Source organism: Scyliorhinus torazame, chromosome 22 (assembly GCF_047496885.1).
Source record: "Scyliorhinus torazame isolate Kashiwa2021f chromosome 22, sScyTor2.1, whole genome shotgun sequence".
Lineage (NCBI taxonomy): Eukaryota > Metazoa > Chordata > Chondrichthyes > Carcharhiniformes > Scyliorhinidae > Scyliorhinus > Scyliorhinus torazame.
In genome coordinates this window covers 113,208,055-113,352,233 of record NC_092728.1, presented here as the reverse complement: position 1 = coordinate 113,352,233, position 144,179 = coordinate 113,208,055, and the positions used below count along the sequence as shown (strand labels likewise).

General features: G+C 50.8%; 3 protein-coding genes across 3 annotated transcripts; 2 read left to right on the top strand and 1 right to left on the bottom strand.

Annotated features, from left to right (window-relative positions):
- The first annotated feature begins 3,479 nt into the window (after positions 1-3,479).
- Positions 3,480-27,944, top strand: dipk1b (divergent protein kinase domain 1B). The gene is made up of 5 exons (XM_072488965.1): positions 3,480-3,656; positions 21,083-21,217; positions 21,981-22,088; positions 24,293-24,469; positions 26,903-27,944. The coding sequence occupies exons 1-5, from the start codon at positions 3,552-3,554 to the stop codon at positions 27,713-27,715; spliced, it is 1,338 nt and encodes a 445-aa protein (XP_072345066.1). The 5' UTR covers positions 3,480-3,551; the 3' UTR covers positions 27,716-27,944.
- A 34,377-nt stretch (positions 27,945-62,321) lies between these two features.
- mrps2 (mitochondrial ribosomal protein S2) lies at positions 62,322-97,382 on the bottom strand. The gene is made up of 4 exons (XM_072488964.1): positions 97,284-97,382; positions 87,537-87,668; positions 69,993-70,119; positions 62,322-62,962 (listed from the first exon to the last, which is right to left on the bottom strand). The coding sequence occupies exons 1-4, from the start codon at positions 97,300-97,302 to the stop codon at positions 62,422-62,424; spliced, it is 819 nt and encodes a 272-aa protein (XP_072345065.1). The 5' UTR covers positions 97,303-97,382; the 3' UTR covers positions 62,322-62,421.
- Positions 97,383-112,161: 14,779 nt separating this feature from the next.
- LOC140399375 (uncharacterized) lies at positions 112,162-123,173 on the top strand. Its single transcript, XM_072488963.1, has 2 exons — positions 112,162-113,898; positions 120,985-123,173. The coding sequence occupies exons 1-2, from the start codon at positions 113,700-113,702 to the stop codon at positions 121,839-121,841; spliced, it is 1,056 nt and encodes a 351-aa protein (XP_072345064.1). The 5' UTR covers positions 112,162-113,699; the 3' UTR covers positions 121,842-123,173.
- Positions 123,174-144,179: the final 21,006 nt, after the last annotated feature.

Here is a 144,179-nt window from a genome sequence, read left to right as displayed (position 1 = left end):
CCTGCGGAAACCAATGGTACGAGAGCAGGTGGCAGGGAACTGGGAGCAGGAGGTTGGCAGCAGGAGGCAGCGAGCTGGCAGGAGGAGCCAGGGAGCTGGCAGGAGGAGGCAGGGAGGTGGCAGGAGGAGCCAGGGAGCTGGCAGGAGGAGGCAGGGAGCTGGCAGGAGGCAGGGAGCTGGCAAGAGGAGGCAGGGAGCTGGGAGCAGGAGGCAGGGAGCTGGCAGGAGGAGGCAGGGAGCTGGCAGCAGGCAGGGAGCTGGCAGGAGGAGGCAGGGAGCTGGGAGCAGGTAGGAGGCAGGGAGCTGGCAGGAGGCAGGGAGCTGGGAGCAGGCAGGAGGCAGGGAGCTGGGAGCAGGAGGCAGGGAGCTGGCAGGAGGCAGGGAGCTGGCAGGAGGCAGGGAGCCGGCAGGAGTAGATAGGGAGCTGGCAGGAGGCAGGGAGCTGGCAGGAGTAGATAGGGAGCTGTCAGGAGGCAGGGAGCTGGCAGGAGGCAGGGAGCTGGCAGGAGTAGATAGGGAGCTGGCAGCAGGCAGGGAGATGGCATGAGGAGGCAGGGAGCAGGCAGGAGGCAGGGAGCTGGCAGGAGGCATGGAGTTGGGAGCAGGAGGCAGGGAACTGGAAGGAGGCAGGGAGCTGGCAGGAGGATTCAGGGAACTGGCAGGAGGCAGGGAGCTGGGAGCAGGAGGCAGGGAGATGGCAGGAGGAGGCAGGGAGCAGGCAGGAGGCAGGGAGCTGGCAGGAGGCATGGAGTTGGGAGCAGGAGGCAGGGAGCTGGAAGGAGGCAGGGAGCTGGCAGGAGGATTCAGGGAACTGGCAGGAGGCAGGGAGCTGGGAGCAGGAGGCAGGGAGCTGGCAGGAGGCAGGGAGCTGGCAGGAGGCAGGGAGCCGGCAGGAGTAGATAGGGAGCTGGCAGGAGGCAGGGAGCTGGCAGGAGTAGATAGGGAGCTGTCAGGAGGCAGGGAGCTGGCAGGAGGCAGGGAGCTGGCAGGAGTAGATAGGGAGCTGGCAGCAGGCAGGGAGATGGCATGAGGAGGCAGGGAGCTGGCAGGAGGCATGGAGTTGGGAGCAGGAGGCAGGGAGCTGGAAGGAGGCAGGGAGCTGGCAGGAGGAGGCAGGGAGCTGGCAGCAGGCAGGGAGCTGGCAGGAGGAGGCAGGGAGCTGGGAGCAGGCAGGAGGCAGGGAGCTGGCAGGAGGCAGGGAGCTGGGAGCAGGCAGGAGGCAGGGAGCTGGGAGCAGGAGGCAGGGAGCTGGCAGGAGGCAGGGAGCTGGCAGGAGGCAGGGAGCCGGCAGGAGTAGATAGGGAGCTGGCAGGAGGCAGGGAGCTGGCAGGAGTAGATAGGGAGCTGTCAGGAGGCAGGGAGCTGGCAGGAGGCAGGGAGCTGGCAGGAGTAGATAGGGAGCTGGCAGCAGGCAGGGAGATGGCATGAGGAGGCAGGGAGCAGGCAGGAGGCAGGGAGCTGGCAGGAGGCATGGAGTTGGGAGCAGGAGGCAGGGAACTGGAAGGAGGCAGGGAGCTGGCAGGAGGATTCAGGGAACTGGCAGGAGGCAGGGAGCTGGGAGCAGGAGGCAGGGAGATGGCAGGAGGAGGCAGGGAGCAGGCAGGAGGCAGGGAGCTGGCAGGAGGCATGGAGTTGGGAGCAGGAGGCAGGGAGCTGGAAGGAGGCAGGGAGCTGGCAGGAGGATTCAGGGAACTGGCAGGAGGCAGGGAGCTGGGAGCAGGAGGCAGGAAGCTGGCAGGAGGCAGGGAGCTGGCAGGAGGCAGGGAGCCGGCAGGAGTAGATAGGGAGCTGGCAGGAGGCAGGGAGCTGGCAGGAGTAGATAGGGAGCTGTCAGGAGGCAGGGAGCTGGCAGGAGGCAGGGAGCTGGCAGGAGTAGATAGGGAGCTGGCAGCAAGCAGGGAGATGGCATGAGGAGGCAGGGAGCTGGCAGGAGGCATGGAGTTGGGAGCAGGAGGCAGGGAGCTGGAAGGAGGCAGGGAGCTGGCAGGAGGAGGCAGGGAGCTGGCAGGAGGAGGCAGGGAGCTGGGAGCAGGCAGGAGGCAGGGAGCTGGCAGGAGGCAGGGAGCTGGGAGCAGGCAGGAGGCAGGGAGCTGGGAGCAGGAGGCAGGGAGCTGGCAGGAGGCAGGGAGCTGGCAGGAGGCAGGGAGCCGGCAGGAGTAGATAGGGAGCTGGCAGGAGGCAGGGAGCTGGCAGGAGTAGATAGGGAGCTGTCAGGAGGCAGGGAGCTGGCAGGAGGCAGGGAGCTGGCAGGAGTAGATAGGGAGCTGGCAGCAGGCAGGGAGATGGCATGAGGAGGCAGGGAGCAGGCAGGAGGCAGGGAGCTGGCAGGAGGCATGGAGTTGGGAGCAGGAGGCAGGGAACTGGAAGGAGGCAGGGAGCTGGCAGGAGGATTCAGGGAACTGGCAGGAGGCAGGGAGCTGGGAGCAGGAGGCAGGGAGATGGCAGGAGGAGGCAGGGAGCAGGCAGGAGGCAGGGAGCTGGCAGGAGGCATGGAGTTGGGAGCAGGAGGCAGGGAGCTGGAAGGAGGCAGGGAGCTGGCAGGAGGATTCAGGGAACTGGCAGGAGGCAGGGAGCTGGGAGCAGGAGGCAGGGAGCTGGCAGGACGAGGCAGGGAGATAGCAGGAGGAGGCAGGGAGCTGGGACCAGGCAGGAGGAGGCAGGGAGCTGGCAGGAGAGCTGGGAACAGGCAGGAAGCAGGAAGGAGGCAGGGAGCTGGGAGCAGGAGGCAGGGAACTGGCAGGAGGCGGGGAGCCAGGATGAGGAGGCAGGGAGCTGGCAGGAGGATTCAGGGAGCCGGGAGGAGGAGGCAGGGAGCTGGCAGGAGGAGGCTGGGAGCTGGCAGGAGGAGGCACGGAGCTGGCAGGAGGCAGGGAGCTGGCAGGAAGGCAGGGAGCGGGGAGCCAGGATGAGGAGGCAGGGAGCTGGCAGGAGGATTCAGGGAGCCGGGAGGAGAAGGCAGGGAGCTGGCAGGAGGATTCAGGGAGCCGGGAGGAGGATTCAGGGAGCCGGGAGGAGGAGGCAGGGAGCTGGCAGGAGGAGGCTGGGAGCTGGCAGGAGGAGGCACGGAGCTGGCAGGAGGCAGGGAGCTGGCAGGAAGGCAGGGAGCGGGGAGCCAGGATGAGGAGGCAGGGAGCTGGCAGGAGGATTCAGGGAGCCGGGAGGAGGAGGCAGGGAGCTGGCAGGAGGATTCAGGGAGCCGGGAGGAGGAGGCAGGGAGCTGGCAGGAGGAGGCAGGGAGCTGGCAGGAGGAGGCAGGGAGCTGGCAGGAGGAGGCAGGGAGCTGGCAGGAGGAGGCAGGGAGCTGGGAGCAGGAGGCACGGAGCTGGCAGGTGGCAGGGAGCCGGGAGGAGGAGGAATGGGGCTGGCAGGAGGAGTTTGGGAGCCGGCAGGAGGAGCCGGCAGGAGGCAGGGAGCTGGCAGGAGGAGGTGGGAGGAGGAGGCACGGAGCCGGCAGGAGGAGGCACGGAGCTGGCAGGAGGCAGGGAGCTGGCAGGAGGAGCCGGGAGGAGGAGGCACGGAGCCGGCAGGAGGAGCCGGCAGGAGGAGCCGGGATGCTGCCGGGTTGCGGCGGGGCTGAAGCGGCCGTTCCGAGGATGAGAGGCGCCTGGAAGCTGCTGCATTTGCTGCTGATGTGCCCCGTGTCCCGGGGGCGGCAGGTACCCGGGGGGGGGCGGCAGGTACCCGGGGGGGGGGGGCGGCAGGTACCCGGGGGGGGGGGGGCGGCAGGTACCCGGGGGGGGGGGGGGGGGCAGGTACCCGGGGGGGGGGGGGCGCGGCAGGTACCCGGGGGGGGGGGGGGGGCGCGGCAGGTACCCGGGGGGTAAATCAGTGAATCTGTTTCTGCAGCACCGAGTGAAGAATTTTCCCCCTGCAGACAGAATCAGATCCACCCCCTGGGTCTCTGTGTGTCTCTGTCTCTGTCTCTCTGTCTGTGTCTGTGTCTCTCTGTCTGTGGGTCTGTGTCTGTGTCTCTCTGTGCCTGTGTCTCTCTGTCTGTGGGTTTGTGTCTGTGTCTGTGTGTCTGTGTCTCTCTGTCTGTGTCTCTCTGTCTGTGGGTCTGTGTCTGTGTCTCTCTGTCTGTGTCTCTCTGTCTGTGGGTCTGTGTCTCTCTGTCTGTGTGTCTGTGTCTCTCTGTCTGTGGGTCTGTGTCTGTGACTCTCTGTCTGTGGGTCTGTGTCTGTGTCTCTCTGTCTGTGGGTCTGTGTCTCTCTGTCTGTGGGTCTGTGTCTCTCTGTCTGTGTCTGTGTCTCTCTGTCTGTGGGTCTGTGTCTCTCTGTCTGTGTCTCTCTGTCTGTGTCTCTCTGTCTGTGGGTCTGTGTCTCTCTGTCTGTGGGTCTGTGTCTGTGTCTCTCTGTCTGTGGGTCTGTGTCTCTCTGTCTGTGTCTCTCTGTCTCTCTGTCTGTGTCTCTCTGTCTGTGGGTCTGTGTCTGTGACTCTCTGTCTGTGGGTCTGTGTCTGTGTCTCTCTGTCTGTGGGTCTGTGTCTCTCTGTCTGTGTCTGTGTCTCAGAGCAGCTGCCATTGCACACACTCCCAGCCGGAGGAACAGAATCCTGGTTGGGCCTGGCAGTGGTTTCAGTGGATTTACATCAGCTCAGCCCCGGAGGCCCGGGTTACGGACGAGATTAGTTCTTGTGCAAATGCAGATGGTCATTTAAACATTTCACCAGAACAGTATTCAGCCATGGCTCAGTCGGTGAAGTGACACCTGGATTTACAATCCTTATCAGTCAAAACATTTGATCCCATCATCTAGATTGACACCCAATATGGAATGGGGTGAGGTGTTGGGATCAGTGGACCGGGGTCACGGAGGGAGTGATCCCAGTGGAATTCTATACAATTCATTTCATTTCTCCCCCTCTTTTGCTCAGAAGAAATGTCATACGGGCTCAAAACGTTAACTCTCTCTCTCTCTTTCTGTCTCTCTCTCTTTGTCTCTCTGTCTCTCTTTCTGTCTCTCCCTCTCTCTCTGTCTATCTCTCTTTGTCTCCCTGGCTCTCTTTCTGTCTCTCCCTGTCTGTCTCTCTGTCTGTCTCTCTCTTTCTGTCTCTCTCTCTCTTTGTCTCTCTGTCTCTCTTTCTGTCTCGCCCTCTCTCTATCTTTCTGTCTCTCTCTCTCTCTCTCTGTCTCTCTCTCTCTCTGTCTGTCTGTCTGTCTCTCTGTCTCTCTCTCTATGTCTCTCTCTCCCTCCCGCTCTGTCTCTCTCTCCCGCTCTGTCTCTCTCTCCCGCTCTGTCTCTCTCTCCCGCTCTGTCTCTCGCTCTCTCTCTCTCTCTCTCCCGCTCTGTCTCTCTCTCCCGCTCTGCCTCTCTCTGTCTCTCTCTCTCTTTCTGTCTCTCTCTCTGTCTCTCTCTCTCTCTCTGTCTATCTCTCTCTGTATCTCTCTCTCTGTCTCTCTCTCTCTCTGTCTATCTCTCTCTGTCTCTCCCTCCCTGTCTCTCTTTCTTTCTCTCTCTCTCTTTCTGTCTCTCCCGCTCTATCTCTCCCTACTTTCTGTCTCTTCCTCTCTCTCTCTCTGTCTGTCTGTCTCTCTCTCTGTCTGTCTGTCTCTCTCTCTGTCTCTCTCTCCCTCTCTCTCTCTCTCTGTCTGCCTGTCTCTCTCTCTCTCTCCCTCTCCCGCTCTGCCTCTCTCTCTGCCCCGATTTCAGATTTTCAGTATCCTCAGAAAAAACGGATTAACTGGTCATTTATCTCTTTTCTGTTTGTGTGATCTTGCTGTGCAAAATCTGGTGGCTTAGTTTCCTACATTGTAACAGTGACTACACTTCAAAAATACTTAATTGGATATAAAGTGCGGGATTCTCTAAAAATGGGGCTGTGGCCCCCCGCCGGCATGAAAACCGGCGCCAATGTCTTCGGCACCACCGCCCCCCCGAAAGTGAGGAATTCTCACCTTTCTAGGGGGCTAGGTTGCCGCCGGTGTGGCCCCCGCAGCTTCAGCTGGCAGGGAACGGCCCGCACGAGTCTGCGTATGTGCAGAACAGCTGGTGTATTTCTGCGCATGCGCGGGCGTTCCCTTCTCCGCGCCGGCCCCCAGGCAATATGGCAGAGCCCTACAGGGGCCCCCAACGGAACCAGCCTGCCCACCGATCGGTAGGCCCCGATCGCGGGCCAGGCCACCGTGGGGGCCCTCCACGGAATCGGATCCCCCCGCCCACTGCACCCCCGGAGAATCGCTGGGCGTGGCGGCGATCCCGCTGGCGCCCAAAAAACGGCACCGGAGATTGGGGGAAGCCGGTGTCGGGGAGGGATTTGCGGGATTCTCCGATCCGGCGTGGGATCACAATTATCATGTGGTCAACAATGGACCAACTATCTGGCAAATATTCAGATAATTTTAGTGGCTGGCAGATAGATGTTGACCAGAATACCCAGATAACATTTAAAAAATTAATTTATTGGATGTGGGCGTCGCTGGTTAGGCCAGCAGTTATTGCCCATCCCTAATTGCCCTTCAGAAGGTGGTGGTGAGCTACCTTCTTGAACTGCTACTGCAGCATGAGATGTAGGCACACCCACAGTGCTGCTAGGGAGGGAGTTCCAGGGATGTTTCCCCAGCGACAGTGAAGGAACGGTGATATATTTCCAGGTCATGCTGGTGCATGACTTACAGGGGAACCTCCAGGTGGTGGGGTTCCCAGGTATCTGCTGCTCTTGCCCTTCTAGATGATTTGGAAGGTGCTGTCTCAGGAACCTTGGTGAGTTACTGCAGTGCATCTTGTAGATGGTACACACGGCTGCCACTGTGCGTCAGTGGTGGAGGGTTTGAATGTTTGTGGAAGGGGAGCAATCAAGCGGGGCTGCTTTGTCCTGGATGGTGTTGAGCTTCTTGAGTGTTGGTGGAGCTGAACTCACCCAGGCAAGTGGAGAGTATTCCATCACACTCCTGACTTGTGCCTTGTAGATGGTGGACAGGCTTTGGGGGGGGGGGGTCAGGACGTGAGTTACTCGCTGTAGGATTCCCAGCCTCTGACCTGCCCTGGTAGCCACAGTTATTAATATGGCTGGGTCCAGTTCACTTTCTGACCAATTGGAACTCCGAGGATGTTGATTGTGGGAATTCAGCGATGGTAACGCCATTGAATGTCAAAGGGCGATAGTTAAATGGAAACATAGAAAATTGGAGCTGGAGGAGGCCATTCGGCCCTTCAAGCCCACTCCACCATTCATTATGATCATTGCTGATCATCCAATTCAATAGCCTATCCTGCTTTCCTCCATATCCTTTTTAACCCCTTCACCCTACGTTCTATCTAACTGCATCTTAAAAACGTACAATGTTTTGGCCACAACCAGTTCCTGTGGTAACGAATTCGATAAGAATTGAGATGGATAGAAAACTGGTTGACAGACGGGAAACAATGAGTAGGAATTAACTCCTCAGACAAGGAGACCAAAATTGCACACAATATTCCAGGTGTGGCCTCACCAAGGCCCTGTGTAATTGCAGCAAGACATCCCTGCTCCTGTACTCAAATCCTCTCACAATGAAGGCCAACGTACCGTTAGCCTTCTTTACCGCCTGCTGCACCTGCATGTTTACCTTCAGCGACTGGTGCACAAGGACACCCAGGACCCGCTGCACACTCCCCTCTCCTAATTTATGGCCATTCAAATAATTCTCTGCCTTCTCGGTTTTGCTGCCAAAGTGAATAACCTCACATTTCTCCAAATTATACTGTATCTGCCATTCATTTACCCACCCAGTCAACTTGTCCAAATCACACTGAATAATCTCTGCATCCTCCTCACAGCTCACCCTCCCACCCAACTTGGTGTCATCTGCAAATTTGATATATTATTTTGTTCCCTCATCCAAATCATTGATATATATTGTGAATAGTTGGGATCCCAGCATCAATCCCTGTGGTACTCCACCAGTTATAGTGCTCTGCTATAATATCTTTGACAATGGATTCTAGAATTTCCCCCACTACTGGGTCGTCATTCTCCGACCCCCCAGCGGGTCGGAGAATGGCCGTTGGCCGCCGTGAATCCCGCCCCCGCTGCCCGCCGAAGTCTCCGGGACCGGAGATTGGGCGGGGGCGGGAATCGGGCCGCGCCGGTTGGCGGGCCCCCCCGCTCGATTCTCCGGCCCGGATGGGCCGAAGTCCCGCCGATAAATTGCCTGTCCCGCCGGCGTAAATTAGAGTACCTATTTACCGGCGGGACAAGGCGGCGTGGGCGGGCTCCGGGGTCCTGGTGGGGGGGGGGGCGCGGGGCAATCTGACCCCGGGGGTGCCCCCACGGTGGCCTGGCCCGCGATCGTGGCCCACCGATCCGCGGGCGGGCCTGTGCCGTGGGGGCACTCTTTCCCTTCCGCCTCTGCAACGGTCTCCACCATGGCGGAGGCGGAAGAGACTCTCGCCACTGCGCATGCGGGGGAAACTGTCAGCGGCCGCTGACGCTCCCGCGCATGCGCCGCCCCAACATGTCATTTCCGCGCCAGCTGGCGGGGCAACAAAGGCCGTTTCCGCCAGCTGGCGGGGCGGAAATCCCTCCGGCGCCGGCCTAGCCCCTCAATGTTGGGGCTCGGTCCCCAAAGGTACGGAGCATTCCGCACCTTTGGGACGGCGCAATGCCCGTCTGATTGGCGCCGTTTTGGGCGCCAGTCGGCGGACATCGCGCCGTTGGGGGAGAATTTCGCCCCTGATGTCAGACAGGTTTACTGGTCTATAATTCCCTGGTTTCTCTCTGCCTCCCTTTTTAAAAGTGGGGTTACATTAGCCACTCCCCAATCTGCAGGAACTGTCCTAGAACCTATAGAATCCTGGAAGAAGACCACCAATGCATCCACTATTTCTAGAACCACTTCCTTAAGAACTCTGGGATGTAGATTCTCAGGCCCTGGGGATTTATCGGCCTTCAATCCCATCAATTTCCCCAACACCATTTTTCTGCTAATATTGATCATCTTCAGTTCCTCCCTCTCACTAAACCCTGCGTTCCCAACATTTCTGGTACCTGATTTGTGTCCTCATTTGTGAAGACAGAACCAAAGTATGTGTTCAGTTGCTCAGCCATTTCTTTGTCCTTATTATACCCCTGTTTCTGGCTGTAAGGGACCTACATTTGTCTTCACCAATCTTTTTCTCTTCATGTACCTATAGAAACTTTTACAGTCATTTTTCATGTTCTCTGTAAGCTTTCTCTCGTACTCTAATTTCCCCTTCTTAATCAATCCCTTGGACCATCTTTGCTGAATTCTAAACTGCTCCCAATCCTCAGATCTGTTGTCTTTCTTGGCAAAATTGTAGGCTTCTTGCTCGGATCGAATACTATCCCTAATTTCCCTTGTAGGCCATGGATTGCCACCTTTCCCATCAGTTCCCCCATACGCTCCTTGAATGTTTGCCATTGCCTTTCCCCTGTCATCCCTTCAAGTTATGTTTCCCAATTGCTCAAAGCCAACTCATGCCTCACATCATCGTAATTTCCTTTGTTAAGTTTCAGGACCCAGTCTCAGAATCAACTACTTCACCCTCCATCTTGATGAAAAATTCTAACATATTATGGTCGCTCATCCCCAAGGGGTCTCACACAACTAGATTGCCAATGATTCCCTTCTCATTGCACAGTACCCAGTCTAGGATGGCCTGCTCTCTAGTTGGTTCCTCAATATATTGGTCCAGAAAACCAGCCCGTACACACTCCAGGAATTCCTCCTCTATGGTATTGTGGCTAATTTGATTTTCCCAATCTATATGCAGATTAAAATCACCCATAATTACTGTTGTTCCTTAATCACATGCGTCTCTAATTTTCTGTTTAATGCCTTTCTCAGCATCACAATTGCATCAATACTACCTGTCCCCCTGCATATCCTTGATGCTATACTCGGTCAAATGTTGCCTTGATGTCAAGGAGAGTCACTCTCACCTCACCTCTGGCATTCAGCTCTTTTGTCCATGTTTGAACCAAGGTTGAAATAAGGTCAGGAGCTGAATGACCCTGGCGGAATGCAAACTGAGTGTCAGTGAGCAGGTTATTGCTGAGTAAGTGCCGCTTGATAGAACTGTTGGTGACTCCTTCCATCGCTTTACTGATAATGGAGTGGACTGATAGGGTGGTAATTGGTTAGATTAGATTTATCTCTGTTTCTTGTGTACATAATGTACACGGGCACTTTCCACATTGCCAGGTAGATGCCAGTGTTGTAGCTGTCCTGGAATAACTTGGCTAGGGATGGGCTGCCTGAATGGGCAGTAGAAGCAGGTAAAATAGTAACTTTCAAATACAAATTATATAAATTCTTAAAAACTGGGCTGTGGTAGTAGATTATGGTACCTGGTAATGCTGGAACGCCATTGGTAGAAACTGTAAGCTTCCTATTGGTCAAGATGTATGGTAGCTCTGCCCTGCTAGGCGGGGTATAAGAGCCCGTGCTGCCCCAGCAGCCTTCATTCTGTACCTGAGCTGCTGGGGGAAACATCTAGCTTATTAAAGCCTTCAGTTGGACTACAACCTCGCTTTAGTGGTCATTGATCGTGCATCAATTTAATAAGCTAGTTTTAAAAAGCCAGAGTGTCTGCAACTCAGCCCCCACGCGGCGAACTCAGCAGCAATCTTCAAGCACTGGCTGGCGTGCTTTAAAGGTTATCTCGGGACGGCCGAAAACACACCCACGGGAGAACAGAAAATGCAAGTCCTGCACTCAAGGGTGAGCCCGGAGATTTACACCCTCATTGTGGAAGCGGAAGACTTCGATGCAGCAATAGAGCTGCTAAAAGGACATTATATTCGCCCGATAAACCAGGTCTACGCCCAACATCTGCTAGCAATGAGGCGGCAAATCCCTCGGGAATCGCTGGAAGAATTCTACCGTGCACTCCTGGTGTTGGGGAGAAACTGCAGCTGCCCATAAGTTTCGGCAAGCGAACACACTGAACACTTGGTCCGGGATGCTTTCGTGGCAGGTATGCTATCCTCCAAAATCCGCCAGCGATTGCTAGAAAAAGACACTCTAGGTCCCAAGGAGGCACGGGCCCTTGCAGGCTCCCTGGATGTGGCCTCCAGAAACGCCCGCGCTCACGTTCCCGACCACGCGGCAGCCTCCTGGGCAGCGTGGAACCCCTCCGCAGCCGACCCCGAGACATCCCCCATTCCCCCACAAGCTTGTGCTGCAAGGCGGCCTGGCAACCCCGGGAGGTCCCGCTGCTACTTTTGCGGGCAGGCCAAGCACCCCCGCCAGCGCTGCCCGGCCCGCGCATCCACCTGCAAGGGATGCGGTAACAAGGGTCATTTTGTGGTGGTATGCCAGGCCCGTGCGGTTGCCGCGGTCTCCGGCGGCGAATGCGGACCGCCACCACAAACCTCTCCACGGCCCCTGTGCGGCCAGCGGGCGCCGCCATCTTCCTACTCCAGGGCCACGTGCGGCCCCCGGGCGCCGCCATCTTGTCCCACGGACACCACATTAGAGGGATGGGCGCCGCCATTTTGTGCACCCCCAGCCATGTGCGAACAATGGGAGCCGCCATCTTGGATGAACCCCCAGGACCCCAGCTCGGCTGACCACACACTGCACAAAGAGAACACTCAACTGCTGCGATTAGCCTCGGTGACTCTGGATCAGTCCCGGCCTCGAACACTCTCAACTGCTACAACGACTGTATTTATCAACGGGCACGAGACGTCCTGCCTAATCGACTCTGGGAGCACGGAGAGCTTCATACACCCCGACACGGTAAGGCGCTGTTCTCTCCTCATCCACCCCGTTAATCAAACAATCTCCCTGGCCTCCGGTTCCCACCCAGTGGAGATAAAGGGGTTTTGTGTAGCAAACCTCACAGTCCAGGGAAGGGAGTTCAAAAATTACCGGCTCTACGTCCTTCCCCACCTCTGCGCGGCCACACTCCTAGGTTTAGACTTCCAGTGTAACCTCCAAAGTCTAACCTTCAAATTCGGCGGCCCTCTACCCCCCTCACTGTCTGCGGCCTCGCAACCCGCCTTCCCTGTTTGCGAACCTCACCCCGGATTGCAAACCCGTCGCCACCAGGAGCAGACGGTACAGTGCCCAGGACCGGATCTTTATTAGGTCAGAGGTCCAAAGGAGACTGAGGGAAGGAGTCATTGAAGCGAGCAACAGTCCCTGGAGAGTTCAAGTAGTGGTGGTAAAGACCGGGGAGAAGCATAGGATGGTCATCGACTACAGTCAGACCATCAACAGGTTTACGCAGCTGGACGCGTACCCTCTCCCCCGCATATCCGACCTGGTAAACAGGATCGCGCATTACAAGGTCTTCTCCACGGTGGACCTTAAGTCCACCTACCACCAGCTTCCAATCGGCACTAGTGACCGCAAATACACTGCCTTCGAGGCAGATGGGCGGCTCTATCCCTTCTTATGGGTTCCCTTCAGTGTCACCAACGGGGTCTCGGTCTTCCAGCGCAAGATGGACCGAATGGATGGCCGGTACGGTTTACGGGCAACATTCACGTATCTCGATAATGTCACCATCTGCGGCCATGACCAGCAGGACCATGACACCAACCTCCGAAAATTCCTTCAGACCGCAAAGATCCTTAACCTTACATACAACAAAGATAAATGCGTGTTCAGCACCGACCGCCTAGCCATCCTCGGCTACGTAGTGCGAAATGGAGTTATAGGCCCCGACCCTGAACACATGCTCCCCCTTATGGAGTTCCCCTTCCCTCACTGCCCCAAGGCCCTGAAGCGCTGCCTAGGGTTTTTCAGTTACTATGCCCAGTGGGTCCCCAACTATGCGAACAAGGCCTGTCCCCTGATCCAATCCACAGCTTTACCCCTGTTGATAAAGGCCCGTCAGGCCTTCAACCGCATCAAAGCAGACATTGCAAAGGCCACGATGCACGCCATCGATGAGTTCCTCCCCTTCCAGGTCGAGAGCGACGCGTCTGACGTAGCTCTGGCGGCCACCCTCAACCAAGCGGCAGGCCTATGGCCTTCTTCTCACGTACCCTCCATGCTTCTGAAATCCGCCACTCCTCAGTCGAAAAGGAGGCCCAGGCCATAGTAGAAGCTGTGCGACATTGGAGGCATTACCTGGCCGGCAGGAGATTCACTCTCCTCACTGACCAACGGTCAGTAGCTTTCATGTTCGATAATGCACAGCGCGGCAGATAAAAACGATAAGATCTTGGGGTGGAGGATCGAATTCTCCACTTCCAACTACAAGATCTTGTATCATCCCGGGAAGCTAAACGAGTCTTCTGACGCCCTGTCCCGCGGCACATGTGCCACCGCACAAGTGGACCACCTCCAAGCCCTCCACGAGGACCTCTGCCACCCGGGGGTCACTCGCTTTTTCCACTTTATCAAGACCCACAACCTGCCCTACTCCATCGAGGAGGTCAGGACAGCCACCAGGGACTGCCAAATATGCGCGGAGTGCAAACCGCACTTCCAGCAGAGGGCAGTAGAGCAGAGCTGCTGATTAGCTGTTGTGGGGAAATTTGCATACCTCAATTGTGGTCACCCTAACCTGAAGGTGTACCTGAGCAAGAGACCCTAGCTGTTCAAGTGAAGACCAGCACCAGCAGAGGGCAGTAGAGCAGAGCTGCTGATTGGTTGTTGCGGGGAAATTTGCATATCTCCATTGTGGTCACCCTAACTTGAAGGTGTACCTGAGCAAGAGACCCTAGCTGTTCAAGTGAAGACAAGCAGAGGGCAGTGATGTCACAGCCTGCAGGTAAGGGATTGGCTGGTGACTGGTAAGTAGTTTTTCTTTTCTTTTCCCTCAGGTGTAATCGTGCGGGGCACAGAGGTTGCTGAGTGAGTGCTTGCTGAGAAGGGGAGTGAATAACAGGTAAGCTCTTTCTTTTTCTTTTTTTATCTAGAGGAGATGGCAGGGAAGGTGGTGCAATGTTCCTCCTGCAGAATGTTTGAGGTGAGGGACGCCGTCAGTGTCCCTGCTGATTTCATATGTGGGAAGTGCACCCATCTCCAGCTCCTCAGAAACCGCGTTAGGGAACTGGAGCTGGATGAACTTCGGATCATTCGGGAGGCAGAGGTGGTCATAGATAGAAGCTTCACGGATGTAGTTACTCCAAAGAATAAAGATAGATGGGTGACGGTGAGAGGGGCTGGGAGGGAGCAGTCAGTACAGGGATCCCCTGTGGTCGTTCCCCTTAGTAACAAGTATACTGCTTTGGATACTGTTGGGGGGGGACTTACCAGGGGTAAGCCATGGGGTACAGGTCTCTGGCACAGAGTCTGTCCCTGTTGCTCAGAAGGGAAGGGGGAGAGGAGTCGAGCATTAGTCATTGGAGACTCCATAGTTAGGGGGGGTAGATAGGAGATTCTGTAGGAATGAGAGAGACTCGCGGTTGGTGTGTTGCCTCCCAGGTGCCAGGGTGCGTGATGTCTCGGATTGTGTTTTCGGGATCCTTAAGGGGGAGGGGGAGCAGCCCCAAGTCGTGGTCCACATAGGTACCAATGACATAGGTAGGAAAAGGGATAGGGATGTAAGGCAGGAATTCAGGGAGCTCGGGTGGAAACTTAGATCTAGGACAAATAGAGTTATTGGGCGGGATTCTCCGACCCCCCACCGGGTCGGAGAATCGCCGGGGGCTGGCATGAATCCCGCCCCCGCCGTGTCCCGAATTCTCTGCCACCAGAGATTCGGCAGGGGCGGGAATCGCGCCGGTCGGCGGGGGCGGGAATCGCGCCGCGCCGGTCGTTGGACCCGCCCCGGCGAATCTCCGGCCCGCGATGGGCCGAAGTCCTGCCGTTGTCAACCCTCTCCCTCCGGCGTGGATTAAATCACGTTTTGAACGGCGGGACAAGGCGGCGCGGGCGGGCGCGGGGTCCTGGGGGGGGTGCGGGGCAATCTGGCCCCAGGGGTGCCGCCACGATGTCGTGGCCCGCGATCGGGGCCCACCGATCCGCGGGCGGGCCTGTGCCGTGGGGGCACTCTTTTTCTTCCGCCTTCGCCATGGTCTTCACTATGGCGGAGGCGGAAGAGACCCCCTCCCCTGCGCATGCATGAGGATGACGTCAGCAGCCGCCGACACTCCCGCGCATGCGTCGCCCGACAACGTGGCACCAAAGGCCTTTCCCGGAAACCACTCCGGCGCGGGCCTAGCCCCTCAAGGTGAGGGCCTGGTCCCTAAAGGAGCGGAGACGTCTGCACCTTTGGGGCGGCCCGACGCCAGAGTGGTTCCCGCCACTCCATTTAGCTGGAACCCCCCGCCCCACCGGGTAGGGGAGAATCCCGCCCATTATCTCTGGGTTGTTACCCGTGCCACGTGATAGCGAGGCGAGGAATAGGGAGAGAGAGGAGTTGAACACGCGACTACAGGGATGGTGCAGGAGGGAGGGTTTCAGATTTCTGGATAATTGGGGTCATTCTGGGGTCGGTGGGACCTCTACAAACGGGATGGTCTACACCTGGACCAGAGGGGTACCAATATCCTGGGGGGGAAATTTGCTAATGCTCTTCGGGAGGGTTTAAACTAGTTCAGCAGGGGCTTGGGAACCTGAATTGTAGCTCCAGTATACAGGAGGTTGAGAGTAGTGAGGTCATGAGTAAGATTTCAAAGTTGCAGGAGTGTACCGGCAGGCAGGAAGGTGGTTTAAAGTGTGTCTTCTTCAATGCCAGGAGCATCCGGAATAAGGTGGGTGAACTTGCGGCATGGGTTGGTACCTGGGACTTCGATGTTGTGGCCATTTCGGAGACATGGATAGAGCAGGGACAGGAATGGTTGTTGCAGGTGCCTGGATTTCGATATTTCAGTAAGCTCAGGGAAGGTGGTAAAAGAGGGGGAGGGGTGGCATTGTTAGTCAAGGACAGTATTACGGTGGCAGAAAGGACGTTTGATGAGGACTCGTCTACTGAGGTAGTATGGGCTGAGGTTAGAAACAGGAAAGGAGAGGTCACCCTGTTAGGGGTTTTCTATAGGTCTCCGAAAAGTTCCAGTGATGTCAAGGAAAGGATTGCAAAGATGATTCTGGATAGGAGCGAAAGCAACAGGGTAGTTGTTATGGGGGACTTTAACTTTCCAAATATTGACTGGAAACGCTATATTTCGAGTACTTTAGCTGGGTCCGTTTTTATCCAATGTGTGCAGGAGGGTTTCCTGACACAGTATGTAGATAGGCCAACGAGGGGCGAGGCCATATTGGATTTGGTACTGGGTAATGAACCAGGACAGGTGTTAGATTTAGAGGTAGGTGAGCACTTTGGTTATAGTGACCACAATTCGATTATGTTTACTTTAGTGATGGAAAGGGATATGTATATACCGCAGGGCAAGAGTTATATCTGGGGGAAAGGCAATTATGATGCGATGAGGCAAGACTTAGGATGCATCGGATGGAGAGGAAAACTGCAGGCGATGGGCACAATGGAAATGTGGAGCTTGTTCAAGGAACAGCTACTGCGTGTCCTTGATAAGTATGTACCTGTCAGGCAGGGAGGAAGTGGTCGAGCAAGGGAACCGTGGTTTACTAAAGCAGTCGAGAGGAAGAAGGAGGCTTATGTAAAGATGAGACATGAAGGTTCAGTTAGGGCGCTCGAGAGTTACAAGTTAGCTAGGAAGGACCTAAAGAGAGAGCTAAGAAGAGCCAGGAGGGGGCACGAGAAGTCTTTGGCAGGTAGGATCAAGGATAACCCTAAAGCTTTCTATAGATATGTCAGGAATAAAAGAATGACTAGGGTAAGAGTAGGGCCAGTCAAGGACAGTAGTGGGAAGTTGTGCGTGGAGTCCAAGGAGCTCGGAGAGGTGCTAAATGAATATTTTTCGTCAGTAGTCAAACAGGAAAAAGACAATGTTGTCGAGGAGAATACTGAGATTCAGGCTACTAGACTAGAAGGGCTTGAGGTTCATAAGGAGGCGGTGTTAACAATTCTGGAAAGAGTGAAAATAGATAAGTCCCCTGGGCCGTATGGGATTTATCCTAGGATTCTCTGGGAAGCTAGGGAGGAGATTGCGGAGCCTTTGGCTTTGATCTTTAAGTCATCTTTGTCTACAGGAATAGTGCCAGAAGACTGTAGGAAAGCAAATGTTGTCCCCTTGTTCAAGAAGGGGAGTAGAGACAACCCCAGTAACTATAGACCAGTGAGCCTTACTTCTGTTGTGGGCAAAATCTTGGAAAGGTTTATAAGAGATAGGGTGTATAATCATCTGGAAAGGAATAATTTGATTAGAGATAGTCAACACGGTTTTGTGAAGGGTAGGTCATGCCTCACAAACCTTATTGAGTTCTTTGAGAAGGTGACCAAACAGGTGGATGAGGGTAAAGCAGTTGATGTGGTGTATATGGATTTCAGTAAAGCGTTTGATAAGGTTCCCCACGGTAGGCTATCGCAGAAAATACGGAGGCATGGGATTCAGGGAGATTTAGCAGTTTGGACCAGAAATTGGCTAGCTGTAAGAAGACAAAGGGTGGTGGTTGATGGGAAGTGTTCAGACTGGAGTCCAGTTACTAATGGTGTACCACAAGGATCTGTTTTGGGGCCACTGGTGTTTGTCATTTTTCTAAATGACCTGGAGGAGGGCGTAGAAGGATGGGTAAGTAAATTTGCAGACCACACTTATTTCAGTGGAGTTGTGGACAGTGCGGAATGATGTTACAAGTTACAGAGGGACATAGATAAGCTGCAGCGCTGGGCTGAGAGGTGGCAAATGGAGTTTAATGCATAAAAGTGTGAGGTGATCCATTTTGGAAGGAATAACAGGAAAGCAGAGTACTGGGTTAATGGTAAGATTCTTGGCAGTGTGGATAAGCAGAGAGATCTCGGTGTCCATGTACATAGATCCCTGAAAGTTGCCACCCAGGTTGAGAGGGTTGTTAAGAAGGCGTACGGTGTGTTAGCTTTTATTGGTAGAGGGATTGAGTTTCGGAGCTATGAGGTCATGTTGCAGCTGTACAAAACTCTGGTGCAGCCGCATTTGGAGTATTGCTGCAATTCTGGTCGCCGCATTATAGGATGGATGTGGAAGCATTGGAAAGGGTGCAGAGGAGATTTACCAGAATGTTGACTGGTATGGAGGGAAGATGTTATGAGGAAAGGCTGAGGGACTTGAGGCTGTTTTCGTTAGAGAGAAAGGTTAAGAGGTGACTTAATTGAGGCATACAAGATGATCAGAGGATTGGATAGGGTGGACAGTGAGAGCCTTTTTCCTCGGACGGTGATGTCTAGCACGAGGGGACATAGGTTTAAATTGAGGGGAGATAGATATAAGACAGATGTCAGAGGTAGGTTCTTTACTCAGAGAATAGGAAGGGCGTGGAATGCCCTGCCTGCAACAGTAGTGGACTTGCCAACACTAAGGGCATTCAAATGGTCATTGGATAGACATATGGACGATAAGGGAATAGTGTAGATGGGCTTTAGAGTGGTTTCACAGGTCGGCACAACATCGAGGCCCGAAGGGCCTGTACTGCGCCGTAATGTTCTATGTTCTATGTTCTACCGGCCAGAGAAAGCGCACCTGATAAAGGCTTTCTGTCCCTTTTGAACGCCTCAGCATGGATTTCAAAGGCCCCCTCCCCTCCACTGACCGCAACACGTACTTCCTGAACGTGATTGACGAGTACTCCCGGTTCCCATTCGCCATCCCCTGCCCCGACATGACCGCAACCACCGTCATCAAGGCCCTCCATAGCATCTTTGCATTGTTCGGGTTCCCCGCCTACATACATAGTGATAGGGGGTCCTCCTTTATGAGCAACGAACTGCGTCAATTCCTGCTCAGCAAGGGCATCGCCTCGAGTAGGACGACCAGTTACAACCCCCGGGGTAACGGACAGGAAGTCCTCCCGGGTGCCCTCCACTCCATCCGGTCACTGCTTTGTACGACCACCAACCAGACACCTCATGAACGTCTCCTTGTCTTCCCCAGGAGGTCCTCCTCTGGGACCTCGCTCCCAACCTGGTTGGCAGCTCCCGGACCCGGCAGCGGGCGCACAAGTCGGACCCGTTGGTTGAGAGGGTCCATCTTCTCCACGCTAACCTCCAGTACTCGACGGCCGACAATATACGGTCTCCCTACGGGACCTGGCGCCCCCAGAGCCCCACGCACACCCCAGCCACCAGTCCCACCCTCCCCTCCACCAGGGCACCTTACAGGAGGATCGGTCCTTCCGCCAGCCCCGTCTAGGCCCCCCAACCCACCGACGCACCCCGCAGGCGCTCCCTTTCCAGGTCATTGGTTTACCCCATCATCGCCGTCTAGGGGTGTCGAAGCTGCCATGGAGATCGAAGCCACGCTCCCGGAGTCACAGATGCCCGAGCCTCCACCGGAGTCACCACCGAAGCTCCGATGATCATAGAGGACGACCAGGGCCCCCGATCGACTGATTGCTTCATTTTAAATTGTAAATTTAAATCATAAATTGTAAATAGTTATTAGAATTGAAAATAATTACAAAACGCTGTACGGGGGTATTCCGGTACCTCCATAACTAATTCTACCACGTTGCCATGTTTGTAGTATCAGGCCACCACCCCCGCCGGACTCTTTTTTTAACAGGAGGTGAATGTGGTAGTAGAGGTATTATGGTATCTGGCAATGCTGGAACACCATTGGTAGAAACTGTATGCTTCCTATTGGTCAAGATGTATGGTAGCTCCGTCCTGCAAGACGGAGTATAAGAGCCCGTGCTGCTCCAGCAGGCCTCTTTCTGTACCTGAGCTGCTGGGGGAAAATCTAGCTTATTAAAGCCTTCAGTTGGACTACAACCTCGCTTTAGTGGTCATTGATCGTGCATCAAGGGCCTATGAAGAAACGGCATTAGACTGATAAGAAATGGCCTTCTTGTGTACTTTACCATTCTGTAATCCCATCAACTCCTCTGCTCTTCGAATAGTCAGCATGGGATTCTATACATGAATGAAATGAATGAAAATCACTTATTGTCACAAGTAGGCTTCAAATGAAGTTACTGTGAAAAGCCCCTAGTCGCCACATTCCGGCGCCTGTTCGGGGAGGCTGGTACGGGAATTGAACCGTGCTGCTGGTCTGCCTTGGTCTGCTTTAAAAGCCAGTGACTTAGCCCTGTGCTAAACAGCCCCTACATGCAGTGGGGAGGGCAGACAGAGTCCCATTGAAGGTAAGAACAGCTCCTCCTGCTGAATTATATGTTAAAGTCTCTGAAGTGAACATGGCAGATACAGCAAACAGGCAAAATACTCCAACTGTGACATAGGTTTTGCTAATGTCCCATTAAACCACAAAAAGCCTTAATGCTGCTCAGTAAATACCAGGTAAGTTCAAAGTTTAATTTTTAGTGAGGAAGGTTTGCAGATTCAAAGAAACTTGCAAATTTTAAGCTCTCGATCAGACGAACATGGTGTGGAGATGCTGGCGTTGGACTGGGGTGAGCACAGGTGAATCTTTTGTAGGCTTCTTGCTTGGAAGAATATTATCTCACCTGAGGAAGCAGCTGTGCTCCGTAAGCTAGTGATTACAAACAAACCTGTTGGACTTTAACCTGGTGTTGTCAGACTTTTTGCTCAGAAGAACATAGATGAGATTCTTTATTTTTCGGAATAAATACATTTTTTGATTTCTCATCCAATAGCATCATGTCAGTAGATGCTAACACAGAGTGGATGACCCAGGCCTCAGGTCAAAATCAGGCAAGAGGTTATTGGCTGTGTTCCTACCCAACGTGACTGCTCTCACTTTACTTCCTCTTGTCTCCACAAAATCACTTTTGCCTTTAAGTATTTTAAAATTATTTTTCATGGAATGTAGTAGCTGTTTTCTTTCTGCTCTACTGGGCTCTAACTGGGGTTTTCCGTTTTCCTGCTCTGTTCTTTTTCAACTGATCCGGATGATTTTCCTGCTCTGATCAAGTTATTAGTCAAAACTAACCTTGCACCCTCTGCATCTCCACTGGACATTTGTAAATCTCATGCATTGGGGCTCCAACCTGCTGCCTCAGTTTTCCTCTGTACCCTGCACCAGCCTATCTGCCTGTTTATCCATTGTCATCCTGAAGTTGGTAATGTCGGCATTGTCCAATGTCTCCCTGGTTGGTGACTTGACGATATTCATCGATTTTCTCTGGGATTAATCCAGGCTTTTGTAATGTGATCTGAGCATTTATACAGCATATTTGCAACTAAAACTGTTTGTGTATTTTTGGTAGAAACGGCTCCCTGGTGTTAAAGTGAAGTACCTATTCTTGGTGTGGTTAGGAATCCTGGTGGGCAGCTGGGTGCTTTACATGCATTACTCGTCCTACTCAGAGTTGTGCCGAGGCCACATCTGTCAAATGATAATTGTAAGTACGAAGAGTTTGGACATTTAGCCTTTTCCAAATTGTACAACCTTAGAGACCAACGGAGACTCAGGTATTAGCACCGTTGTTGAGTTATTAAACCGATCATTTAATTTTTAAAAAATCATTATGTCAGTGAAATATCAGGAGCGAAATTCTCCATCCCGCCCTGCCACATTTCTGCCCCGACCCGCCGGCGGGAGTCTCCGTTACACCGGCCGGTCAATGGGGTTTCCCATTGTGGGGCAGCCCCACGCCGTCGGGAAACCCCCGGGCGCCGGCAAAACGGAGACTCCCGCCGGCGGAGAATGACGCCCCAGAAGTGTAATAAACAAAACTGTTTTTAAAAAATAGTCAGGATCCCTGACTTTGATTGATTTCCAATATCTACTCTTTGTAAAGTGTGATGTATCAATCTGCCTCAAGACTGCAGAATATCTAATTTTACATCATAATAAAAGTGAGTCATGAAAAAGGCAATTGTGAATCCTTAATTTCACTGAACATATTGCAGCGTCGAGTTTCTCAGACTTCTAATTTCAGAAAGAAAACGTATTTTACCTGTGAATCTTCTCCGATAAACTGGAGGAGAAAAAGGCAGGAGGACGTGCATAGCTTTTGAAAGATAAGAGAAAGGGTTTTAAACGTCAATATTGTTCAGTTTAAGCTGTGAAAAGAATGGTTCATTTCCTTTGTGTAATGTGTCAAAATCTGGAATATACCTGTTGTTGATCGAGGCAACAATAAGAGTTTCTTTTTCTTCCAGTGTGATCGCTATAAGAAAGGAATTATTTCTGGCTCTGCCTGTAAGGATCTGTGTGAGGAGAACACGCTACTCTTTCAACAGTGTCTGTCATCAAACCCAGTCCATCAGGTACTCAATTTGTGGGTCAAACAGTTCCTAGATTTTAGTTTAGGGTCCAGCGACAGTCAGGTAGATGTTTAAATACAGACAAAGTAATTGGGCAGTACACGGGTCATAAGCAACATTTGACAACAAATTCCCAATTCAGCATAAGCCTGTGGAGTATAAAAGGTGAATTTAAGTTGTTCTTCACCACAGCTCAGAACCTGGGGCACGATTCTCTGACCCCCACCGGGTCGGAGATTCGCCGGGGGCCGGCGTGAATCCCGCCCCGCCGTGTCCCGAATTCTCCGCCACCGGAGATTCAGCGGGGGCGGGAATCGCGCCGCACCGGTCGGCAGGGAATCCCCCGGCGATTCTCCGGTCCGCGATGGGCCGAAGTTCCGCCGCTGTCAACCCACGCCAGCCGGTGTGGATTGAACCACCTTTCGAACGGCGGGACAAGGCGGCGTGGGTGGGCTCCGGGGCCCTGGGGGGGCGCGAGGCGATCTGGCCCCGGGGGGGTGCCCCCACGGTGGCCTGGCCCGCGATCGGGGCCCACCGATCCGTGGGCGGGCCTGTTCCGTGGGGGCACGCTTTTCCTTCCGCCTTCGCCATGGTCTACAAGTTACAGAGGGACATAGATAAGCTGCAGCGCTGGGCTGAGAGGTGGCAAATGGAGTTTAATGCAGAAAAGTGTGAGATGATTCATTTTGGATGGAATAACAGGAAGACAGAGTACTGGGCTAATGGTAAGATTCTTGGTAGTGTGGATGAGCAGAGAGATCTCGGTGTCCATGTACATAGATCCCTGAAAGTTGCCACCCAAGGTGAGAGGGTTGTTAAGGAGGCGTACGGTGTTTTAGCTTTTATTGGTAGAGGGATTGAGTAGAGGGCTGGGGGGCGGGGGGGGGGGGGGGGGGGGGGGGGGTGCAGGAGAGGGGGGGGGGGGGTGGATACCCAGGAATGGTGATGGTGGTGTCTGTGACTTTATCTGTATCTAATTCACAGAGTGTAACTATGTCAGTCTGTGCAGCTGCCCCAATTTTGGCATAAGCTCCCAGAGGCAAGACAAATCCACCTGGCCAATTACCGACCCATCTGTCCACTCTTGACCATCAGTAAAATGATGGAAGGAGTCATCAACAGTGCTATCAAGTGGCACTTACTCAGCAATAACCTGCTCACTGAAAAAGAGGACTTTGCAGGGTCAGCAGGACCACCAGTGCCTAGGTGGATGCCGTGTGTCCGTTTTCATTCTATTTCGCCTTTGTGGCAGTTTGATACAACTGAGTTCTTTGCTAGGGCATTTCAGAGGGCATTTAAGGTTCAACCACATGGCTCCGGGTCTGGAGGTCAGGACAGCAGATTTCCTTCACTAAAGATGTCCGTGAGCCAGGTGGGGTTTTATCACAATTGATGATAGTTCTATTAATTGACTTTAAATACCACCAACTGCTATAGTGGGAATTTGAATGGGTGTCCAAGCATTATGACCATGCCACTGCCTCTCTCTACCTTATCCTTGTGAGACCCAAATGTGACTTTCTAACCCACTTAAGATGTTGGAGTCAGAGTTATGATTATCATCATTATTCATGATGCATCTCCAGGCGTAACTTGTCCAATTTCCCTTCCTAAAGTGTCCTAATGTCTTGGAAAATTCAAGATCATAAAATAATACATCTTCCATGTTGCAGATCATTAATCTTCCAATATTATTTATTGTTTTACTATTTTTTGTAATAATTGTAAGTTTACTTACATACATGATTCAGAAACTATTTGGAATACAGTATGTGAGTAATTTGTGACTTGATGTGCAGTAAGCTTTTGAGGACCGATGACGTTGGACCGAGAGTTCCCAAAGATCTCCTCACTGGGGGTCTCCACACTGGGGGTCTCCACACTGGGGGTCTCCTCACTGGGGGTCTCCACACTTCATGTCTGGTCTGCTGGAGATTCATGGCTAGAGGTTCAGCACTGTGATTGGTCAATAACTCATTATCATTGTACCAGGTGATTCTTTCACCATCCAGTAGTTCCTCTGATCACTGGGACTGGCATTGAGAAATCAAAAATAATCCAATACAGACAGCAGCAGACTCTCATACACTTCCCGATTTTATGGTAAAAAACAAATCAAGGTGGGAGCTGATGAGAAAAGAAAGAGAGTTAAGCACTTTGACCAATCTAGATCATTGTGTCACATTGCCATTGTTTCAACCCAATAGGTTTATGGGGGAATCTGGAGGGGTAAAGAAGTTATTATTAAATGTGGGATAGAAGAAGCCTTCAGGGCGGATCTGAACCCAGAGACTTTACCTCAGAAAGATCTGATGCTGTTTGACAAACCAACTAGAGGGACCTCAATGGACGAGTTCAAGCAAATGTTGCTGACCTTCCTGAAGGTTGGTTCAAGAGAATTTCTTCACATATCTATCTGACATTTGGTTTACATTTTAAGATTACTCAAGCAAATCAATGCATTGCATCAATTCTCTAGTAACAGGAAGAAGAAGTAGCAAATGAATAAATTAATATGTAATTTGCAGGTGGATCAATCTATAATACACTATGTCCTCTTGAAATCTGCAACGATCCATCCTATTCTTTATTACATTGAAACTTTGAAATCCTGCCCTGTGTACCCAAGCCCAGGTCAGAGAACAAGAGAACAAAGAACAGTACAGCACAGGAACAGGCCCTCCGGCCCTCCAAGCCTGTGCCGACCATGATGCCCAAACTAAGAAAAACCTCCTGCCCTTACTCGGTCCGTATCCCTCTATTTCCTGCCTATTCATCGACCCATCCAGATGCCTCTTAAATGTTGCTAATGTGCTGCTTCCACCACATCCTCTGGCAGCGTGTTCCGGGCACCCACCCACTCGCTGCGTGAAAAACTTACCCCGCACATCTCCCTTAAACTTTCCCCCTCTCACCTTGAACCTGTGCCCCTTTGTAATTGACACTTCCAGCCTTCGAAAAAGGCCTCTGACTATTCATCCTCTCTATGCCTCTCATAATTTTGTAGACCTCTAACAATCCTAGTTTCTTCAACCTCTCCCTCATAATCAACAGGCAACATCCTGGTGAACCTTCTTTGCACCCTCTCCAAAACTTCCACATCTTTCTGAAAATGCGGTGACCAGAACTGCACATAATACTCCAAATGCAGCCTAACCAAGGTTTTATATAGCTGCAACATGATTTTCCAACTCTTGTACTCAATGTCCCAGCTGACGAATGCAAGCATGGTCATTACTATCTATCAAAAAGAGCAGTGATCTGAATCCCTGTGCTTGGGGAACCACCCTCCCATCTGAAAAACAACCGTTCACCGCCGCACTCTGCTTTCTGCTGTTTAGCCAGTTTTCTGTCCATGCTGCACCGTCATTTTAATCCCCTGATTTTCAATTGTGGTACGTTGTTGAATGATTTTGAAAGTTCATATGCCTAATATTAACCCCCTCTACTACTTCATCAAATAGTTAAATTTATTGAGGTGCAATATGTTCATCTTGAACAGGTCCCTCTCCACCCAGACCTGGTTCCAGTGCCCCAGTAACCTGAAGCTCTCCCTTGCCCATCTCACCAGCCAAACATTAAGATGTTATGTCCTAACATTACAATATTCACCAGTACTTGGAACAGGATGGATCTTTCTAACTTATTCCCGTGATCCAGAAATTCTGACTGCAGGACCTAAGTTTTTTCCTCCCTATGTCATCGGTTACAATGTGCCATTACTTTTGACTGCTCCCCTCCATTCCCCCCCACGTGAAAATCATCTGCTTCTCTCTGCGATGTCCTTTACCTAGACATCAGGCAGATAACACATCAAGTGGGACTCACTATACTCCTGCCTATAACACTCACTATCAAATCCCCTATGGTCGTTACATTTTTGCACTTTACCATCTTATGCAGACATGTCTCACAAGCTGCAGTCCCTGAGGTGTGAACACCCAAAATCTTCCTGTCCTGTCTATTTCTATCTTGACTGATTGATGGTCACCGATTTCCTAACCACCTGAACTCTTGTGTTGTGATCACTTCCTGAAAAGTGTTCTCGAGGAAATTCTGATCTCTCTGCCTGCTCCGACTCCATTTGTTCATCAAGATCAGAAACCTGGGCTTGAGCTTGCGCAGCTGGAGGCCTCTCCTATCTGTGTGTTATTCAGGACATATAGTGCATCCTGGAGTTCATAATAGGTCTTTGCTGTCCCATCATTCGGTTTAAAAGTATATTTCCTTTTGTTATATATACACTTTTAATTTAATATCCACTTAATCCTATTTATTTATACCAGATTTTTGCTCAATGCAATTTGGTCCTTTTAATTTTAGTATCCTTTACTTAATTTTAATTTTATTCCCTTTTATCGGATTAATTACTCTGATTTCTTATATATTTACTGATGTCTCTTATTTAAATTAATTTAACCCCCTTTTCCCTCTGCACAGAATGTCCACTCACTGAATTCCCAAAACTGCTCATTTAGCAGATTCATCCACCTCTGTGTGTTAGCCCTCTAACCTTTAGAAATAACCAGTGTTAGCCACAATAACTAATACCTTGGCAAACATCCACTTTCAGCTGGGTAACTGTGAACTGGCTGGCAGTTTTAAAGTAAAGACTTACATATATGAAAACAAGGTTAAGTTTCAGTTTGATAATAATCAGTGCTACTGTCCTTTACCAGGGAACTCCCACACACCAAATTTCCATTACATTGTTTAGTAGATTTCCCCAAGTCTGTCTTCATGAAGCTATTGTGAGTGTGGGACTATAATCTGGAATGCAGCATTACCATCACTCACAATACTCTCACTTCTTTCAGTCTAGCCTCGGAGATCAGCAATCTCTTGGGAACCTTGTCAATAGAATAATCAGCATGGCAGATATCAACCAGGACAACAAGGTCTCCTTAGCTGAAGCAAAGTCTATCTGGGCCTTGCTTCAGCTCAATGAGTTTTTACTGATCGTTTCTCTACACGAGAAGGAACACACGGCGCGATTGCTGGGCTACTGTGGAGACCTGTACATCACTGAGAAGATCCCGTATCACTCACTTTACAGCATCAAAGTGCCACGTTTCCTTGAAGCACTTCTGCCTTCAATAGTGCACAAGAGTCTGAACCACTGGTTTTCTCCTGCATGGCCACAGCGAGCGGAAATCACCATTGGCCTCTTGGAATTTGTGGAGGAGATTTTTCACGGCACTTACGGCAGCTTCTACATCTGTGACACAGACCCAGGTAACATTGGTTACAACGAGAAATATGATTTCAAAATGATTAATTTACGGAAGGTGGTGACAGAAATGACTCTTAAAGGATTCTATAAAGGACGTCATTGTGAACACAACACAGACTGTACACATGGCAAAGATTGCACAGCAACCTGTGACAAACTGGTGAAGCAATGCAATTCTGAATTGATACAACCAAATCTGGCCAAGGTTTGTGGTTTATTACGGGATTATCTGCTGTATGGGGCACCCAACGATTTCAGAGATGAATTACAGAAACACCTACAGACCTGCATGACACTGAATGGGTTAGCGAGCCAGATGGAGATACATCATTCGTTGCTCTTAAACAACATCAAAACCCTACTTTGGAAAAAGATTTCTAATTCCAAATATTCATAATGGGTCACAGATTCTTTGAACATAATTGTGTTGTATCTGGAGATTATGCTCAAATGTAATTTATGAATTAATAATTCCTGTGTCAACAACTTCGAGTAAAGTCCTGGGCTAGTATTTGTGGGACTAGACAATTGAAAATAACCTGTAGATGCCATGTCAAACGATAAGGTTAACTGAGTACAAAGGATACAGACATTATTAAAGGTGAAATATAGCAATCATATAACAAGGAACATCCGTCTTCATTTACTTGTCACATTTTGTTGGGCATTAGGGAACAATCTCTCCTGTGTCTTACCCTGTTGCAATCACAACCATTGAGTAGATTCTCATTGACGAAGAGATGCAGTACCTCTCCCGCCCACCAGCAAATCCCTGACCCTCCGGCAACTCCCTGACCCTCCGGCAACTCCCTGACCCTCCGGCAAATCCCTGACCCTCTGGCAACTCCCTGACTCTCCGGCAAATCCCTAACCCTCCGGCAACTCCCTGACCCTCCGGCAACTCCCTGACCGTCCGGCAACTCCCTGACCCTCCGGCAACTCCCTGACCCTCCGGCAACTCCCTGACCCTCCACTCAAATCCCTGACCCTCCGGCACATCCCTGACCCTCCAATCAACTCCCTGACCCTCCGGCAACTCCCTGACCCTCCGGCAACTCCCTGACCCTCCGGCAAATCCCTGAACCTCCGGCAACTCCCTGACCCTCCACTCAACTCCCTGACCCTCCGGCAACTCCCTGACCCTCCGGCAACTCCCTGACCCTCCGGCAACTCCCTGACCCTCCGGCAACTCCCTGACCCTCCGGCAACGCCCTGACCCTCCAATCAACTCCCTGACCGTCCGGCAACTCCCTGACCCTCCAGCAAATCCCTGACCCTCCGGCAACTCCCTGACCCTCCACTCAACTCCCTGACCCTCCACTCAACTCCCTGACCCTCCGGCACATCCCTGACCCTCCGGCAAATCCCTGACCCTCCGGCAACTCCCTGACCCTCCGGCAACTCCCTGACCCTCCACTCAACTCCCTGACCCTCCAATCAACTCCCTGACCCTCCGGCAACTCCCTGACCGTCCGGCAACTCCCTGACCCTCCGGCAAATCCCTGACCCTCCGGCAACTCTCTGACCCTCCGGCAAATCCCTGACCCTCCAATCAACTCCCTGACCCTCCGGCAACTCCCTGACCCTCCGGCACATCCCTGACCCTCCGGCAAATCCCTGACCCTCCGGCAACTCCCTGACCCTCCACTCAACTCCCTGACCCTCCAATCAACTCCCTGACCCTCCGGCAACTCCCTGACCGTCCGGCAACTCCCTGACCCTCCGGCAAATCCCTGACCCTCCGGCAACTCCCTGACCCTCCGGCAACTCCCTGACCCTCCACTCAACTCCCTGACCCTCCAATCAACTCCCTGACCCTCCAATCAACTCTCTGACCCTCCGGCAAATCCCTGACCCTCCGGCAACTCCCTGACCCTCCGGCAACTCCCTGACCCTCCAATCAACTCCCTGACCCTCCGGCAACTCTCTGACCCTCCACTCAAATCCCTGACCCTCCGGCACATCCCTGACCCTCCAATCAACTCCCTGACCCTCCGGCAACTCCCTGACCCACCGGCAACTCCCTGACCCTCCACTCAAATCCCTGACCCTCCGGCAACTCCCTGACCCACCGGCAACTCCCTGACCCTCCACTCAAATCCCTGACCCTCCGGCAACTCCCTGACCCTCCGGCAACTCCCTGACCCTCCAGCAACTCCCTGACCCTCCAGCAACTCCCTGACCCTCCAGCAACTCCCTGACCCTCCGGCAAAGCAAGCAGATGATGATGAAATTTGATCAAACAGCCTCAACTGGGATATTGGGCTGAATTTCTCACAATCATTAGAAAGTCAGGAGGTGCAGGGGCACAAACTCCATTGGGCACCGCGCTGACGGCCCAGCACGAGCTCTACCGCCTCTGCGGTTATACACGAGGCTCACTGCGCAGCGCGAGCTTTGACCCCTGTGCGGTTATACACGAGGCTCACCTCGCAGCGCGAGCTTTGACCCCTGTGCGGTTATACACGAGGCTCACCGCGCAGCGCGAGCTTTGACCCCTGTGCGGTTATACACGAGGCTCACCGTGCAGCGTGAGCTCTACCGCCTCTGCGGTTATACACGAGGCTCACCTCGCAGCGCGAGCTTTGACCCCTGTGCGGTTATACACGAGGCTCACCGCGCAGCGCGAGCTCTGACCCCTCTGCAGTTATACACGAGGCTCACCGCGCAGCGCGAGCTCTGACCCCTCTGCGGTTATACACGAGGCTCACGGTGCAGCGCGATCTCTACCGCCTCTGCGGTTATACACGAGGCTCACTGTGCAGCGCGAGCTTTGAGCCCTGTGCGGTTATACACGAGGCTCACCATGCAGCGCGAGCTCTGACCCCTCTGCGGTTATACACGAGGCTCACGGTGCAGCGCGATCTCTACCGCCTCTGCGGTTATACACGAGGCTCACTGTGCAGCGCGAGCTTTGAGCCCTGTGCGGTTATACACGAGGCTCACCGTGCAGCGTGAGCTCTACCGCCTCTGCGGTTATACACGAGGCTCACCTCGCAGCGCGAGCTTTGACCCCTGTGCGGTTATACACGAGGCTCACCGTGCAGCGCGAGCTCTACCGCCTCTGCGGTTATATACGAGGCTCACCTCGCAGCGCGAGCTTTGACCCCTGTGCGGTTATACACGAGGCTCACCGCGCAGCGCGAGCTCTGACCCCTCTGCAGTTATACACGAGGCTCACCGCGCAGCGCGAGCTCTGACCCCTCTGCAGTTATACACGAGGCTCACCGCGCAGCGCAAGCTCTACCGCCTCTGCGGTTATACACGAGGCTCACCTCGCAGCGCGAGCTTTGACCCCTGTGCGGTTATACACGAGGCTCACCGCGCAGCGCGAGCTCTGACCCCTCTGCAGTTATACACGAGGCTCACCGCGCAGCGCGAGCTCTGACCCCTCTGCGGTTATACACGAGGCTCACCATGCAGCGCGAGCTCTACCGCCTCTGCGGTTATACACGAGGCTCACCGAGCAGAGCGATCTCTACCGCCTCTGCGGTTATACACGAGGCTCACCGAGCAGCGCGATCTCTACCGCCTCTGCGGTTATACACGAGGCTCACCGTGCAGCGCGAGCTTTGACCCCTGTGCAGTTATACACGAGGCTCACCGCGCAGCGCGAGCTCTGACCCCTCTGCGGTTATACACGAGGCTCACCGCGCAGCGCGAGCTCTGACCCCTCTGCAGTTATACACGAGGCTCACTGTGCAGCGCGAGCTCTGACCCCTCTGCGGTTATACACGAGGCTCACCGCGCAGCGCAAGCTCTGACCCCTCTGCGGTTATACACGAGGCTCACCGCGCAGTGCGAGCTTTGACCCCTGTGCGGTTATACACGAGGCTCAACGCGCAGCGCGAGCTTTGACCCCTCTGCGGTTATACACGAGGCTCACCGCGCAGCGCGAGCTCTGACCCCTCTGCGGTTATACATGAGGGAGGGGAGATTTTGAGCAGCCCACCAAACCTTAGGGCCAACGGGGCTTTTAATTGGACAATTAATGGACTCATTGCCTGGATTTTTACCCATCCTGGGTGGGGGCCCAGTCCATGTTTTTAAAAATTAATTTACCTGATCTGGGGCGTCATTCTCCGACCCCCCGCCGGGTCGGAGAATGGCCGTAGGCCGCCGTGAATCCCGCCCCCGCCCCCGCCGAAGTCTCCGGTACCGGAGATTGGGCGGGGGCGGGAATCCGGCCGCACCGGTTGGCGGGACCCCCCGCTGGATTCTCCGGCCCGGATGGGCCGAAGTCCCGCCCAGAAATTGCCTGTCCCGCCGGCGTAAATCAAACCAGGTATTTACCGGCGGGACCAGGCGGCGTGGGCGGGCTCCGGCATCCTGGGGGGGAGCGGGGCGATCTGACCCCGGGGGGTGCCCCCACGGTGGCCTGGCCCGCCATCGGGGCCCACCGATCCGCGGGCGGGCCTGTGCCGTGGGGGCACTCTTTCCCTTCCGCCTCCGCCACGGCCTCCACCATGGCGGAGGCAGAAGAGACTCTCCCCACTGCGCATGCGTGGGAAACTGTCGGCGGCCGCTGACGCTCCCGCGCATGCGCCGCATTTCTGCGCCAGCTGGCGGGGCGGAATTCCCTCCGGCGCCGGCCTAGCCCCTCACTGTTGGGGCTAGGCCACCAAAGATGCGGAGCATTCCGCACCTTTGGGCCGGCGCGATGCCCGTCTGATTGGCGCTGTGTTTGGCGCCAGTCGGCGGACATCGCGCCGTTGGGGGAGAATTTCGCCCGAGGTGTCTCTGGTTCGACCAGCATTTATTGCCCATCCCTAGTTGCCCTTCACAAGGTGGTTTGGAAAGGATTTTTAATCACATTTTTAGCGCTTTATTCAGAAGTTACAAAAGATATAAAAAACACTTTTTACAAAATACCAACTCCAGCCCCCCCCACCCCAACCCCACAGGACTAACCGCCCCCCCCCCCCCCCCCCCGCCCCGGGCCCACCCCAACCCCACAGGACTACCCCCCCCCCCCAACAGCTAACTGACCAATTCTCTAAAGTACAATACAAACGGTCGCCATCTTCGATAGAGCCCCTCAATCTTACAGGATACTGCGCGGCCTGGATAGAGTGGACGTGGAGAGGATGTTTCCACTTGTAGGAAAAACTAGAACCAGAGGACACAATCTCAGACTAAAGGGACGATCCTTTAAAACAGATGAGGAGGAATTTCTTCAGCCAGAGGGTGGTGAATCTGTGGAACTCTTTACGGCAAAAGGCTGTGGAGGTGTCTTTAAGACAGAGGTGGATAAGTCCGCGACCGCCCAAATAAACTCAGTGATAAGCTGGTCCACCTCTTAAAAATGTCTTGGGCAGAAAAACCAGGAGGCACTGGAATAAAAATAGGAATCTCGGCAAGACATTCATCTTAAGCGACTGGACACGGCCGGCAGCAACAACGGAAGGTTATCCCTACTCTGCAGGTCCGCCTTGACCTTCCCCACCAATCTCATATAATTCAGCTTCCAAGGTCGCCCCCAATCCCCTGCCACCTGCGCCCACAAGTACCGGAAGCTAGTCCTTACCAATTGAAACAGCAATCCCCTCAATCCAATTCACTCCCCGCCCTGATGCCCCATCACAAAGTATTCACTCTTCCCTATATTGTAGCCAGAGAAAGCCCCAAATCGCCGCAGAATCCCCAGAATGTATATTAACAAACTGTCAGCATTGCTGAGCCTTTGGCTTTGATTTTTATGTCATCATTGGCTACAGGAATAGTGCCAGAGGACTGGAGGATAGCAAATGTGCTTCCTTTGTTCAAGAAGGGGAGCAGAGACAACCCCGGCAACTATAGACCGGTGAGCCTCACGTCTGTTGTGGGTAAAGTCTTGGAGGGGATTATAAGAGACAAGATTTATAATCATCTAGATAGGAATAATATGATCAGGGATAGTCAGCATGGCTTTGTGAAGGGTAGGTCATGCCTCACAAACCTTATCGAGTTCTTTGAGAAGGTAACTGAACAGGTAGACGAGGGTAGAGCAGTTGATGTGTATATGGATTTCAGTAAAGCATTTGATAAGGTTCCCCACGGTAGGCTATTGCAGAAAATACGGAGGCTGGGGATTGAGGGTGATTTAGAGATGTGGATCAGAAATTGGCTAGCTGAAAGAAGACAGAGGGTGGTGGTTGATGGGAAATGTTCAGAATGGAGTTCAGTTTCAAGTGGCGTACCACAAGGATCTGTTCTGGGGCCGTTGCTGTTTGTCATTTTTATAAATGACCTAGAGGACGGCGCAGAAGGGTGGGTGAGTAAATTTGCAGACGACACTAAAGTCGGTGGTGTTGTCGACAGTGCGGAAGGATGTTGCAGGTTACAGAGGGACATAGATAAGCTGCAGAGCTGGGCTGAGAGGTGGCAAATGGAGTTTAATGTAGAGAAGTGTGAGGTGATTCACTTTGGAAGGAATAACAGGAATGCGGAATATTTGGCTAATGGTAAAATTCTTGGAAGTGTGGATGAGCAGAGGGATCTCAGTGTCCATGTACATAGATCCCTGAAAGTTGCCACCCAGGTTGATAGGGTTGTGAAGAAGGCCTATGGAGTATTGGCCTTTATTGGTAGAGGGATTGAGTTCTGGAGTCATGAGGTCATGTTGCAGCTAAAACTCTGGTACGGCCGCATTTGGAGTATTGCGTACAGTTCTGGTCACCTCATTATTAGAAGGACGTGGAAGCTTTGGAACGGGTGCAGAGGAGATTTACCAGGATGATGCCTGGTATGGAGGGAAAATCTTATGAGGAAAGGCTGATGGACTTGAGGTTGTTTTCATTAGAGAGAAGAAGGTTAAGAGGAGACTTAATAGAGGCATACAAAATGATCAGGGGGTTGGATAGGGTGGACAGTGAGAGCCTTCTCCCGTGGATGGAAATGGCTGGCACGAGGGGACATAGCCTTAAACTGAGGGGTAATAGATATAGGACAGAGGTCAGAGGTAGGTTCTTTATGCAAAGAGTAGTAAGGCCGTGGAATGCCCTACCTGCAACAGTAGTGAACTCGCCAACATTGAGGGCATTTAAAAGTTTATTGGCTAAGCATATGGTTGATAATGGCATAGTGTAGGTTAGATGGCTTTTGTTTTTTTTGACTTCCCATGTCGGTGCAACATCATGGGCCGAAGGGCCTGTACTGCGCTGTATGGTTCTATGTTCTATGTTCTATAACCCGCCTCTAACAATTCCATCCCAAGCATGAGACAAAGAAAGACTTCTGATCACTGTTAGCCCTGACTCTCCCACCCCCCCTCCCCCATCCCAGGTTGGCAGACTATCTGCCGCCTTCCTTAAACCTCTCCCCCACCCATCCAAATTCTCTAGACTCATCGAGCCTCGCCTAACTGGTCCAACAAATCGCAGCCCCCCCCCCTACACTACTTGCGTTGACTAGCCTAACTCCCAGTGCTAGCAAGGTGGCTGCTCTCCAAAACTACCAGAACAAAGGGCGGTAATCCCCTCCCTGCGCCCATATCCCCAACTCCCATATCCCCAACTCCCAAATCCCCAACTCCCATATCCCCAACCCCCATATCCCCAACTCCCATATCCCCAACTCCCATATCCCCAACTCCCATATCCCCAACTCCCAAATCCCCAACCCCCATATCCCCAACCCCCATATCCCCAACTCCCATACCTCAACTCCCAAATCCCCAACTCCCATATCCCCAACCCCCATATCCCCAACTCCCATATCCCCAACTCCCATATCCCCAACTCCCATAAACCCAACTCCCAAATCCCCAACCCCCATATCCCCAACTCCCAAATCCCCAACCCCCATATCCCCAACCCCCATATCCCCATCTCCCATATCCCCAACTCCCAAATCCCCAACTCCCATATCCCCAACCCCCATATCCCCAACTCCCATATCCCCAACTCCCATATCCCCAACCCCCATATCCCCATCTCCCATATCCCCAACTCCCAAATCCCCAACTCCCATATCCCCAACTCCCAAATCCCCAACATAACCCCCTGTTTCTCCTTCCTTCCAATTACAATGTCCAAACCCCCCCCCCACCTCGTTCTACCATCCCCCTTCGACAAACTCTCCCAAAGAGAAAAAGAAATCCCACCTGCCATCAAAAACAAACAAGACCTCAAAGAGAACAACAAACATAACCTACAATATTACAATATTTACAATTACCCCATCTCAACTTATACAGAAAGAGAAAATCTGCCCTCCAACTCTCCTCAAACCATTCCCAGTCCTTGTTCTGTGACCAAAGGCTCTGCCTGCTCCAGCGAGTCAAAATAATGGTTCTTTGAAGCCAACATGACTCAGCTTCGCTGGGTTCCACTCCGAACCACACACTCCTGTTGTACAGCACGGCCTTCCCCTGCTAAAGGATGCCTCTGCTTCGCTAATTCGGTACCAATGTCCTGGACTATCCGCACCATATTTCCACTCCAGTCGATATTCCGATACTTCTTGGCCCACTCCAGGGCCCACTCACCGCGTACGGTGGCTCACTCGGATTCCATTGCAAGGCCCAGTGCGTCCTGTCCAACTCGACGGACCGGACGCCTCATCTCCGCCCAACAGCCGAGATGACATTTCCCAGAAATACTCAGTTGACCTCGAGCCCTCCACTCCCTCCAGCCAGCCCACCTCGCTGGGTCATACGCCGCGACCTGTTCTCTATACCAATGATAAAAGCAAATCACTGCAGATAGAACATAGAACATAACAGCGCAGTACAGGCCCTTCGGCCCTCGATGTTGCGCCGACCTGTGAAACCACTCTAAAGCCCATCTACACTATTCCCTTATCGTCCATATGTCTATCCAATGACCATTTGAATTCCCTTAGTGTTGGCGAGTCCACTACTGTTGCAGGCAGGGCATTCCACGTCCTTACTACTCTCGGAGTAAAGAACCTACCTCTGACATCTGTCCTATATCTATCTCCCCTCAATTTAAAGCTATGTCCCCTTGTGCTCGACATCACCATCCGAGGAAAAAGGCTCTCACTGTCCACCCTATCCAATCCTCTGATCATCTTGTATGTCTCAATTAAGTCACCTCTTAACCTTTCTCTCTAACGAAAACAGCCTCAAGTCCCTCAGCCTTTCCTCATAAGATCTTCCCTCCATAACAGGCAACATTCTGGTAAATCTCCTCTGCACCCTTTCCAATGCTTCCACATCCTTCCTATAATGCGGCGACCAGAATTGCACGCAATACTCCAAATGCGGCCGCACCAGAGTTTTGTACAGCTGCAACATGACCTCATGGCTCCGAAACTCAATCCCTCTACCTAAAAAGCTAACACACCGTACGCCTTCTTAACAACCCTCTCACCCTGGGTGGCAACTTTCATGGATCTATGTACATGGACACCGAGATCTCTCTGCTCATCCACACTGCCAAGAATCTTACCATTAGCCCTGTACTCTGGCTTCCTGTTATTCCTTCCAAAATGAATCACCTCACACTTTTCTGCATTAAACTCCATTTGCCACCTCTCAGCCCAGCACTGCAGCTTATCTATGTCCCTCTGTAACTTGTAACATCCTTCTGCACTGTCCACAACTCCACCGACTTTAGTGTCATCGGCAAATTTACTCACCCATCCTTCTATGCCCTCCTCCAGGTCATTTATAAAAATGACAAACAGCAGTGGCCCCAAAACAGATCCTTGTGGTACACCACGAGTAACTAGACTCCAGGCTGAACATTTCCCATCAACCACCACCCTTTGTCTTATTCCAGCTAACCAATTTCTGATCCAAACTGCTAAATCACTCTGAATCCCATGCCTCTGTATTTTCCTCAATAGCTTACCATGGGGAACCTTATCAAACGCTTTACTGAAATCCATATACACCACATCAGCTGCTTTACCCTCGTCCACCTTCTCAAAGAACTCAATAAGGTTTGTGAGGCATGACCTACCCTTCACAAAACCGTGTTGACTATCTCTAATTAAATTATTCCTTTCCAGATGATTGTACATCCTATCTCTTATAAACCTTTCCAAGACTTTGCCCACAACAGAAGTAAGGCTCACTGGTCTATAGTTACCGGGGTTGTCTCTACTCCCCTTCTTGAACAAGGGGATAACATTTGCTATCCTCCAGTCTTCTGGCACTATTCCTGTAGACAATGATGACATAAAGATCAAAGCCAAAGGATCAGCAATCTCCTCCCTAGCTTCCCATAGAATCCTAGGATAAATCCCATCCGGCCCAGGGGACTTATCTATTTTCACACTTTCCAGAATCGCTAACACCTCCTCCTTATGAACCTCAAGCCCTTCTAGTCTAGTAGCCTGTATCTCAGTATTCTCCTCAACAACATTGTCTTTTTCCTGTGAGAATACTGATGAAAAATATTCATTTAGCACCTCTCCTATCTCCTCGGACTCCACGCACAACTTCCCACTACTGTCCTTGACTGGCCCCACTCTTACCCTAGTCATTCTTTTATTCCTGACATATCGATAGAAAGCTTTAGGGTTATCCTTGATCCTACCTGCCAAAGACTTCTCATGTCCCCTCCTGGCTCTTATTAGCTCTCTCTTTAGATCCTTCCTAGCTAACATGTAACTCTCGAGCGCCTTAACTGAACCTTCACGTCTCATCTTTACATAAGCCTCCCTCTTCCTCTTAACAAGTGATTCAACGACTTTAGTAAACCATGGTTCCCTCGCTCGACCACTTCCATCCTGCCTGACAGGGACATACTTATCATGGACACGCAGTAGCTGTTCCTTGAACCAGCTCCACATTTCAATTGTGCCCATCCCCTGCAGTTTCCCTCCCCATCCTATGCATCCTAAGTCTTGCCTTATCGCATCATAATTGCCTTTCCCCCAGCTATAATTCTTGCCCTGCGGTATATATCTATCCTTTTCCATCGCTAAAGTAAACGTAATCGAATTGTGGTCACTATCACCAAAGTGCTCACCTACCTCCAAATCTAACACCTGTCCTGGTTCATTGCCCAGCACCAAATCCAATATGGCCTCGCCTCTCGTTGGCCTATCTACATACTGTGTCAGGAAACCCTCCTGCACACATTGGACAAAAAAGGACCCATCTAACGTGCTCGAACTATAGCGTTTCCAGTCAATATTTGGAAAGTTAAAATACCCCATAACAACTACCCTGCATTTGATAAGGTTCCCCATGGTAGGCTTCTGCAGAAAGTAAGGAGGCATGGGATAGTGGGAAATTTGGCCAGTTGGATAACGAACTGGCTAACCGATAGAAGTCAGAGAGTGGTGGTGGATGGTAAATATTCAGCCTGGATCCCAGTTACCAGTGGCGTACCGCAGGGATCAGTTCTGGGTCCTCTGCTGTTTGTGATTTTCATTAATGACTTGGATGAGGGAGTTGAAGGGTGGGTCAGTAAATTTGCAGACGATACGAAGATTGGTGGAGTTGTGGATAGTAAGGAGGGCTGTTGTCGGCTGCAAAGAGACATAGATAGGATGCAGAGCTGGGCTGAGAAGTGGCAGATGGAGTTTAACCCTGAAAAGTGTGAGGTTGTCCATTTTGGAAGGACAAATATGAATGCGGAATACAGGGTTAACGGTAGAGTTCTTGGCAATGTGGAGGACCAGAGAGATCTTGGGGTCTATGTTCATACATCTTTGAAAGTTGCCACTCAAGTGGATAGAGCTGTGAAGAAGGCCTATGGTGTGCTCGCGTTCATTAACAGAGGGATTGAATTTAAGAGCCGTGAGGTGATGATGCAGCTGTACAAAACTTTGGTAAGGCCACATTTGGAGTACTGTGTACAGTTCTGGTCACCTCATTTTCGGAAGGATGTGGAAGCTTTGGAAAAGGTGCAAAGAAGATTTACCAGGATGTTACCTGGAATGGCGAGTAGGTCTTACGAGGAAAGGTTGAGGGTGCTAGGCCTTTTCTCATTAGAACGGAGAAGGACGAGGGGCGACTTGATAGAGGTTTATAAGATGATCAGGGGAATAGACAGAGTAGACAGTCAGAGGTTTTTTCCCCGGGTGGAACAAACCATTACAAGGGGACATAAATTTAAGGTGAAAGGTGGAAGATATAGGAGGGATATCAGAGGTAGGTTCTTTACCCAGAGAGTAGTGGGGGCATGGAATGCACTGCCTGTGGAAGTAGTTGAATCGGAAACATTAGGGACCTTCAAGCAGCTATTGGATAGGTACATGGATTACGGTAAAATTATATAGTGTAGATTTATTTGTTTTTAAGGGCAGCACGGTAGCATTGTGGATAGCACAATTGCTCCACAGCTCCAGGGTCCCAGGTTCGATTCCGGCTTGGGTCACTGTCTGTGCGGAGTCTGCACGTCCTCCCCGTGTCTGCGTGGGTTTCCTCCGGGTGCTCCGGTTTCCTCCCACAGTCCAAAGATGTGCAGGGTAGGTGGATTGGCCATGATAAATTGCCCTTAGTGTCCAAAATTGCCCTTGGTGTTGGGTGGAGGTGTTGAGTTTGGGTGGGGTGCTCTTTCCAAGAGCCGGTGCAGACTCAGGGGGCCGAATGGCCTCCTTCTGCACTGTAAATTCAATGATAATCTATGATTAATCTAGGACAAAGGTTCGGCACAACATCGTGGGCCGAAGGGCCTGTTCTGTGCTGTATTTTCTATGTTCTATGTTCTATGTTCTATATACCCTGTTACTTACGCTCCTATCCAGAATCATCTTTGCAATCCTTTCCTCTACATCTCTGGAACTTTTCGGAGGCCTGTAGAAAACTCCCAGCAGGGTGACCTCTCCTTTCCTGTTTCTAACCTCAGCCCATACCGCCTCAGTAGACGAGTCCTCATCGAACGTCCTTTCTGCCGCCGTAATACTGTCCTTGACTAACAATGCCACCCCTCCCCCTCTTATACCACCTTCTCTGAGCTTACTGAAATATCTAAACCCCGGCACATGTAACAACCATTCCTGTCCCTGCTCTATCCATGTCTCCGAAATGGCCACAACATCAAAGTCCCAGGTACCAACCCATGCCGCAAGTTCACCCACCTTATTCCGGATGCTCCTGACATTGAAGAAGACACACTTTAAACCACCTTCCTGCCTGTCGGTACACTCCTGCAACTTTGAAACCTTACTCCTGACCTCACTACTCTCAACCTCCTGTATACTGGAGCACAATTCAGGTTCCCAAGCCCCTGCTGAACTAGTTTAAACCCTCCTGAAGAGCATTAGCAAATTTCCCGCCCAGAATATTGATACCCCTCTGGTCCAGGTGTAGACCATCCCGTTTGTAGAGGTCCCACCGACCCCAGAATGAGCCCCAATTATCCAGGTATCTGAAACCCTCCCTCCTGCACCATCCCTGTAGCCACGCATTCAACTCCTCTCTCTCCCTATTCCTCGTCTCGCTATCACGTGGCACGGGTAACAACCCAGAGATAATAACTCTGTTTGTCCTAGATCTAAGTTTCCACCCGAGCTCCCTGAATTCCTGCCTTACATCCCTATCCCTTTTCCTACCTATGTCGTTGGTACCTATGTGGACCACGACTTGGGGCTGCTCCCCCTCCCCCTTAAGGATTCCAAAAATACGATCCGAGACATCGCGGACCCTGGCATCTGGGAGGCAACACACCAACCGCGAGTCTCTCTCATTCCCACAGAATCTCCTATCTATCCCCCTAACTATGGAGTCTCCAATGACTAATGCTCTACTCCTCTCCCCCCTTCCCTTCTGAGCAACAGGGACAGGCTCTGTGCCAGAGACCTGTACCCCAAGGCTTACCCCTGGTAAGTCATCCCCCCCAACAGTATCCAAAGCGGTATACTTGTTATTCAGGGGAACGACCACAGGGGATCCCTGTACTGACTGCTTCCTCCCAGCCCCTCTCACCGTCACCCATCTGTCTTTATTCTTTGGAGTTACTCCATCCCTAAAGCTTCTATCTATGACGACCTCTGCCTCCTGAACGATCCGAAGTTCATCCAACTCCAGCTCCAGGTCCTGAACACGGTTTCTGGGGAGCTGGAGATGGGTGCACATCAGAGGGACACTGATGGTGTCCCTCATCTCAAACATTCTGCAGGAGGAACATTGCACTGCCTTCCCTGCCATCCCCTCTAGATAAAACAAGAAAGAAGAAAAAAAAGAAAAGTAGAGCTTACCTTATATTCACTAAACCCCTTAGGTTAGAGGAGGTGGAAGGGCAGGGGACACTACAAGTGTAGTGTCTCGGGTTTAGCAACCGCCCAACATATATACAGAACCTACCTGATTCCCAAGCTGCACTCCGGCTCCCTCTCTCTCTAGCGCTCCTGGAAATGAAGGCCGCTGGAAACTGGGGGTAAGTTTAAACACTTACCTGATTCCCAAGCTGCATACCGGCTCCCTCTCTCTCTCCCGTGCCCGGAAATGAAGGCCGCTGGAACCTGGGGGTAAGTTTAAACACTTACCTGATTCCCAGGCTGCACAGCAGCTCCGTCCTCAGATGCTGGAATCTAAAAAAAACACCACAAAATACTGGACAATCGCAGAAGATATGACAGCAGTTGTGATTCCTCCGATTCCCTGGATCATATCAACAACTTCCAGTCCACTGTCCGATCCACTTTCTCTTCACAAGGATGTCCAATCCCTCTCTCCCTCCATTCCCCACCAGGGTGTCCAATCCCTCTCCCCCCATTCCCCACCAGGATGTCCAATCCCTCTATACCCCCATTCCCCACCAGGGTGTCCAATCCCTCTCCCTCCATTCCCCATCAGAATGTACAATCTCTCTATACCCCCATTCCCAACCAGGATGTCCAATCCCTCTCTCCCTCCATTCCCCATCAGGATGTCCAATCCCTCTATACCTCCATTCGCCATCAGGATGTCAATTCCCTTTCCCTCCATTCCCCACCAGGATGTCCAATCCCTCAATACCTCCATTCCCCCACAGGATGTCCAATCCCTCTCTCCCCACGTTCTCCACCAGAATGTCCAATCCCTCTGCCTCCATTCCCCACCAGAATGTCCAATCTCTCTCTCCCTCCATTCCCTACGAGGATGTCCAATCCCACTATACCTCCATTCCGCACCAGAATGTCCAATCCCTCTATACCTCCAATCCCCACCGTGGTGTCCAATCCCTCTATACCTCCATTCCACCAGAATGTCTAATCCCTCTCTCCCTCCATTCCCCACCAGGATGTCTAATCCCTCTCCCTCCATTCCTCACCAGGGTGTCCAATCCCTCTATGCCTCCATTCCCCACCAGGATGTCCAATCCCTCTCTCCCTCCATTCCAAACCAAGGTGTCCAATCCCTCACCCTCCGTTCCCCACCAGAATGTCCAATGCCTCTCTCCCTCCATTCCCCACCAGGGTGCCCAATCCCTCTATACCTCCATTCCCCATCAGAATGTCAATTCCCTTTCCCTCCATTCCCCACCAGGATGTCCAATCCCTCAATACCTCCATTCCCCACCTGGATGCCCAATCCCTCTACACCTCCATTCCCCCACAGGATGTCCAATCCCTCTCTCCCCCCATTCCCCACCAGAATGTCCAATCCCTCTGCCTCCATTCCCCACCAGAATGTCCAATCCCTCTCTCCCTCCATTCCCCATCAGGATGTCCAATCCCTCTATACCTCCATTCGCCATCAGGATGTCAATTCCCTTTCCCTCCATTCCCCACCAGGATGTCCAATCCCTCAATACCTCCATTCCCCCACAGGATGTCCAATCCCTCTGCCTCCATTCCCCACCAGAATGTCCAATCTCTCTCTCCCTCCATTCTCTACGAGGATGTCCAATCCCACTATACCTCCATTCCGCACCAGAATGTCCAATCCCTCTATACCTCCAATCCCCACCGTGGTGTCCAATCCCTCTATACCTCCATTCCACCAGAATGTCTAATCCCTCTCTCCCTCCATTCCCCACCAGGATGTCCAATCCCTCTCCCTCCATTCCTCACCAGGGTGTCCAATCCCTCTATGCCTCCATTCCCCACCAGGATGTCCAATCCCTCTCTCCCTCCATTCCCCACCAAGGTGTCCAATCCCTCACCCTCCATTCCCCACCAGGATGTCCAATCCCTCTGTCCTTCCATTCCCAACCAGGGTGTCCAGTCCCTCTATACCTCCATTCCCCATCAGGTTGTCCAATGCCTCTCTCCCTCCATTCCCCACCAGGGTGCCCAATCCCTCTACACCTCCATTCCCCACCAGAATGTCCAATCCCTCTGCCTCCATTCCCCACCAGAATGTCCAATCCCTCTCTCCCTCCATTCCCCATCAGGATGTCCAATCCCTCTATACCTCCATTCGCCATCAGGATGTCAATTCCCTTTCCCTCCATTCCCCACCAGGATGTCCAATCCCTCAATACCTCCATTCCCCCACAGGATGTCCAATCCCTCTCTCCCCCCATTCCCCACCAGAATGTCCAATCCCTCTGCCTCCATTCCCCACCAGAATGTCCAATCTCTCTCTCCCTCCATTCCCTACGAGGATGTCCAATCCCACTATACCCCCATTCCGCACCAGAATGTCCAATCCCTCTATACCTCCAATCCCCACCGTGGTGTCCAATCCCTCTATACCTCCATTCCACCAGAATGTCTAATCCCTCTCTCCCTCCATTCCCCACCAGGATGTCCAATCCCTCTCCCTCCATTCCTCACCAGGGTGTCCAATCCCTCTATGCCTCCATTCCCCACCAGGATGTCCAATCCCTCTCTCCCTCCATTCCCCACCAAGGTGTCCAATCCCTCACCCTCCATTCCCCACCAGGATGTCCAATCCCTCTGTCCTTCCATTCCCAACCAGGGTGTCCAGTCCCTCTATACCTCCATTCCCCATCTGGTTGTCCAATGCCTCTCTCCCTCCATTCCCCACCAGGGTGCCCAATCCCTCTATACCTCCATTCCCCATCAGAATGTCAATTCCCTTTCCCTCCATTCCCCACCAGGATGTCCAATCCCTCAATACCTCCATTCCCCACCTGGATGCCCAATCCCTCTACACCTCCATTCCCCCACAGGATGTCCAATCCCTCTCTCCCCCCATTCCCCACCAGAATGTCCAATCCCTCTGCCTCCATTCCCCACCAGAATGTCCAATCCCTCTCTCCCTCCATTCCCCATCAGGATGTCCAATCCCTCTATACCTCCATTCGCCATCAGGATGTCAATTCCCTTTCCCTCCATTCCCCACCAGGATGTCCAATCCCTCAATACCTCCATTCCCCCAGAGGATGTCCAATCCCTCTCTCCCCACATTCTCCACCAGAATGTCCAATCCCTCTGCCTCCATTCCCCACCAGAATGTCCAATCTCTCTCTCCCTCCGTTCCCTACGAGGATGTCCAATCCCACTATACCCCCATTCCGCACCAGAATGTCCAATCCCTCTATACCTCCAATCCCCACCGTGGTGTCCAATCCCTCTCTCCCTCCATTCCACCAGAATGTCTAATCCCTCTCCCTCCATTCCTCACCAGGGTGTCCAATCCCTCTATGCCTCCATTCCCCACCAGGATGTCCAATCCCCCTCTCCCTCCATTCCCCACCAAGGTGTCCAATCCCTCACCCTCCATTCCCCACCAGGATGTCCAATCCCTCTGTCCTTCCATTCCCAACCAGGGTGTCCAGTCCCTCTATACCTCCATTCCCCATCAGGTTGTCCAATGCCTCTCTCCCTCCATTCCCCACCAGGGTGCCCAATCCCTCTATACCTCCATTCCCCATCAGAATGTCAATTCCCTTTCCCTCCATTCCCCACCAAGATGTCCAATCCCTCAATACCTTCATTCCCCACCTGGATGCCCAATCCATCTATACCTCAATTCCCCACCAGGGTGTCCAATCCCTCTATACCTCCATTCCCCACCAGAATGTCCAATCCCTCTGCCTCCATTCCCCACCAGAATGTCCAACCCCTCTCTCCCTCCATTCCCTACGAGGATGTCCAATCCCACTATACCCCCATTCCCCACCAGAATATCCAATCCCTCTATACCTCCATTCCCTACCAGAATGTCTAATCCCACTCTCCCACCATTCCCCACCAGGATGTCCAATCCCTCTATACCTCCAATCCCCATCGTGGTGTCCAATCCCTCTATACCTCCATTCCACCAGAATGTCCAATCACTCTCTCCCTCCATTCCCCACCAGGATGTCCAATCCCTCTCTCCCTCCATTCCCCACCAGGATGTCCAATCCCTCCCTCCATTCCCCACCAGGATGTCCAATCCCTCTCTCCCTCCATTCCCCACCAGGATGTCCAATCCCTCTATACGTCCGTTCCCCATCAGGATGTACAATCCCTCTATACCTCCATTCCCCACCAGGATGTCCAATCCCTCTATACCCCCATTCCCACCAGGATGACCAATCTCTCTATACCTCAATTCCCAACCAGGGTGTCCAATCCCTCTCTCCCTCCATTCCCCACCAGGATGTCCAATCCCTCTATACGTCCGTTCCCCATCAGGATGTACAATCCCTCTATACCTCCATTCCCCACCAGGATGTCCAATCCCTCTATACCCCCATTCCCACCAGGATGTCCAATCTCTCTATACCTCAATTCCCAACCAGGGTGTCCAATCCCTCTATACCTCAATTCCCAACCAGGGAGTCCAATCCCTCTACACCTCCATTGCCCACCACGGTGTCCAATCCCTCTCTCCCTCCATTCCCCACCGGGGAGTCCAATCCCTCTCTCTCCATTCCCCACCAGGATGTCCAATCCCTCTATACCTTTATTCCCCACCAGGATGTCTAATATCTCTATACCCTCATTCCTCACCATGATATCCAATCGCTCTATACTTCCATTCCCACCAGGATGTCTAATCCCTCTCCCTCCATTCCCCACCAGGATGTCCAATCCCTCTATACCTCCATTCCCCGTGGGACATCCAATCCCTCTCCCTCCGTTCCCCACCAGGATGTTCAATCCCACTATCCCTCCATTCCCCACCAGGATGTCCAATCCCACTATCCCTCCATTCCCCACCAGGATGTCCAATCCCTCTCCCTCCATTCCCCACCAGGATGTCCAATCCCTCTATCCCTCCATTCTACACCAGGATGTCCAATCCTCTCCCTCCATTCCTCACCAGGATGTCCAATCCCTCTATACCTCCATTCCCCACCAGTATGTCCATTCCCTCTATACCCCTATTCCCCACCAGGATGTCCAATCCCTCTGCCTCCATTCCTCACCAGGGTGTCCAATCCCTCTATACCTCCATTCCCCACCAGGATTTCCAATCCCTCTATACCCCGATTCCCCACCAGGATGTCCATCCCTCTGCCACCATTCCTCAACAGGGAGTCCAATCCTTCTCTCCCTCCATTCCCCACCAGGAAGTCCAATCCCTCTATACCTCCATTCCCCACCAGCATGTCCAAATCCTCTATACCTCCGATCCCCATCAGGATGACCAATCACTCTATACCTCCATTCCCACCAGGATGTCCAATCCCTCTATAACCCATTCCCCACCAGGATGTCCAATCTCTCTGTACCTCCATTCCCCACCAGGCTGTCCAATCCCTCTCCATTCCCCACCAGGGTGTCCAATCCGTCTCTCCCTCCATTCCCCACCGGGGAGTCCAATCCCTCTCTCCCCCCATTCCCCTCCAGGATGTCCCATCCCTCTCCCTCCATTCCCCACCAGGATGTCAAATCCCTCTATACCTTCATTCCCCACCAGGATGTCCAATATCTCTATACCTCCATTCCCCACCAGGATGTCCAATCGCTCGATACTTCCATTCACACCAGCATGTCCAATCCCTCTCCCTCCATTCCCCACCAGGATGTCCAATCCCTCTATACCTCCATTCCCCCTGGGACGTCCAATCCCGCTATACCTCCATTCCCCACCAGGATGTCCAATCCTGCTATACCTCCATTCCCCACCAGGTTTTCCAATCCCTCTCCCTCCATTCCCCACCAGCATGTCCAATCCCTCTATACCTCCATTCCCCACCAGGATGTCCTATCCCTCTGTACCTCCATTCCCCACCAGGATGTCGTAACCCTCTATACCCCCATTACCACCAGGATGTCCAACCCATCTCTCCATTCCCCACCAGGATGTCCAATCCCTCTATACCTCCATTCCCACCAGGATGTCCAATCCCTCTGTCCCTCCATTCCCAACCTGGGTGTCCAATCCCTCTATACCTCCATTCCCCACCAGAATGTCCAATCCCTCTATACCCCAATTCCCCACCAGGGTGTCCAATCCCTCTGTACCTCCAATCCCCACCTGGGAGTCCAATCCCTCTCTCCCCCCATTCCCCACCAGGATGTCCCATCCCACTCCCTCCATTCCCCACCAGGATGTCAAATCCCTCTATACCTTCATTCCCCACCAGGATGTCCAATCCCTTTCCCTCCATTCCCCACCAGCATGTCCAATCCCTCTATACCTCCATTCACCCTGGGACGTCCAATCACTCTTTCCCTCCATTCCCCACCAGGATGTCCAATCCCTCTCCCTCCATTCCCCACCAGGATGTCCAATCCCTCTATACCTCCATTCCCCACCAGGATGTCGAATCCCTCTCCCTCCATTCCCCACCAGGATGTCGAATCCCTCTCCCTCCATTCCCCACCAGGGTGTCCAATCCCTCTCTCCCTCCATTCCCCACCTGGGGGTCCTATCCCTCTCTCCCCCCATTCCCCACCAGGATGTCCAATCACGCTATACCTCCATTTCCCAGCAGGATGTCCAATCCCTCTCCCTCCATTCCCCACCAGGGTGTCCAATCCCTCTATACCTCCATTCCCCACAAGGGTGTCCAATCCCTCTGTACCTCCATTCCCCACGAGGATGTCCAATCCCTCTATACCCCAATTCCCCACCAGGGTGTCCAATCCCTCTATACTTCCAGTCCCCACCAGGATGTACAATCCCTCTCTCCCTCCATTCCCCATCAGGATGTCCAATCCCTCTCTCCCTCCATTCGCCATCTGGATGTCCAATCTCTCTATACCCCCATTCCCCACCAGGATGTCAATTCCCTTTCCCTCCATTCCCCACCAGGATGTCCAATCACTCTATACCCCCATTCCCCACCAGGATGTCCAATCCCTCTCCCTCCATTTCCCACCAAGATGTCGAATCCCTCTATAACCCCCATTCCCCAACAGGATGTTGAATCCCTCTATACCCCCATTATCCACCAGGATGTCCAATCCCTCTCCCTCCATTCCCCATCCGGATGTCCAATCCCTCTATACCCCCATTCCCCACCAGAGTGTCCAATCTCTCTATACCTGCATTCCCCACCAGGGTGTCCAATCTCTCTATACCTCCATTCCCCACCAGGATGTCCAATCCCTCAATACCTCCATTCCCCACCAGAATGTCCAATCCCTCTGCCTCCATTCCCCACCAGAATGTCCAATCCATATCTCCCTCCATTCACCACGAGGATGTCCAATCCCTCTCTCCCTCCATTCCCCATCAGGATGCCCAATCCCTCTCTCCCTCCATTCGCCATCTGGATGTCCAATCTCTCTATACCCCCATTCCCCACCAGGATGTCAATTCCCTTTCCCTCCATTCCCCACCAGGATGTCCAATCCCTCTATACCCCCATTCCCCACCAGAAAGTCCAATCCCTCTATACCTCCATTCCCCACCAGAATGTCCAATCCCTCTATAGCCCCGTTCCCCACCAGGATGTCCAATCCCTCTGTACCTCCATTCCCCACCAGGATGTCGAATCCCTCTATACCCCCATTCCTCACCAGGATGTCCAATCTCTCCATACCTCCATTCCCCACCAGGATGTCCAATCTCTCTATACCTTCCATTCCCCACCAGCATGTCGAATCCCTCTATACCCCTATTCCCCACCAGGGTGTCCAATCCCTCTATACCTACATTGCCCACCACGGTGTCCAATCCCTTTCCCTCCATTCCCCACCAGGGTGTCCAATCCCTCTCTCCCTCCATTCCCCACCGGGGAGTCCAATCCCTCTCTCCCCCCATTCCCCATCAGGATGTCCCATCCCTCTCCCTCCAGTCCCCACCAGAATGTCCAATGCCTCTGGACCTCCATTCCCCACCAGGATGCACAATCCTCTCCCTCCATCCCTCACCAGGATTTCCAGTCCCTCTATTCCTTATTCTCCACCAGGATGTCCAATCCCTCTATAACTCCTTCCCCATCAGGGTGTCCAGTCCCTCTATACATCCATTCCCCACCAGGGTGTCCAATCTCTCTCTCCCTCCATTCCCCAGGAGGAAGTCCAATCCCTCTATACCTCCATTCCCCACCAGGATGTCCAATCCCTCTCCCCCATATTCCCAACCAGCATGTCCAATCCCTCTGCCTCCATTCCTCACCAAGGTGTCCTATCCCTCTATACCTCCATTCCCCACCGGAATGTCCAATCCCTCTATACCTCCATTCCCCACCAGGATGTCCAATCCTCTCCCTCCATTCCTCACCAGGATGTCCAATCCCTCTATACACCTATTCCCCATCAGGATGTCCAATTGCTCTGCATCCATTCCTCACCAGGGTGTCCAATCCCTCTATACCTCCGTTCCCCACCAGGATTTCCAATCCCTCTATCCCCCCGTTCCCCACCAGGATGTCCAATCCCTCTATACCCCCATTCTCCACCAGGGTGTCCAATCCCTCTCTCCCTCCATTTCCCACCAGGATTTCCAATCCCTCTATACCCCCATTCCCACCACGGTGTCCAATCCCTCTCTCCCTCCATTCCCCACCGGGGAGTCCAATCCCTCTCTCCCCCCATTCCCCATCAGGATGTCCCATCCCTCTCCCTCCATTCCAAACCAGAATGTCCAATCCCTCTATACCTTCATTCCCCACCAGGATGTCCAATCCCTCTCTACCTCCATTCCCCACCTGGATGCCCAATCCCGCTATACCTCCATTCACACCTGGTGCCTAATCTCTCTATACCCCCATTCCCCACCAGGATGTCCAATCCCTCGCCCTCCATTCCCCACCTGGATATCCAATCCCTCTATACCTCCATTCCCCACCAGGATGTCCAATCCCTCTATACCTTCATTCCCCACCAGGATGTCCATTCCCTCTATACCTCCAGTCCCCACCAGGATGTCCAATCCCTCTATACCTCCATTCCCCACCAGGATGTCCAATCCCTCCATACCCCCATTCCCCACCAGGATGTCCAATCCCTCTATACCCCTATTCCCCACCAGGATGTCCAATCCCTCTGCCTCCACTCCTCACCAAGTTGTCCAATCCCTCTATATCCCCATTCCCCACCAGGATGTCCAATCTCTCTATACCTCCATTCCCCACCAGGATGTCCAATCTCTCTATACCTCCATTCCCCACCAGGATGTCCAATCTCTCTATACCTACATTGCCCACCACGGTGTCCAATCCCTTTCCCTCCATTCCCGACCAGGGTGTCCAATCCCTCTCTCCCTCCATTCCCCACCTGGGAGTCCAATCCCTCTCTCCCCCCATTCCCCATCAGGATGTCCCATCCCTCTCCCTCCATTCCCACCAGAATGTCCAATCCCTCTATACCTCCATTCCCCACCAGGATGTCCAATCTCTCTATACCTCCATTCCCCACCAGAATGCCCAATGCCTCTGGACCTCCATTCCCCACCAGGATGCCCAATCCTCTCCCTCCATTCCTCACCAGGATTTCCAGTCCCTCTATACCTTATTCCCCACCAGGATGTCCAGTCCCTCTATACCTTCCCCACCAGGGTGTCCAATCCCTCTATACCTCCTTCCCCACCAGGATGTCCAATCCCTCTATACCTCCATTCCCCACCAGGATGTCCAATCCCTCTATACCTCCATTCCCCACCAGGATGTCCATTCCCTCTATACCTCCATTCCCCACCAGGATGTCCAATCCCTCTATACCTCCATTCCCCACCATGATGTCCAATCCCTCCATACCCCCATTCCCCACCAGGATGTCCAATCCCTCTATACCCCTATTCCCCACCAGGATGTCCAATCCCTCTGCCTCCACTCCTCACCAGGGTGTCCAATCCCTCTATACCCCTATTCCCCACCAGGATGTCCAATCCCTCTCTCCCTCCATTTCCCACCAGGATTTCCAATCCCTCTATACCTCCATTCCCCACCAGGATGTCCAATCCCTCTGCCTCCATTCCTCACCAGGGTGTCCTATCTCTCTATACCTCCGTTCCCCACCAGGATGTCCAATCCCTCTATACCCCCATTCCCCACCAGGATGGTCTGAGGGTTCTCCGCTTCTTCGTCGGAGGCCCGAACAATCCCTGTCCATTACCACTGTCCTCCGTCAGACTGAACTAGTGCTCTCACTGAACTGACTGACTCCCACAGCTACCCTCGACTACAGCTCTTCACACCCCACATTCTGTAAGGACTCTATACCATTCTCTTTAATGAATACTGACGCAGAATACAAAATTAATACCTCATCCATTTCCTCTGGCTGCACGCATAGATTCCCTGCCCTGTCCTTGAGTGGGACAAGCCTCACCCCGGCTGCCTTCTTGCTCTTTATATATGTATAAAAAGCCTTGGGATTTTCCTTAATCCTGCTGGTCAATGATTTTTCGTGACCCTTTTTGGCCCTCCTGACTCCTTGTTTAAGTTTCTTTCTACTTTCCTTATATTCCACACTAGTTTTGTCTGTTCCCAGTGTCATGTGAGAGTACCTTGAAGAAATAGGTGTGTATATAAATATCTGTAGTGAGAGTACCTTTAAGAAATGGGTGTTTACTACTGCAGTGATGTCAGAGAGTGGGTGGAGCTGGGCTGTCTATCAGCTTTTTACTTTTGTTTTAGGCTGTTTGCTGCAAGGTGTGTTTTAGTTTTGTTTGAGTGTGGGAGCTGAAGCCAGACAGAGCGGGTGTACTGTTGATCTCTCTGCCATGAAAAGACTATCTCTTGATCATTTGGTGAATTTAGAATTATAAATGTTTGCAGTAGTGACTTTAGTCTGATGTGCTTCAGATAAAGGTTTTGTTTTTAAGTCGTATGGATGTTAAAAAGGAAAGTTTAGTGGGAGTATCTTTGGGAAGTGTTGCGGAGGTTTGGGTTCGGGGAGGGGTTCATCAGTTGGGTCAGGCTGCGATATAGAGCCCCAGTGGCGAGTGTGGCTACGAACCAGCGGAGGTCGGAGTACTTTCGGCTGTACCGGGGGACGAGGCAGGGGTGCCCCTTATCCCCCTTGTTGTTTGCACTGGCAATTGAGTCATTGGCCATGGCACTGAGGGAGTCCAGGAAATGGAGGGGACTGGTCCGGGGGGGGGAGGAACACCGGGTGTCGTTGTATGCTGACGACCTGTTGTTGTATGTGGCAGATCCAGTGGAGGGGATGGCGGAGGTCATGCGGATCCTTAGGGAGTTTGGGGACTTTTCGGGGTATAAACTCAACGTAGGGAAGAGTGAGCTCTTTGTGGTGCATTCAGGGGACCAGGGAATGGGGATAGACGAGCTACCGCTGAAGAGGGCGGAAAGGAGCTTTCAGTACCTAGGGATCCAAGTAGCTAGGAGTTGGGGGGCCCTGCACAAGCTCAATTTGATGCGGTTGGTGGAGCAGATGGAGGAGGATTTTAAAAGATGGGATATGCTGCCACTCTCACTAGCGGGTATGGTGCAGTCGGTCAAAATGACGGTCCTCCCGAGGTTTCTCTTTGTGTTCCAGTGCCTTCCCATTATGATCCCCAAGGCCTTTTTCAAACGGGTAAGCAGGAGCATCATGGGATTTGTGTGGGCGAATAAGACCCCGAGGGTGAAGAGAGTGTTTCTGGAGCGTAGCAGAGACAGCGGGGGGCTGGCGCTGCCGAATTTGTGTGGCTATTATTGGGCAGCCAATGTGGCGATGATCCGTAAGTGGGTAATGGAGGGAGAGGGGGTGGCGTGGAAGAGGCTAGAGATGGCGTCCTGTGTGGGCACGAGCCTGAGGGCGCTGGCGACGGCACCGCTGCCGCTCTCGCCAACAAGGTACACCACAAGTCCGGTGGTGGCGGCGACGCTGAAGATCTGGGGGCAGTGGAGGTGACGCAGGGATGAGGTGGGGGCCTCGGTTTGGTCCCCGATTCGGGAGAATCATCGGTTTGACCCGGGAAAGATGGATGGGGGGTTTCGGAGCTGGCATCGGGCAGGGATTAGAAGAATGGGGGACCTATACATCGATGGGACGTTTGCGAGCCTAGGGGCACTGGAGGAGAAGTTTGGGCTACCCCCGGGAAATGCTTTCAGCTACATGTAAGTGAGGGCGTTTGTGAGGCGGCAGGTGAGGGAATTCCCGCTGCTCACGGCACAGGGGATTTAGGACAGGGCGATTTTGGGTGTATGGGCTGGAGAAGGCAATGTTTCGGCGATTTACCAGGAGCTGAAGGAAGAGGAGGAGGCCTTGGTGGAGGAGTTAAAGGGCAAGTGGGAGGAGGAGCTTGGGGAGGAGATAGATGAGGGTCTGTGGGCTGATGCTCTGAGTAGGGTTAATTCTTCCTCCTCTTGCGCCAGGCTCAGCCTAATACAGTTCAAAGTTACTCACCGAGCGCATATGACAGGGGCGAGGTTGAGTAGGTACTTTGGGGTGGAGGACAGATGTGTGAGGTGCTCGGGGAGCCCGGCAAATCACGTCCATATGTTCTGGGCGTGCCCGGCGCTGGATGGGTTTTGGAGGGGTTTTGCGAGGACTATGTCCAAGGTGGTGAACGCCCGGGTCAAGCCGAGCTGGGGATTGGCATTATTTGGGGTATCGGACGAGCCGGGAGTGCAGGAGGCGAAAGAGGCCGGTATTCTGGTGACAAAGTCAATATTTTCGCTTCTGTGGATGAAAAATTCAAAACACTCGTTACGACAGAAAAATAAGCTTTACTGTTGAAAACAACTGCTTGCAGTAATGGCTGAAACTTGAAGCTAGAGGGCAGTCAACAAAACTGCTCAGTCTTTCACAAGTTCCGCACTTTTCGTGGAGAATTAGCTCAATATTTATACATTAGCTTTATCAAGATTATGTGACAACAGTTTGGTCGGGAGTTTGATCGGAAATACAAACGGAAGCAAAGACCAGACCATGTTTGGTCATATCACTCATACCATTATTTAGTCCTCAGAGGGAACATTGAAAGGTCAGAATAGACTTGTTTCTTCCTGAACTTACCTTTGTTTTAAATTCCTACGGTGCTGGGTTATGCCGAGTTAGTTTTATCAGGAGTTGCCGAGGTCCGGTGTTTTGGAATGACTCGACCTTCGCTGATCTTTTCAGACTTCAAGTTATGCAGAGTTGGCCTACGGCCAGACTAGTCTGAAAATGGTTAGGGCAGCATTCTTTACCTGGGCCTGGGGAGCTGGAATGAGTAGCTTCAGTTTTTCTCATATAGTATCAAACATTTTGACCAGTCTTCCCATTGACCAGTTTTCCCATCATGCCATTACTTAATTTGTTCCATATTACACTGGCCTTTGCGTCCCTGGTAGCCCGGCGGAGGATTTTGCTACTATGGAAAAATACGAAGCCCCCTAGTGTGGAAGCCTGGATCAATGACACGGCAGGGTTCATTAAGCTGGAGAGGATAGTTTGCCTTGCGAGGGTCTGTGCAAGGGTTCCTCAGGCAGTGGCAACCGTTCCTAGACTATCTCGTGGAGCGTTAGGAGGAGGTCAGCAGCAGCCCAAGGGTGGGGGGGGGGGGGTTCTCTTGAGGTGGCGTTTGGGTGAAGGTGAGGGGGGGGGGGTTCCCTATTTGTGTTTTTAAATGTTATATGGGGGGTTATTGTATATGGGGGAAATCCAATGTATAATTTCTGATTGTTGTGTTCTTGTTTCTTTCTTTTTGTTGGGGGGGGGCGGTGTTTGTTGAAAATTTGTTGAAAAATTTGAATAAATATATTTTTTTTAAAGGAAAGTTTAAAGGATTACTTAGTGTTGTATTCTTTGTGGGTTGTATTTGAATTGATGGTTGCTAAGATGTTCACTGTATGTTTTAAAAAGGTTAACTTGAGTTCATAAAATAAACATTGTTTTGCTTTAAAAAATACGTTTCCATTTCTGCTGTACCACACCTGTAGAGTGGGCCGTGTGCTCCCCATACCACAATCTAGTAAAAGTTGTGGGTCAGGTGAACTCAATGATACATTTGGGGTTCTCTAAACTCTGGCCCATAACACCAGCCTCTGGCCTTGACAAATGCTTCCTTTTTCTTCTTGACTGGGCTCACAATATTTCTTGTCATCCAAGGTTCCTGAAACATGCCATATTTATCCTTCATCCTTACAGGAATGTGCTGAATTCCTATCAACTTACACTTGAAAGCCACCCACATGACAGATTTTGATTTGCCCTCAATGAAAAAAAATGAAAATCACTTATTGTCAGAAGTAGGATTCAAATGAAGTTACTGTGAAAAGCCCCTAGTCGCCACATTCCGGCGCCTGTTCGGGGAGGCTGGTATGGGAATTGAACCGTGCTACTGGCTTGCCTTAGTCTGCTTTCAAAGCCAGCGATTTAGCCCTGTGCTAATCTGCCCCCAATCTAGATTCTTCAGTTCCGGCCTAATATTATTGATATTAGCATTCCCCCAATTTAGCACCTTTACCTGAGGACTACACTTATCTTTATCTATCCGTACCTTAAAGCTTGCTGAATTGTGGTCACTGTTCCTGAACTGCTCCCCTACTGAAACGTTGATGACCTGGCCGGGCTCATTCCCCAATACCAGGTCCAGTACAGCCCCTTCCCTAGTTGGACTATCTACTCACTGTTTCAAGAAGCCCTCCTGGAGGCTCCTTACAAACTCTGCCCCATCCATAGGAGAAGTTAAAATCACCCACCGCAATAACTGTTACATGTACACCGTGTCAATATCTGCCTACATACCTGTTCCTCTATCTCCCGCTGGCTTTTGGGAAGCCTGTAGTAAACCCCCAACATTGTGACTGCACCCTTCCTATTCCTGAGCTCTACCCATATAGCCTCGCTGTATGAGCCCTCTGAGGTGTCCTCCTGCAGTACAGCTGTGATATTCTCCATAACCAATAGCACAACTCCCCCACCCTTTTTACATCCCCCCTCTATCCCACCTGAAACAGGCTGACATCAGTGTTGACTCAGATTGATTGATGTAGCTGGTGGCCAATGAATGGGCCCAGGAGGCTGTGCCCTGCCCGGTAACAGGTGGTGATTGGATGTGACCTCACTGGAATGTTTCTCAGAGCCAGGAGGTTCACTTTTGATTCTGCAGTCTGGGTGGAAGATTTCAACGAATTCTCTTCCAAAAGACCCAACTAAAAACTCTCTTCATAAGGCCACCGTGAGGGCAGTTTCTCCCTCCAAAATGTCTGGGTGTCAGTCTCTCAAGACTACAAAGGATTCAAGTCAAACAGGAAGCTGGGTTTGATACGAGACAAAGTGTCTCAGGAAAGAAATAGGCCAGAATGTGAACCTTCCAGTTGAAGGCCCAGTTTGATAATAACTAAAGTGACTCTCCAGGCCTGCTGCCTGTCAGTACCGTACTGAATGAATGACTCTGCCAAGATGACTCTCACCAGATAAACCAGAGGCTTTTATCAACCAGTGTGCTGGGAGGGAAGCTGCAAAATACTCATCATCTGAAGCTTTACCTTTAGACCTGGCGGCCGGTGGCACAGTGTTTAGCACTGCTGCCTCAAAGCACCACGGTGGCACAGTGGTTAGCACTACTGCCTCACAGCTCCAGGGTCCCAGGTTCAATTCCGGCCTCGGGTCACTGTCTGTGTGGAGGTTGCACTTCCTCCCCATGTGTGTGTGGGTTTCCTCCGGGTTTCCTTCCGCAGTCCAAAGATGTGCAGGTAGGTGGATTGGCCACACTAAATTGCCCCTTAGTGTCCAAAGATATGCAGCATAAGTGGGGATAGGGCAGGGCAGGGGGCCTAAGTGGGGTTCTCTTTCAGAAGGTCGGCACAGACTTGATGGGCCAAATGGCCTCCTTCTGCATTGTATCACTTAATCCTTTATTATTTTTACCCTTTTCCACCCCTCTGTCTTGTGTGTGTGGGTAGAGGGTGGGACAGTTAAAGGGGGTAGTAGGTTCTGGGTCACTATCTGTGTGGAGTTTGCACATTCTCCCTGTTTTTGCGTGGGTTTCGCCCCCACAACCCAAAAGATGTGCAGGGTAGGTGGATTGGCCACGCTAAATTGCCACTTAAGTGGAAAAAAAATGAATTGGGTACTCTAAATTTAAAAAAGAGGGGTAGTAGGCTTGCTTGTTATCCTGAAATTACTGCATATTTCATCTTTATTCCTGTTATAAATAAACAGTAATTGTGTTTGAACTTACAAACCTGGTGACTGTAAATTATTGGGCAGCCAAGGGCTAAAGAAATTTTTCTAAGAATTATTGGTTAATTCATTTGTGTGACTCTGACATGAGTGGGGCTAGAACTGACCGTGCACTTGCCCAGGGTGCTGCAACAGAACTGACCGTGCACTTGCCCAGGGTGCTGCAACAGAACTGACCGTGCACTTGCCCAGGGTGCTGCAACAGAACTGACCGTGCACTTGCCCTGGGTGCTGTAACAGAACTGACCATGCACTTGCCCTGGGTGCTGTAACAGAACTGACCATGCACTTGCCCAGGGTGCTGCAACAGAACTGACCGTGCACTTGCCCAGGGTGCTGCAGCAGAACTGACCGTGCACTTGCCCTGGGTGCTGTAACAGAACTAATTCATAATCATCAGCCATTTCTGCTGCTGTTTTAAACCCTTTTCTCTTTGCCGTGTGTTTGCACTACTGCGGGAAGGGAATCTTTAAATTCCTTCAAAATAATCCTTTCCCCAAGCATGTCATATGTTTGGTCTAGTTTTAATGCTCTTATCCACCGATCAAAAGTATTTTGTTTAATTCTTTAGAATGCTATACATGTCTGACCTGGTTCTTCCCTTAGATTTCTAAACTTCTATCTGTAGGCTTCTGGCGCTAGTTCATATTCATTCAAAACAGTTTTTCTCATCTCATCTTAATCCCTAGAAACCTCCTCTGATAGTGATGAAAACACTTCACTAGCTCTAATTACCAAATCTGTTTGAACCAACACTACCCACATGGTCGTTGGCCAATTCAATTGTTTAGTCACTTTCTCAAATGAGATTAAAAAAAGGCTTTGTCATCTTTCTCATCAAACCTTAGCAGTGCTTGAATATATTTAAACATATTCCTAGTAAGCTTTTGACGAGGAAGTGTTTCTCCTTCATCTACACCTTGCTCAGAGACCGCCTTTAATTCCAACATTTTAATTTGATGTTCTCCTTGCAGTTCGTTTCTGAAGTTCAAATTATTTTTCCTTATTCCTTTCTTTCTTTGCTAATCTTTCCATTTTCTTTTGAAAAACCCTCTCTTTACCTTTTCTTCTATTTCGATTTTCTTCAGTTCTATTTCTTCCTGTTTATCCTTTTCCTGCAATTCCAATTGTTCCATTTGAAATTGAATTCTAGCTGATTCCAATGATAAAACCAACGAAGGGTGATGGTGTTCGGGCCGGAAAGTGGAGCTGAGTCCACAAAAGATCAGCCATGATCTCATTGAATGGCGGAGCAGGCTCGAGGGGCCAGGTGGCCGACTCCTGCTCCTAGTTCTTATGTTCTTATGATTCAGGCTGTGTCTCCGTAAAATTTAAATATTGAGCTGTGGCTTATTTACCTCTACCTTCTTCACCCCTTTAGATAAAGGTTAACTGCAGCGTCTCCACCAAATCCAAAAGTTTTGTTTAATCTCCCTTTGTAAACCATGCAGAGTAATCGCTTCCCACACCAGGGAGAATGATTGCAGCTGAAAAAGCCTCTCGTCATTCCCTATTCAAACTTCAAAATCTCCAAGAAAACAATCATTCTATTCGCTGTCAGTTCAATAACACAATACTTCAGATCCCGGGCGAGATACTGGACCAAAACCCTAACATTTTATTTTGTAAGACTGTGCGGAAGCTATACTTCGCTCCAGGAGTGATTGAACAAGAAACAGGGATTTGGTATTTTAAAACAAAACGTTATTATTAACACAGTATTAAAATCTTTAACCTCACACCCGAAAACAGCTTAAACAATCCTACTAAATACAGTAAATACAATCTCCATTCCCAATTAAACAACAAGAAAAAAAAACATTCAGCTCTCAATCCTTCCTACATCCCGATGGCAGAGTAATACTTGCTTTCCAGAACAGTTAGTTCCTGTTAGAACTCCTATAGACTCTGGCAGGCTGTCTTCAAAAAGCTGTGTTAACTGGTTTGTTTCAGCTTCTCCCTTGTCCTCAGACAATTCTGAACTGCTTTAAATACTATTAATCTGTTTTTAACTATCCCACTGAGAACAAAAGATGTTAATTGTGGTCTAAAGGATTAGCCAGATCAGAATTCAACTTTCTCACAATGTCTGAATAGCTTAGCTCCACCCAACAATGACAGTGTTAAGCTGAAAACAAATTAACTCCCCAGGCTGAAAAAGCATTATAGTGCAGAAGGAGACCATTCAGCCCATCGAGTCTGCACCAACCCACTTAAGCCCTCACTTCCACCCTATCTCCCTAACCCGATAACCCCTCCTAACCTTTTTGGACACTAAGGGCAATTAAGTTTGGCTAATCCACCTAACCTGCACATCTTTGGACTGAGAGGGGAGACCGGAGCATCTGGAACGCAGTCACGGGGAGAACGTGCAGACTCCGCACAGTGACCCAGCAGGGAATCGAACCTGGGACCCTGGCGCTGTGAAGCCACAGTGCTAACCACTGTCCTACCATGCTGCCCTAACTCCCCAGGGTCCCCCCCTAGTCAAACAGTGCCTTAGTCCAGTCTTTTACTGTGGCCAATTTTACCTCTGGCTCCTAAAAGTTTTCAGGTCTTGCAAAACAAGTTTTAAATTGACTGCTGCAGTCAAACGCACGCTTACCCAGGTTTTTAACGCTTTAATTGCCAAATGTTTACTATCCAATATATCTAAAACTGTGCACTCGTCACAACACCTGCCTTTGACTTTAATACTCTCATTGAGGGCAGTATGGTAGCACAAGTGGATAGCACTGTGGCTTCACAATGCCAGGGTCCCAGGTTCGATTCCCCGCTGGGTCACTGTCTGTGCGGAGTCTGCACGTTCTCCCCGTGTGTGCGTGGGTTTCCTCCGGGTGCTCTGGTTTCCTCCCACAGTCCAAAGACGTGCAGGTTAGGTGGATTGGCCATGATAAATTGCCCTTAGTGACCAAAAAGCTTAGGAAGGGTTATTGGGTTACGGGGCTAGGGTGGAAGTGAGGGCTTAATACGATCGGTGCAGACTCGATCGGCCGAATGGCCTCCTTCTGCACTGTATGTTTATTAACACTCCCTTTATCCTGTATCCATTACATCTTTGTCAAATAACACCTGAGCTCCTACCAGTCACGAAATGAAATGAAAATGAAAATTGCTTATTGTCACAAGTAGGCTTCAAATGAAGTTACTGTGAAAAGCCCCTAGTCGCCACATTCCGGCGCCTGTTCGGGGAGGCTGGTACGGGTGACACGCTTGTTGGTGAATTGAACGTTCTGAATTCTCCCTGTGTACCCGAACAGGTGACGGAATGTGGCGACTAGAAGCTTTTCACTGTAACCTCATTGCAGTGTTGATGTAAGCCTATTTGTGACACTAATAATGATTATTTTATCTCTCCTTAGAGAGCTATCTAAAGGTCTTGAAGAAAAGACCATTTTTCTCTCTCTCCAATAGTTAATTCTGGCCTGCAGAACGAGCAGGCCAGCGATCGAGAAGCGGAGTGGACAGAATACCTTCTTTTTAATTCTCAGGTAGAGAATCTTATTTTACCTCACGGAGATGGAGTGCAAATCTGGTGGGGGAATTCTCAGTGTGAAGATCCAGATTGTTAAAAGTGAAAGTGATTCCGTTAGAATTCCTGCAGCCTGCGAGGTCTGATTGAAGGTACAAAACAAAAGGTCCAATCCAACTGATGGGTTTCAACACTTCGCATCCCGGAAAGATAGCTGACTACAAAGACTACAACCTCAGCAGGGAAAATACTCATCTAACGTCCCTTTTAATCCCCATTATTTTGATCCTTCCCTTCTCGACTGTGTGTCTGGGTAGAGGGTGGGACAGTGTAGGGGGGAATAATTAGACTAGCAGACCGTTGTTCTATTATTGGCATTACATGTTTATCTCTTCTTTTGTTATAAATAGTTTTTTTGTATTTTACTCACAAATCTGCTGCCTGTAAGTCAATGGAGCAGTCAAGTGTCAAATGTCTCAGAAAATATATTCAAAATATTGGTTAATTCATGGCTTTTGGGACTCCGGGGCCTGTGGGGCTGAAATTGACTGTGCATTAGCCCAGGATGTCGTAACATATTCACTAACATTTAATCTGCATATTTAAACTTATCATACGACACCATTGTGAGATGTATGGATCCTGTGCGGAGTCTGCACATCCTCCCGTGTGTGCGTGGGTTTCCTCCGGGTGCTCCGGTTTCCTCCCACAGTCCAAAGATGTGCAGGTTAGGTGGATTGGCCATGATAAATTGCCCTTAGTGTCCAAAATTGCCCTTAGTGTTGGGTGGGGTTACTGGGTTATGGGGATAGGGTGGAGGTGTTGACCTTGGGTAGGGTGCTCTTTCCAAGAGCCGGTGCAGACTCGATGGGCCGAATGGCCTCCTTCTGCACTGTAAATTCTATGAATTCTATGAAGTTCCTGCTGTTAGGCCCTCAGAATCTAGCATATGATTGCTAAGGTTATAACTGCCTTCATTTGTGTACCTGCTAGATCTCGATGGAAGCATGCCCCATTTATGGGCCCAAGTCTGGGTTGGGGCCTATCTCCTGATGATCAGAATTCGTAAAATGAAGTATTGTTGTGAAGGGGTTTGAAGCAGTCCCTTGAGTTTCCGATTAGAATTTTATGGCTTCAAGCTTTATACTTACCATGACTAAAAATATTTTCTCTATTGCTACGTATCAAAACTTTTCAATCTTCTCACATACAGGAACTCCCACCTCCCTATCATCCATCCTCCTTCCACCCCAGGAGCAGCATTCAAAAGATATGGAGCACAAAAAGCAGATTCATTTAATATACTTTTTAATTATTTAACTACGGAGACAATCTCTTGATTTACAAATTGCTGTGTCTGATGGCACCAATGCTTTTTCATATTTAGCAATTCATTCGGTTAATTCTTCCTGGATTCCATGCAGAAGATCCATTTGACGCCTCTTGTCTTTTGCTCGAAGAATAGTCATTTTAAAAAGTTTACAATAGAGTTTAACAGCTGAAGGAGAGTCATCATTTCCTGGGATAGGGTAAGTGATGAGAGTCGGATTACAGTTACTATCTACTATCCCCACTGTTGGAATATTCATCTTGGCAGCATCTCGCACAGCAACATGCTGCTCAAAGATATTGTTCATTGTGCTGAGAAAGATGATGAGATCGGGCAGGTGGATACCAGTTCCATACTGGACATGTGCATTGGTCAGCAATCCTCCCTGCCAGTATCTGGCGTGTGCGTATTCCCCGCTCTCCTTTGCAGTCTTCTCGATCAGGTGAGCAAATTGACGGATGCGACTGACAAACAGGATAATCCCTTTGCGATAGGCACAATGAGCAGTGAAGTTCAGAGCTTGCTGAAGGTGAAGCACAGACTGATCCAAGTCGATGATGTCCTGCTCCAGTCGGCAGCCAAAGATATAAGGTTCCATCAGCCTAATGGGAACAGAAAGAATTCCCATTATCCTCATTCCTCAAGGAGCAGCTTTCTCAAAATAATAATAATCTTTATTGTCACAAGTAGGCTTACATTAACACTGCAATGAAGTTACTGTGAAAAGCCCCTAGTCGCCACACTCCGGCGCCTGTTTGGTACACTGAGGGAGAATTCAGAATGTCCAATTCACCTAATAAGCACGTCTTTCGGGACTTGTGGGAGGAAGCCGGAGCACCCGGATGGAACCCACGCAGACACAGGGAGAACGTGCAGACTCCGCACAGACAGTGACCCAAGCCGAGAATCGAACCGGGGACCCTGGAGCTGTGAAGCAATAGTGCTAACCACTGTGCTATTGCCCAAATGAGTCCCGACTGGAGACAGACGAATCACAGATGGACACAAGTTTCAAACTAGAGAAAACCAACAGGGCATCACTTTTTAAAATGTGCAACCCACCATCAGCTCCAATATATCAGTGCAGCCCTGACAGACAAAAACACTGCCCAACCAGGACATCATATTCCTGTCTCTGACCCTTTCAGAACCAGGCAACACTTAAGAAGTCTTCCTAAAACCTCTGAAATTCCCTTCCAGAAGATGTCATTAGCAAGAGGAATCAGACTGACTCACTTCACCTCCTTCTGGCAGCCACTCACATTTATCTAAAAAACTATTCAGCAGGAGTGCTGCGGAATTACAGCAGCAAAATTAGACTCAACAGCCCGCTGACCGATTCCAGAACACCAGCCCCCGCTGACCGATGCCAGAACGCCAGCCCCCACTGACCGATGCCAGAACGCCAGCCCCCACTGACCGATGCCAGAACGCCAGCCCCCACTGACCGATTCCAGAACGCCAGCCCCCGCTGACCAATGTCAGAACGCAAGCCCCCGCTGACCGATGCCAGAACGCCAGCCCCCGCTGACCGATGCCAGAGCACCAGCCCCCGCTGACCGATGCCAGAACGCCAGCCCCCGCTGACCGATGCCAGAACGCCAGCCCCCGCTGACCGATGCCAGAACGCCAGCCCCCGCTGACCGATGCCAGAACGCCAGCCCCCGCTGACCGATGCCAGAGCACCAGCCCCCGCTGACCGATGCCAGAACGCCAGCCCCCGCTGACCGATGCCAGAACGCCAGCCCCCGCTGACCGATGCCAGAACGCCAGCCCCCGCTGACCGATGTCAGAACGCAAGCCCCCGCTGACCGATGCCACAACGCCAGCCCCCGCTGACCGATGCCAGAACGGCAGCCCCCGCTGACCGATGCCACAACGCCAGCCCCCGCTGACCGATGCCAGAACGGCAGCCCCTGCTGACCGATGCCAGAACGCCAGCCCCCGCTGACCGATACCAGAACGCCAGCCCCCGCTGACCGATGCCAGAACACCAGCCCCGCTGACCGATGCCAGAACACCAGCCCCCGCTGACCGATGCCAGAACGCCAGCCCCCGCTGACTGATGCCAGCCCCCGCTGACCGATGCCAGAACGCCAGCCCCGCTGACCGATGCCTGAACACCAGCCCCCGCTGACCGATGCCAGAACGCCAGCCCCCGCTGACCGATGCCAGCCCCCGCTGACCGATGCCAGCCCCCACTGACCTATGCCAGCCCCCACTGACCGATGCCAGCCCCCGCTGACCGATGCCTGAACGCCAGCCCTAACTGACCGAAGCCAGCCCTAACTGACCGATGCCAGCCCTAACTGATCGATGCCAGCCCCAGCTGACCGATGCCTACCCCCACTGACCGATGCCAGAATGCCAGCCCCCGCTGACCGATACCAGCCCCCGCTGACCGATGCCTACCCCCGCTGACTGATGCCTGAACGCCAGCCCTAACTGACCGAAGCCAGCCCTAACTGACCGATGCCAGCCCTAACTGACCGATGCCAGCCCTAACTGACCAATGCCAGCCCTAACTGACCGATGCCAGCCCCCGCTGACCGATGCCAGAACACCAGCCCCCACTGACCGATGCCAGAACGCCAGCCCTAACTGATCGATGCCAGCCCTAACTGACCCATGCCAATCCTAACTGACCGATGCCAGCCCTAACTGACCAATGCCAGCCCTAACTGACCAATGCCAGAACGCCAGCCCCCACTGACCAATGCCAGAACGCCAGCCCCCACTGACCGATGCCAGCCCCCGCTGACCGATGCCAGAATGCCAGCCCCCGCTGCCCGATGCCAGCCCCCGCTGACTGATGCCAGAACGCCAGCCCTAACTGACTGATGCCAGAATGCCAGCCCCCGTTGACCGATGCCAGCCCCCGCTGACCGATGCCAGAACGCCAGCCCTAACTGACCGTTGCCAGAACGCCAGCCCTAACTGACCGATGCCAGCCCTAACTGACCGATGCCAGCCCCCACTGACCGTTGCCAGAACGCCAGCCCTAACTGACCGATGCCAGCCCCCGCTGACCGATGCCAGCTTCCGCTGACCAATGCCAGACCCCGCTGACCAATGCCAGACCCCGCTGACCGATGCCAGAACGCTAGCTCACTGTTAGGGTCACTTCTGTTGTAGTTCCCTTCTCTGGAAAATCAGGTTGTGCATAGATGTTTACAGCATGGAAACAGGTCCTTCGGCCCAACTTGTCCATGCTGCCCAGTTTCTATCACTGAGCTTGTCCCTTTTGCCCGCATTGGCCCCTATCCCTCTAGACCCACCCTGCCCATGTAACTGTCTAACTGCTTTTTAAAGGAAGAAATTGTACCCGCCTCTACCACTGCCTCTGGCAGCTCGTTCCAGACACTCACCACCCTCTGTGTGAAGAAATGTCCCCTCTGGTCTCTTTTGTATTTCTCCCCTCTCACCTTAAACCGATGCCCTCTCGTTCTAGACTCCTCTACCTTTGGGAAAATATGTTGACTATCTACCTTATCTATGCTCCTCATTATTTTATAGACCTCTATAAGTTCACCCCCACGCCTCTACGCTCCAGGAAAAAAAGTCCCAGCCTATCCAGCCTCTCCTTATAACTCAGACCATTAAGTCCTGGCAGCATCCTCGTAAATCTCTTCTGCACTATTTCTAGTTTAACAATATCCTTCCTATAATAGGGTGACCAGAACTGAACACAGTATTCCATGTGTGGCCTTACCAATGTCTTGTACAACTTAAACAAGACGTCCCAACTCCTGTATTCAATATTCTGACCAATGAAACCTAGCATGCCGAATGCCTTCTTCACCCCCTGTCCACCGGCGACTCCATCTTCAAGGAGCCATGAACCTGTACCCCTAGATCTCTTTGTACTGTAACTCTCCCCAACTCCCTACCATTAACTGAGTAGGTCCTGCCCTGATTTGATCGACCAAAATGCATCAACTCACATTTATCCAAATTAAACTCCATCTGCCATTCATCGGCCCACTGGCCCAATTGGTCAAGATCCTGTTGCAATTTTATATAACCTTCTTCACTATCCACTTTGCCACCAATCTTGGTGTCATCTGCAACTTACTAACCATGCCTCCTACATTCTCACCTAAATCACTAATATATATAACAAATAACAGTGGAGCCAGCACCGATCCCTGAGGCACACCGCTGGTCACAGGCCTCCAGTTTGAAAAATAATCCTCCACAACCACCCTTTGTCTTCGGTTAACAAACCAATTTTGTATCCAATTGGCGACCTCACCCTGGACCCCGTGAAATTTAACCTTTTGCAACAACCTACCATGCGGTACCTTGTCAAAGGCTTTCCTAAAATCCATGTAGACAACGTCGACCGCACTGCCCTCATCTACCTTCTTGGTTACCTCTTCAAAAAAACTCAATCAAATTGGTGAGGCATGACTTTCCCCTTACAAAGCCATGCTGACTTTCCCTAATTAGCCCTTGCCTGTGTAAATACCTGTAGATCCTGTCCCTCAGAGTACCTTCTGACAATTTACCCACTACAGAAGGCTCACCGGTCGGTAGTTCCCAGGCTTATCCCGACAGTTCTTCTTAAACAAGGGCACAACATTTGCCACCCTCCAATCTTCAGGCACCTCTCCTGTCGATGATTCAAATATCTCATTTAGGGGGCCGTCAATTTCCTCCCTCGCCTCCCACAGCGTCCTGGGATACATTTCTTCAGGTCGCAGGAATTTATCTATCTCTTTGCGCTTTAATACCTCCAGCACCTCCTTCTCTGTCATATGTTCACTCTTCAAGACATCACTTTTTATTTCCCCAATTTCCCGAACATTCGTACCTTTCTCAACACTAAATACTGACGAGAAATATTCATTTAGGACTTCTCCCATCTCTTGTGGATCTGCACAGATGACCTTGTTTATCCTGAAGAGCCTCTACCCTCTCCCTTGTTATACTTTCACCCTGTATGTATCTGTAAAAGCTCTTTGGATTTTCCTTTGCCTTATCTGCCAAGACAATCTCATGTCCCCTTTTTGCCCTCCTGTTTTCTCTCTTAACTCTACTCCGACAAGCCCTATACTCTTCAAGGAATCCACTTGATCCCAGCTGCCTATGCATGTCATATACCTCCTTCTTCCTTTTGACCACGGCCTTAATATCCGAGTCATCCAGGGTTCCCTCCTTCTACCAGCCTTACCCGTCACTCTAAGAGGAATGTGCTCACCCTGAACCCTAGTTAACACCTTTCTGAAAGACTCCCACTTACCATCTGTCCCTTTGCCTGTAAAGAGGCTCCTCCAATCAACTTTTAAAAGTTCCCGCCTAATACCCTCGAAATTGGCCTTGCCCCAATTTAGAATTTTAACTTTTGGGCAAGAACTATCATTCTCCACAGGTATCTTAAAACTAATTTGTCTCAATACATGTTGATCTGAATATGCAAAACAAGACTTGTATCCCTACCAGGGATTCAAAACAAAAGTGCCAAGGATCAGGTGGTGTAAGGTCCTGGAAATTCCCTCAGGTTCTCTCTGGAGAACTTCCGGCATCTTCAGGCCAACAAGTGCAAAGTGATACATTCTGCTAGGGGCTGGGCTAGTTCATAGGACTCTAAAGGCAATGCTGGAGCATTGAGATAATAATTATTGAAGGTGACATGGTAGGTTAATAGGCATCAGAGATCCAGGTTTTTCTAACTAGGAGCACAGAACACAAACGCAAGGAAGCTCCTATATACCTTCATATAACACTAATTCACCCTCAACTAGAGGATTGTATCCAGTTCTGGGCTGCACTTTTTAGGAAGTGTCCTTTTCAGAGCGGCAGGCAGTGACTAGTGGGGACCCCAGCTGTTCACAATATACATTAATAATTTGGACGAAGGAATTGCAATGTCTCCAAATTTGCAGAGGACACTAAGCTGGGTGGCAGTGTGTGCTGTGAGGAGGATGCAAAGAGGCTGCAGGGTGACTTGGACAGGCTGGCTGAGTGGGCAAATACTTGGGAAATGCAATATCATGTGGGTAAATGTCAGGTTATCCACTTTGGTGCAAAAACAGGAAGGCTGATTATTATCTGAATGGTGGCAGTTTAGGAAAAGGGGAAGTGTAACGAGACCTGAGAGTTTTTAAAAGTCATTTACGGGATGTGGGCGTCGCCAGCATTTATTGCCCATCCCTAATTGCCCTTCAGAAGGTGGTGGTGAGCTGCCTTCTTGAACCGCTGCAGTCCCGGAGGTGTAGGTGCACCCACAGTGCTGTTAGGGAGGGAGTTCCAGGATGTTGTCCCAGCGACAGTGAAGGAACGGCCAATATATTTCCAAGTCAGGGTGGTGAGTGACTTGGAGGGGAACCCCCAGGTGGTGGGGTTCCCAGGTATCTGCTGCTCTTGTCCTTCTAGATGGTAGTGGTCGTGGGATTGGAAGGTGCTGTCTAAGGAGCCTTGGTGAGTGACTGCAGCACATCTTGTAGATGGTACACACGGCTGTTACTGTTCATTGGTGGTGGAGGATTTGAATGTTTGTGGAAGTGGAGCAAACAAACGGGCTGCTTTGTCCTGGATGATGTTGAGCATTTTGAGTGTTGTTGGAGCTGCACTCATCCAGGCAAGTGGAGAGTATTCCATCACACCCCTGACTTGTGTCATGGTGGAACAGTTGCTAAAGGTTGGGATGCAGGTACAGCAGGCGGTGAGGAAAGCTAATGGCACGCTGGCCTTCATAGCGAGAGGGTTTGAGTACAGGAGTAGGGATGTCTTGCTGCAGTTATACAGGCCTTGGTGAGGCCACACCTTGAGTATTGTGGCAGTTTTGGTCTCCTAGTTTGAGGAAGGACATTCTTGCTATTGAGGGTGTCCAGCGAAGGTTCACCAGACTGATTCCCAGGATGGCAGGACTGACATATGAAGAAAGACTGGGTCGACTGGGCTTGTACCCACTGGAGTTTAGAAGAATGAGAGGGGATCTCATAGAAACTTATAAAATCCGGATGGGATTGGACAGGCTGGATGTGGGAAGAATGTTCCCTGACGTTGGGGACGTCCAGAACTAGGGCGTCACAGCCTAAGAATAAGGGGTCAGCCATTCAGGAGTGAGATGTGGAAGAACGTCTTCTCTCGGAGAGGTGTAAACATGTGGAATTCAGAAAGCTGTTGGGGCCGGTTCACTGGATATATTCAAGAGGGAGATGGACGTGCCCTTGCGACTAAAGGGATCAAGGGTAATGGAGAGAAAGCGGGAGCGAGATACTGAATTTGCACGATCAGCCATGATCATATTGAATGGTGGTGCAGGCTCGAAGGGCCGAATGGCCCACTCCTGCTCCTATTTCTATGATGGATGTGAAGATATTGGAGAGATTGAAGAATGGTTCTGGGAGTGGGATAATTATCTGAATGAAAGAATTGCAGGCTTACAGGGAAAAGGCAGAGCAGTGGTATGAAAGTTGTGGAAGGAGTTTGTCTTGTAGAGAGCCTGCATAGACTTGATAGGCTGTCGGGCCTCCTCCTGTGGTAGAACCATTCTATGGTTCTGATGTCACAACAATGATGATCACTCCCTTCTACTCTTCCAAAGCCACATACTGGACCTCCTGGTTGAGCAGTGCCAGAAATGTCCCCGTCTATAACAGTGTGCAGATAACAGTGATCACCTACCTGTTCCGACATCCCTTTTTGTGACCAAAATGCACCCTGGCATTGAAGAGGTCTTTAAGTGAGAAGAGTTCGCTGACATGGAAGAAGTCTGAGTGTTTCAGGGAGTCAGCCAACAGCCTGTTATTCTCTAGAACAATTACACAACCAACAATTAATATTCATAATTTACCATAAGATCAGAATTAACATTCATTTCTAACGAGCCCTTGTCATTCGCAGCGTCAATGTGACTAATTGCATCGATATTCCAGCTTTGATTCAAGCAGGTTGATGGGTGGTGACACCTTGGCTCCCAGTGAAACCTCCACACCTAATGAGGCGTTTCACCCCCTGTGCAACAAGCCTAGCCAAGCTGCCAATCTTTATCTACCACCAAATCACATCTTGCTCGGTCTCTCCTGCCCTTTAAATTAAAATTGTATAACTCCCTGAACCACCACATTTCATCCAGACATATCCTCACTCCACCCCTTTGAGAAACTCCTAATCGTGGATGATTCAAACTTAATTCCCTTTCCCTCCATCGATATAAACACCTGATCCATATTCACAGCCAGCCCTCTGACCTTGCTGTAAGTCGACAATTTATTATGCAGTAAGTGTTTATGATCTGGAAGGTGCTGCCTGAAAGGACGGTGGAAGCAGATTCAATGGTAACTTTCAAAAGGGGAGGGGAATCAATCGCACAATCCTTTCAAAGAGCTGTCACTGAGTGAATGGATCAAACGTCTGCTGCTGTGCTGTATCATTCTCTGTTTTTTTCTCACACGCCCTCTGAACTACCATTGTGCAAATCAATGAAGCAATCAGAGATAGCCTTGTCTATGTATCGTTCTACACCAACATCCTCCATCCCTGCGCCCCTCTCAACCATACTTCCTCTTTGTCCATCCTTGGAAATAAAACTTTTCCCCAGTTCTGGGTCCTCTGCTGTTTGTGATTTTCATTAATGACTTGGATGAGGGAGTTGAAGGGTGGGTCAGTAAATTTGCAGACGATACGAAGATTGGTGGAGTTGTGGATAGTGAGGAGGGCTGTTGTCGGCTGCAAAGAGACATAGATAGGATGCAGAGCTGGGCTGAGAAGTGGCAGATGAAGTTTAACCCTGAAAAGTGTGAGGTTGTCCATTTTGGAAGGACAAATATGAATGCGGAATACAGGGTTAACGGTAGAGTTCTTGGCAATGTGGAGGAGCAGAGAGATCCTGGGGTCTATGTTCATACATCTTTGAAAGTTGCCACTCAAGTGGATAGAGTTGTGAAGAAGGCCTATGGTGTGCTCGCGTTCATTAACAGAGGGATTGAATTTAAGAGCCGTGAGGTGATGATGCAGCTGTACAAAACTTTGGTAAGGCCACATTTGGAGTACTGTGTACAGTTCTGGTCGCCTCATTTTATGAAGGATGTGGAAGCTTTGGAAAAGGTGCAAAGGAGATTTACCAGGATGTTGCCTGGAATGGAGAGTAGGTCTTACGAGGAAAGGTTTAGGGTGCTAGGCCTTTTCTCATGAGAACGGAGAAGGATGAGGGGCGACTTGATAGAGGTTTATAAGATGATCAGGGGAATATATAGAGTAAACAGTCAGAGACTTTTTCCCCGGGTGGAACAAACCATTACAAGGGGACATAAATTTAAGGTGAAAGGTGGAAGATATAGGAGGGATATCAGAGATAGGTTCTTTACCCAGAGAGTAGTGGGGGCATGGAATGCACTGCCTGTGGAAGTAGTTGAGTCGGAAACATTCGGGACCTTCAAGCAGCTATTGGATAGGTACATGGATTACGGTAAAATGATATAGTGTAGATTAATTTGATCTTAAGGGCAGCACAGGAGCATTGTGGATAGCACAATTGCTTCACAGCTCCAGGGTCCCAGGTTTGATTCCGGCTTGGGTCACTGTCTGTGCGGAGTCTGCACATCCTCCCCGTGTCTGCGTGGGTTTCCTCTGGGTGCTCCGGTTTCCTCCCACAGTCCAAAGATGTGCAGGTTAGGTGGATTGGCCATGATAAATTGCCCTTAGTGTCCAAAATTGCCCTTAGTGTTGGGTGGAGGTGTTGACCTTGGGTAGGGTGCTCTTTCCAAGAGCCGGTGCAGACTCAATGGGCCGAATGGCCTCCTTCTGCACTGTAAATTCAATGATAATCTATGATTAATCTAGGACAAAGGTTCGGCACAACATCGTGGGCCGAAGGGCCTGTTCTGAGCTGTATTTTCCTATGTTCCATGTTCACTTTCCACAGCACTTTCAAATTCTCAGCTGTCCAGCCGTGGCCCTTTGTCCATCACAACGGCGCCTACCAATCTGCTCGCTCACACTCTCACCTCCACCTTTGATACCGTAGACCTCAATAGCATTATCAGTCTTCCTCACTCTGGTTGATATGTCTCTGATTTGCGCTCCTTTAAGTCCAAACATCGTGTCTGACAGGCTAGTCCAGCCATTGGTCATCAGATCTGAAGGGACTACTAGAGTTAAGGAACAAAAAAGGTGCAATTCCATTGTTCAGTGTAGTCTCTTGTGGGAAGGATGCAGAGGAACACATTTGCAAGAGGTTCAAGAATTATGGAGTAGTTATTATTGGGGACTTATCTGAATAAAGACTGAGAGTAGCTGGAGTCCCTAGGGTGTGCTCAGGAAATTTCCTTCAGCAATATTTCCAGTCCAATGAGGGATGAAGCAACGTTAGACCTGGGGCGGGATTCTCTGTCAGTCAACGTCAAAATCTGGAAAGGCCGTATGGGTGCACCCACCTCACCACCCTCTCCTCCCCCCAACTGGCTGCGGAGCAGCACACGGCCCACCCAAGGGCAGTGCCTACAATAGCCGTGCAGGAGGGTGCTGGACGGAGGCCGGAGAACATAGGTCGTGGGTAGTGCCAGCGACCGATATCCCTGGCAGCGGGGATGGGTGCCAAGGCCAGAGGCCCCCAAGGTGCCGGGCACAGGCGGGGCCTGGCCACCACAGCCCTGGGGGATGCACTGAGGCTGTACCAGCTGGAGCTGCCCAAGATGGACCATGCAGAACAGGAGCTAGCTCCAGAAGAACAGGGAGCAGCCGGTGAGGATGCACCCAACAGACCAAGGAGGATGAGGTGCCAAGGAGGTACCGAATGAGGCCTCGTGTGTACCAGCACCGCCAGTTATACGAGGACCTGCCAGACTGGGCATGCCGTCGAGGGTCTGTACGACACATCTACCAGATCACGGGCGCAACCTGGCACCGTGGGGGTATGGGGAGGGCATCCGCTTCCGGTGGCCATCATGATGACGGTCATCATGAACTTTTACGCCACGTGGTCCTTCCAGGCGCCGAGTGGGGACCTGTCCGGAATCTCACTGACCTCAGCGCACAGGTGCATCACACCGTCATGGAGGCCCAAATGCCCAGGCGGATCATTACATCTATTTCAATGTGGCCCCAGCCCACCAGGATGCCTGGGCAGCCAGGATGCCCCAGGTCCAGGGGTGATTGACAGGATGCATGTCGCCCTACGGGTACCTGCGGAAACAGGCCGTTCTACACCAACCAAAAGGGGCTCCACTCGATGAACGTGCAGCTGGTGTGTAACAATGAGATGCAAATCCCGCAGGTCGGCGCCCGACACCCGGGCAGTTGTCCGCGATGCCTTCACCCTGGCACATTCAACAGTTCCTCACCTCCCCGAGGCGCACCCCCCGGTTGAGGTGTTGGCCCCTGGGCGAACCCCAGGAGTCGCCTGAGTGGCTGATGACACCTAGGCGGAGGCCTCAGGCCGCCGCTGAAACTCATTACGACGACGCCCATGCCCCGACCAGGAGTGTGATCGAGCGGTACTCCGGTCCCCTGAAGATGCAGTTCAGGTGCCTGGACCGCTCTGGAGGGGCCTCCAGTATGAAGCTGAGGGGGCTGCCTGCATTGTGGCGGCCTGCTGCATCCTCCACAACATTGCTCAGCGATGTGCTTGCGGAGAAGGGTGAACGCCAGGCCTCATCCTTCAAGGGAAACAGAGGATGGGCAGGACATGGGACCCAGGAAGGCACAGGAGGCCGAACAATGCGTGTGCCAGGGCAGACACGTACAGGACACTATAATCGCCTCCAGGTTCACTGACTAGGGGGCCTGGTCAGAGGCATGGACTCCTCCAACTGCACCTGTAGACGCTAGTTGGTTGCTGACACCCCCTCAGGTAGTCACTGGCTCTGCAACTGCATTTCCACGATCGATGGGACCCCCCTTTCCAGAAGCCCTAAACCCGTCTGGGCGGCAGCTACTTCCTGGAGTCGGGCCGCCCTCTGATCGTCTGTCCCCTCGGGGGGTTCCTACCTCCACCTGTTTACTGCAGCACGTGTGTGGCGCACACCTGATAGTGCCCAGGAGCCTCTTCACTAACGTGCCCAACCGAGGGGAGTGTCTCTGGTTTGGAGGGTGTTGAGCTCGCTGTGTCAAGAAATCAGTGTCGCCCCCGGACTGGTGCTCTGGGATGTCTCAGGCTGCTGGACAGGGGCTCCTGTCGATGTCTGTGTTCTCTATCTGCTTGGGGTCGTGGTTGGGGGCGGGGGACACCCCCCCACCTCATCGCCAGGAGATCCTGTAAGACAAGACATGGTGCATGATTGGATCGTGAGTTGGAGTGGTGTGTGCGGGGGAGGGAGGCTGTGGGGATGGGGATGGGGGGGAGGGGGGGGGGCGAAAGAGTGGGGATGTGTTGTGAGTGGAGGTGGGGTGATATACATGCCATGGGGTACCGTAACTGAGCGGGGTCTCACTTGCTCACCCGATGCCGACCTCTGCCCGGATAACTGTCCCCTCTCTGGGCCCACCAACCAGGTCCTTGCCCGCTGCTCTACTGTGGTGAGGGGCCGTAGGTCTTGCGGTTCCCCCTCCGGTCTTCCTCCACACCTGGCGGTTGTGGTTACCTTCTCCTGGGGTGGGGGGAGAAGAGAGACAGAAAGGGCTCAGTGGTAAGACAGTCAGGCGTATGCAGCACCGGGGCTGGTTAGCTGGTGGCCTTCGAGGCCAGGGCACCCGGCCATGGCACCCGACCATGGCAGCCGGTATGGGTGCTGGCATGTGGTGCAGGGTGGGGTTTGTTGCCTTCCGGGTGGGGGCGGGGAGGTTATGCGAGTGTGGGATGAGGGTTAGTGCCAGGAGCACAGTGCTGCCTCCTCACCCTGGCCGCTCTGGGGAGGTTGTGTAGGTTTTCTGGCGCTGTTGGCTGGTCCTGGCGGTGGGGCCCACGGCGCTCATGGCCTCTGCCAACTGCCCCCAGACCTGGCGTAGGGTGGCGGGTGGCAACCTCCTTCCCACTATGGGAAACAGGGCAGCCTGCCTCTTCTCCACGGTGTACAACAGGGTCTCCAGCTTTGCATTTGCAAAACAGGGTGCCGCTCTCCGTGTGTGTGTCGAGTGCTTATAGGCGGCCACAGCTCGTCAGCCTCTGGAGTGTTAATCCCAACCCCGGCGAATCCAACACCGTTTTTCATTGGAATCAATCGTGTGCCACGTGACGCCCATTAACAGTTGATGAATTGGTCCGGGAGCTCAGGTGAGGAAGGAGCAGCGCTCTGAAAGCTAGTGATATCGAAACAAACCTGTTGGACTTTAACCTGGTGTTGTAAGACTTCGTACATTAGAATAGGTGGCATTGAGGTACGTAGGGAAGAGGTGTTGGCAATTCTGGACAGGCTGAAAATAGATAAGTCCCCAGGGCCTGATGGGATTTATCCTAGGATTCGCTGGGAAGCCAGGGAAGAGATTGCTGAGCCTTTGGCTTTGATTTTTATGTCATCATTGGCTACAGGAATAGTGCCAGAGGACTGGAGGACAGCAAATGTGGTCCCTTTGTTCAAGAAGGGGTGTAGAGACAACCCCGGCAACTATAGACCGGTGAGCCTCACGTCTGTAGTGGGTAAAGTCTTGGAGGGGATTATAAGAGACAAGATTTATAATCATCTAGATAGGAATAATATGATTAGGGATAGTCAACATGGCTTTGTGAAGGGTAGGTCATGCCTCACAAACCTTATCGAGTTCTTTGAGAAGGTGACTGAACAGGTAGAGCAGTTGATGTGGTGTATATGGATTTCAGTAAAGCGTTTGATAAGGTTCCCCATGGTAGGCTATTGCAGAAAATACGGAGGCTGGGGATTGAGGGTGATTTAGAGATGTGGATCAGAAATTGGCTAGCTGAAAGAAGACAGAGGGTGGTGGTTGATGGGAAATGTTCAGAATGGAGTTCAGTTACAAGTGACATACCACAAGGATCTGTTCTGGGGCCGTTGCTGTTTGTCATTTTTATAGATGACCTAGAGGAGGGCGCAGAAGGGTGGGTGAGTAAATTTGCAGACGACACTAAAGTCGGTGGTGTTGTCGACAGTGCGGAAGGATGTTGCAGGTTACAGAGGGACATAGATATGCTGCAGAGCTGGGCTGAGAGGTGGCAAATGGAGTTTAATGTAGAGAAGTGTGAGGTGATTCACTTTGGAAGGAATAACAGGAATGCGGAATATTTGCCTAATGGTAAAATTCTTGGAAGTGTGGATGAGCAGAGGGATCTTGGTGTCTATGTACATGGATCCCTGAAAGTTGCCACCCAGGTTGATAGGGTTGTGAAGAAGGCCTATGGAGTGTTGGCCTTTATTGGTAGAGGGATTGAGTTCCGGAGTCATGAGGTCATGTTGCAGCTGTACAAAACTCTGGTACGGCCGCATTTGGAATATTGCGTACAGTTCTGGTCACCTCATTATAGGAAAGACGTGGAAGCTTTGGAACGGGTGCAGAGGAGATTTACCAGGATGTTGCCTGGTATGGAGGGAAAATCTTATGAGGAAAGGCTGATGGACCTGAGGTTGTTTTCGGTAGAGAGAAGAAGGTTAAGAGGAGACTTAATAGAGGCATACAAAATGATCAGGGGGTTGGATAGGGTGGACAGTGAGAGCCTTCTCCCGCGGATGGAAATGGCTAGCACGAGGGGACATAGCCTTAAAGTGAGGGGTAATAGATATAGGACAGAGGTCAGAGGTAGGTTCTTTACGCAAAGAGTGGTGAGGCCGTGGAATGCCCTACCTGCAACAGTAGTGAACTCGCCAACATTGAGGGCATTTAAAAGTTTATTGGATAAGCATATGGATGATAATGGTATAGTGTAGGTTAGATGGCTTTTGTTTTTTTTGACTTCCCATGTCGGTGCAACATCATGGGCCGAAGGGCCTGTACTGCGCTGTATAATTCTATGTTCTATACTGGAAGGATTGAAAATTGACACTGAGGAGGTATTAGAGAGGCTGTTTATACTCGAGGTCGATAAAGCACCAGGACCAGTGCATCCAAGGAGATTGAGGGAAGTGAGTTTGGAAACTGCAGAGACTTGCCAGAATTTCCCAATTTTCCTTAGGCTCCAGAGGACTGGAGAATTGGAAATATTCCATCCTTGTTTAAAAAAGGATATAAAGACAAGGCCACAACTAGATTGTCAATGATTCCATTCTCATTACACAGTACCCAGTTTAGGATGGCCTGCTCTCTAGTTGGTTCCTCAACGTATTGGTCCAGAAAACCACCCCAGGAATTCCTCCGCCATGATATTGTTACTAATTTGATTTGCCCAATCTATATGCAGATTAAAATCACCCATAATTACAGATGTTTCTTTATGCGTCTCTAGTTTCCTGTTCAATGCCATTCCCAACATCACCACTGCAGTTTTGGGGTTTATAAACGATCCTCACTAACATTTTTGCCCCTTGGGTGTTTCTCAGCTCTGCCCACTGACTCCACATTGTTGGAGCCAATATCCGTCCGTTAATTCCCTCTTGAATCAGCACTGCAACTCCACCGCCTTTTCATTTTTGTCTGTCCTTCCTAAATACTGAATACCCTTGGACATTCAGTTCCTATCCCTGGTCACCCTGCATCCATGTCTCCATAATCCCAATTATATCATACCCGTTTACGTTTATTTGCGCGATTAGTTCATCCGCTATTTAATGAAGAAATACTAACACGGTATTTAAATATATTCAACAGCACACCAGAAAATTGCTTACAATAACTCAAAATGCTAATTCATACAGTGAATACAATAACCCTTAACTGCTATCTGTACTCCCACTCAAACAAAACAAATCTCAGCTCTCAATTCACTGTTAAATACACTTAGCCCTCAAGAATACCTGTTTTACAGATATGTTCTTTGAGAAAGAGAGATCCTTTGACACTGCTTTAAAGAAAATATCTGAATCCTGTCAGTACCATGCAGAGACTCGGGCTGTATTCTTCAGAAGTTTGTTACCTTGTTTCAGCTCACTTTCTAATTACACTTTTCCGAACTGCTTAGAAAGAAACTGCTAATCTACCTACTGACATAAGAACATAAGAACTAGGAGCAGGAGGCCACCTGGCCCCTTGAGCCTGCTCCGCCATTCAATGAGATCATGGCTGATCGTTTGTGGACTCAGCTCCACTTTCCGGCCCGAACACCATAACCCTTAATCCCTTTATTCTTCAAAAAACTATCTATCTTTATCTTAAAAACATTTAATGAAGGAGCCTCTACTGCTTCACTGGGCAAGGAATTCCATAGATTCACAACCCTTTGGGTGAAGAAGCTCCTCCTAAACTCAGTCCTAAATCTACTTCCCCTTATTTTGAGGCTATGCCCCCTAGTTCTGCTTTCACCCGCCAATGGAAACAGCCTGCCCGCATCTATCCTATTATTCCCTTCATTATTTTATATGTTTCTACAAGATCCCCCCTCATCCTTCTAAATTCCAACGAGTACAGTCTCAGTCTACTCAACCTCTCCTCGTAATCCAACCCCTTCATCTCTGGGATTGACCTAGTGAATCTCCTCTGCACACCCTCCAGTGGCAGTACGTCCTTTCTCAGGTAAGGAGACCAAAACTGAACACAATACTCCAGGTGTGGCTTCACTAAAACCTTATACAATTGCAGCATAACCTCTCTAGTCTTAAACTCCATCCCTCTAGCAATGAAGGACAAAATTCCATTTGCCTTCTTAATCACCTGTTGCATCTGTAAACCAACTTTTTGCGACTCATGCACGAGCACAACCAGGTCTCTCTGCACAGCAGCATGTTTTAATATTTTATCATTTAAATAATAATCTATTTTGCTGTTATTCCTAACAAAATGGATAACCTCACATTTGTCAACATTGTATTCCATCTGCCAGATCCTAGCCCATTCACTTAGCCTATCCAAATCCCTCTGCAGACTTCCAGTATCCTCTGCACTTTCGCTTTACTTCTCATCTTACTGTCGTCTGCAAATTTGGACACATTGCCCTTGGTCCCCAACTCCAAATCATCTATGTAAATTGTGAACAGTTGTGGGCCCAACACTGATCCCTGAGGGACACCACTAGCTACTGGTTGCCAACCAGATAGAAACACCCATTAATCCCCACTCTTTGCTTTCTATTAATTAACCAATCCTCTATCCATGCTACTACTTTACCCTTAATGCCATGCATCTTTATCTTATGCAGCAACCTTTTGTGCAGCACCTTGTCCAAGGCTTTCTGGAAATCCAGATATACCACATCCATTGGCTCCCCGATATCTACTGCACTGGTAATGTCCTCAAAAAATTCCATTAAATTAGTTAGGCACGACCTGCCCTTTATGAACCCATGCTGCGTCTGTCCAATGGGACAATTTCCATCCAGATGCCTCACTATTTCTTCCTTGATGATAGATTCCAGCATCTTCCCTACTACCGAAGTTAAGCTCACTGGCCTATAATTACCCGCTTTCTACCTACCTCCTTTTTTAAACAGTGGTGTCACGTTTGCTAATTTCCATTCTGCCGGGACCATCCCAGAGTCTAGTGAATTTTGGTAAATTATCATTAGTGTATTTGCAATTTCCCTAGCCATCTCTTTTAGCACTCTGGGATGCATTCCATCAGGGCCAGGAGACTTGTCTACCTTTAGCCCCATTAGCTTGCCCATCACTACCTCCTTAGTGATAACAATCATCTCAAGGTCCTCTCCTGTCATAGCCTCATTTCCATCAGTCACTGGCATGTTATTTGTGTCTTCCACTGTGAAGACCAACCCAAAGAACCTGTTCAGTTCCTCAGCCATTTCCTCATCTCCCATTATTAAATCTCCCTTCTCATCCTCTAAAGGACCAATATTTATCTTCGCCACTCTTTTTTGTTTTATATATTTGTAGAAACTTTTACTATCTGTTTTTATATTCTGAGCAAGTTTACTCTCATAATCTATCTTACTCTTCTTTATAGCTTTTTTAGTCGCTTTCTGTTGTCCCCTAAAGATTTCCCAGTCCTCTAGTCTTTGCTACTTTGTATGCTTTTTCCTTCAATTTGATACTCTCCCTTATTTCCTTAGATATCCACGGTCGATTTTCCTCTTTCTACCGTCCTTCCTTTTTGTTGGTATAAACCTTTGCTGAGCACTGTGAAAAATCGCTTGGAAGGTTCTCCACTGTTCCTCAACTGTTTCACCATAAAGTCTTTGCTCCCAGTTTACCTTCTTCTCTCATCCCATTGTAATCTCCTTTGTCTAAGCACAAAACACTAGTGTTTGATTTTACCTTCTCACCCTCCATCTGTATTTTAAATTCCACCATATTGTGATCGCTCCTTCCAAGAGGATCCCTAACTATGAGATCCTGAATCAATCCTGTCTCATTACACAGGACCAGATCTAGGACCGCTTGTTCCCTCGTAGGTTCCATTACATACTGTTCTAGGAAACTATCGCGGATACATTCTATAAACTCCTCCTCAATGCTGCCTTGACCGACCTGGTTAAACCAATCAACATGTAGATTAAAATCCCCCCATGATAACTGCTGTACCATTTCTACATGCATCAGTTATTTCTTTGTTTATTGCCTGCCCCACCATAATGTTACTATTTGGTGGCCTATAGACTACTCCTATCAGTGACTTTTTCGCCTGACTATTCCTGATTTCCACCCAAATGGATTCAACCTTATCCTCCATAGCACCGATGACATCCCTTACTATTGCCCGGATGTCATCCTTAAATAACAGAGCTACACTACCTCCTTTACCATCCACTCTGCCCTTCCGAATAGTTTGATACACTCGGATATTTAACTCCCAGTCGTGACCATCCTTTAACCATGTTTCGGTAATGGCCACTAAATCATAGTCATTCACGATGATTTGCGCCATCAACTCATTTACGTTATTCCGAATACAACGAGCATTCAGGTAAAGTACACTTATGTTTGCTTTTATACTTCTGTTTTGAATCTTAACACCTCGATCAGTAACCTCTCCTAAGTTATATTTCCTTTTAACTTTTCGCCTAATTTTCCTCGTCGTTGAACCCATATCTTCATGTAACAACCTGCCGCGTTGCTTATCATTTATGTTTTTACTTCCCGTTTTATTCCTTTTAGTATTACTGGGACTATTCACTGAGCTCCCCTCAGTCACTGTACCCTGTACTGTCGCCCTTTTTGATTTTTGACTATGGCTTCTCTGTCTTACACTTTCCCCCTTACTGCCTCTTGTTTCTGTCCCTGTTTTACTGCCTTCCGACTTCTTGCATCGGTTCCCATCTCCCTGCCACATTAGTTTAAACCCTCCCCAACAGCTCTTGCAAACCCCCCCCTCCGAGGACATTGGTTCCAGTCCTGCCCAGGTGCAGACTGTCCGGTTTGTACTGGTCCCACCTCCCCCAGAACCGGTTCCAATGCCGCAGAAATTTGAATCCCTCCCTCTTGCACCATCTATCGAGCCATGCATTCATCCTATCTATCCTGACATTCCTACTCTGACTAGCTCGTGGCACTGGTAGCAATCCTGCGATTACTACCTTTGAGGTCCTACTTTTTAGTTTAACTCCCAACTCCCTGAATTCAGCTTGTAGGACCTCGTCCTGTTTTTTTACCTATATCGTTGGTGCCTATGTACACCACGACAGCTGGCTGTTCACCCTCCCTCCCAGAATGTCCTGCAGCCGCTCCAAGACATCCTTGACCCTTGCACCAGGGAGGCAACATACCATCCTGGAGTCTCGATTGCGTCCGCAGAACCGCCTGTCTATTCCCCTTACGATTGAGTCCCCTATCACTATAGCCCTGTCATTCTTTTTCCTGCCCAGCTGCGCAGCAGAGCCAGCCACGGTGCCATGAACCTGGCTGCTGCTGCCTTCCGCTGGTGAGCCATCTCCCTCAACAGTATCCAAAGCAGTATGTCTGTTTTGCAGGGAGATGACCGCAGGGGACACCTGCACTGCCTTCCTACTCTTGCTCTGTCTTTTGGTCACCCATTTTCTATCTCCCTCAGTAACTTTCACCTGCGGTGTGACTAACTCGCTAAACGTGCTATCCACGACATCCTCAGCATCGCGGATGCTCCAAAGTGAGTCCATCCGCAGTTCCAGAGCTGTCAAGTGGTCTAACAGGAGCTGCAACTGGACACACTTCTTACACGTGAAGGAGCCAGGGACAGTGGACGTGTCCCTGAGCTCCCACATCGCACACGAGGAGCATGACACGGGTCTGGGATCTCCTGCCATGTCTTAAACCTTAGGTTAACTTATACAACTACAATTCCAAATGAAAGAAAAAATAAATAAATAAATTAGACAATGAAAAGAAAAACTACTTACCAGTCACTTTACCAGGGTTATAAATCACCTCCTCCCCACCTAGCTTCAAATTTCCAAACTCACTCTTTGCTGTCTCACTCCGGCTGTGTCTTCTCTGGCTCACTGGGAGTGAGTTGCAAGTTGCTCTTTTAAATTGGCCTGATTTACGGTCAGGAAATTGGGTAGACTATTCATAACTTTGGTGTCACATCTGACCCTGAACTGAGCTGAGGTCCCTGTAATTTCTCGATTACAAAGACCGCTTCTGTCCAGCTCTGTAAAATCGGTCACCTCTGACCCTGCTACAGCTTAACTGCTGCTGAAACCTCAGCCATGCCTTTGGAACCATTAGGCCGTCTCTTCCAACAATGTCTTGCCACTCTTTATAAACTTGAGATCGTCCAGGACGCTGGTGCCCATAACCAAGCTCGCACCAAGTCCAGATCATCCAGTGCCCCATATCCTGATCCAGCAAACATTCTCATCATTACTCAAATCCTACAATGACCTCATCCCTCCCTATCTCTGTAATCTGATCAAGGCCCCCCTCCGGAAACTCTGCGCTCTTCCAAATCCGGCCTCTTGAGCATCCTGGATTTCTGTTGTGCCCTCATTGCTGACCATGCCCTCAGCTCACAAGGTCCTACAATCGAGAGTTCCCTACTCAGCTCTCCGCTCCTTTGTTTTTAGAATGTATTTTATTACAAACATGTATCAAACAGGTTACAATACACAAACACCCCGGGAAACATACCTCCCAGCAATCAAAAATGTACAAATGATTTTATCCACCCCTGTGACAAATAGCTCCTCAAACACCATCACAAGCATCCCCCACTTTTTCTCAAACTCCTCTGCTGAGCCCCTTAACACATACTTTATCTTTATCTTCTCCAACCGCAGGAAATCATACAGGTCACCCAACCAAGCCGCTACCCCCGATGGCGATGCCGACCGCCACTCCAGTAAAATTCGCCGCCGTGCAATCAGAAAGACGAAAGCCACAACATTGGCCTTCCTCCTCTCCATGAGCTCCAGCTTCTCTGAAACCCCAAATATCACCACCAAAGGGACCGGGTCCACTCCCTCCTCCACTATCCTGGCTAAGACCGCGAACACTCCCACCCAGAATCTTCCCAATCTTTTGCAATCCCAAAACATGTGTGTGTGATTTGGTGGCCCCCGCCCACACCTCTCACACTCATCTGCTACCCCCCCAAGGGCAGCACGGTGCAGCAGTGGTGAGCACTGCTGCATCACGGCGCCAGATCCCAGGTTTTATCACGGCTCTGGGTCACTGTCCGTGTGGAGTTTGCACATTCCCCCCCATGTTTGCGTGGGTTTCGCCCCACAACCCTAAGATGCGCAGGGTAGGTGGATTGGCCACGCTAAATTGCCCCTTAGTTGGAAAGAATGAATTGGGTACTCAATTTATTTTTAAAAACTCATCTGCTACCCCCTGGAAGAACCCACTCATTCTCGCCCGAGTCATATGCAACCTGTGCACCACCTTAAAGTGTATCAGGCTCATCCTTGCACAAGAGGAGGTCCCGTTTACCCTTCGCAGTGCCTCCGCACCTTCAGGGTCTAGGCTGGCGCCGAAGGGCCTCCGCCGGCCGCTGCGAGTTGGCGCATGCAGGGGAGCGCCAGCGTGTTCTGGCGTGATCCCAGCGCATGCGCAGGGGGGTTTCTTCTCCGTGCCGGCCATGGCGGACCGTTACAGAGGCCGGCGCGGAGGGAAAGAGTGCCCCAACGGCACAGGCCCGCCCACAGATTGGTGAGCCCCGATCGCGGACCAGGCCACCGAGGGGGCCCCCCCAGGGCCAGGTCCCCCTGCACCGGCCCCCACCCCCCCCCCCCCGAGGACTCCGCAGGCCACCCGCAGAGCCAGGCGTTGCGCTGGTCGGGGCCGCTGGCAGTGCCCCCCCCGGCCATTCCCCGCTCCGCGATGGGCCGAGTGGCCGCCCATTTGCGGCCAGTCCCGCCGCCGTAAATCAAACAAGGTCCTTACCGGCGGGACTGGCCGCAAATGGGCGGCCACTCGGCCCATCGCGGAGAATAGCCAGGGGGGCCACTGCCAATGGCCCCTGACCAGCGCAACGCGATTGCCGCCCCTGCCGAAAAAACGGCGGTGGGGTGGGACTCACGCCGCCCCCCGGCGATTCTCCGGCCCAGCGGGGGGTCGGAGAATTCTGCCCAATATCTCCCAATGTGCAGATTAGGTCCCGCAGATCTCCGGAGACGGTGTTATTTTGCTAAAGGCGCTATAGAAGGGCAATGTAGCTAAAAGCTTCAGAAGAATCAACACTTTCTCCATTTTTTGCATCCTTTGTCCAATTCGGCTTCCGAACTAAGTGTGTTCGGATGTTCAGCTCTTGCTAACGTACCTAGTTTCTGTCTGATTACATTCTGGTAGTTAAGATATTTGAGTTAATTATTTAATTTTGCTGTACAACCTCATGCCTACAGGAGTCTCACATGCTAGCACCATGCCCCAATAAAAACAATGGCTCTCTTGCATCAATTGAACAGTATTGATAAGAGTTCCAGAGCATCAAGGTCACCTCCAATAATAGCGCAACCAGAACACTGACAGTGCGGCACTCCCTCAGGACTGACCCTGACAGTGCAGCACTGCCTCAGTACTGACCCTCTGACAATGCAGCACTCCCTCAGTACTGACCCTCTGACAGTGCAGCACTCCCTCAGTACTGACCCTCTGACAATGCAGCACTCCCTCAGTACTGACCCTCTGACAGTGCAGCACTCCCTCAGTACTGACCCTCTGACAGTGCAGCACTCCCTCAGTACTGACCCTCTGACAGTGCAGCACTCCCTCAGTACTGGCCCTCTGACAGCGCAGCGCTCCCTCAGTACTGACCCTCTGACAGTGCGGCACTCCCTTAGTACTGACCCTCTGACAGTGCAGCACTCCCTCAGTACTGACCCTCTGACAGTGCGGCACTCCCTCAGTACTGACCCTCTGACAGTGCGGCACTCCCTCAGTACTGACCCTCTGACAGTGCGGCACTCCCTCAGTACTGACCCTCTGACAGTGCGGCACTCCCTCAGTACTGACCCTCTGACAATGCAGCACTCCCTTAGTACTGACCCCCCGACAGTGCAGCACTCCCTCAGTACTGACCCTCTGACAGTGCAGCACTCCCTCAGTACTGACCCTCTGACAGTGCAGCACTCCCTCAGTAATGACCCTCTGACAGTGCAGCACTCCCTCAGTACTGACCCTCTGACAGTGCGGCGCTCCCTCAGTACTGACCCTCTGACAGTGCAGCACTCCCTCAGTACTGACCCTCTGACAGTGCGGCACTCCCTCAGTACTGACCCTCTGACAGTGCAGCACTCCCTCAGTACTGACCCTCTGACAGTGCAGCACTCCCTCAGTACTGACCCTCTGACAGTGCGGCGCTCCCTCAGTACTGACCCTCTGACAGTGCAGCACTCCCTCAGTACTGACCCTCTGACAGTGCGGCACTCCCTCAGTACTGACCCTCTGACAGTGCAGCACTCCCTCAGTACTGACCCTCTGACAGTGCGGCACTCCCTCAGTACTGACCCTCTGACAGTGCAGCACTCCCTCAGTACTGACCCTCTGACAGTGCGGCACTCCCTCAGTACTGACCCTCTGACAGTGCGGCACTCCCTCAGTACTGACCCTCTGACAGTGCAGCACTCCCTCAGTACTGACCCTCTGACAGTGCGGCACTCCCTCAGTACTGACCCTCTGACAGTGCAGCACTCCCTTAATACTGCATATGTCAACAGTGGCTCAATTCCTGTCATTTTTGCCTCTTTGTCACAAGGCTCCAGATTGAAGTCTAACTCCAGGGTTTGACCACAAAAATCAAAGCGGGTCCTCCCTGTACAGTACTGATTGATGCAGTGCTGCAATGAGATGCTGTCTTACTGATGTGACATCTTAATCTTTTTTTATTATTGTCACAAGTCGGTTTACATTAACGCTGCAATGAAGTTTCTGTGAAAATCCCCTAGTCGCCACATTCCGGCGCCTGTTCGGGTACACTGAGGGAGAATTCAGAATGTCCAATTCACTCAACAGCGCGTTTTTCAGGACTTGTGGGAGGAATCCGGAGGACCCGGAGGAAACCCACGCAGAGACGGGGAGAACGTGCAGACTCCGCACAGACAGTGACCCAAGCCGGGAATCGAACCTGGGACCTGTCACTGTGGAGCAACAGTGCTAACCACTGTGCTACTGTACCATCCCGGGCATGGTAAAACACAGGGCACATTTGCCCTCACATTTGGACAGTATATCAAAGACGGGTTGGTGAGTTATTTATTGTGTTCCTCAATGGACATGACTGCGATAGATTATCATAGAATTCCAAAAGTGCAGGAAGCCATTCAGTCCATTGAGTCTGCACCGACCCTCTGAAGCAGAACCCTACTTCGGCACCCTCACCCGCCCTATCCCTGTAACCCCACCTAACCTGCACATCGCTGGACACTAGGGGGCAATTTAGCCTGGCCAATCCATCTAACCTGCACATCTTTGGACTATGGGAAGAAATTACACCAGGAGGAAACCCACACAGACCCAGGGAGAAAGTGCAAACTCCAAACAGACAGTCACCAAAGGCTGGAATTGAACCCGGTCCGTGGTGTTGTGATGCAGCAGTGCTAACCACCGGCCGGGTGCCTGGTGCTCTGAGGCAGTTGTGCTAATCATTACTGCCCCATATCTACTTATTGTCACATTGCTGTTTTTGGTAGCTTCCTAAGCACAGTCTTCCAGTCACATTACATTATAACAGTGACCACATTTCAAAATACTTTGTTATCTGTGATACTCTTTCAAACGTTCTGTGGTCTCAAAACGTTCTTTAGAAATGAACATTTTCCCCCCCTCAGTCCAGGTTCTAATTGCAGAAAGATGAAATGTTCCGAATAATCAGCTCATGACTGACCTTCTTGCACAGACTCCGGTAATGTTGGGGTAGGAACCTCAGCATGTCTATGCAGTTGGTCTTTTGGTTGATACCTTGGAACTGGCACAGAGAGGCTGGTGCGGGTGGTTACGCAGGCCAAGCGTGGCAGCACTGGGAGAGAGAGAGCATGGAGTTAGAAACACACGCACCTGAGACATGGCGTGAGAAACATACGCACCTGACAGACATGGCGTTAGAAACACACGCACCTGACAGACATGGCGTTAGAAACACACACACCTGACAGACATGGCGTTAGAAACACACGCACCTGACATACATGGAGTTAGAAACACACGCACCTGACATACATGGAGTTAGAAACACACGCACCGACAGACATGGAGTTAGAAACACACGCACCTGACATACATGGTTAGAAACACATGCACACCCTGACAGACATGGCGTTAGAAACACACGCACCTGACATACATGGAGTTAGAAACACACGCACCTGACAGACATGGCGTTAGAAACACACACACCCGACAGACATGGAGTTAGAAACACACGCACCTGACAGACATGGCGTTAGAAACACACGCACACCTGACAGACATTGCGTTAGAAACACACGCACCTGACAGGCATGGCGTTAGAAACACACGCACCTGACAGACATGGCGTTAGAAACAGACACACACCCGATAGACATGGAGTTAGAAACACACGCACCTGACAGACATGGAGTTAGAAACACACACCTGACAGACATGGAGTTAGAAACACACACACCTGACAGACATGGAGTTAGAAACACACACGCACCTGACAGACCTGGAGTTAGAAACACACACCTGACAGACATGGAGTGAGAAACACACAGGCACCTGACAGACATGGAGATAGAAACACACACACGCCCGATAGACATGGAGTTAGAAACACACGCACCTGACAGACATGGAGTTAGAAACACACACCTGACAGACATGGAGTGAGAAACACACGCATCTGACAGACATGGAGTTAGAAACACACACACCTGACAGACATGGAGTTAGAAACACACACGCACCTGACAGACATGGCGTTAGAAACACACACGCACCTGACAGACATGGCGTTAGAAACACACGCACCTGACAGACATGGAGTTAGAAACACACACCTGACAGACATGGAGTTATAAACACACGCATCTGACAGACATGGAGTTAGAAACACACACCTGACAGACATTGAGTTAGAAACACACACGCACCTGACAGACATGGCGTTAGAAACACACACACACCTGACAGACATTGAGTTAGAAACACACGCACATGACAGACATGGAGTTAGAAACACACACCTGACAGACATGGAGTTATAAACACACGCACCTGACAGACATGGAGTTAGAAACACACGCACCTGACAGACATGGAGTTAGAAACACACACACGCCCGACAGACATGGAGTTAGAAACACACGCAGACCTGACAGACATGGCGTTAGAAACACACACCTGACAGACATGGCGATAGAAACACACGCACCTGACAGACATGGAGTTAGAAACACACACGCACCTGACAGACATGGCGTTAGAAACACACGCACCTGACAGACATGGAGTTAGAAACACACACCTGACAGACATTGAGTTAGAAACACACACGCACCTGACAGACATGGCGTTAGAAACACACACACACCTGACAGACATGGCGTTAGAAACACACGCACCTGACAGACATGGCGTTAGAAACACACGCACCTGACAGACATGGCGTTAGAAACTCACGCACACCTGACAGACATGGCGTTAGAAACACACACACACCTGACAGACATGGCGTTAGAAACTCACGCACACCTGACAGACATGGCGTTAGAAACACACGCACACCTGACAGACATGGCGTTAGAAACACACGCACACCTGACAGACATGGAGTTAGAAGCACACGCACCTGACAGACATGGAGTTAGAAACACACACACCTGACAGACATGGAGTTAGAAACACACACACCTGACAGACATGGAGTTAGAAACACACGCACCTGACAGACATGGAGTTAGAAACACACACCTGACAGACATGGCGTTAGAAACACACGCACCTGACAGACATGGAGTTAGAAACACACACGCACCTGACAGACATGGCGTTAGAAACACACGCACCTGACAGACATGGAGTTAGAAACACACACCTGACAGACATTGAGTTAGAAACACACACGCACCTGACAGACATGGCGTTAGAAACACACACACACCTGACAGACATGGAGTTAGAGACACACACCTGACAGACATGGAGTTAGAAACACACTCCTGACAGACATTGAGTTAGAAACACACGCACCTGACAGACATTGAGTTAGAAACACACGCACCTGACAGACATTGAGTTAGAAACACACGCACCTGACAGACATGGAGTTAGAAACACACGCACCTGACAGACATGGAGTTAGAAACACACGCACCTGACAGACATGGCGTTAGAAACACACACGCACCTGACAGACATGGAGTTAGAGACACACACCTGACAGACATGGAGTTAGAAACACACGCACCTGACAGACATGGAGTTAGAAACACACGCACCTGACAGACATTGCGTTAGAAACACACACACCTGACAGACATGGAGTTAGAAACACACACACGCCCGACAGACATGGAGGTAGAAACACACGCACACCTGACAGACATGGCGTTAGAAACACACGCACCTGACAGACATGGCGTTAGAAACACATGCACCTGACAGACATGGCGTTAGAAACTCACGCACACCTGACAGACATGGCGTTAGAAACACACGCACCTGACAGGCATTGCGTTAGAAACACACGCACCTGACAGACATGGAGTTAGAAACACACACGCACCCGACAGACATGGCGTTAGAAACACACGCACACCTGACAGACATGGAGTTAGAAACACACGCACCTGACAGACATGGAGTTAGAAACTCACGCACACCTGACAGACATGGCGTTAGAAACTCACGCACACCTGACAGACATGGCGTTAGAAACACACGTACACCTGACAGACATGGAGTTAGAAACACACGCACCTGACAGACATGGAGTTAGAAACACACACGCACCCGACAGACATGGCGTTAGAAACACACGCACCTGACAGACATGGTGTTAGAAACACACGCACCTGACAGACATTGCGTTAGAAACACACGCACCTGACAGACATGGAGTTAGAAACACACACGCACCCGACAGACATGGCGTTAGAAACACACGCACCTGACAGACATGGAGTTAGAAACACACGCACCTGACAGACATGGAGTTAGAAACACACACGCACCCGACAGACATGGCGTTAGAAACACACGCACCTGACAGACATGGAGTTAGAAACACACACGCACCCGACAGACATGGCGTTAGAAACACACGCACCTGACAGACATGGTGTTAGAAACACACGCACCTGACAGACATGGCGTTAGAAACACACGCACCTGACAGACATGGAGTTAGAAACACACACGCACCCGACAGACATGGCGTTAGAAACACACGCATCTGACAGACATGGAGTTAGAAACACACGCACCTGACAGACATGGAGTTAGAAACACACACGCACCCGACAGACATGGCGTTAGAAACACACGCACCTGACAGACATGGAGTTAGAAACACACACGCACCCGACAGACATGGCGTTAGAAACACACGCACCTGACAGACATGGAGTTAGAAACACACACGCACCCGACAGACATGGCGTTAGAAACATACGCACCTGACAGACATGGAGTTAGAAACACACACACGCCCGACAGACATGGAGGTAGAAACACACGCACACCTGACAGACATGGCGTTAGAAACACACGCACCTGACAGACATGGCGTTAGAAACACACGCACCTGACAGACATGGCGTTAGAAACTCACGCACACCTGACAGACATGGCGTTAGAAACACACGCACACCTGACAGACATGGAGTTAGAAACACACGCACCTGATAGACATGGAGTTAGAAACACACACGCACCCGACAGACATGGCGTTAGAAACACACGCACCTGACAGACATGGAGTTAGAAACACACGCACCTGACAGACATGGAGTTAGAAACACACACGCACCCGACAGACATGGCGTTAGAAACACACGTACCTGACAGACATGGAGTTAGAAACACACACGCACCCGACAGATATGGCGTTAGAAACACACGCACCTGACAGGGTTTATTCCCGGGTTAACTCCGGGTTTACTCGGGGTTTATTCCCGAGGTTCTCGGGGTCTATTCCTGGGTTCCTCGGGGTTTATTCCCTCGTTCATCGGGGTTTATTCCCGGGTTTCTCCCCAGGTTTACTCGGGGTTTATTCCCGGTTTTCTTGGGGTTTATTCCCATGTTTCTCAGTGTTTATTCCTGGGTTTCTTGGGGTTTATTCCTGGCGTTACTCCGCGTCTACTCCCTGGTTCATTGGGGTTTATTCCCGGTTTACTCGGGGATTATTCCCGGGTTCCTCAGGGTTTATTCCCGGTTTACCCGGGGATTATTCCCGGGTTTCTCCAGGTTTATTCCTGGCTTTACTCGGGGTTTATTCCCGGTTTACTCGGGGTTTATTCCCGGGTTTCTCAGTGTTTATTCCCGGGTTTACTCAGGGATTATTCCCGGGTTTCTCAGGGTTTATTCCCGGGTTTACTCGGGGATTATTCCCGGTTTACTCGGGGATTATTCCCGGGTTCCTCAGGGTTTATTCCCGGTTTACTCTGGGATGTTTACTCATTGAAAACAGCGCGAGAGGAGAGAGAGCCGGGAGATTTAAAAAGCGCGGGAGCTGCGAGTCAGAGCGGAGATTTTAAAAGATCGCGGCCTAGTTTCGGGAGCCGTTCGGAGGAGGAGGAGCAGTCTCTGTCAGGGAGAGAACCTGAGAACATCTAAGACCCTCAGAAGGTAAGTAAGTGATTTTTACTCATTTTTACTTTTATACCTTTTTCAAATTGTGTGTGTCGGGGGGAAACTGAAGTGACATCACAGAAAAGCTGTGACCTGAGTGGCTGGTTTGGATTCTACACGAAATTAAAAAAATTAAGCATTGGTAACTAATTAAACATAATTACTTAATTATAATTTAGAGGGGTATCTAAGCCAGAGATCGGAGAGTACTGTATTTAGCTTTCGCATTTATATTAGAAATCTAGTGCTAGGAAACAGATAGTTAACAGTAACTTTAAAAAATATATATATTTTTTTTTAAAATTTTGAACTTTTAATTTTAATTAATTGACGCAATGTCAGTTAGAGGGGTGCAGTGCTCTGACTGTGAGATGTGGCAGGTCCGGGAGGCTTCCAGCATCCCGGATGGCTTCATCTGCAGAAAGTGCACCCAACTGGAGCTCCTCACTGACCGCATGGTTCGGTTGGAGCAGCAATTGGATGCACTTAGGAGCATGCAGGTGGCGGAAAGCGTCATAGATCGCAGTTATATAAATGTGGTCACACCCAAGGTGCAGGCAGAGAAATGGGTGACCACCAGAAAGGGCAGGCAGTCAGTGCAGGAATCCCCTGTGGTTGTCCCCCTCTCGAACAGGTATACCCCTTTTGATACTGTCGGGGGGGATAGCCTATCAGGGGAAAACAGCAGCAGCCAGAGAAGTGGCACCACGGATGGCTCTGATGTTCAGAAGGGAGGATCAAAGCGCAGAAGAGCAATAGTAATAGGGGATTCTATAGTCAGGGGCACAGATAGGCGCTTCTGTGGACGTGAAAGAGACTCCAGGATGGTATGTTGCCTCCCTGGTGCCAGGGTCCAGGATGTCTCCGAACGGGTAGAGGGCATCCTGAAGGGGAAGGGCAAACAGGCAGAGATCGTTGTACATATTGGTACTAACGACATAGGCAGGAAGGGGCATGAGGTCCTGCAGCAGGAGTTCAGGGAGCTAGGCAGAAAGTTAAAAGACAGGACCGCTAGGGTTGTAATCTCGGGATTACTCCCTGTGCCACGTGCCAGTGAGGCTAGAAATAGGAAGATAGAGCAGCTAAACACGTGGCTAAACAGCTGGTGTAGGAGGGAGGGTTTCCGTTATCTGGACCACTGGGAGCTCTTCCGGGGCAGGTGTGATCTATATAAGGACGGGTTGCATCTAAACTGGAGAGGCATAAATATCCTGGCCGCGAGGTTTGCTAGTGTCACACGGGAGGGTTTAAATTAGTATGGCAGGGGGGTGGGCACGGGAGCAATAGGTCAGAAGGTGAGAGCATTGAGGGAGAACTAGGGAATAGGGACAGTGGGGCTCTGAGGCAGAGCAGACAGGGAGAAGTTGCTGAACACAGCGGGTCTGGTGGCCTGAAGTGCATATGTTTTAATGCAAGAAGTATTACGGGTAAGGCAGATGAACTTAGAGCTTGGATTAGTACTTGGAACTATGATGTTGTTGCCATTACAGAGACCTGGTTGAGGGAAGGGCAGGATTGGCAGCTAAACGTTCCAGGATTTAGATGTTTCAGGCGGGATAGAGGGGGATGTAAAAGGGGTGGCGGAGTTGCGCTACTGGTTAGGGAGAATATCACAGCTGTACTGCGGGAGGACACCTCAGAGGGCAGTGAGGCTATATGGGTAGAGATCGGGAATAAGAAGGGTGCAGTCACAATGTTGGGGGCTTTACTACAGGCCTTCCAACAGCCAGCGGGAGATAGAGGAGCAGATAGGTAGACAGATTTTGGAAAAGAGTAAAAACAACAGGGTTGTGGTGATGGGAGACTTCAACTTCCCCAATATTGACTGGGACTCACTTAGTGCCAGGGGCTTAGACGGGGCGGAGTTTGTAAGGAGCATCCAGGAGGGCTTCTTAAAACAATATGTGGACAGTCCAACTAGGGAAGGGGCGGTACTGGACCTGGTATTGGGGAATGAGCCCGGCCAGGTGGTAGAAGTTTCAGTAGGGGAGCATTTCGGTAACAGTGACCACAATTCAGTAAGTTTTAAAGTACTGGTGGACAAGGATAAGAGTGGTCCTAGGATGAATGTGCTAAATTTGGGGAAGGCTAATTATAACAATATTAGGCGGGAACTGAAGAACCTAGGTTGGGGGCGGATGTTTGAGGGCAAATCAACATCCGACATGTGGGAGGCTTTCAAGTGTCTGTTGAAAGGAATTCAGGACCGGCATGTTCCTGTGAGGAAGAAGGATAAATACGGCAATTTCCGGGAACCTTGGATAACGAGATATTGTAGGCCTCGTCAAAAAGAAAAAGGAGGCGTTTGTCAGGGCTAAAAGGCTGGGAACAGACAAAGCCTGTGTGGAATATAAGGAAAGTAGGAAGGAACTTAAGCAAGGAGTCAGGAGGGCTAGAAGGGGTCACGAAAAGTCATTGGAAAATAGGGTTAAGGAAAATCCCAAGGCTTTTTACACGTACATAAAAAGTGTAGCCAGGGAACGGAAAGGCAAGGGAATCTATGGGTGGAGCCAGAGGAAATGGGCGAAGTACTAAATGAATACTTTGCATCAGTATTCACCAAAGAGAAGGAATTGGTAGATGTTGAGTCTGGAGAAGGGTGTGTAGACATTGGGTCACATTGAAATCCAAAAAGACGAGGTGTTGGGCGTCTTAAAAAATATTAAGGTAGATAAGTCCCCAGGGCCTGATGGGATCTACCCCAAAATACTGAAGGAGGCTGGAGAGGAAATTGCTGAGGCCTTGACAGAAATCTTTGGATCCACACTGTCTTCAGGTGATGTCCCGGAGGATAGCCAATGTTGTTCCTCTATTTAAGAAGGGTAGCAAGGATAATCCAGGGAACTACAGGCCGGTGAGCCTTACTTCAGTGGTAGGGAAATTACTGGAGAGAATTCTTCGAGACAGGATCTACTCCCATTTGGAAGCAAATGGACGTATTAGTGAGAGGCAGCATGGTTTTGTGAAGGGGAGGTTGTGTCTCACTAACTTGATAGAGTTTTTCGAGGAGGTCACAAAGATGATTGATGCAGGTAGGGCAGTGGATGTTGTCCATATGGACTTCAGTAAGGCCTTTGACAAGGTCCCTCATGGTAGACTAGTACAAAAGGTGAAGTCACACGGGATCAGGGGTGAGCTGGCAAGGTGGATACAGAACTGGCTAGGTCATAGAAGGCAGAGAGTAGCAATGGAAGGATGCTTTTCTAATTGGAGGGCTGTGACCAGTGGTGTTCCACAGGGATCAGTGCTGGGACCTTTGCTCTTTGTAGTATATATAAATGATTTGGAGGAAAAAGTAACTGGTCTGATTAGTAAGTTTGCAGACAACACAAAGGTTGGTGGAATTGCGGATAGCGATGAGGACTGTCCGAGGATACAGCAGGATTTAGATTGTTTGGAGACTTGGGCGGAGAGATGGCAGATGGAGTTTAATCCGGACAAATGTGAGGTAATGCATTTTGGAAGGTCTAATGCAGGTAGGGAATATACAGTGAATGGTAGAACCCTCAAGAGTATTGAAAGTCAGAGAGATCTAGGAGTACAGGTCCACAGGTCACTGAAAGGGGCAACACAAGTGGAGAAGATAGTCAAGAAGGCATACGGCATGCTTGCCTTCATTGGCCGGGGCATTGAGTATAAGAATTGGCAAGTCATGTTGCAGCTGTATAGAACCTTAGTTAGGCCACACTTGGAGTATAGTGTTCAATTTTGGTCGCCACACTACCAGAAGGATGTGGAGGCTTTAGAGAGGGTGCAGAAGAGATTTACCAGAATGTTGCCTGGTATGGAGGGCATAAGCTATGAGGAGCGGTTGAATAAACTCGGTTTGTTCTCACTGGAACGAAGGAGGTTGAGGGGCGACCTGATAGAGGTCTACAAAATTATGAGGGGCATAGACAGAGTGGATAGTCAGAGGCTTTTCCCCAGGGTAGAGGGGTCAATTACTAGGGGGCATAGGTTTAAGGTGAGAGGGGCAAGGTTTAGAGGAGATGTACGAGGCAAGTTTTTTACGCAGAGGGTAGTGGGTGGCTGGAACTCGCTACCGGAGGAGGTAGTGGAGGCAGGGACGATAGGGACATTTAAGGGGCATCTTGACAAATATATGAATAGGATGGGAATAGAAGGATACGGACCCAGGAAGTGTAGAAGATTGTAGTTTAGTCGGGCAGTATGGTCGGCACGGGCTTGGAGGGCCGAAGGGCCTGTTCCTGTGCTGTACATTTCTTTGTTCTTTGATTATTCCCGGTTTACTCGGGGTTTATTCCCGGGTTATTCCCGGTTTACTCGGGTTATTCCCGGGTTACTCGGGGTTTATTCCCGGGTTACTCGGGGTTTATTCCCGGGTTATTCCCGGGTTACTCGGGTTATTCCCGGGTTACTCGGGGTTTATTCCCGGGTTACTCGGGGTTTATTCCCGGGTTACTCGGGTTATTCCCGGGTTATTCCCGGGTTACTCGGGTTACTCGGGTTATTCCCGGGTTACTCGGGGTTTATTCCCGGGTTACTCGGGGTTTATTCCCGGGTTACTCGGGGTTTATTCCCGGGTTATTCCCGGGTTATTCCCGGTTTACTCGGGTTATTCCCGGGTTACTCGGGGTTTATTCACGGGTTTATTCCCGGGTTACTCGGGGTTTATTCCCGGGTTACTCGGGTTATTCCCGGGTTATTCCCGGGTTACTCGGGTTATTCCCGGGTTATTCGGGGTTTATTCCCGGGTTACTCGGGGTTTATTCCCGGTTTACTCGGGTTATTCCCGGGTTATTCCCGGGTTACTCGGGTTATTCCCGGGTTACTCGGGGTTTATTCCCGGGTTACTCACCACTCTGGAGAAGGCGCATCGCCACCAAATTCTCAATTCCAACTTTATGAAGCTGCAGGAAGGATGTCCGAGTAACTTCCGGTGGGTGCGCGGCGGGGACCTCAGCAACATGGCGGCCGCAGCGGCCCGGAAGCGCGGAGGGGACCTCAGCAACATGGCGGCCGCAGCGGCCCGGAAGCGCGGCGGGGACCTCAGCAACATGGCGGCCGCAGCTGCCCGGAAGCGCGGCGGGGACCTCAGCAACATGGCGGCCGCAGCGGCCCGGAAGCGCGGAGGGGACCTCAGCAACATGGCGGCCGCAGCGGCCCGGAAGCGCGGCGGGGACCTCAGCAACATGGCGGCCGCAGCTGCCCGGAAGCGCGGCGGGGACCTCAGCAACATGGCGGCCGCAGCGGCCCGGAAGCGCGACGGGGACCTCAGCAACATGGCGGCCGCAGCGGCCCGGAAACGCGGCGGGGACCTCAGCAACATGGCGGCCGCAGCGGCCCGGAAGCGCGGCGGGGACCTCAGCAACATGGCGGCCGCAGCGGCCCGGAAGCGCGGCGGGGACCTCAGCAACATGGCGGCCGCAGCGGCCCGGAAGCGCGGCGGGGACCTCAGCAACATGGCGGCCGCAGCGGCCCGGAAGCGCGGCGCGGACCTCAGCAACATGGCGGCCGCAGCGGCCCGGAAGCGCGACGGGGACCTCAGCAACATGGCGGCCGCAGCGGCCCGGAAACGCGGCGGGGACCTCAGCAACATGGCGGCCGCAGCGGCCCGGAAGCGCGGCGGGGACCTCAGCAACATGGCGGCCGCAGCGGCCCGGAAGCGCGGCGGGGACCTCAGCAACATGGCGGCCGCAGCTGCCCGGAAGCGCGGCGGGGACCTCAGCAACATGGCGGCCGCAGCGGCCCGGAAGCGCGACGGGGACCTCAGCAACATGGCGGCCGCAGCGGCCCGGAAACGCGGCGGGGACCTCAGCAACATGGCGGCCGCAGCGGCCCGGAAGCGCGGCGGGGACCTCAGCAACATGGCGGCGTGACTGCGCCTGAAGGGCCGAAGTACTGAGGGAGTGCTGCACTGTCAGAGGGTCAGTACTGAGGGAGTGCCGCACTGTCAGAGGGTCAGTACTGAGGGAGCGCCGCACTGTCAGAGGGTCAGTACTGAGGGAGTGCTGCATTGTCAGAGGGTCAGTACTGAGGGAGTGCTGCACTGTCAGAGGGTCAGTACTGAGGGAGTGCTGCACTGTCAGAGGGTCAGTACTGAGGGAGTGCCGCACTGTCAGAGGGTCAGTACTGAGGGAGTGCCGCACTGTCAGAGGGTCAGTACTGAGGGAGTGCCGCACTGTCAGAGGGTCAGTACTGAGAGAGTGCTGCACTGTCAGAGGGTCAGTACTGAGGGAGTGCTGCACTGTCAGAGGGTCAGTACTGAGGGAGTGCCGCACTGTCAGAGGGTCAGTACTGAGGGAGTGCCGCACTGTCAGAGGGTCAGTACTGAGGGAGTGCCGCACTGTCAGAGGGTCAGTACTGAGGGAGTGCCGCACTGTCAGAGGGTCAGTACTGAGGGAGTGCCGCACTGTCAGAGGGTCAGTACTGAGGGAGTGCTGCACTGTCAGAGGGTCAGTACTGAGGGAGTGCCGCACTGTCAGAGGGTCAGTACTGAGGGAGTGCCGCACTGTCAGAGGGTCAGTACTGAGGGAGTGCTGCACTGTCAGAGGGTCAGTACTGAGGGAGTGCCGCACTGTCAGAGGGTCAGTACTGAGGGAGTGCTGCATTGTCAGAGGGTCAGTACTGAGAGAGTGCCGCACTGTCAGAGGGTCAGTACTGAGGGAGTGCCGCACTGTCAGAGGGTCAGTACTGAGAGAGTGCCGCACTGTCAGAGGGTCAGTACTGAGGGAGTGCTGCATTGTCAGAGGGTCAGTACTGAGGGAGTGCCGCACTGTCAGAGGGTCAGTACTGAGGGAGAGCTGCACTGTCAGAGGGTCAGTACTGAGGGAGTGCTGCACTGTCAGAGGGTCAGTACTGAGGGAGTGCTGCACTGTCAGAGGGTCAGTACTGAGGGAGTGCCGCACTGTCAGAGGGTCAGTCCTGAGGGAGTGCCGCACTGTCAGAGGGTCAGTACTGAGGGAGTGTCGCACTGTCAGAGGGTCAGTACTGAGGGAGAGCTGCACTGTCAGAGGATCAGTACTGAGGGAGTGCCGCACTGTCAGAGGGTCAGTCCTGAGGGAGTGCCGCACTGTCAGAGGGTCAGTACTGAGGGAGTTCCGCACTGTCAGAGGGTCAGTACTGAGGGAGCGCTGCACTGTCAGAGGGTCAGTACTGAGGGAGTGCTGCACTGTCAGAGGGTCAGTACTGAGGGAGTTCCGCACTGTCAGAGGGTCAGTACTGAGGGAGCGCTGCTTTCCAGTAGAGGGCTCCCTGTGGCTCAGAGTGAGAATCCCAGATGTCGCTGACACAAGGACCGGGATTCTCCAATCCTGCGGCCAAGTTCTGACATGAGAAGTGTCGTGAGTCACTCCGGCGTCAATGGACCTCAGCAGGCAGCTATCCACCCCTTTCTAGGGGCTAGTACAGCGCCGGAGTGGTGTCTGCAGCTCCGGCGCTCCAAAGCCGGTTAGAGTTTGTGCATGCGCGTGGGTTCCTGTCTCTGCGCCGGACCAGGGCTACATGGCAGAGCCTACAGGGGCTCGGCGCGGAAGAACCTAGGCCCCCAAGGAACCAGCCTGCCCGCCGATCGGTGCGCCCCGATCGCTGGCCAGGTCACTGTGGAGGCCCCCAGGTCAGATCCACCCGCCCCCCGCCAGGATGGCCCCTGTAGACAGAACAATAACTATAATTAAATGGGCAGCAAATACAAGTGGCTAACTATTATCTAATACTTAGCACCCCTTTGTTAAATTACCTCGCTCTCAGACGTTAGACACAAACACAGAGGGGAAAGAGGGGTGTAAATAAAATAGGAAAAGTAAAAGGATAAAAGTTTTTGTTTCAAATGGACGTTTTCCAGTAAGATTCTTTTTAGTTTGGACCTTCCATTGGGTGTTCCTGCTTTCCGTCTGTGATGGGTTTCACTGTAGATTCATCAGGATCTCAAGACTTCTCTGCAGATTCAGACCCAACAGGCAGGAAGCATTTTGGAGAAAAAGAGAGAGAGAATTTCACAGCTTCTCTCAGAATCCACGACCTTCCCGCTGGATCCTCAGAAAACCTCCGCCTGGCTGAGTGTAATTGCCAGTCCCACCGGCGTGGATTAGATGAGGTCCATACCGATGGGACCTGGCTTGGAGGGCAGCTTGCGGAGTCCTCGGGGTGGGGGGGGTGCGGGGGGATCCGGCCTCGGGCGGGTCCCCCACAGTGGCCTGGCCCGCCATCGGGGCCCACCGATCTGCGGGCGGGCCTGTGCCGTGGGGGCACTCTTTCCCTCCGCGCCAGCCTCTGTAAGTCTCCACGATGGCTGGCGCGGAGACCAAACCCGCTGCGCATGCGCAGGAAACGTGCTGGCGCTCCTGCGCATGTGCCAACTCGCGCTGGCTGGCGGAGGCCCTTCGGCGCCAACCACTCAAGCGCCGGCCTAGCCCCTGGAAGTGCGGAGGATTCCGCACCTTCCGGGCAGACCGACGCCGGAGTGGTTCTCGCCGCTCTTTGGCGCGGGTACGGTCCGTCCCGCCGGTTGCGGGAGAATCCCGGCCCAGGTCTGTGAATTAAATATCCAAGGGTACGCAGTATTTCGGAAAGTTAGACTGAAAGGAATAGGAGGTTGCATAGCCTTGCTGGTGAGGAAGGGCATCAGTGCTGTAATTAGACATGACAAAGCACTGGAGATCAAGATGTGGAATCTGTCTGGATACAAAGAAGAGATAACAAAGGGAAGAAGCCCTTGGTGGGAGTAATCTCCAGGTCCCCAAACAGCAGCTACACAGTGGGGCACAGTACAAACCAGGAAACACTGGGGGCTTGCAAGAAAGGTACGGCAATAATAATGGGTGACTAGGGGAATCAAATTGGCCAGGGTAGCCTGGAGGCAGAGTTCATTGAATGTATCATAGATTGTTTCCTGGAACAGTATGTTGGGGAACTAACCAGGGAGGAGGCGACTCTCGATTTGGTTTTGTGTAATGAGGAGGGATTAATTAATGACCTCATATTTAAGTATCCTCCAAGGAGTAGTGACCATAGTACCGGAGAATTCAAAATTCAGTTTGGGGCGAGAAACTGGAGTCCCACACTCGTGTTCTGAAATTAAACAAAGGAAATTACATAGGTTTGAGGTCAGATTTGGTCTGTATAGACTGAGCAGGAAGGTCAGGGAACATAGAACATTACAGCGCAGTACAGGCCCTTCGGCCCTCGATGTTGCGCCAACCTGTGAAACCACTCTAAAGCCCATCTACACTATTCCCTTATTGTCCATACATCTGTCCAATGACCATTTGAATGTCCTTAGTGTTGGCGAGTCCACTACTGTTGCAGGCAGGGCATTCCACGCCCTTACTACTCTCTGAGTAAAGAACCTACCTCTGACATCTGTCTTATATCTATCTCCCCTCAATTTAAACCTATGTCCCCTCGGGCTAGACATCACCATCCGAGGAAAAAGGCTCTCACTGTCCACCCTATCTAATCCTCTGATCATCTTGTATGCCTCAATTAAGTCACCTCTTAAACTTCTTCTCTCCATACCAGGCAACATTCTGGTAAATCTCCTCTGCACCCTTTCCAAAGCTTCCACGTCCTTCCTATAATGCGGCGACCAGAATTGCACGCAATACTCCAAATGCGGCCGCACCAGAGTTTTGTACAGCTGCAACATGGCCCCATGGCTCCGAAACTCAATCCCTCTACCAATAAAAGCTAACACACCGTACGCCTTCTTAACAACCCTCTCAACCTGGGTGGCAACTTTCAGGGATCTATGTACATGGACACCAAGATCTCTCTGCTCATCCACACCACCAAGAATCTTTCCATTAGCCCAGTACTCTGTCTTCCTGTTATTCCTTCTAAAATGAATCACCTCACACTTTTCTGCATTAAACTCCATTTGCCACCTCTCAGCCCAGCGCTGCAGCTGATCTCTGTCCCTCTGTAACTTGTAACATCCTTCCGCACTGTCCACAACTCCACCGACTTTAGTATCATCTGCAAATTTACTCACCCATCCTTCTACGCCCTCCTCCAGGTCATTTAGAAAAATGACAAACAGCAGTGGCCCCAAAACAGATCCTTGTGGTACACCACTAGTAACTGGACTCCAGTCTGAACACTTCCCATCAACCACCACCCTTTGTCTTCTTCCAGCTAGCCAATTTCTGATCCAAACTGCTAAATCTCCCTGAATCCCATGCCTCCGTATTTTCTGCGTTAGCCTACCGTGGGGAACCTAATCAAACGCTTTACTGAAATCCATATACACCACATCAACTGCTTTACCCTCATCCACCTGTTTGGTCACCTTCTCAAAGAACTCAATAAGGTTTGTGAGGCACGACCTACCTTTCACAAAACCGTGTTGACTATCTCTAATCAAATTATTCCTTTCCAGATGATTATACATCCTATCTCTTACAAACCTTTCCAAGACTTTGCCCACAACAGAAGTAAGGCTCACTGGTCTATAGATTCCCCTTCTTGAACAAGGGGACAACATTTGCTATCCTCCAGTCTTCTGGCACTATTCCTGCAGACAAAGATGACTTAAAGATCAAAGCCAAAGGCTCAGCAATCTCCTCCCTAGCTTCCCAGAGAATCCTAGGATAAATCCCATCCGGCAAAGGGGACTTATCTCTTTTCACACTTTCCAGAATTGCTAACATATCCTCCTTATGAACCTCAAGCCCTTCTAGTCTAGTAGCCTGAATCTCAGTATTCTCCTCGACAACATTGTCTTTTTCCTGTGTGAATACTGATGAAAAATATTCATTTACCAGCTCTCCTATCTCCTCGGACTCCAAGCACAACTTCCCACTACTGTCCTTGACTGGCCCTACTCTTACCCTAGTTAGTCTTTTATTCCTGACATATCTATAGAAAGCTTTAGGGTTATCCTTGATCCTACCTGCCAAAGACTTATTATGTCCCCTCCTGGCTCTTCTTAGCTCTCTCTTTTGGTCTTTCCTAGCTAACTTGTAACTCTCGAGCGCCCTAACTGAACCTTCACGTCTCATCTTTACATAAGCCTCCTTCTTCCTCTTGACAAGTGTTTCGACTGCTTTAGTAAACCACGGTTCCCTCACTCGACCACTTCCTCCCTGCCTGACAGGTACATACTTATCAAGGACATGCAGTAGCTGTTCCTTGAACAAGCTCCACATTTCCATTGTGCCCATCCCCTGCAGTTTTCCTCTCCATCCGATGCATCCTAAGTCTTGCCCCATCGCATCATAATTGCCTTTCCCCCAGATATAACTCTTGCCCTGCGGTATATACCTATCCCTTTCCATCACTAAAGTAAACGTAATCGAATTGTGGTCACTATCACCAAAGTGCTCACCTACCTCCAAATCCAACACCTGGCCTGGTTCATTACCCAGTACCAAATCCAATATGACCTCGCGTCTCGTTGGCCTATCTACATACTGTGTCAGGAAACCCTCCTGCACACATTGGACAAAAACGGGAAGGGCAGGAAGGCTAAAAGGTAGGACAGCTGATGGGCAGTAGCAGTTGTTTAAGGAGATACGCAATTCCTATCAACTAAAATATCTCCCAGTGAGGAAGAAAGATGGGAAGAGGGGGAAAAATAAGGAGGTTAAGGACAATATAAAGACAAAAACTGAGTTATATCGTATAGCAAAGGACAGTGGCAGGTTGGAAGATTTGGAAGCTTTCAAACATAAACAAAGGGTTACTAAAAAAGTAATAAAAAGATTTCCCCACTACAAAGAAGTATGGAGGGTTATGGAGAACGGGCAGGACGGTGGAGTTAAGGCCAGGGTGGGCTCAGCCATGATTGAATGATGGAGCAGACTCGATGGGCCAAATGCTCTAATTCTGTCCCTGTATCTTATGAACTTATGAAAATCAGACTTTTGCTTTGTGAGCCAACTCAAAATTACCTGCCATTTCTGCTGCCTGTCCAGCAGTTTTAACTCTTTTCCACATGAATTGTCACTACTGCAGAATTTAATCTTTAAATTCCACCAAAATAATTGTTTACCTAAGAGTGTCATACATTTGGCCTATTTTAAATGCTTAGCTGATCCACTTAGCTGATCTCATCTTGGCCTTAACTCCAGCCTCCTGCCTGTTCTCCATAGCCCTTCAACCCAGTGTGTCCGGGTAGCTGGGGGAACGTTGCAGTCTCCTTGTGGAGGACATCCCTCAGTTGCATGTATCGGAGTTCGTCCCCTTTCGGGAGTGGAGCTTTTCTGTTAGTTCCTACACCGTCACCTCTATGTACATGTCCCTTTGTCCTGTCTCCACATTTTGAAATCGGCATCTATTGTTGCCAGAATTAATTTATGTTTTTTGCAGATGGGGGCCGTAACCGACCAAGGTTGAAATGATGCCTGAGTTGGTTCCAGGTCCCTAGTGTGGCCACCACCACCGAGTTTTTAATGTACTTGGTGGGGTGGGTAATGGGTGTGGGGCCGAGGCCAGTGTTCAGAGGGATGTCCTTCATACAGGAGGTCGCCTCCTTTTGCACCCATTCTGCCTCCGGCTCCTCACCCACCCTTGTACACTTTCTGCTTTGGCTGCCGGGGTAGAATAGGAGGTTTGGCAGTGCCCCCCCCCCCCTCCCCCATACTCATCCTTCTTTAAAAGACATTTTTATGGATCCTGGGGGTTTTCTCCACCCACACGAACGCCATAATTAGTTTATCTCCCTGAGTGAAGAAGATTTTGGGGATGATGATCAGGAGGGATCTGAATAGGAAGAGGAATCTTGGCAACACGTTTATTTTTATTGTCTGCTCTCTTCTCGCCAGGGCAAGCGGGAGTGGGTCCCTCCTCCGCAGGTCTCTCTTTACCTTTTCCACTAAGCTTGGCAGGTTCCACTTACGGATCCATGTCCAATCGTCGTCCACCTGGATCCCAGTATCGGAACGTGATTTGGGCCAGTTTGAACGGCAGCTTTTCAACTCTGATTCTACGGGGTTCACGGGGAGGATTTTGCTCTTGCTCAGGAAGATTTCACTGTTGTTCAGGTTAAGTTTGTAAACTGAGAAGGTTGCCAATCCCCTCAGGAGTTCCATTATTCCTCCCATGCAGGCAAGGAGATTTGAGATGTAGGTCATCCACACAGAGTGAGACTGCTCTCTCTGCTTCCCCTTGGATGGCTCTCCACCCTTTCGATGGCCTGAGGGCAATAGCCAGTGGCTCAGTTGGCAGGGCAAATAGCAGTGGGGAAAATGGGCATCCCTGCCTCGTGCCTCTGCACAGCTGGAAGTATTCAGAGCTGGTGGAGTTTATCCACACTCGCCATGGGAGCACTGTGTAGCAGTTTCACCCACACACTGAACTCTGGCCCAAACCCAAACCATTCCAGTACCTCCAGGAGGTACTTCTGTTCGACTTTGTCGATGGCCCTTGCAGTGTCCGGAGAACTGATCACTTCTGCTGTCTCCTCCCCGGGTGGGTTCACAGCCACATTCAGCAGGCACCTGATGTTTGCCATTAGCTGTCTGCCCTTGACAAACCCGGTCTGATCTTCCTCAACTACCTCCGGTACTCAACCCTCCTGTCGCCTCGCCAGGGCTTTCACCAGGACTTCAGCGTCAGTGTACAGGAGTGAGGTCTGTATGACTTGCATTCCGTTTTGTCTTTGTCTTTTTTTAGGATCAGGGGTATCGAGGCCTGTGCCAGCGCAGGAAGAGCAGGACCCTTCGCAACAGCGAATCATCAAAATCTCCCGTAAGTGTGGGGCCGGTGCTGCCACAAACATTTTATAGAAGTCCACCGGGAATCTGTCCGGACCCGATACCTTCCCCTACTACATGGAGTTGATACTCTCCAAAAACTCCCCCAATCCTATCTGTATTCCTAGACCCTCTTTCTTTTCCTCTCTCACAACCGATATGTCCAGCCAGTTGATAAACTGTTTCATCTTCGAGTACCCCTCTGGGGGCTCGGAGGTGCTCAGACCCCAGTAGAAGGTCGCAAAGGTCTCATTGATATTATTTGGCATCGTGGCTAGTTTGCTGTTCCTATCCCTCAGCTGTGCTATCTCCCTCGTTGCTGTCTGCTTTCTCAGCTGGTGTGCCAGTAGGCAGCTAGTCTTGTCTCCGTGCTCATAAAAGGTCCCGTGACTGGTGGAGCTGGTTCCCTGCTTTCCCAGTGGAAAGCAGGTCAAATTCCATTTGTAGTTCTTTCCTCTCCGCTAGCAGTCCCACTGTCGAGGAGTGGAGTACCGTCAATCCATTTCCAATATGATTTGAATGACTATGATTTAGTGGCCATTACTGAAACATGGTTAAAGGATGGTCACGACTGGGAGTTAAATATCCGAGGGTATCAAACTATTCGGAAGGACAGAGTGGATGGTAAGGGAGGTGGTATAGCTCTGTTATTTAAGGATGACATCTGTGCAATAGGAAGGGATGACATCGGTGCTATGGAGGATAAGGTTGAATCCATTTGGGTGGAAATCAGGAATAGTAAGGCGAAAAAGTCACTGATAGAAGTAGTCTATATGCCACCAAATAGTAACATTATGGTGGGGCAGGCAATAAACAAAGAAATAACTGATGCATGTAGAAATGGTACAGCAGTTATCATGGGGGGATTTTAATCTACATGTTGATTGGTTTAACCAGGTCGGTCAAGGCAGCATTGAGGAGGAGTTTATAGAATGTATCCGCGATAGTTTCCTAGAACAGTATGTAATGGAACCTACGAGGGAACAAGCGGTCCTAGATCTGGTCCTGTGTAATGAGACAGGATTGATTCAGGATCTCATAGTTAGGGATCCTCTTGGAAGGAGCGATCACAATATGGTGGAATTTAAAATACAGATGGAGGGTGAGAATGTAAAATCAAGCACTAGTGTTTTGTGCTTAAACAAAGGAGATTACAGTGGGATGAGAGAAGAACTAGCTAAGGTAGACTGGGAGCAAAGACTTTATGGTGAAACAGTTGAGGAACAGTGGAGAACCTTCCAAGTGATTTTTCACAGTGCTCAGCAAAGGTTGATACCAACAAAAAAGAAGGACGATAGAAAGAGGGAAAATCGACCGTGGATATCTAAGGAAATAAGGGAGAGTATCAAATTGAAGGAAAAGCATACAAAGTGGCAAAGATTAGTGGGAGACTAGAGGACTGGGAAATCTTTAGGGGGCAACAGAAAGCTACTAAAAAAGCTGTAAAGAAGAGTAAGATAGATTATGAGAGTAAACTTGCTCAGAATATAAAAACAGTTAGTAAAAGTTTCTGCAAATATATAAAACAAAAAAAGAGTGGCTAAGGTAAATATTGGTCCTTTAGAGGATGAGAAGGGAGATTTAATAATGGGAGATGAGGAAATGGCTGAGGAACTGAACAGGTTTTTTGGGTCGGTCTTCACAGTGGAAGACACAAATAACATGCCAGTGACTGATGGAAATGAGGCTATGACAGGTGAGGACCTTGAGAGGATTGTTATCACTAAGGAGGTAGTGATGGACAAGCTAATAGGGCTAAAGGTAGACAAGTCTCCTGGCCCTGATGGAATGCATGCCAGAGTGCTAAAAGAGATGGCATGGAAAATTGCAAATACACTAATGATAATTTACCAAAATTCACTAGACTCTGGGGTGGTCCCGGCGGATTGGAAATTAGCAAACGTGACACCACTGTTTAAAAAAGGAGGGAGGCAGAAAGTGGGTAATTATAGGCCAGTGAGCTTAACTTTGATAGTAGGGAAGATGCTGGAATCTATCATCAAGGAAGAAATAGCGAGGCATCTGGATGGAAATTGTCCCATTGGGCAGACGCAGCATGGGTTCATAAAGGGCAGGTCGTGCCTAACTAATTTAGTGGAATTTTCTGAGGACATTAACAGTGCGGTAGATAACGGGGAGCCAATTGATGTGGTATATCTGGATTTCCAGAAAGTCTTTGACAAAGTGCCATACAAAAGGTTGCTGCATAAGATAAAGATGCATGGCATTAAGGGGAAAGTAGTAGCATGGATAGAGGATTGGTTAATTAATAGAAAACAAAGAGTGGGGGTTAATGGGTGTTTCTCTGGTTGGCAATCAGTAGCTGGTGGTGTCCCTCAGGGATCAGTGTTGGGCCCACAATTGTTCACAATTTACATACACACCCCGTGTGTGCGTGGGTTTCCTCCGGGTGCTCCGGTTTCCTCCCACAGTCCAAAGATGTGCAGGTTAGGTGGATTGGCCATGATAAATTGCCCTTAGTGTCCAAAATTGCCCTTAGTGTTGGGTGAGGTTACTGGGTTATGGGGATAGGGTGGAGGTGTTGACCTTGGGTAGAGTGCTCTTTCCAAGAGCCGGTGCAGACTCGATGGGCCGAATGGCCTCCTTCTGCACTGTAAAAAAAAATTCTATGATAGATGATTTGGAGTTGGGGACCAAGGGCAATGGGTCCAAGTTTGCAGACAACACTAAGATGAGTGGTAAAGCAAAAAGTGCAGAGGATACTGGAAGTCTGCAGAGGGATTTGGATAGATTAAGTGAATGAGCTAGGGTCTGGCAGATGAAATACAATGTTGACAAATGTGAGGTTATCCATTTTGGTAGGAATAACAGCAAAAGGGATTATTATTTAAATGATAAAATATTAAAACATGCTGCTGTGCAGAGAGACCTGGGTGTGCTAGTGCATGAGTCGCAACAAGTTGGTTTACAGGTGCAACAGGTGATTAAGAAGGCAAATAGAATTTTGTCCTTCATTTCTAGAGGGATGGAGTTTAAGACGAGGGAGTTATGCTGCAATTGTATAAGGTGTTAGTGAGGCCACACCTGGAGTATTGTGTTCAGTTTTGGTGTTTTTACTTGAGAAAGGACGTACTGGCACTGGAGGGTGTGCAGAGGAGATTCACTAGGTTAATCCCAGAGCTGAAGGGGTTGGATTACGAGGAGAGGTTGAGTAGACTGGTACTGTACTCGTTGGAATTTAGAAGGATGAGGGGCGATCTTATAGAAACATATAAAATTATGAAGGGAATAGATAGGATAGATGCGGGCAGGTTGTTTCCACTGGCGGGTGAAAGCAGAACTAGGGGGCATAGCCTCAAAATAAGGGGAAGTAGATTTAGGACTGAGTTTAGGAGGAACTTCTTCACCCAAAGAGTTGTGAATCTATGGAATTCCTTGCCCAGTGAAGCAGTAGAGGCTCCTTCATTAAATGTTTTTAAGATAAAGAAAGATAGTTTTTTGAAGAATAACGGGATTAAGGGTTATGGTGTTCGGGCCGGAAAGTGGAGCTGAGTCCACAAAAGATCAGCCATGATCTCATTGAATGGTGGAGCAGGCTCGAGGGGCCAAATAGCCTACTCCTGCTCCTAGTTCTTATGTTCTTATGCTCTTAATATGGAGTTGATTAGCCGCTGCCTGGCCACCCATTCCTTTGTGTCCTTGACAGCTCTGTATAATGTTCTATCCTTCTTATCACCGCCTTCAGTTCCTCCCAGAACATGGAGAGTGAGGCCTCCCCATTCTGGTTGCAGGCGCCATATCCGTTGATGGCATTTTTTCACAGAGCGCCTTGTCAGCAAAGAGGGCTGTGTCCAGCCTCCATGGGGGGCGGGGGGGGGGGGGGAGGGGGCGGCGCTGGGCCCGGTCCATCTCCAACCTCACATCCACATAGTGTGGTGCGTGGCCCGAGATTAGTACTGCCGAAAATCCTATCCCTACCACCCCTGGAAGCACCGATTTCCCCACTACAAAGAAGTCGACACTGGAGTAGACTTTGTGAAGAAGGAGAGCTCCAACCCCCCCCCCCCCCCCCCCCCCCCCCCCCCCCCCCGCCCCTCCATCTGCTCCATAAAGGGCTTCAGTTCCTCTGCCGTTCCCAATATTTCCCTGATTTGGAGCTGGGCATGTCTGCCATTGGGTCCTGTACACAGTTGAAGATTCCCCCATGATGAGCTGGTGGAAGTCGAGGTCGGGGATCTCTGACATTGTTTGGGGGAGAATATATTTCCAAAAAGCACCGATGTCCCTTCCAGGACACTGCAAACCATTATATACCGTCCCCCTGGATCCATCACTGTGTTTGTCGCTGTAAAGCCTGTCCTTCATGTTGAAGCATGCCTGATAAGTCTGTCCTATCCACCTCTTCCTTGCCCTCAGTCATTCCTTCTCCCTCAGGTGTATCTCTTGAAGGAAGATTATGTCAGCCCTCTGGCTTTTTAGATGGGTGAAAACTCTGGATCCTCTTGCATTCCAGGTGACTATTCTGATGGAGGGGGGTTCTCTCCTCCCCCCCCCCCGCCTCCTGTGGGGTCAGCCGTATTTACCTCATGGTCGTGCCCCTGCGTGCCAGGGTTTCTCTTTGTTCATGGGCGATCCAAGATGGCCACCTTCCTCTTTCTAGCCATCTGCATGTGCGACCTGTTGTAACCAGCGTCCTACCCTCCCCCTCCCCCCACTTAATCCTCGACTGCTCTGAGCCCATCTGCCCATACCGCTCCTCTTCCCTTTCCCTCTACGTCTATTGCATCCCCCCCCTTAACTACCCCCTCTTGCCCCTCGTCCCTGATTCCTATGGATTGCTATTTTGTCCCCTCTTCTGCCAGGCACTCCCTCCCTTTCGGTTGTTGCTCCGCAGCTCCCCCCCCCCCCTCAAGCGTGTGATTGCAATGCACTCAACGCTCTTTGATGAGGTTGCTGTTTGTAAACATTGGAGTTTCAGCACTTTAGAGTCACTCATCCATGAAGGGAGATAACTGAATCAGCTGTTTTGTGGAAGCTGTCAATCACAGCCAATCACAGCCCACTACTAGAAATTAGTGAATTGCAAGTAATGGATCTGAGGGGTTGAAGCGTCACAGCCGTTCTCCTTCCAGGAATGGTCACATGGAGCTGCCATGGAAGCTGTAATTCTTTTCACTGCCCCTGTCTGGACTGCTCTCTAGATCCCAGACAGGGGTGGCAAAGGCACAGAGGGTACTCCATTTCGACAGGGGGCCACTGTGGAGGGTTCCTTTAGTTAGGAGGGGTCTGTGTGGGGGTCACTCCAATTTGGAGGTCCGTGTGGAGGCCACTCCGGTTAGGGGGGTCTGAACACCAAGAACAACATACATACAGTGCAGAAGGAGGCCATTCGGCCCATCGAGTCTGCACCGACCCACTTCAGCCCTCATTTCCACCTTATCCCCGTAACCCAACCTAACCTTTTTGGTCACTAAGGGCAATTTAGCATGGCCAATCCACCTAACCTGCACGTCTTTGGACTGTGGGAGGAAACCGGAGCACCCGGAGGAAACCCACGCAGACACGGGGAGAACGTGCAGACTCCTCACAGTCAGTGACCCAGTGGGGAGTCGAACCTGGGACCCTGGCGCTGTGAAGCCACAGTGCTATCCACTTGTGCTACCGTGCCGCCCAAGGGGTCTGCAAGGGGGTCACTCCAGTTTGGAGGTCCCTGTGGGGGTTCAGTGTCCATCACCATGTGTGGCTCAGTGCACCACTACTGACCCCGCTGTCCAAATCCAAAAGGATAAAGCTGCCAGATTGGGTCTCCAGCAGGTGGTAAGAATTTCATAGAATTTACAGTGCCGAAGGAGGCCATTCGGCCCATCGAGTCTGCACCGGCTCTTGGAAAGAGCACCCCACCCAATGTCAACACCTCCACCCTATCCCCATAACCCAGTAACCCCACCCAACACCAAGGGCAATTTTGGACACTAAGGGCAATTTATCATGGCCAATCCACCTAACCTGCACATCTTTGGACTGTGGGAGGAAACCGGAGCACCCGGAGGAAACCCACGCACACACGGGGAGGATGTGCAGACTCCGCACAGACAGTGACCCAAGCCGGAATCGAACCTGGGACCCTGGAGCTGTGAAGCAATTGCGCTAACCACAATGCTACAGTGCTGCCCGTGTAAGGGAACCAACAAGAGGGAAAACCCTACTTGACTGCAGTAGGAGCAGGCCGCAGCACTTTGAGCCTGCTCCACGATTCAGTAAATTCATGGCTGCTGTGATTGAGGCCTTCACTCCACTCTCTGCCCCCCCCGCTCCATCACCCATCATTCTTCTCAATGACAGTGAGTCTAGACCCAAACTGTCCAACCTCTATAAGCCTTTTATTGCACAGTGAGTCAAGTAAATCTTCTCTGATAGTTTATAATGTAATTATTTTATTTTCAATGATGAAACCAAAACTTTGCACAGAATCCAGATGTGGTTCCCAAGGCTCTGAACAAATGCAGTCAAACATTCCTATTTTATGTTCCATTTCCCTGGCACTGAGCACCTACATTCCATTTGCCTTCCTCACCACTTGGTTTACCTGCAGATTAACTTATTGCGATTCATGTACCAGGACACCCAGCTGCCTCTGCATCACAAAGTTCTGAAATCTCTCTCCAGTTAAATAATATTCTGCTTTACTATCCTCCCTGGCAACGTGAACAAGTTGACATTTCCCCACATTGTACTCCATCTGCCAATGTTGTGCCCACTCACTAAACCTGTCTCATCCCTTTGGAGAGTTTCTCTCTCCTCTTGACAACTTACTTTCCTTCCTATTGAAAAGTTTCATTATCCATGTGTTCGGACCTTTCATCCAAATCATTGATAAAGATTGTAAATAGTTGAGGATTGAGTACTGATCCTGTGGCGCTCCACTAGTTATTCTCTCCGCATTCACACTGTCACACTGGGCTAAATCGCTGGCTTTGAAAGCAGACCAAGGCAGGCCAGCAGCACGGTTCAATTCCCGTAACAGCCTCCCCGAACAGGCGCCGGAATGTGGCGACTAGGGGCTTTTCACAGTAACTTCATTGAAGCCTACTTGTGACAATAAGCGATTTTCATTTTCATTTCCTTCAGGATCTCGTGTGTTTCAATAAGATCAATGTCACTTCTCAGAAATGCGTGTCTGTTTCTCTAACTATCGAATCTCCAATTCCTGTTGCTTTGTCTGATCGCCCTCCTGCCCCAGTGTAGCTGACTCAGCTGTGGTCAGCTCTCTCTCTGGCAATACACACCAGAGGAACTATCACTGCCAGCAATATACAGTACGAAGTCTTACAACACCAGGTTAAAGTCCAACAGGTTTGTTTCGATGTCACTAGCATTCGGAGCGCTGCTCCTTCCTCAGGTGAATATATTCCTCAGCAATATACAGAACTGAATTAATATTCATCCTAATTTATGGAGCAATAAAAAACAGAATCATTAAGTTTCATTTCACAAATGGTAGGCAAATCACAGGGATAGTGAAGTGAAAGGAGCATTTCAGTGAAGTGGGGGAACCACTCCCCCATTCCCTGCACAAAAACCTGCTCCTGGGAACTGGCCAAACTGGTTTATTCTGAGCAATGGAAGTCAGTGAATGTGAGCCCGAGAGACAGATTCCAGGTACCTGCTGTGGGCCCGAGTTTACAGACGTTGCCAGCTCCCTGCATTCACAGCCCCCAACAGCCGATAGCATTGCAGACCCTGGGAGTGGAGCTGAGACCACACAACCTGGCAAAACGCTTAGCAGGAGCCCAGGATGCCCTGATTCACCAAATGCAGGTAAGTGGAGAGAGAGACTCAGAAACAGAGCAGTGTTGGATTGTGGGGTCCTTACTTCGACCTACTCCCACCCCCGCCCAATCCCTATAACCCCCCACATTGATTAACCTGCACATCTTTGGACTGTGAAAGGAAACCAGGGCACCCAGAGGAAACCCAATCACAGAGTGCAGAAGAGGCACACGGGGCAGCACGGTGGGGCAGTGGTTAGCACTGCTGCCTCACAGGCACCAAGGACCCGGGTTCGATCCCAGCCCCGGGTTACTGTCCATGTGGAGTTTGCACATTCTCCCTGTGTCTGCTTGGGGCTCACCCCCACAACCCAAAATAGGTAGATTGGCCACGCTAAATTGCCCCTTAATTGGAAAATATAATTTGGTCTTCTAAATTTAAAACAAAGTGCAGAAGAGGCACTTTGGCCCATCGAGCCTGTGCAGACATATGAAAAACACCTGACCTGCCCACCTAATCCCATTGGCCAGCACTTGGCCCACAGCCTCGAATGTTGTGACGGCCAAGTGCTCACTTGCCCTTAAGCTCCTCCACCGGAGTTTCCTCCGCCTCCGAAAGCTCCTGGTGAATATCCGATACCTTCCCCTCTCCCACCCAGGTACTGGAGACTACTCTGTCCTGTATCCCCCTTGGCGGCAGCAGCGGAAAGGCCGGCACCTGTTTTCTCAGGAAGTCTCGCACCTGCAAATACCTAAAACCATTTCCTGCTGGCAATTCAAATTTATCCTCCAAAGCTTTCAAGCTGGGGAAGCTCCCGTCTATAAATAGATCCCCCATCCTTCTAATTCCTGCCCTCTGCCAACTCTGGAACCCGCCATCCAGCCTACCCGGTACAAACCTGTGGTTATTATAAATCGGGTCCAAATCAATGCTCCCTCCACTCTCTTCTATCTCCTCCATCAGATCCTCAGAGCCGCCACTACCACCGGACTTGTGGAGTATCGGGCCGGCGAGAGCGGCAGAGGTGCCGTTACCAATGTTCCCAGATTGGTGTCTTTACATGACGCCACCTCCATCTGCTCCCACACCGACCCCTCCCCCACTACCCACTTCCTAATCAGGGCTATATTAGCCGCCCAGTAGTAATTGCAGAAGTTCGGCACCGCCAGCCCACCCTCCCCCCGACTGCGCTCCAGCAACACTTTCTTCACTCGCGGGGTTTTACCCGCCCACACAAAGCCCAAAATAATCTTATTCACCCGCTTGAAAAAGGCCTTTGGGATGAAGATGGGGAGGCACTGAAAGACAAACCGAAATCTGGGGAGGACCGTCATTTTCACGGTCTGTACCCTCCCCGCCAGTGATAGCGGGAGCATGTCCCATCTCTTAAAGTCCCCTTCCATTTGTTCTACCAACCGGGTTAGGTTTAACTTGTGTAGTACCTCCCATTTCCGGGCCACCTGTGTTCCCAGATATCGAAAGCTCTTCCCTACCATTCTAAGCGGCAGCTCTCCCAGTCTCTTCTGTCCTCTTGCCTGGATCGCAAACATCTCGCTTTTCCCCATATTCAATTTATACCCCGAGAAATTGCCAAATTCCCCCAAGATTTGCATTACTTCCCCCATCCCCTCCAACGGGTCCGAAATGTACAAGATCAGGTCATCTGCGTAGAGCGAGACCCGGTGCTCCACCCCCCCCGAACCAGCCCTTTCCAGTTCCTAGAGGCTCTTAACGCCATGGCCAATGGCTCTATGGCCAGAGCAAACAGTCATGGGGAGAGGGGGCACCCTTGCCTCGTCCCTCGGTGTAGTTTAGAAAAATCCGATCTCAGCCGGTTCGTGTACACACTCGCTACTGGTGCCTGATAGACCAACCTCACCCAGTCAATAAAGCCCTCACCTTACCCAAACCTTCCCAACACCTCTCACAGGTAATTCCACTCCACCCGATCAAAAGCCTTCTCCGCATCCATCGCTACTACCACCTCCACCTCCCCTCCTTCTGAGGGCATCATAATAACATTTAGAAGCCTTCGAACATTGGCTTTGAGTTGCCTGCCGTTTACAAATCCCGTCTGGTCTTCCCCTATCACCCCCGGGACACATTCCTCTATCCTTGTGGCCAGTATCTTAGCCAGCAGTTTGGCATCCACATTCAGTAGAGAAATCGGCCTGTATGACCCGCATTGCTCCGAATCCTTCTCCCGTTTCAGGATCAATGAAATTGCGGCCTGCGACATTGTTGGGGGGAGGACTGCCTTCTCTCTTGCTTCGTTAAATGTCCTCACCAGCAGTGCGCTCAATAACTCTGAATTCCACCGGGTAGCCGTCAGGCCCCGGGGCCTTGCCCGACTGCATGCCCCCCCAGCCCCTTGATTATTTCCTTAATCTCAATTGGGGCTCCCAGCCCCTCCACCAGGTCCTCCTCCACCCTCTGGAACTTCAACTGATCCAGAAATTGCCTCATCCCCTCCACCCCAGCCGGGGGCTCCGACTCATATAATTTACTGTAAAAGTCCTTAAGCACCTCGTTCACCCTTGCTGGGTCCAGGATAGTGGTCCAGGATAGATGGTCAGATGGTCTCTACTCTTTCCTTTACCTATCTCCCTGGCCCCTCTCTTTTCCTGAGCTGGTGTGCCAACATTCTGCTTGCCTTTTCCCCGTACTCATAGATCGCCCCCCTTGCCTTCCTCAACTGTTCCATTGCTTTTCCTGTGGTCAACAGCCCAAACACCACCTGTAACCTCTGCCGCTCCCTCAGTAGCCCCGCGTCCGGGGCCTCCGAGTATCTCCTGTCCACCTGAGTATCTCCTCCACTAATCTGTCCCTGTCAGCCATTCCGCCTTTTCTCTGTGGGCCCGTATCGAGATTAATTCCCCACTGACCACTGCCTTCAAAGCTTCCCAGACCGTCGCTGCAGAGACCTCCCCCGCATCATTTGTTTCCAGGTAGTTCTGGATGGACGTGTTAACCCGCCCACAGACCGCCTCGTCCACTAGCAACCCCACATCCAGTCTCCACAGCGGGCGTTGCCCTCTCTCCACACTAATCCGTAGATCCACCCAGTGCGGGGCATGATCTGACACTGTGATTGCCGAGTACTCAGTATCCACCACCTTCGGTATTAGCGCCCTTGCTCAGAACAAAAAAGTCGATGTGAGAGTATACAAAGAACAACAAAGAACAAAGAAATGTACAGCACAGGAACAGGCCCTTCGGCCCTCCAAGCCCGTGCCGGCCATACTGCCCGACTAAACTACAATCTTCTACACTTCCTGGGTCCGTATCCTTCTATTCCCATCCTATTCATATATTTGTCAAGATGCCCCTTAAATGTCCCTATCGTCCCTGCTTCCACTACCTCCTCCGGTAGCGAGTTCCAGGCACCCACTACCATCTGCGTAAAAAACTTGCCTCGTACATCTACTCTAAACCTTGCCCCTCTCACCTTAAACCTATGCCCCCTAGTAATTGACCCCTCTACCCTGGGGAAAAGCCTCTGACTATCCACTCTGTCTATGCCCCTCATAATTTTGTATACCTCTATCAGGTCTCCCCTCAACCTCCTTCGTTCCAGTGAGAACAAACCGAGTTTATTCAACCGCTCCTCATAGCTAATGCCCTCCATACCAGGCAACATTCTGGTAAATCTCTTCTGCACCCTCTCTAAAGCCTCCACATCCTTCTGGTAGTGTGGCGACCAGAATTGAACACTATACTCCAAGTGTGGCCTAACTAAGGTTCTATACAGCTGCAACATGACTTGCCAATTATTATACTCAATGCCCCGGCCAATGAAGGCAAGCATGCCATATGCCTTCTTGACTACCTTCTCCACCTGTGTTGCCCCTTTCAATGACCTGTGGACCTGTACTCCTAGATCTCTTTGACTTTCAATACTCTTGAGGGTTCTACCATTCACTGTATATTCCCTACCTGCATTAGACCTTCCAAAATGCATTACCTCACATTTGTCCGGATTAAACTCCCATCTGCCATCTCTCTGCCCAAGTCTCCAGACAATCTAAATCCTGCTGTATCCTCAGACAGTCCTCATCGCTATCCGCAATTCCACCAACCTTTGTGTCGTCTGCAAACTTACTAATCAGACCAGTTACATTTTCCTCCAAATCATTTATATATACTACAAAGAGCAAAGGTCCCAGCACTGATCCCTGTGGAACACCACTGGTCACAGCCCTCCAATTAGAAAAGCATCCCTCCATTGCTACCCTCTGCCTTCTATGGCCTAGCCAGTTCTGTATCCACCTTGCCAGTTCACCCCTGATCCCGTGTGACTTCACCTTTTGTACTAGTCTACCATGAGGGACCTTGTCAAAGGCCTTACTGAAGTCCATATAGACAACATCTACTGCCCTACCTGCATCAATCATCTTTGTGACCGCCTCGAAAAACTCTATCAAGTTAGTGAGACACGACCTCCCCTTCACAAAACCGTGCTGCCCACATACCTTGTGGACATGTGAAAAAAAGGAAAACTCCTTCGTCCTCGGCCGTGCAAACCTCCATGGGTCTACTCCCTCATCTGTTCCATAAAACCCTTCAATCCCTTTGCCGCAGCTGGCCTCCTCCCTGTCCTGGATTTTGACCGGTCCAATTCCGGATCAATGACTGTGTTGAAGTCCCCTCCCATGATCAGGTTATGTGACTCTAAGTCTGGGATCTTACCTAACACCCGCCTCATAAATTCCGCGTCATCCCAATTCGGAGCATATATGTTCACAAGTACCACTCGCACCCCCTCCAGTTTCCCACTCACCATTATGTACCTACCCCCCTTGTCTGACACGATTATTCCTGCCTCGAATGCCACTTGTTTGCTGATCATGATTGCTACCCGCCCTGGTCTTTGAGTCCAGTCCTGAGTGGAACACTTGGCTGACCCACCCTTTCCTCAATCTGGTCTGGTCTGTAACCTTTAGGTGTGTCTCTTGTAGCATTGCCACGTCCGCCTTCAGTTCCCTCAAATGTGCGAACACGCGAGCCCTCTTGATCGGCCCATTCAGTCCTCTCATGTTCCATGTGATCAGCCTGGACGGGGGGGCTTCCAGCCCCCCCCCACCGACTAGCCATCACCCTTTTTAGCTCGCACCCTCCGCTTCCTCGAGTCCCCACTCGGGCTGTCGGCGTTCCCAACCTCCCATTTGTCCCCTAGGAACAGTTCCTCCCCTGTCAGCAAAGCAGCTCCCCCCCTCCCCCCTAGCAACAACACTAGAAACCCAATCCCCCAAGTCAAGCTCCAGCTTAACGCCTCACCTCACACCACGCTTCCGAGAGTCAGCTGACCCATGCTGACTCGATAGCTCCCGCTCCTGGCACCAAGCAGTCTGTCTCCCTATTGTGCCCCCCTCTTCCCCCCCCCCCACCCCACATAAATAAACATTTTAAAAGCATCACATTCCCCAGCAAACAAACAACAGAAAAAACAGTGAAGAAACAGTCACTTTAGAAAAATAGTCACCCAAAAAGCAGAACTAAATTCAAAGTACATCCCCCCCTCTAACAAGGTCCCTGCAAGACAGATCAACCTTTAACCATCCACACAGCCCATTATTTCACATAGAGCTACTTAAATTTATACAATCCAGCACCACAAATCGCTGCCACAATACCTCTCCAAGGCTTAAGTGTCTTTTAATTCGCCTCCAGCTTCATTTCTTTAATAAAGGTCCAAACGTCGTCTGGCGTTTCAAAGTAGAAGTCCCGTTCCTCGTGTGTGACCCACAGACGGGCTGGGTACAGCATCCCAAACTTCACCCCCTTCTTAAGAGGGTCGTTTTTGCCCAATTGAACCCAGCTCGCTTCTTGGCCAAATCCGCTCCCAGGTCCTGATGGATGCACAACTCACAGTTCTCCCACTTGCTGCTCCGTTCTTTCTTGGCCCACCGCAAACCGTGTTCCTTGTCCATGAAACGGTGAAAACGTACCACCATGGCCCTCGGTGGCCCGTTCACTCTGGGCTTCCTTGCGAGGGCTGTGTGCGCTCTGTCCAATTCCAGGGGCCGAGGGAACGCCCTAGCCCCCATCAACTTCTCCAACATGTCCGTCACATAGGCCCTCGCATCCGATCCCTCACTGCCTTCAGGGAGGCTGACAATTCTGAGATTCTGCCTCCTGGTCCTCCAGCTTCTCCTGCATTCTTTTTTGGTGGTCGTTCATCATCCCCACCTTGCTTTCCAGCACGGTTATATACTCCTCGTGCTCGGACAACTTTTGTTCGACCTCCTGGATCGCTCTCCCGTGGGTTTCCTGATTCTGAACTACTTGATCAAACTTAATCGGGTCCAGCGTGTCCTTCTTCAGCTTGGCGAAGTAATCCTCGAAAAACTTCACCAGCTGCTCCGTCGACCACTGTGCCGTCTCCCCGCGGCCCTTACTCTCCGCCATGCTGTCCTGTGTTACCAGCGCTGCTTACGTCTCCCTTATAGGACTTTGTCGTCTCACCCGGCCACTTCTGGTCCAATTCTCCGTTCACCGGAGGGGGATTTCTCCTTACTGTCTCACTCTTCACCGTTTTATCCCATAAAATCCGAACAAAACGGGGGAATAATGTCCTAAAGTCCATTACAGACGGGAGCTATCAAATGTGTGACCTACTCCTCCATGGCCTCCACCGGAAGTCAAATGTAGAAACTATCGCTCTCTGTTTTTATATTACTCGCTATCTTTCTCTCACACTCTACTTTCTCCCTATTGGTGATTTTTAAACTCATTCTTTACTAGTTCTTAAAACCTGACCAATCTTCTGACCAACCAATCTTTGAAAATTTATACAGTGTTTCTTTCAATTTGGTACAGTTCCTAACTACCTTATTCAGTCATGGATGATGCATCTTTCCATCTAATTGGGATAAATCTTTGGTGAGAGTCATTAAATGTATCCTTAAAAGTATCTTAACCTAATTTCCCAATTCACTTAGGCTCTGCTTTGCTACCTCTATTCAGCTTTAAAACTCTGGTCTTAGATCCACCCTTCTCCCCATCAAATGAACCTGAAATTCTATCATGTTATAATTTCGGCTACCTAAAAGCTCTTTTACCATGTGGTGTGATGTTTGAGAGAGAACAGTTAATACGTAAATGAAAGTCTTTCTCCTTTAATATTTGTTATAGATGAGATCAGGATGGGAGAGCTGTTTAATGAACAGGCAGCAATTGCTAATATTGCTCAGTCCGACAGTTTTCCTGAGTTTGAAAACAATTGCTATTGGTATGGAATGGAATCAAGGGAGCAGACGCCTCGCCCAATATCTCTGGAATCGGACTTTGTTGCTTCATTCAAAATTGCTGCAGTTTTAACTTTGGTCTTTGTTGCTGTCACAATCGTACTAGTTTCCTCTAATCAGCCTGAGCACTTTCTGATCCACCCTGACTTAACAAAGCTCAATGGGCAAGATTCACTGAATCACAAACTCCACAAGCTCAGAGTATCCTTCCCTAGTCAATCAGAAGCTTTCTGGAAAACTTTGGAAAATCATTTCAATCATCGTCTCGCTGAGCCTGCTGCAACTCTGGAATGTTGGTTAGTTGGAGTTGGATTTGAAGATTCGTGGAACACAATGTTTTGCCTCGCTAAGATTATTGTCAAGTTACTATTGGTCAATGACGGTCATTTAGCTCCCAATATAATGAGTAAAATGTTGGATTACAGCCATATATTTTGGTCACAACCTGGTCTCTCTCCCAGACCAGGCACTTGTGTAATTGTCATTGCAAAAAGTATAAGTCGCCAGTTTTATGCTATTACCCTGATCCTTCGTTCCGCTAACACCCCCACAGCTCTACAGCTGACCCTAACCTCAGTGCAACCCATTAACATGGGGCCCGAAGAAGAGGTGTCCTTCGAAAACTGCACACTGAGAATTTTACATCACCTCAACCTCACAGCACAAACTAATACAGAATTCCTAAACACGCCTGTTGTGGTGGTGAAACGTGAAGACTATTTGGAAAGTGACTTCCTGTGCTGAGTCTACTCCAATACCCACATTGAACACTAATTTAGCCACTGACTCTGTTTGGTAAATTAATGTGGACAAGAAAAAATTGCCCCTTCCCCACAATGTCTCAGCCCTCCGGTCATATTTAGGACTAGTTGGTTACTGCCGAAACCATCTTGACGGGTTTCGCTACTAAAGCAGAGTGTGAACATCAGTACTCTGAACTGTATATCTGAGTGTGTACAGGGAGTGTGAACATCAGTAGCCTGAACTGTATATCTGAGTGTGCACAGGCAGTGTGAACATCAGTACCCTGAACTGTATATCTGAGTGTGCACAGGCAGTGTGAACATCAGCTGCTGGATTCTCCGCTGCCGGGATGCTCCACTTTGCCAGCAGCCCGGGGATTTCCCAACGGCGTGGGGCTGCCCACAATGGGAAACCCCATTGGCCGGCTGGCGAGACGGAGAATCTTGGGGATGCGCCGCACCAGGGGCTGGATTCTCTGCCGGCGGGATGCTCCGTTTTGCCGGCAGCCCGGGGCTTCCCCAACAGCGTGGGGCTGCCCCACAATGGGAAACCCCATTGACCGGTCGGCATAACGGGGCATCCCGCCGGCGCGGTGAAACGGAAATGTGGCGGGCAGAGAATCCAGCCGTAGTACTCTGGATATCTGAGTGTGCACAGGGAGTGTGACCTATGTACCCTAAGGTGTATATCTGAGTGTGCGCAGTGAGTGTGATCTCTGTACCCTGAGGTGTATATCTGAGTGTGCACAGTGAGTGCAAACATTGTACCCTAAGGTGTATATCTGAGTGTGCACAGGGAGTGTGAACATTGTATGCTAAGGTGTATATCTGAGTGTGCACAGGGAGTGTGACCTCTGTACCCTGAGGTGTATATCTGAGTGTGCACAGTGAGTGTGAACATTGTACCCTAAGGTGTATATCTGAGTGTGTGCAGTGAGTGTGAACATTGTATGCTAAGGTGTATATCTGAGTGTGCACAGGGAGTGTGACCTCTGTACCCTGAGGTGTATATCTGAGTGTGCACAGTGAGTGCAAACATTGTACCCTAAGGTGTATATCTGAGTGTGCACAGGGAGTGTGAACATCTGTACCTTCAAGTGTATATCTGAGTGTGCACAGTGAGTGTGAACATTGTACCCTGAGGTGTATACCTGAGTGTGCGTAGTGAGTGTGAACATTGTACCCTGAGGTGTACATGAGTGTGCGCAGTGAGTGTGAACATTGTACCCTGAGGTGTATATCCGAGGGTTCTGTACTGTGAGGAATTATATCTGTATCTGATAGTCTTTGCAATATATTAGAGCAGGTATATTAAAATTAAATTAAAATGTCACCGATGTGGGATCTGTAAAGTTCCACTATTAATGAAACTTTCAGCTTGATCAAAGGCCATTGAATTTATTTGAAAGGCACCGGCTGAATTGTACGTATTTCATTGCCGTATCGATTTTAGTTGAAGATCTCAGTCACGTTGGAAGGGTAGGAAGAAAAATTTAAAGATAAAGTAAATAATTCAGGAAATGACAAATCCCAGCAACATTTGACAACTTGTATTGATGCAGTATTTATAAAACAGAGAGGAGCCGTCACAGGAATACAGCTGCAGATATTTGGTTAGTATCTTAACCCAAAAAATTGAAGCGTTTGGGTCAAGTCAGATGTTTAAAACGTTTTTTAAAAATTGGAAAGAAGTATAATCTATCTGGAGATTTGTCCAGGGTCCATTAACGGGCCGGGTATGACTAAGTTGAGCCTTTTTCGCATATTTGTCCGGATTGTTCTGGGCACAGATTCAGCAATTCTCTACGTAGTGTGTGACATCGACTTTTAAATCAGGCCACCAGCAGAGCGGTCCAAGGTGGGCTAGGGTGGGTTCAATTCCTTGGTGTCCATGATTGTCATGGAACTGACAAATGATCTGGTTCCTGTCCTGGCTGGGAACTAAATGAATGCCATCCTTTAAAATCACACCGTCGTGTGTGGTGATTGCGTTTTTAAACTTGTCGTACGGGGCTGGGAAGGTTCCCTTCAAAACTTCCCTGAGTTTCTCGTCCTCATTCTGGGCCTTCGCTAAATCCTGAATGTTGGTCTGTGAGACCTGAACTGCGAGGACTGGGGTGCTTTCGGGGGGGGGGGGTTCCAAAAATAACCATGCCTGGAGCCTGCCTTCAGCAGGGCGCCTGCTTTAAAGTTAACAGGGGGGGAAGAACAGTGATGACTACGAACCTTAATTATTCCGTATTTCCTATCCTTCGCTGTCTCTAAGATATGGCGGAGTAATGGGGCTGAGGGTAGGGGTTTACCGTCCGCGGAAACAAATCCTCTTGTTTCCCAGAGTGGTAGGAATTCTGTCAAACTATTACAGACATACAAGCTGTCTGAGTAGATGTCTGCTGGGGTCGGGAACGAGTCTGGGTGGTCTACAATATATGCAATCGCTGACAGCTCTGCTGCCTGTGAGCCTAAGTGTCCTGGCAACTTCAAGGAAATTTCATCTTGGGCGCGTCCCTGCGCATCCTCCACATAAATACCGCAACCTGTAATTCTCTCTCCATTTAACACTGTGGATGAGCCATCCACATATATCTTCAGGGGTGCGCACGTGTCTGTGGGCTGGGGTCCCTGGGGTGTACTACCTGTTTTCCTGGGGGGTGTCTTGGGAATAAATGGGCCTGTGTTGTGTTTAGTGGTGATGATCTCACATTCATGAGGGATGCCTGCATACTGCAAATTATCGGCAAGGAAGGTGTGGGTCTTGGTTCTCTTTACCGTGATGTCCCGTCCCTGTAAAAGAAGGGTCCAACGGGCTGCGCGGATTTGGCTGACTGTGCCATCTTTAAGTCGGCCGTCTAACAATAGCTGTGTTGGTGTGTGTTCTGTGAGGATGGTGATGGAGTTGAGTCCTGTAATGTAGGCGAAGTATTGCACTGCCCAAAAAACTACGAGCAGGTGCCTTTCACAGGCAGAAAATCCTTGCTCCACAGGGTCTAACACGCGTGAGGCGTATGCTACGGGGCGTAATTGGTCATGGCGTTCCTGGAGGAACACGGCCGAAAGGGTTCGGTCGGTGCTTGCTACTTCGATAACGTACGGGGAATGTGGATCTGGGACCTGTAGTGCGGGGGCTGTGCTAGTGCTCTTTTTAAAGCATCCACGGCATCTGTATGCTGTGGAATCCATTCCCAAGGTGCCTGCTTCTTGAGAAGTTCGGATAGGGTCGCTGCTTTAGTGGCGAAACCCGTCAAGATGGTTTCGGCAGTAACCAACTAGTCCTAAATATGACCGGAGGGCTGAGACATTGTGGGGAAGGGCAATTTGACGATCGAGTCAATTCTCTTGTGCTCGATCTCGCGTTTACCATGAGTGATCACTGTTCCCAAGTAAATCACTTTTTCTTTCAGAATCTCGGCCTTCCTGGGGTTGACTTTACAACCAATTTCTTTTAGGAGTGCTAGGAGTTCGGCGAGAAGCAAAATGTGCTCTCCCTTTGTGTCTGTCTGTAGTAACAAGTCGTCTCCATACTTGACCAGACAATCGGGGCGGGAAAATTTTGCTAAACCATTTGCCAGCTGTCGGTGGAAAATGGAGGGGGAGTTGTGGAAGCCTTGTGGAAGGCACAGCCACGTGTATTGTTGCTCTTGGAATGTAAAGGCGAATTTGTACTGGCACACTTTAGCCAATGGAATGGACCAGAAGACATTACTAATGTCCAAAACCGAAAAGAAATTTGACGAGTCCCTGTTTGAGCACGGTCTCGGGACTCGTGGCTACGGTGGGGGCTGCTACTGGGGTTACTTTGTTCAGTTCCCGGTAATCAATGGTCAGTCGCCATGATCCATCCGGTTTCCTGACGGACCAAATCGGTGCGTTGTTTGTGGAGGCTACTGATCTGAGTACGCCTTGATCCAACAAACTCTCTATTACTTTGGGGATTTCTCCCTCTGCTTCCTGGGGAAATCCGTACTGCTTCTGGGGTTTAGGGTCGGGACCTGTAATGTTCACAAAGCCAGCCAATTTGCCACAGTCGTGCTTGTGCTGTGCAAATGCTGCTTTGTGTTCCTGCAGGATTGCCCTAACCTGTTTGTCTGCACTAATGGCTCGAGGGTCGAACCAGAAGTCTCCTACTGAGCTAATCCTATTTACGTATTCTCCTACTGTGAGCATGGCGGGGGCTCGTGCTGCCTTTGCCATTTTCCAAACACACTTGTTAACTGGATCAAAAGAAAGGTTATGGGAGCGCATGAAATTGATCCCAAGGATATGTTCTGCTGTCTGGGGCAGATCAACTAAAACTACGGGGTGCTTGGTTGCGATGTTCCCTATTTGTATTGCAATAGGGGCTGTGATGTGTTCCTGTTGTAAATGGCCTGTAAAGCCGCTGAGTGTGATGGTGTCTGTTGTGGGCCACTTGTGTCGCTGAAACATCGTGGAGGAATTGAGTGTGGTGCGGGACCCTCCTGTATCCCAAAGAAATTCTATGGGTTGTCCCCTTACTTTACCTGCTACTACCGGTCTACCGGACTTGTCCCAAAGGGTGTCGCAGACCCAAGTTGGGGAGCCCGAACACCATCAGTCGGTGCCGTTCATGTCTGCATTCTCTGAACGGGCGCTAACGCTATGGATTGGCTTTGCCCTATTCTTGTTTAGGGTGCCTGTCTGTTGGTTTCTCTGCTGCTTCTGGGGCGCATTGCACTCTTGTGCAAAGTGTCCGAGCTGTCCACAATGATAACATTCTTGAGGTTTTGGCTGGGGTTGGCGGTTCCTGCCCTCATTTACCCATGCGGGGTTCTGGTGTGCTTTAACTGGGTTCATTTCTACCTGCTCTTCATCGGGCGTTGTAAATGCAGTTTTGCCTGCAATTGATTGTTCCCAAGCGCAGGACAATCTCTTCAAAACCCATTTTTCATTGTGGACCTCATCTGAGGGGTCATAATTTGCGCAAGCTTTTCGTCCTGCTTCTGTGGCGTGGGGGACTAGAATTCAGGTCCATTTGGCCATATTATCTGGGGACAAATGGGCGCGGGCTAACTCTCCAAAAACTGCAGTAAAGTGAATCCACAAATGTCCAGCAAACGCTGTGGGGTGCTCTGTCTTCTTTTGCCTACACTTATTTAGGCCTTCTATGGGGTCTCCTCTGTTAAAACCGATTGCATCAAGGATCGCTGTGTGCATCTCTTGGAGTGTGGCTCTTCCTACATTCTGTGGGTCGGATAGGGCTGCTACGACTGAAGGGTGGAGGCTTAAAACTGTGAGCTTCACTTGCTCTTTTTCGTCCAGGTCATACATAGTTGCCTGTTGTTTGACGTTCGCGAAAAATTGGTGGGGGTCTGAAGTGGGGAGGAACGGTGTAATTTTTCCACACGCGTCCCGTAATTGGGTCACGGTTAACGGGGTTGTGTAAATGAAGTCTGCTTCTCCTCCTGCGGCCCTGCGGTGTGTGGTTACAGGGTTCATGGAGGTGTGTTCTGCCTGTTCGGTTGGGGGTTGGGGCGCTTTCCTTTTCTGGGGTTTTTCCTGCGTACATGTCCCATGTACGTATCTATGGGCAGTCGCGTTCAATTCCTGCCAATCGGGGCCGTTTTCTTGATCTAATTGGGGTCCGGATGTACTTTGAAATCCATTTTGCACGGACAGCAGAGATTGCAATTCTGCAATTTGCTTCCGGCATTTTGCGTGGTCTACTGAGCTCTGCCTTTATTCCGTCGTGGAAGTGTGGAGTGCTCGTAGGGCTGCTTTTAAATCATTGCACTGTTTCTGTAATTTCTCAACTTGCTGTTCTGTTTCTTGTCTTACCAAGACCGCACGTTGCCTGTCCTGGTCGGTCTTATCGTATTGCGTCTGAAAACTGTTCAAATGCGCGAGACAAGACTGATGTGACTGCTTGGCATCATCCACCTCTCTGTCCCTTGCTGCACAATTGCTTCACAGCTCCAGGGTCCCAGGTTCAATTCCGGCTTGAGTCACTGTCTGTGCGGAGTCTGCACGTCCTCCCCGTGTGTGCGTGGGTTTCCTCCGGGTGCTCCGGTTTCCTCCCACAGTCCAAAGATGTGCAGGTTAGGTGGATTGGCCGTGATAAATTGCCCTTAGTGTCCAAAATTGCCCTTAGTGTTGGGTGGGGTTGCTGGGTTGTGGGGATAGGGTGGAGGTGTTGACCTTGGGTAGGGTGCTCTTTCCAAGAGCCGGTGCAGACTCGATGGGCCGGGTGGTCTCCTTCTGCACTGTAAATTCTATGAAACTGCTCTTTTAAATCTCGATTCTCTTTCTCTACCTCACTCACGTCTACCTCACTGGTTCTGTCTCTCTCCTCTATCTCTCTACGGAGCGTCCTAACGACCTCCTCTGTGCCTCACAATTGTGCCAAACAGGACACGATTGCCATCGGCTTGCGAGCTTTCCCTAAGCTCTTCTTGTGGATCTCTGACAGGTTCTCCCACCAAATATGTCCTATACTCCCGGGTCCTGTTTCCTCATTATCACAGAATTCACTCCAAAGGGGCCATCCTTTCCCTTTGGGATATTTCCTGATCTCTTCTTCCCAAACGGGACACTGTCCTACTCTACTGCTGGTCGCTGCGACCTCGAATTCCTGGGGGTTCATAAGGTGTTCCATTGCCTTCATTGCCATTCTCTCTATCTCTGGGTTCTCTACTGAATTTGGAACAGGGGGTGATAAAGTGGTGATGTAAACACAGGTACGGCTTACGCTATTTTCCGGCCTACAAAGCTCCCGACAGTTTTACGCAACAGAATCTCTCAGGTTTACCTTATATCCCTGTTAGTACGCATGCATTAACACATTTCCAAATCTCAGAGGCTTGATCAGTACTGATTTGACGCTTGTGGTTTTTCTGTTCCCAATTGGACTCTCAATTCAAATTTTGGGTTCTCTCGGAGTGGTTAGGCCACTTCTAAGTAGTGTCCCAGTGGAGTCACCAGTAAATGTTGCTAACTTTTGGTTGGCTCTTAATTTGGCTCTGTTTAATCACGTTTGCTCAAGAGTCGCCAGGTATCTTTCGACACCGCCACAAGGTTCAGAACCGAATACTGATCAATGACTCGATACACCAGTTAGTAAGTTCAAAAGCAATGTTCATTTATTTACACACCGTCAAATCTACTCATGCATAAACTCTACAGACTAAACTACCACTATTACTAAAGCCTATACTTAGCTTCGGGTGCCCACTCAGTCAGAGGAACAATGGCCGTTGCTCGGTTCTGAGGCTGCTGGGTTGAGCTGTTTACAGGATGGCAACTAGGAGCGTCTATCTCGTAGCGTGCGTTGACTTGGGACATACTTGGTCTGCTGTAGCTGCTAGGCTGGTCTCTCTTCGGTGAGAGCCAAAGGAGGGCAGTTCTCCCTTGGGGGATACCTTTTATACTAAAAAGGGCTTCGCGCGCTTTTGGGCCTGCCTTGAACTTGGCCTCAACTAATTGGGTCTTTCCCAAGCATCGGTATCGATTTTCCTCCAATAGAGGGGAGCATTTTGGAGATAGTGACCACAATTCTGTGACTTTCACTTTAGTAATGGAGAGGGATAGGTACGTGCAACAGGGCAAGGTTTACAATTGGGGGAAGGGTAAATACGATGTTGTCAGACAAGAATTGAAGTGCATAAGTTGGGAACATAGGCTGGCAGGGAAGGACACAAGTGAAATGTGGAACTTGTTCAAGGAACAGGTGCTACGTGTCCTTGATATGTATGTCCCTGTCAGGCAGGGAAGAGATGGTCGAGTGAGGGAACCATGGTTGACAAGAGAGGTTGAATGTCTTGTTAAGAGGAAAAAGGTGACTTATGTAAGGCTGAGGAAACAAGGTTCAGACAGGGCATTGGAGGGATACAAGATAGCCAGGAGGGAATTGAAGAAAGTGATTAGGAGAGCTAAGAGAGGGCATGAACAATCTTTGGCGGGTAGGATCAAGGAAAACCCCAAGGCCTTTTACACATATGTGAGAAATATGAGAATGACTAGAGTGAGGGTAGGTCCGATCAAGGGTAGTAGCGGGAGATTGTGTATTGAGTCTGAAGAGATAGGAGAGGTCTTGAACGAGTACTTTTCTTCTGTATTTACAAATGAGAGGGGCGATATTGTTGGAGAGGACAGTGTGAAACAGATTGGTAAGCTCGAGGAAATACTTGTTAGGAAGGAAGATGTGTTGGGCATTTTGAAAAACTTGAGGATAGACAAGTCCCCCGGGCCTGACGGGATATATCCAAGGATTCTATGGGAAGCAAGAGATGAAATTGCAGAGCCGTTGGCAATGATCTTTTCGTCCTCACTGTCAACAGGGGTGGTACCAGGGGATTGGAGAGTGGCGAATGTCGTGCCCCTGTTCAAAAAAGGAACTAGGGATAACCCTGGGAATTATAGGCCAGTTAGTCTTACTTCGGTGGTAGGCAAAGTAATGGAAAGGGTACTGAAGGATAGGATTTCTGAGCATCTGGAAAGACACTGCTTGATTAGGGATAGTCAGCACGGATTTGTGAGGGGTAGGTCTTGCCTTACAAATCTTATTGAATTCTTTGAGGAGGTGACCAAGCATGTGGATGAAGGTAAAGCAGTGGATGTAGTGTACATGGATTTTAGTAAGGCATTTGATAAAGTTCCCCATGGTAGGCTTATGCAGAAAGTAAGGAGGCATGGGATAGTGGGAAATTTGGCCAGTTGGATAACGAACTGGCTAACCGATAGAAGTCAGAGAGTGGTGGTGGATGGCAAATATTCAGCCTGGATCCCAGTTACCAGTGGCGTACCGCAGGGATCAGTTCTGGGTCCTCTGCTGTTTGTGATTTTCATTAATGACTTGGATGAGGGAGTTGAAGGGTGGGTCAGTAAATTTGCAGACGATACGAAGATTGGTGGAGTTGTGGATAGTAAGGAGGGCTGTTGTCGGCTGCAAAGAGACATAGATAGGATGCAGAGCTGGGCTGAGAAGTGGCAGATGGAGTTTAACCCTGAAAAGTGTGAGGTTGTCCATTTTGGAAGGACAAATATGAATGCGGAATACAGGGTTAACGGTAGAGTTCTTGGCAATGTGGAGGAGCAGAGAGATCTTGGGGTCTATGTTCATACATCTTTGAAAGTTGCCACTCAAGTGGATAGAGTTGTGAAGAAGGCCTATGATGTGCTCGCGTTCATTAACAGAGGGATTGAATTTAAGAGCCGTGAGGTGATGATGCAGCTGTACAAAACTTTGGTAAGGCCACATTTGGAGTACTGTACAGTTCTGGTCGCTTCATTTTAGGAAGGATGTGGAAGCTTTGGAAAAGGTGCAAAGAAGATTTACCAGGATGTTGCCTGGAATGGAGAGTAGGTCTTACGAGGAAAGGTTGAGGGTGCTAGGCCTTTTCTCATTAGAACGGAGAAGGATGAGGGGCGACTTGATAGAGGTTTATAAGATGATCAGGGGAATAGATAGAGTAGACAGTCAGAGACTTTTTCCCCGGGTGGAACAAACCATTACAAGGGGACATAAATTTAAGGTGAAAGGTGGAAGATATAGGAGGGATATCAGAGGTAGGTTCTTTACCCAGAGAGTAGTGGGGGCATGGAATGCACTGCCTGTGGAAGTAGTTACATAGAACATAGAACATAGAACAATACAGCGCAGTACAGGCCCTTCGGCCCACGATGTTGCACCGAAACAAAAGCCATCTAACCTACACTATGCCATTATCATCCATATGTTTATCCAATAAACTTTTAAATGCCCTCAATGTTGGCGAGTTCACTACTGTAGCAGGTAGGGCATTCCACGGCCTCACTACTCTTTGCGTAAAGAACCTACCCCTGACCTCTGTCCTACATCTATTACCCCTCAGTTTAAAGTTATGTCCCCTCGTGCCAGCCATATCCATCCGCGGGAGAAGGCTCTCACTGTCCACCCTATCCAACCCCCTGATCATTTTGTATGCCTCTATTAAGTCTCCTCTTAACCTTCTTCTCTCCAACGAAAACAACCTCAAGTCCATCAGCCTTTCCTCATAAGATTTTCCCTCCATACCAGGCAACATCCTGGTAAATCTCCTCTGCACCCGCTCCAAAGCCTCCACGTCCTTCCTATAATGCGGTGACCAGAACTGTACGCAATACTCCAAATGCGGCCGTACCAGAGTTCTGTACAGCTGCAACATGACCTCCCGACTCCGGAACTCAATCCCTCTACCAATAAAGGCCAATACTCCATAGGCCTTCTTCACAACCCTATCAACCTGGGTGGCAACTTTCAGGGATCTATGTACATGGACACCTAGATCCCTCTGCTCATCCACACTTTCAAGAACTTTACCATTTGCCAAATATTCCGCATTCCTGTTATTCCTTCCAAAGTGAATCACCTCACACTTCTCTACATTAAACTCCATTTGCCACCTCTCAGCCCAGCTCTGCAGCTTATCTATATCCCTCTGTAACCTGCTACATCCTTCCACACTATCGACAACACCACCGACTTTAGTATCGTCTGCAAATTTACTCACCCACCCTTCTGCGCCTTCCTCTAGGTCATTGATAAAAATGACAAACAGCAACGGCCCCAGAACAGATCCTTGTGGTACTCCACTTGTGACTGTACTCCATTCTGAACATTTCCCATCAACCACCACCCTCTGTCTTCTTTCAGCTAGCCAATTTCTGATCCACATCTCTAAATAGTTGAGTCGGAAACATTAGGGACCTTCAAGCAGCTATTGGATAGGTACATGGATTACGGTAAAATGATATAGTGTAGATTTATTTGTTCTTAAGGGCAGCACGGTAGCATTGTGGATAGCACAATTGCTTCACAGCTCCAGGATCCCAGGTTCGATTCCGGCTTGGGTCGCTGACTGTGCGGAGTCTGCACATCCTCCCCGTGTGTGCGTGGGTTTCCTCCGGGTGCTCCGGTTTCCTCCCACAGTCCAAAGATGTGTGGGTTAGGTGAATTGGCCAATGATAAATTGCCCTTAATGTCCAAATTGCCCTTGGTGTTGGGCGGAGGTGTTGAGTTTGGGTAGGGTGCTCTTTCCAAGAGCCGGTGCAGACTCAAAGGGCCGAATGGCCTCCTTCTGCACTGTAAATTCAATGATAATCTATGATTAATCTAGGACAAAGGTTCGGCACAACATCGTGGGCCGAAGGGCCTGTTCTGTGCTGTATTTTCTATGTTCCCTGATCGCTGGGCGTGTCCTGGTGACTGTCAGTCTGCTTTGTCTTAGCTTCTGGCACCGGGGAGTCCGTCCTAACATTGTGGATCTAAATGTTTCCCTTTTGTCCCTGGAGATGGCTCATTAGTATGTAGATTGTTTGGTAGTTTCTGTCCTGTCTGAGAGCTTAAGGGTCTAATCAACAGACAGAGCTTGCACCTGCTTGTTTCTTAGCATTGTCCAATTTTCCCTGCATTCTTGGCAAGTGTCCATTTTGTAATCGGGACGTGGCCATCCCAGATGGCTACACCCTGCCCACAACCGCCAATGAAGAGGATTTTGGCACACTCCCGGAGTCACCATCGACCAGATCAGCACCAACATCGCCGACACCACTGCGTCGCTCCCAGAGGAACATCAAGGCCCCGGACCGGCTCAACCTCCGACCAGTCCACAGGACATCAAAGGACATTTGTTTGCTCAAATCTTGTAAATATTAACTCATTGTTGTATATAGTCCTCCACCACCCCCGCCGGACTCAATTTTTAACAGGGGTGAATGAGGTAAACCACTGTTGCACCTGTATTAGGTGATGTACGGTAGGACCTGTACTACAGGTTCGCCGGTAGTGCTGCCTGCTGGCTCCGCCCAGGAGGCGGGGTATAAATATGCGTGTCCTCCAGCCAGCAGCTATTTCGCCAGCTGCTGTTGGAGGCCACACACCTGATAGCAATAAAGCCTCAGTTGGATTCAACTAGCGCCTTTGTCCAAATAATCGTGCCTCAATGATTCCATCATTAATTCAATGATACTGTTGAATGCCCTTGTATTTAATTCTACTGTAAACAGCTATCAACATCTTTTCGAGGATTATTGTCTATCACCATTGTCAACGTCGATTATTTTGTTTATGAGAAGGCAATGAATTAAATTGTAACCCGAACATACTGTCCTTTCAAGATATGTCCACTAGAGGGTGATCCAGACCATATTATAAACCAAAGGTAAACTTCAACACCGTGCTGGGTGAGTGTGGCTGGCACTTTGGAATGTGAAATGTCGCACAGCGACATCAGGAGTGCATGACGTTCCTGTCGGGGACACACACACACTCACGCTCTCTCACACTCTTCCCTCTCTCACACACTCACTTTGGCCCCTCTCTCTCACACTCGCACTCTTCCCTCTCTCACACTCACAATCCTCCCTTTCTCACACTCGCACTCTTCCCTCTCTCACACTCACAATCCTCCCTCTCTCACACACTCACTCACTCCCCTCTCACATTCACTCTCTCCTCTCTCTCACACTCTCTCCTCTCTCTCACACTCTCTCACACACTCACGCTCTCCCCTATCTCACACATTCACTCTCTCCCCTCACACACTCGCACTCTTCCCTCTCTCACACATTCACTCTCGCCTCTCTCACACATTCACTCTCTCCCCTCTCTCTCTCTCACACATTCACTCTCTCCCCTCTCTCACACATTCACTCTCTCCCCTCTCTCACACATTCACACTCTCCCCTCTCACTCACACACTCAAACTCTCTCCTCTCTCACACATTCACTCTCTCCCCTCTCTCACACATTCACTCTCTCCCCTCTCTCACACATTCACTCTCTCACACATTCACTCTCTCTCTCACACATTCACTCTCTCCCCTCTCACATTCACACTCTCCCCTCTCTCACACACTCACGCTCTCCCCTATCTCACACATTCACTCTGTCCCCTCACACACTCGCACTCTTCCCTCTCTCACACATTCACTCTCTCGCCTCTCTCACACATTCACTCTCTCCCCTCTCTCTCTCTCACACATTCACTCTCTCCCCTCTCTCACACATTCACTCTCTCCCCTCTCTCACACATTCACACTCTCCCCTCTCACTCACACACTCAAACTCTCCCCTCTCTCACACATTCACTCTCTCCCCTCTCTCACACATTCACTCTCTCCCCTCTCTCACACATTCACTCTCTCCCCTCTCTCACACATTCACTCTCTCCTCTCTCTCACACATTCACTCCCCTCTCACATTCACACTCTCCCCTCTCTCACACACTCACGCTCTCCCCTATCTCACACATTCACTCTGTCCCCTCACACACTCGCACTCTTCCCTCTCTCACACATTCACTCTCTCGCCTCTCTCACACATTCACTCTCTCCCCTCTCTCTCACACATTCACTCTCTCCCCTCTCTCACACATTCACTCTCTCCCCTCTCTCACACATTCACACTCTCCCCTCTCACTCACACACTCAAACTCTCCCCTCTCTCACACATTCACTCTCTCCCCTCTCTCACACATTCACTCTCTCCCCTCTCTCACACATTCACTCTCTCCCCTCTCTCACACATTCACTCTCTCCCCTCTCTCACACATTCACTCTCTCCCCTCTCACATTCACACTCTCCCCTCTCTCACACACTCACACTCTCCCCTCTCTCACACATTCACTCTCTCCCCTCTCTCACACACTAACACTCTCTCCCCTCTCTCACACACTCACGCTCTCTCCCCTCTCTCACACACTCACGCTCTCTCCCCTCTCTGACACTCACACTCTCCTCTCTCACACACTCAAACTCTCCCCACTCTCACATTCACTCTCTCACACACTCACACTCTCCCCTCTCTCACACATTCACTCTCTCCCCTCTCACACTCACACTCTCCCCTCTCACACACTCACACTCTCCCCTCTCTCACACATTCACTCTCTCCCCTCTCTCACACACTCAGGCTCTCTCGCCTCTCACACACTCACACTCTCCCATCTCTCTCACACATTCAATCTCTCCCCTCTCTCTCACACATTCACTCTCTCCCCTCCCTCTCTCTCACTCTCCCTTCTCTCACACATTCACTCTCCCCTCTCTCACACACTCGCACTCTTCCCTCTCTCACACTCTCCCTTCTCTCACACATTCACTCTCTCCTCTCTCTCACACACTCGCACTATCCCCTCTCTCACACTCTCCCTTCTCTCACACACTCACGCTCTCCCTTCTCTCACACATTCACTCTCTCCCCTGTCTCTCTCACACACTCGCACTCTTCCCTCTCTCACACTCTCCCTTCTCTCACACATTGAATCTCTCCCCTCTCTCTCACACACTCAAACTCTCCCATCTCTCACACATTCACTCTCTCCCCTCGCTCACACACTCACACTCTCCCCTCTCACACATTCACTCTCTCCCCTCTCACACACTCAAACTCTCCCCTCTCTCACACATTCACTCTCTCCCCTCTCACACATTCACACTCTCCCCTCTCACACATTCACTCTCTCCCCTCTCTCACACACTCCCACTCTCCCCTCTCTCACACACTCCCACTCTCCCCTCTCTCACACATTCACTCTCTCCCCTCTCTCTCACACACTCGCACTCTTCCCTCTCTCACACTCTCCCTTCTCTCACACATTCTATCTCTCGCCTCTCTCTCACACTCACACTCTCCCCTCTCTCACACATTCACTCTCTCCCCTCTCTCCAACACTCACACGCTCTCCGCTCTCACACACTCACACTCTCACATCTCTCTCACACACTCACGCTCTCTCCCCTCTCTCACACACTCATGCTCTCCCCTCTCTCACACACTCACGCTCTCTCCTCTCTCACACATTCACTCTCTCCCCTCTCTCTCTCACACACTCGCACTCTTCCCTCTCTCACACTCTCCCTTTTCTCACACATTCAATCTCTCCCCTCTCTCTCACGCACTCAAAATCTCCCCTCTCTCACACATTCACTCTCTCCCCTCTCTCTCACACATTCGCACTCTTCCCTCTCTCACACTCTCCCTTCTCTCACACACTCACACTCTCCCTTTCTCTCACAGATTCAATCTCTCCCCTCTCTCACATTCACTCTCTACCCTCCCTCTCTCACACTCTCCCTTCTCTCACACATTCACTCTCCCCTCTCTCTCTCACACACTCGCACTCTTCCCTCTCTCACACTCTCCCTCCTTACATACATTCACTCTCTCCCCTCTCTCTCTCACACTCACACTTGCCCCTCTCTCACACTCTCCCTTCTCTCACACACTCACGCTCTCCCCTCTCTCACACATTCACTCTCTCCCCTCTCTCACACACTCGCACACTTCCCTCTCTCACACTCTGCCTTCTCTCACACATTCAATCTCTCCCCTCTCTCTCACACACTCACACTCTCCCCTCTCTCACACATTCACTCTCTCCCCTCTCTCACTCACACGCTCTCCGCTCTCTCACACACTCTCCCGTCTCTCTCACACACTCACGCTCTCTCCCCTCTCTCACACACTCACGCTCTCCCCTCTCTCACACTCTCTCTTGTCTCACACACTCACACTCTCCCTTTCTCTCACAGATTCAATCTCTCCCCTCTCTCACACATTCACTCTCTACCCTCCCTCTCTCACACTCTCCCTTCTCTCACACATTCACTCTCCCCTCTCTCTCTCACACACTTGCGCTCTTCCCTCTCTCACACATTCACTCTCTCCCCTCTCTCTCACACACTCACGCTCTCCCCTCTCTCACACATTCACTCTCTCCCCTCTCTCACACACTCGCACTCTTCCCTCTCTCACACTCTCCCTTCTCTCACACACTCACACTCTCCCTTTCTCTCACAGATTCAATCTCTCCCCTGTCTCACACATTCACTCTCTACCCTCCCTCTCTCACACTCTCCCTTCTCTCACACATTCACTCTCCCCTCTCTCTCTCACACACTTGCGCTCTTCCCTCTCTCACACATTCACTCTCCCCCCTCTCTCTCACACACTCACGCTCTCCCGTCTCTCACACATTCACTCTCTCCCCTCTCACTCTCACACACTCGCACTCTCCCCTCTCTCACACTCTCCCTTCTCTCACACACTCACGCTCTCCCTTCTCTCTCACATTCACTCTCTCCCCTCTCTCTCTCACACACTCACACTCCTCTCTCTCACACACATTCAATCTCTCCCCTCTCTCTCACACTCCCCCTTCTCTCACACATTCACTCTCCCCTCTCTCACACACTCGCACTCTTCCTTCTCTCACACTCTCCCTTCTCTCACACATTCACTCTCTCCCCTCTCTCTCACACACTCGCACTCTTCCCTCTATCTCACACTCCCTTCTCTCACACATGTAATCTCTCCCCTCTCACACACTCAAACTATACCCTCTCTCACACACTTGCACTCTCCCCTCTCTCACACTCTCCCTTCTCTCACACATTCAATCTCTCCCCTCTCTCTCACACTCAAACTCTCCCCTCTCTCTCACACTCGCACTCTCCCCTCTCTCACACTCTCCCTTCTCTCACACACTCACGCTCTCCCTTCTCTCACACATTCAATCTCTCCCCTCTCACATATTCACTCTCTCCCCTCCCTCTCTCACACTCTCCCTTCTCTCACACATTCACTCTCCCCCCTCTCTCTCACACATTCGCACTCTTCCCTCTCTCACACTCTCCCTTCTCTCACACACTCACACTCTCCCTTTCTCTCACAGATTCAATCTCTCCCCTCTCTCTCTCACATTCACTCTCTACCCTCCCTCTCTCACACTCTCCCTTCTCTCACACATTCACTCTCCCCTCTCTCTCTCACACACTCGCACTCTTCCCTCTCTCACACTCTCCCTCCTTACATACATTCACTCTCTCCCCTCTCTCTCTCACACTCACACTTGCCCCTCTCTCACACTCTCCCTTCTCTCACACACTCACGCTCTCCCCTCTCTCACACATTCACTCTCTCCCCTCTCTCACACACTCGCACACTTCCCTCTCTCACACTCTGCCTTCTCTCACACATTCAATCTCTCCCCTCTCTCTCACACACTCACACTCTCCCCTCTCTCACACATTCACTCTCTCCCCTCTCTCACTCACACGCTCTCCGCTCTCTCACACACTCTCCCGTCTCTCTCACACACTCACGCTCTCTCCCCTCTCTCACACACTCACGCTCTCCCCTCTCTCACACTCTCTCTTGTCTCACACACTCACACTCTCCCTTTCTCTCACAGATTCAATCTCTCCCCTCTCTCACACATTCACTCTCTACCCTCCCTCTCTCACACTCTCCCTTCTCTCACACATTCACTCTCCCCTCTCTCTCTCACACACTTGCGCTCTTCCCTCTCTCACACATTCACTCTCTCCCCTCTCTCTCACACACTCACGCTCTCCCCTCTCTCACACATTCACTCTCTCCCCTCTCTCACACACTCGCACTCTTCCCTCTCTCACACTCTCCCTTCTCTCACACACTCACACTCTCCCTTTCTCTCACAGATTCAATCTCTCCCCTGTCTCACACATTCACTCTCTACCCTCCCTCTCTCACACTCTCCCTTCTCTCACACATTCACTCTCCCCTCTCTCACACACTTGCGCTCTTCCCTCTCTCACACATTCACTCTCCCCCCTCTCACACACTCACGCTCTCCCGTCTCTCACACATTCACTCTCTCCCCTCTCACTCTCACACACTCGCACTCTCCCCTCTCTCACACTCTCCCTTCTCTCACACACTCACGCTCTCCCTTCTCTCTCACATTCACTCTCTCCCCTCTCTCTCTCACACACTCACACTCCTCTCTCTCACACACATTCAATCTCTCCCCTCTCTCTCACACTCCCCCTTCTCTCACACATTCACTCTCCCCTCTCTCACACACTCGCACTCTTCCTTCTCTCACACTCTCCCTTCTCTCACACATTCACTCTCTCCCCTCTCTCTCACACACTCGCACTCTTCCCTCTATCTCACACTCCCTTCTCTCACACATGTAATCTCTCCCCTCTCACACACTCAAACTATACCCTCTCTCACACACTTGCACTCTCCCCTCTCTCACACTCTCCCTTCTCTCACACATTCAATCTCTCCCCTCTCTCTCACACTCAAACTCTCCCCTCTCTCTCACACTCGCACTCTCCCCTCTCTCACACTCTCCCTTCTCTCACACACTCACGCTCTCCCTTCTCTCACACATTCAATCTCTCCCCTCTCACATATTCACTCTCTCCCCTCCCTCTCTCACACTCTCCCTTCTCTCACACATTCACTCTCCCCTCTCTCTCACACACTCGCACTCTTCCCTCTCTCACACTCTCCCTTCTCTCACACACTCACGCTCTCCCTTCTCTCTCACATTCACTCTCTCCCCTCTCTCTCTCACACTCACACTCTCTCCTCTCTCTCTCACACATTCACTCTCTTCTCTCTCTCACACATTCATTCTCACCCCTCTCACACACTCGCTTCTTCCCTCTATCTCACACAATCCCTTCTCTCACACATTTAATCTCTCCCCTCTCTCTCACACACTCAAACTATCCCCTCTCTCACACATTTGCACTCTCCCCTCTCTCACACTCTCCCTTCTCTCACACACTCACGCTCTCCCTTCTCTCACACATTCACTCTCTCCCTTCTCTCTCACACACTCGCACTCTTCCCTCTCTCACACTCTCCCTTCTCTCACACACTCACGCTCTCCCTTCTCTCACACATTCACTCTCTCCCCTCTCCCACACACTCGCACTCTCCCCTCTCTCACACTCTCGCTTCTCTCACGCTCTCCCTTCTCTCACACATTCACTCTCTCCCCTCTCTCACACACTCGCACTCTTCCCTCTATCTCACACACCCTTCTCTCACACATTTAATCTCTCCCCTCTCTCTCTCACACTCAAACTATCCCCTCTCTCACACATTTTCACTCCCCTCTCTCACACTCTCCCTTCTCTCACACACTCACGCTCTCCCTTCTCTCACACATTCACTCTCTTCCCTCTCTCTCGCACACACTCGCACTCTTCCCTATCTCACACTCTCCCATTTCTCTCACACACGCTCTCTCCGCTCTCTCACACACTCACACTCTCCCCTCTCTCACATATTCACTCTCTCCCCTCTCTCTCACACATTCAATCACTCCCCTCTCTCTCACACACTCTCCCTTCTCTCACACACTCACTCTCTTCCCTCTCTCACACTCTCTCCCCTCTCTCACACACTCACGCTCTCGCCCCTCTCACACACTCACTCTCTCCCCTCTCTCACACATTAAAACTCTCCCCTCACACATTCACTCTCTCCCCTCTGTCTCTCACACACTCACACTCTCCCCTCTCTCACACATTCACTCTCTCCCCTCTCTCACACATTCAATCTCTCCCCTCTCTCACACATTCACTCTCTCCCCTCCCTCTATCTCACTCTCCCTTCTCTCACACATTCACTCTCCCCTCTCTCACACACTCGCACTCTGCCCTCTCTCACACTCTCCTTTCTCTCACACACGCTCTCCCTTCTCTCACACATTCACTCTCTCGCCTCTCTCTCACAAACTCACGCTCTCCCCTCTCTCACACATTCACTCTCTCCCCTCTCTCTCACACACTCGCACTCTTCCCTCTCTCACACTCTCCCTTCTCTCACACATTCACTCTCTCCCTTCTCTCTCACCCACTCGCACTCTTCCCTCTCTGACACTCTCCCTTCTCTCACACACTCACGCTCTCCCTTCTCTCTCACATTCACTCTCTCCCCTCTCTCTCTCACACACTCACACTCTCTCCTCTCTCACACATTCACTCTCTCCCCTCTCTCTCTCACACATTCACTCTCTCCCCTCTCTCACACATTCACTCTCTCCCCTCTCTCTCTCACACATTCAATCACTCCCCTCTCTCTCACACACTCTCCCTTCTCTCACATTCACTCTCCCCTCTCTCTCTCACGCACTCGCACTCTTCCTTCTCTCACACTCTCCCTTCTCTCACACATTCACTCTCTCCCCTCTCTCTCACACACTCTCACTCTTCCCTCTATCTCACACTTCCTTCTCTCACACATTTAATCTCTCCCCTCTCTCTCTCACACTCAAACTATCCCATCTCTCACACACTTGCACTCTCCCCTCTCTCACACTCTCCCTTCTCTCACACACTCATGCTCTCCCTTCTCTCACACATTCACTCTCTTCCCTCTCTCACACACTCGCACTCTTCCCTATCTCACACTCTCCCATCTCTCTCACACACTTACGCTCTCTCCCCTCTCTCACACACTCACGCTCTCTCCCCTCTCTCACACACTCACACTCTCCCCTCTCTCACACATTCACTCTCTCCCCTCTCTCTCTCTCACACATTCAATCTCTCCCCTCTCTCTCACACTCAAACTCTCCCCTCTCTCACACATTCACTCTCTCCCCTCTCTCACACATTCACACTCTCCCCTCTCACTCACACACTCAAACTCTCCCCTCTCTCACACATTCACTCTCTCCCCTCTCTCACACATTCACACTCTCCCCTCTCTCACACATTCACTCTCTCCCGTCTCTCACACATTCACTCTCTCCTCTCTCTCACACATTCACTCCCCTCTCACATTCACACTCTCCCCTCTCTCACACACTCACGCTCTCCCCTATCTCACACATTCACTCTGTCCCCTCACACACTCGCACTCTTCCCTCTCTCACACATTCACTCTCTCGCCTCTCTCACACATTCACTCTCTCCCCTCTCTCTCTCTCACACATTCACTCTCTCCCCTCTCTCACACATTCACTCTCTCCCCTCTCTCACACATTCACACTCTCCCCTCTCACTCACACACTCAAACTCTCCCCTCTCTCACACATTCACTCTCTCCCCTCTCTCACACATTCACTCTCTCCCCTCTCTCTCTCACACATTCACTCTCTCCCCTCTCTCACACATTCACTCTCTCCCCTCTCTCACACATTCACTCTCTCCCCTCTCTCACACATTCACTCTCTCCCCTCTCACATTCACACTCTCCCCTCTCTCACACACTCACACTCTCCCCTCTCTCACACATTCACTCTCTCCCCTCTCTCACACACTAACACTCTCTCCCCTCTCTCACACACTCACGCTCTCTCCCCTCTCTCACACACTCACGCTCTCTCCCCTCTCTGACACTCACACTCTCCTCTCTCACACACTCAAACTCTCCCCACTCTCACATTCACTCACACACTCACACTCTCCCCTCTCTCACACATTCACTCTCTCCCCTCTCACACACACACTCTCCCCTCTCACACACTCACACTCTCCCCTCTCTCACACATTCACTCTCTCCCCTCTCTCACACACTCAGGCTCTCTCGCCTCTCACACACTCACACTCTCCCATCTCTCTCACACATTCAATCTCTCCCCTCTCTCTCACACATTCACTCTCTCCCCTCCCTCTCTCTCACTCTCCCTTCTCTCACACATTCACTCTCCCCTCTCTCACACACTCGCACTCTTCCCTCTCTCACACTCTCCCTTCTCTCACACATTCACTCTCTCCCCTCTCTCACACACTCGCACTATCCCCTCTCTCACACTCTCCCTTCTCTCACACACTCACGCTCTCCCTTCTCTCACACATTCACTCTCTCCCCTGTCTCTCTCACACACTCGCACTCTTCCCTCTCTCACACTCTCCCTTCTCTCACACATTGAATCTCTCCCCTCTCTCTCACACACTCAAACTCTCCCATCTCTCACACATTCACTCTCTCCCCTCGCTCACACACTCACACTCTCCCCTCTCACACATTCACTCTCTCCCCTCTCACACACTCAAACTCTCCCCTCTCTCACACATTCACTCTCTCCCCTCTCACACATTCACTCTCTCCCCTCTCACACACTCCCACTCTCCCCTCTCTCACACACTCCCACTCTCCCCTCTCTCACACATTCACTCTCTCCCCTCTCTCTCACACACTCGCACTCTTCCCTCTCTCACACTCTCCCTTCTCTCACACATTCTATCTCTCGCCTCTCTCTCACACTCACACTCTCCCCTCTCTCACACATTCACTCTCTCCCCTCTCTCCAACACTCACACGCTCTCCACTCTCACACACTCACACTCTCACATCTCTCTCACACACTCACGCTCTCTCCCCTCTCTCACACACTCATGCTCTCCCCTCTCTCACACACTCACGCTCTCCCCTCTCTCACACATTCACTCTCTCCCCTCTCTCTCACACACTCGCACTCTTCCCTCTCTCACACTCTCCCTTTTCTCACACATTCAATCTCTCCCCTCTCTCTCACGCACTCAAAATCTCCCCTGTCTCACACATTCACTCTCTCCCCTCTCTCTCACACATTCGCACTCTTCCCTCTCTCACACTCTCCCTTCTCTCAC

Coding starts and splice junctions, on each gene's coding strand:
- dipk1b (XM_072488965.1), top strand. CDS start 3,552: ATGCTGCCGGGTTGCGGCGGGGCTGAAGCGGCCGTTCCGAGGATGAGA. Junction 3,657..21,082: donor CCGTGTCCCGGGGGCGGCAG/GTACCCGGGGGG, acceptor TATTTTTGGTAG/AAACGGCTCCCTGGTGTTAA. Junction 22,089..24,292: donor CATCAAACCCAGTCCATCAG/GTACTCAATTTG, acceptor TCAACCCAATAG/GTTTATGGGGGAATCTGGAG.
- mrps2 (XM_072488964.1), bottom strand. Junction 70,120..87,536: donor ACCGGAGTCTGTGCAAGAAG/GTCAGTCATGAG, acceptor TAATTGTTCTAG/AGAATAACAGGCTGTTGGCT. Junction 62,963..69,992: donor AAAAAGGGATGTCGGAACAG/GTAGGTGATCAC, acceptor TGTTCCCATTAG/GCTGATGGAACCTTATATCT.
- LOC140399375 (XM_072488963.1), top strand. CDS start 113,700: ATGGAAGTCAGTGAATGTGAGCCCGAGAGACAGATTCCAGGTACCTGC. Junction 113,899..120,984: donor CCCTGATTCACCAAATGCAG/GTAAGTGGAGAG, acceptor TATTTGTTATAG/ATGAGATCAGGATGGGAGAG.